Below are 130,362 nucleotides of genomic sequence, written 5' to 3' on the forward strand. Positions count from 1 at the left end.
TAATGCACGAAGGCAGCGATGCACATACATACGAGTGTTGGGTGGGAGGACCAGAAAAAGTAGAGGAACAAATCTGGAAGATCAAACCAATAAATACCACAACATGACTTGACAAGTGAGACATGAGGGCAGGAGGCTGTTTTGCCCAGGGATATCGGAAACACACATTCCAAAGTGTGTCAATTAGGTTTTGTCTTCTCATCAATTTACCTTTTTGTGTTTAAACTGAACACTTACAAGTTTACACTCATTATGTTCTGGTTCGTCAATAGATTTGCTTCTCTGTCACACCTATAAAACATTTTCAGAAATATGAAATCATTTTTTTTTGTTTTTTTTTTACAAATCAACATGTTGTTATGTCAGTAAGCGGCTGTGGTGTAGGTGTGGGACTTCATGCAGGTGGTGCATGTTTTGCATGGAATCAAAGCTCCTGATGAAGTATTTTTGCGTGAGTATGGGGACCCCTGTGGCGCCCTTAATGCCCCCTTCAGTCCTTTTTTGTAATCTAATCAAAGTTCCCAACTCACCGGGGTTCGGGGGGTAAGAGGAGGGGGTCCTCTTGTGTTAGACGGCTTACAGCAATTAAAATTTATTTAAGGCTTACAAGGAATCCTTTCACTCTCGAATAAATCAGACTGAATTCCTCTGACTCTGACGAGGTTTTGCCTCCCTATAATTATCCTCTGCTCAACAAGCGCTGAGAGAGCAGCTCTCCTTTAACCCCATGCAGTACCTCAAAGCTTTACACTTGTAATTAAATCATAAAATAACAACAACTGCAAATTCAGAGTTTTCAAAACGAGCACTGTAAGGCTGTGATTTGAGGAAACGGGTGCATGCCAGATGACTTCACTGATGTCATTTTTTTAAACCCCTGTCATATATTATGTTTTTATTGCCGAGGCGTTGGGCCCTCAACTCCAGGCCCTGACACTGGGGCATGGACCGGCACTGGCAGACTGGAGTGTCACTGTGTAATGTGACACACTTCAGGTGATTACAGGTTTCAACAGGTTGCCAGATACAGACCTATTCTCCCGGTGAAGCTACACAGAGCAGCCTGCGTCCCACTGACTTAGTTTTATATTTTTGAAGTTAAATGTTGAGTGCCACAGAAGAGTTGACAGTGTGATCCTCCTCTGGCCTGGTCTGTTGCTGGCTATTGTGGCCTGCTCTGTTATTCTACACTGTGGTTTTAATTGCACGACCAGCACAGAAACCTATAAATCTAAAATCCTGCCTCACTCTCAGAGGAATAATTTGAGCCTGAGATGCATGACAAATGCAACGCGCCTTCTCTCTCATAGCTGTGTTTGGAGTTGAGATCAGATTTGGTGGTTGGCATATTTATTTTCTGTCCTTTTCTACTGTTGCTCAATGTTACCTTTTTTTGTATCAAGCGTCTTTCATCATTCAGCGTTCTTCTGTAGTTTGTGTTCAGAATTTCTTCACTTAGCCAGAAGTCATTCCTGTGGGCTTATCTGACACTGTCTCCTTGTCCTTTTTAATATGTTTTTACGATTCCCCTCTGATTACTTTGCCCTTGTGACCAAGTGTTGAATTAAATGCCTAATTTAACATGGGCCTTTTGTTGGCCGCCTCTTTGTTGGGAAGCTCTTTCTAATCGTCCAGCGGGGGCCGTGGTGTTGTTGATGTCCGGGGATCACTCAGTCCGCTCTCATTATGCCTCAGTGACAGCGGATCCTTGGGCAAGGCAGCAGAGCTGTCAGGTCCCTCTGTCACACTTCTCTGCAGGCAGGACGTGGCCAGCCCTCGGCACAGCTAGGGGTCCTAAAGACCCAGGGCAACGCCGCTAATCTCCAAGGATGCCTACCTTGGTTGTTTAGCAACGGAATCTGCCTGACAGCGTTTGTTCGTTTGTGTTTGGCTGCTGTGTGATGGAGCGGTGGATGTGGGGGTTACAGCCAAACTAACCAAACTACATGATGGGCACTTTTGTTGCCTCACTGAAGAGGAGGAGCTATCAGATGAGCTCACTATGTGTCCTTTCATGCCTCCAAATCATGGGAAGCGCAAGCACGCACACACGAGCACAATGTACAAGTGTCACGAAACACACAAATCTCACTGTTTAAGTATAATCCGGCCCTGTCCAATTTTCCGGTTTGTTTATTACAATTAGTTTTTTCATTTTTGTTTACAGCTGTAACAATTTCTATTATTGATTATTTTCTTGATTAATGCTTAAAATGTCTATCACTGTTTCCCAGAGCTCAGACTAGCATTTCCAAACTGCTTGTTTTGTACAGCCAGTAAATCAGTATATTGTTGTTGGGGACAGGACAGAGAATGATTAGAAACACTTCCAAGTCGTTAATGCAAAACTGCATATAATAGACTGCAAAGTTATTATTCTGCTTTTTTGCGAAATCATATTATTTCCTCCAGACCCTGCAAGAAATGTCTAGAGGCCTGGTCGGTTGGGACCAGGGTTTGTGAACCTCTGAAATAACAGAGCAAACATTCACATTTGAGACGTCACAAACAGTGAATTTTTGGTGCTTTTGCTCAAAGCTTTTGCTCAATTATCAGAACAGCTGCAGATAAATTTTCTGATGTAACTTATTGAGACTGTCCTCCCAAGAAGAAGAGCGGCGTCCGATCAAGTGACAAAGCCCTCTAGTGTTTGTAGTGATTATGACAGGAGTGAAGGAGGAAGTCCGGTGACGTTTAACAGTGAAAGAGTCCACACAGGGAGGAGGTTGTTTGCTGTTTGTTCATATTTCCAAACCGCTGTTGTTTGGTCGCTTGGAGGAGGGTGGGCAACAATTGTATCAGGGTGGCCATGGCCCACCCTGGCCCCCTTTGGTGGTGCCCCTGTTGTAACCAGGACAACAAGTTCCCCTAGCCTTAGAGAAGCAGTATGCTTCCTAACCAACAAACCATGTATTTTGTGGCTTCATTTTGAGGGCTTGTTGGACCAATCAATTAAATGACTTCTAGTTTCAGCCCTGCTTGTTATTTGTTTGTTGTCATTTTTTAATCAGGACGAAGTCGAACGTAACCTAGCCAGGCAACGTGATACCAAACTGATAACACAGAGTTCTCTGCTTCTACTACTCTTAATGTACATAAACACACACACAAAAAAAAAAACAACAACATGCAAGCCTTTTTTTAAATTAAGAATTTGGATTCCATTAAGTTCAGGTTTCAAAACACTCGATTGGATACAGAAGCAAAAAGCCACAGGCTGCTGGCAGCGACTGACTGAACCGGCTTCCTCTCTCTTTCATCTCGCCTCTAATCTTCTGTTTGCACAGCTCTCCGTCTTGTCAGCGTAGTTTGTTTAGGTTTTATGCCCATCAATACAGCTGTATTCCTCCGTCTCATGGTATCATGCACATCTGAAAAGATTGTCGGTGATAGATTTGCAGGCAGAGCATTTCCTCAGCCACAATCCCAGGCTTTGTCTGGAAAACGATTAAGCCTAATGGAGTGTTCAACCTAAACGGCAGCAAAGAAAACACGACTGTGTGACTGAAAGTCAGCCACTTCACTTTCTTTCCAACACAAAACGATACAAGAGGTGCTCGACACCATCAAAGACGTGACTGCGGCAACGTTAGAAGCACTTTTCTCAAAATTCACATGCACCTTATGAAGCGGCGTGCAAGAATTCCTTAAAAGCGATAGTTCTACATTTTGGGAAATCTGCTTTTTTGCTGAGAGTTAGATGAATAGACCGACACCGTTCTCACATCTGTGCAGTAAAGCTGGAGCTAGCTGCTGGTTAGCTTAGCATAAAGACTGAAAGTTGAAATAGTTAGTCTGGCTCTGTCAGAGGTAGAGCTAGACTGATAAATCGGCCAGTCCAATATATCGGCTCCTAATAGATTATTGCAGATATATTGGTATCTGTATCAGAAAGACAGGATTGGTTGAGTTATAGCCAGATCATAACAAAATCCACCCACCAGCACCTCAAACACTCACAAAATAACATATCTGACTGAAATGTGAAGACTTTATCTGTTATGTGCCGCTGTTGAAATGACAAATTGGCGTTCTGCACAGATCACACAAAGGACATGAGTGTTAGTTGGTGAGCTTTAGAGATGTTTGGCAGATTTTGTTGCTGTTGGACAGAATCGGGCTTCCTGTTTCCTCTTGTTTATCACCTTTATGCTAAGCTAAGATAACCAGCTGCTGCCTCCCAAACACACAAAGTGAACAAAAAGTATTTTTTACGTATTTGTCTCGCTGTTCCTTTAATATGCTGTTCCTATTGATATCATTTGAAGAGCTCATGCCATAGGATAAAAAGAAAAGAACAAATCCAATTTAAAAAACATAGAGTCAAGTCAAATGGTCAGTACTCGAAACAGGCCGAAGGAAGAATGAAGGTGAAGGTGCTCTCTTCTCCACTGACCAGCCCTGCAGCTCAGCAGGGAGAAAGAGAGCGTTGTTTTCCCTCGACCTCTGCAGTCAGTGACTCACGCAGGAAGGTGTAGCCAACAGACAGACTCTGACAGCTTCATATTTATGCTGCCAATTCCAAAAACTAACCTTGGTAATTAAGGGAGGCGATTCCGGACAGATGTGGATGGCGGGACAAAAGCGCCTTTTGTTTGGCTCTTGTGAGTGCAGTCACCTCTCCCATGACAACATTAAAAAACAGGCCTGGAGTCATTGGCAGCTGATGGGTTCACTGCTCAGCGTTCTGGATGAAGTCGCATGTCTTCATGGCGTGATGTCATTCCTGGGTGGGACGTCACATCAAGCTGCATTAGAGCGAGACGTCCTGTTGACTGCGGAGCAATTAGCAGCATTTTATTCCTTTAAAGGCTGATTTAAGATTACTCAAACCAAAATATTTATTTAAGCGTAGCAACTCAATATTTTACCAACAGTGGAAATATAAATAGATGCAGGTGTGTGTTGTGCTACAGAGACGTGTGTGTAAGCGGAGCATCACAGGTGCGATCCTGTCAACAGCAACTGATTTTTAGCATATACTGTGTGTGTATGTCTGCCTCTGCGTGTTCACTGAACACTATGATACGTATTCAAACAAAGACACTTTCTCTGAACCTCTAACGTTACTACACCACCACTGTATGTTAAATGCCATTGTTACAGCAACAGGCGAGGTTTCATTCACTTCACTTCATGCTAAAATAGCAGTGTCTAGTCCATCTTATTTCAGAATATTGACGAGCTAACTGGAGTGCAAAATACTTCAACGCAAACTTTGCATGCATTAAACAATTGGTTTAATCACACGCAAGTTAACCGTGAATTAGAGTGTACCATTTTGTGATTAATTATCCACAGTTCTTCATTTAAAATTAAACTTTTTTTCTGGCAAACAAAATCTTTTCCCAGGAAAGCGGTAATATCTCTAATCCCTGGAAGCAATCATTTTAAAATTACTGGAAAATCTTCAACCCTATTATGTCACCTTTTCACTCAGCTTTAGGTCTTCCATAGAAATCCCATAAGTATAATCTGCACCAAACCTAAGCCAATGAGTGATTGAAATTAAAAAATTGGCTTAAAAAGTGCTCGAAATGAGCCATGAGAGCTTAGTTAACACTGCAAAAGTCAGCGTTCCTACAAGTATCACTGAGTCGCACGTCACTGCTAGCTAGGTCCACTGGAAAAAATGAAAAGTTATAAAACTAAATCTAGAATTTAAGTTTTAGATTACTCAGCTTTATATCAATGTGTGCATAAGTGTACTACATCCTAAATAATACACAGACACCTTCTGGTCGCTAGATAGCCTGCACTAACCACTTTACACTCAGCTGTGGTCACTGGTCAGCCGAACAGGCCGGCTCAGCCTCTCCTCTGTCAGAGCTCACATACCACAAACCGCCGCTTGTCCACAGTGACACATCAGGTACTTCACACACTCAGCATCAGTCATACTTATTCTGTGATGAGTCGAGAAACGACAAAGAAGAAGGCCGCAGTGAGGCTCCCTCGTGAATGTTGATTTATATGCTTTATATGCTTTATATGCTACTCCCTTAAACCGTTAAAAACACGCTAGTAGTGACCATCACACCCATCCTCCTCTCACTGAATTCAGTCAGAGCAGCAACCTGACTAAGGGAGAGAGGTTTTTACCAAAAAAAAGTGTGTTTTTCAAATGTTTATTATTATTATTATTATTATTATTATTATTATTATTATTAAGTTGAACCTTATCAGCATGTTGGGCCAAGAGCCAAAAGTTCAAGAGCAACTTTTAAATGTGAATATTACCATAGAAACGTTTCAAGGTTACATATTTCTATAATCAAGCAAAGAATCCTCTGATGCTTATTCACACACAAAAAACATCATTATTCATAAAATCCGCCCATATTGCAAATGACCCATGAAACTTGAAACCATGAAAAGAGAACTTTATGCTAATTACTCAAGCAAAGTGCATTTTTTTACAGCAGCTGCCACTTTGACAGATGAATCAACTTGTTTGCTGGCGTTAACATCATCCAAAGACCAGGTTTATCCTCCTGCAGCGTTACAAAACATCAGCATCATTTATTTTATTTTCCCCACGCCAGCCCACCCTGGGAAGAGAGCGAGAGTGGAGTACAGGTAGCTGCCATAAACACTCAGGCTTTATCGTCTGGGGCAAACACAGCCAGGAGTCATTTTGTTGCACACTCTAGTTTAATGAGAGATGACCTCAAGCCATTTATGGGCTGTAAAGGACACCTTGTAGCAGCTTAAGTGCATCAGAGCCAGAGGTTTTAGCCAGAGGTGTACGGTCAGTAAAGACAGAGGACGTGTCAGCGGGCAGGAGGGGGCGCTTTTCGGACCAAGTGTCGCTACTGTGAAGTGAATTCCAGTTGCGATTAGTTTGTCCTTCAGTCGATTCAGCTTCTCGCGTTTAATTCTGCTGTGTGGTTTGGCAGGCTTGAGCTTTTCTCACACCTAAATGAACTGAGGAAAAAGCCTTAATGAGTTGAAAAACCACGGGCCAAGGGTGGTGTGACGCTGGCTTTGTTTTCTTTTCTCATCAGTTCATGATTGTCTGATTCTCTGCGGGGGTTTTCTGAATATTAATGAAAAGACTGAAACCCTTTAAACTGCAAAACTCATACAAAGATGAACCACGTATCTGGGGCTGCAACGAACGATCATCCTCAATAGCGGTTAATCTGCCAGTTCTGTTCTTGATTAATCGATTGTGTTTTCGGTCTATGAAATGTCAAAAAAGTGGGAAAAGAAAGTCTCAGACATCAGTCCTGTGTTTGTTTGAGCCGTCCACCCAACCTGCCGCCTGACTTCCTCCTTTGTTTGTTATGTGGCAGCTGTTTTCAGTGAAAAAGCTCCAAAAACATAACCTCCAGCTACCCAGCACCGAAAAGCAGACAAAGATAGCAAACAGCTGGTGAACACAGCGGAGCATCTAGCAGCTGAAGAGCCACATTCAGGAGCTGGTGGAGACCAAAGACAGAGCTAAAAGAGAGTTAATGTTGGACTTGAATGAAGATAACGCGCCAGTGTCGTGTTCACAGCTTGTTTCCACTGCCCCCAAGTGGCCAAACATTCAGCGAATGCAGGTTTAAGCTTATGAACATAAAATAAATGCTTTCAAACCACTTCTTAAAAAACATTCATAATGAGATCAATTTTAATGCCAGCTGCGCTTAATGTAGAAACAGAAAACACAGAATTAAAAGGAAATCCTGGTCGATCTGTGACAGCATTGTGTTCAGATTGTAGATGAATAAACCAGCTGATATTCTAGTTGAATGGATTTGTGTTTATTATGATAGCATTGCACACTCATCATTTGAGAGCATCATCATCATTTCAGCAGAAGTTCAGACATGCTTGAAAACATGGCGAAAACAGGAGGTAGGGAGGGGGTCTACATTCAGTCTCCACATGCATGGTCGAACCTGATGGCACAGGGGCCCTTCACCCGAGGTAGAGTTTTGTTGTGCTAAACCCGGGGATCCAGGCCTTGTTGTTGAGCAATATGCTCTGCTTTGTGCAGCGAGGGTCCGCCCCCTCATGCTCTGCTTGTGTTTTATCTCCCCTTTTACAAAAGAAGAGGCCCTGCAAACAGCCACCTTCACACCTCTCTTAGCGGCTGTACTGAATGAGCTCAAGAACCTCTCCATTCATATGTGGAAATATACCACACACACAAAAAAAAAAAAAAAAATCAGGGCAGTGGTGAGCGTGCAGCCGTTTCTCCTCACCGTGAAGAGGAAAAACAAAAAAGGTATCCTACAACGTGCTGAGATCTTCATATGGGAGAGGAAAAAGCACAGGCTCCTGTTCAGTTATTGGCCTTGAAATGTTTATAGGTTTTTCCGAAAGGGCGATTGAGGAGTGAAGCGCTTGACAATAGGCCCGAAAAAACTCCAGCAGCTTGGAACCTTTATGAAAGTGCCAAATATGAATCACTGCACTGCGGATGCCAGACGGGCCTTTCCTGTGTTGCTAAGAGAGCCCCTTGGACTGGAACAGGCTGGGCGGCCAGAGGGGGGTTAAGTGTTTCAGATGGCTGTACAGTGCTGCACGGTAGATATGACTTGATGCTCCTATTCCTGCCCCGCAGCATGGGTGGTCTGCGCTTGATTTTATACTGCCACCTATTAGCACCATGAGCTAGTGATTTATGTAGCTGTCAACTTCAACTTCATCAGCTCCGTCAGCCACTGGTGAATTGTGGGTATGCTGGCAAAGCCTTTCCTCTCTGCACCTCCTACTTCGGGGCTAAAGTAAACCACCCCTGAGAGCAGAAAGAAGGGGGGGGGGAATGCTGTTAAAGAGAAAAATACAATTTAGATAAATAACAACCATGCATACCACTGAGGCCTCCTCTGTGGAGAACTTCCAGCCTAAACATCTGGCTGGCTGCATATAAGGAAGAGATTGTGTTTGAGTTACAGCAAGGTGAGAAAGGAGGAATTCATGGTTGGAACAGCCAACTAACAGTCGAACTGCGTGGGGATCGGTCCGAGGCAGCACAGAGTTATTATGGGCAAGTGTTACCAGGAAAAGTGCTGTAATCATGGCAGTAAATGTTCTAAAAATAAATAAGTATCTTGCTTTGGTATTGTGCTTGAGGACAGAGTGTGTAAAAGGGGAAAATCTGTTGAAAATTAGTCAATTGAGTGAGCGGCGAGTTATTTTGCATCAGGTCGTACATTACAGAGAAATGGAAACTGCGGGTAACAGCTCTTATTCGCTGGTTAATGAAGAAAAAGGTGTTATTCCCTGTGGGCAGAGCAGAGTAATGGGCTTTTGCATGGCTGTAATGAGGCTGCTAGATTCATGCTGGACCGGTGCTGTGGGCCAATTTCAACAAACACAGGCATGAAAGGACGTGGACCGTGCATATGGGTGATTTACAGTATGCAGTTCTTTACCATAAGGAGCATATTAGCATCAAAAAAGCACTTTGGCTGCTACCGTGATGCTGAGGGTGCTGCGCTCAAGATTAAAATGCTGATTTGTGGAAAAGACATTGGGGGTTTAAAGTGTCAGGGGCTAATTGCTTTTACTGCAGTTGCAACCCAAGTATGTTAAGCTTTATTAAACACCTGTTAAAATAATACTTGTCACAGTGAGTTTGTGGGAAACGTTCTGTTGGATACATCTGAGAGGAAAATCAGAAGATCGTATCACGGTCTGGATCAGTGATTGCCAAACTTTTAGTCACCCATAGCTAAGAGTAATGGATAAACCGTTGAAATAGCTAAAAGTAATAAATAAACAGTTGAAATAATTAGCTAAAAGTGATGAATAAATAGTTTAAATAACTAAACATTTGGGATACACAGTTGAAATAGCTAAAAGTGATGAATAAACAGCTGAAAGGCTCCATCAGACAAAATAGGGTGGGACCCATTGGTCTAAGATGATTTATTGTTCAGCATAATGTCGGTTCATACATCATCTAAAAGAGAAATCTGTCAACTGACACATCTTGTATATTCTCTGCAGGTCTAATTTTGATCATCTGCCCTACTGTACTGCTGCTGGGTTTGCCTTGACATGCAGCTGTCTTCTGCGCAGATGCTCCAGACCTACATCACAGATATTCACAGTGAGTTGTTGGTGTTGGCTACATGCAGGGTGTGACTGGTGGCGAAGGTCTCTCCCTGGTGTAAAGCGGTTTACTTTAATTTATGCTGGTTCAGAAGCAAAGGTCATACTTTAGAGATGAAAAAAAAAAAAGCCTGTTAAGGTCACACGCTAGCTTTCCAGATGCCAGAGAGTGTGATCAAACAGTTCTCAATTAGAACCATATAATTTGGTAACATTATGATATTAAAGATGGCAGCTTGGTTTTCCCAAGCAAAACTAACTTCACAAGCGGCTGACCATAATTTGGGGTTCTGTTGCATATGCAGAGGGGTAATGGTGCAGGAGGAGGTTGTGTGCATGTGTGTGTGTGTGTGTGTGTGTGTGTGTTTGGGGTGGTAGGAGTTGCTGCAGAGACAGAGAAATATTCTGGAGAAGAAAATGGTTGGTAAGCGTTCAAATATGCATTTCTTCGGTCCAGAAGCAACATGACTCGAGGATGAAAGGGTGGAGAGTAGGTAGGAACATGAGTGTGTCACAGGGGAGGCTTTTAGGCTTTTGGCTGTCACTGCCGGAAAAAAAAAAGCTGGGGAAAAAAACCTTTTACATTCATCATACAGACTGGATATACAACAGCAGTGACTGATGTCAGTTGTCATGGTTATGAGGGAAAATAAACAGAAAAACAAGGACAACAAAAAGGACCAAAAAAGGGCAACGAGGAGAGAAATCTCAGCATACATGATGTGCTTTAAAGGAATAGAGAAATACACTTAATTTACTTCTTTACCTTCTTGTTTTCCCCTGTTTCCAGTCTTTATGCTAAGCTAAGCTAACCAGCTGCTGCCCCCAGCATCATATTTACCAGGCAAACACGAGGGTGGCATTGTTCCTCTCATCTAAGTCTTAAGATAGACAGTTAAAAAAAATTGTCAGGCGTTAATCTCCACCATCACTCTTCATCTTGTAGCTTTTATTAATGAGCATGATTAATAATTAAGTTGAGAAATTGAGTGTTTGTTTGGAACAGGATAGTCAAGACAGAGAAAACACATGACACAAAGCTTAAAAAGAATGTTACGAGTAGAAAAACTCCAAAACTACGAACCTGAAGTCTCCCTCATTAAAACAGAGCTCACGCGCAAGGTTCATGTTAAGAGCTGCAGCAGTGGGACTTTTTGAACATGCGACTCGATACCTTAAAATGCATGTGTGGCGGGAGAGAGGGGAAAGTTTGCTCAGTGTGCTGAAGCGTTGTGACCCTTCGCGGCCAGGTTGTCAGTGAAGCGTACAGGAAGGATCCAACGGGGCAAGAGGGAGCAAGGATTCACGGGGAGGCCGGGAGTCAGCAGCCGAGCCGAATCCCCAGAGATTCCTGGCTGTCTCGCTCTGTCTGTTGACACTCTCCTACTCCATTGACTTTTTCATTAACCCCTTATCAAAATGTTTTTCTCTCCCACACTCCTCTGACATTAGCCCCACTCCTTTTTTCCCCCCACAAGATCCTGGTCCAGCTGTTCCACCTTGTGGTCAGATCTGATATGAGGGTGTCCTCACACCAACAAGTAAATATTGGACCTTTACGATTGTTGTGTAAGTAAGGAGTTTGAGGGTCTGGTCAGTGTTTGCGTTTTTTACTTTTTTTAAGGTGCAATTGCAATCAAAAGCTTTACCTTAAAGTGATTTCTGCAAAACCGAAAGTCTGACATCCAACAAAATGAGAACAAAGAGCTTTAAATAAGTCTGTTTAACGATGTCACAGACCCACGACCCAGTAAGCATAAAGTATAGACCGATACAAGAAACCAAATCTGTGGACGTAATTTATTTGGTGCTAAAAAGCTCAAATTGGCTAAAGAAACTGATGGCTTCTCACTTACTTTAATTACTTGTAACTTGTAGAGCAGCCAAAAGCAATATTTTCATTGGCCTGAATTCAGAGTTGGGCGCTTGCTGCTGCAACTGTGACACCTTTCACTCTGACCTCAGTGCTTACGTTCCCGCTTAAATGAACAGGAGAAGTCTGCATGATTTAAATCGTTCATTTCCAAATAAAACTGGAAGCAGTTACAAATATCTCCTGTAGCCAACATCAGGCCCAGAGTTTTTTCAAACGTCATGAATACTGAACCTTAGTTAAGCAAAGAATGAATAAAAACAGTTAAAGCCACAACAAAAGCATTTAGTTTCTTTGATCATGCTTGTGTGGGGTTTATTTCTCTACAAAATGAAGTCCCTTGGCATTGATCTGTGCAGGGCCGTTTTTCCCACTTGTTAAACTGCTGAAGCACGCAGCTCTCTCTATTACTGTTCCAGCTGTGCAGCTCGAGCACACAGATGCAGCACCCACTAGTGGTTTGAACAGTAATCTCAGACTGAAAGTGGAAGTTGGGTGGAAGCATCATCAAATACTGTGACTGCATTACAATATGAAGGGAAGCTCTTCTATGTTTGGTGCAGAAATGAGAGCAGATGTAGATGAACGCAATGGAAGTGCATAACAAGAACACAGCTAATAACATGCCTTTATTTCTGTGATCTCTTCTGCACGTTACATCCAGCTGGTTATGTGTAATTTTCCTCTAATGAAAAAAGGATTGAACAGACTCCTATCACCGTCTTCAATATACTAAATTATAAAGCAGACTCAGTATTAGAATGAAAAACGATGCTTAAGTGTAATGGTGCAGACAGCAAAAGTAGATGGTCTCTGAGTTCAGTAAGCATGAAATAATGAGAAGCATCAGGCGTTTACCCTTCAGCACATTCCTGATATCCATCCTAGGTGATGATGCACTTGTGGAGGAAGGTGATAAGGATCCATTTTTACTGTAGCGAAACACCTTTCTGACACTTATCTCTCCAATTCCCATCCAAACCTCCACCACTATCTTGCGGAAAATGAAATGTTTCCAGTCTCTAACTATCTACTAACTTCGGCTTTGGCCTGAATATGAACCTGTGAGTTGAGTCGTGACTTGAAAAACACAACTGATAAATAATGTAGACTGTTAGCGGGGCGTATGGCCATGTATTGAAGAAATCTCTTCTTTCCTGCTCTCTTAGCTCATAATATCGATTTCAGCCCATATTGACTTTGTCAGCTGAGCTGTTACTTTATTGCTGTAATTATTTTAGCTCATGTTAACTGTCTTTTTCTCCACATTCTGACAGAGTTGACTGACGGACAGACTCGTTTTGCAGCAGCACATCTGTAACACGATTCTGAGGGAGGAAAAAATGCTGCTGAAATCTCACCACAGAGAAAAGGTAAATCTTATAAAAGCATAAAACACAGGTTGGCTCAGGAATAGATTGTTTAATTATCAAAACTGTAACTTGTGTACAATTCCCTGAAGAAACAAACCACTGATATAAACTGGTAAGACAGTATTACAAACCATTTCCCCTTGGTTTTAATTTCATCATGTATATGGAAAAGGTTTTTCAGAGACTTTTTATGGTACTATTTATTCATTGTACGGCTGCGCAAAGACCTGATCGCATCAGAGCTGGCTGTATTTCTGTAAATGCATTGTGCATCATACCATTAGTACAACAACCATGAGCCTTGATAACCAAAAACAGAGTGATACAGTTAAGAGACAATGGAAGACACCACAAAAAGAAGATGTTCAGTGTGATTTCAAGGAGATAAAAAAGCAGAGAATAGGCACCAGTAGTTTTATCCCTCATCACAACCTGATTTCAACCACATGGCCGGTTACTTTGGAAAGAAGGACAAACTGAGCAGCGAGTTTGAGAAAGTTCAGAAATCCTCCTCAGCGTTTCGGTTCCTGGTGGTCTTAAGCTGTTTCAGACGCTCAATGCACTCCTCCACAGTGCGCTCGCCGTGGACTTTGTTATCCCGGGTGCGTACATTCACAGTGTTACTCGTCTTCTCCTTCTCTCCCACCACTTTTCAGAGAAGGGAAACAAGCAAAGAAGACAAAAGAAATCAATATCTAGATGGACGGCAAGACAGAGATACCAAAAGTAAAGAGAGGAAACGGAAGGCGAAGAGTGAGAGAGCGCGTTGACACTGACCCAGGATGAAGTTGTACTGCGCCAACTGTGCATTTCTGATCTTCTTGTTCAGAGTGCAGCCGGCGTCAAGATCCACATCGGTCATGAAGCCGCTGTTGTGAAATTCCTCCTTGACCTGCCGCATTAACCAGAGAAACACGCAACAGTCCATGACAGCATGTTTTAAAAGTTCCATAATATCAGGGATCTGGACAAGCACATTTTCAACAAGCTGTCCACTTGGCTGTAATGAATAATACAGATTATATTTCTGCCACCATTATTATCACAGAGTGTGAACCTGCTGTCTTTTCCTTATCAGGACCGCACAGCTGTTTACTTTACTAATGGGCTTCTGTGCAAGTAGCAATTTGTTCAACACAAAATATAATCAAATTCCTGTTCCACGCATTTTAATGGCAAACTCAAGTTTATTACAACTTGGGATTTGTTTTTGTAGCTCTGGCCAACGTTCCGTCAGTTGTAATAGCATTGTACTTGCTAACAGATGCTCAGAAAGATTGTGCTCAAGCCAACAGGCTAGTCAAATGTGTGTAGGAGAGAAAGGCAAATGATGAATGAAAATGAAAATGAAATTACGGCCAAAACTGTCTGTTCTAGTTCAAATTTGACCTATTCTGCTTCCTGTAGGTGTGTGGCTAAACTGAGAGCTTGATCACAATCTGTATGATTATCTGACAACTTGTGTCTTTTGCCAGGTTGGACCTATTTTTAGCAATGTTGCCACAGTCTGAGACCTCAGCAATTACTTTGGTGAGCGCAATGTAATCATAACTTCAAGAACCGATGGCCTGAGCTCTGAAAATACAAGCAAAGTTGTACTAAACTACAGTTTTCTTTTAAGTCCTTTTAAGGTTGCAAAAACAGGAACTTCAGAAGCAGTGGCAGTATTTTATGTGGATTCATGAGCCATATTGTTCCACACTTTATGACAACAAGTATAAAGCATCACAATACTGAAACAGTAGAGCAGACTGTGTGTGCATCAGAGATAAACCACAGGCAGCTTAGTGCTGCTGAGTGCCAGGTAGCTTCAGGGTACTGTCTGTGCTGTCTCTGCAGAGAGAGTGTGGACTAAAGCAGCCGTGGTCAGTGGTTACCTTCTGAGCGTACTCCTCACAGGTCGGCCCCACGGGTACAACCATGACTTGGCGAGGAGAGAGCCACAGTGGCCTGAAACAGGACGGGAAACATTTGCATTTAATCGGTTAGCAGAAAAACAGGCAAGTGCATTCTGCAAGGTACCTGCAAATGTTTACCCCCACAGAACTGTTTTTTTAATAATTCTGTTCAGTCATCTGAAAATTATCAGTCTCAGGAAGAAATGCATCAAAACAAAAACATCATAGATTCAGCTCCTATTTGACAAATCAACCTTTCAAAATAGATTGTTTACAAACCATTTGCCTCCGTAGTTTTCAGTCAGAATAGCGATCATCCTCTCTACTGATCCCAGGATAGCTCTGTGGATGATCACTGGTCTTTTCTTGTCATCACCGTCATGGCTACAAAATCATTTTAAAGGGGGGGGAAAAAATAGGAACTCACACAGAGAAATCCACAAGGAAAACAGTGATCATTGGGACGAATTAGTGTATTCTCATCATTCGGGCTGAATTTTTTTTTTTTTTTTTTTTTTTTTTTTTTTTTTTTTACAAGACAGAGAAAAACAGTTTCATGGCAAAATGAAACAAAATCTATAGCTGTAGCCTCTAAGGCAGCTACTTCTCCAATGTTTTATATGAAACTTCTATCTCTGGTTATGTTAACTGTGCTAGAGGTTTAATTCTGTAATACAGCAGCTACGGTTGCTACCTGACAAAGGTGAGATTAAAGCGGATGGGGAGCTGGAAATCAAGCTGAATTGTGGCACACTGGTGGTACCGGCCAATGGCATCCTTGATCTGAATGTCGATCTGCAAAGAAGACATTCAGACACAAATGATCGTAAGTGCCCCTCCTGCTGTTACACAGCAAAGTGTGTCATTACTGCAGCACATGACTCACCTTTGGTCCATAAAAAGCTCCATCGCCAGGGTTGAGAACCCATTTCTCCCCAAAGTCATTCAAGCTGTTCTCCAGTTGCTGTAAAAACAAACACTTACTGCTTTGTTACTGTTTCGATGGCTGACCAACATGCAAGCAAGCAGCGGCGTTCAGCAAAGCTGTACACTTAGACCTGACATTTTCTTCATCTGGAACTAATCACTGAACTGAGAAATGTTAACGTCTCAATAATATTTTATGGTTGCTTGTGGGAGTTAATGAGGTGAGGGAAACATGCAGCAAGCTCTGTTCTAGTCAACTATGCCACGTTTACGAGTCAGTTTTTTGTGTATATAATTTTTCCACCTTTGTGCATGTAAACATTAATCGTAAAAAGTCAGTGCTGAATTTAGGAAATGTTTTCCCAAGAGAAAAGTGTTGTGATAGGTCAACCAAATAGTTGTACAACAAGCCATTATAATTCTGTTCTCTTGTTCTCACAACTCCCACATATTATACTGGTCGTACTCACATTATCCTTACTATGAGGAGTGAGAGTTAAACCATTATTAACACATGTAGTCTGGAAGAAGCAGCACAATCTCTGTACTGTAGTCTTTAAGTCCTCTGGCCTGTTCTGTCCATCAGCGGACTACACAGTGTTAAATATTTAAATAGTTACTGAGGCCACTGGATTGACTGTTAATCAAATAACATGCTAAAAATAAGCTCCACTTTCATTAGTAATGCCCTGCTTCCGGCGGGCGAAAGACGTGCTTGAAAAAGTTGGAATGAAGCACTGAGGACAGAACAATGACACCACTCTGTAAATCAGGGAAGGAAATTAAAAGGAGACCTTTAAAGTTTATAAAATACAATTAAGTTAAAATAAAAAGTAGGACAAGTAGAACCAGTTATGAGTCTGCATTACATCCAGCTACATTTTACCATGTTTGGTATTAAAGTATGATTTTTGATCCACTGCATGTGATTTGTTGGAGCGTAATGACTCAGTAAACTTTTCCTGGTGGGTTGTGGGTCAGAAAAATTGAGCTTTTTTTGTTGACAAAACAGAGGATACATTTTGAAACTCAAGAATATTTTGACACCGAGCGGCCTGCAGTAGATGAAGAAACCCAAAATGAAATGAGATCATCTGTATGGTAAAAATATGACAATCGATGAAGGTAACACGTGGTTGGGGGCAGCGAGGCATAAAAAGTATCATCTTCTGCAAGACCGAGCAGTTTAAAAAACACAAAACACAGCAAAACAAAGCAATCAAATAACTTTGTGGCACAAATCGAGTGTTGTAGTGTGCACTGCTGGTGTAATATTTCACTGTTAAAATAAAGCAATACCTCTAACAATCAGATAAAGAAGAAAACAAATGGCACATGAAGACTAATCTCGCCCTGCTGTAAAATTCAATGCACGCTCTGTCTCTGGCAACAGCCACCTTTTCATCCATTCTGAGCCTGCCAGACTAATAAATATCTATGTGCTTTATATACTGTACTTGTGCTCCTGATAAAACAATACAGTTTACTTGTGGCACCTTTACCCAACAACTGTCATTTGGTTTTGATTTTACAGATTCATCTGTTAAAGCGGTCCCAACAGAGACCCTCGCTGTGTTTCATCTACTGCTGACAGCACCAAGCAATAAAGACTAATTATAACTCAGTTCAACTCACTCACTCTTGTCATCACTGAGTTTAAGTTAGATTTAAACATTACCTGCTCTCTCTCAGAGCAACTTGGAGCTGAACCCAAGATGTAAAATATAGAGCTGGTCTACAGAGAGTGAATTTGATTTGATAGCAAAGGCAGACAGCGATAGCACTGATGTAGAATCACTGAACAGCGTTTTCTGATTCAGAACTGATAGCACTTCTGCAGAATAAAACTCATTCATTTAAATATAAACGTTTCTCCGGGTCTAAAAATCAGACTCTTCAATTTGCTGTCTGTGAAGGGGGTCTAGAATTTCCATCTAGATAATATCACAGATCAGCATCTTAATTCTCCGGTGAAACTTTTGTGAGAGTGCCACTCACATTCTCAACCAAACGAGAGACACAAGAGGAAGTCTGATTACCTTTTCTGCTTTGTCCCAGACGTCTGGGTCTCCCAGGAACTTCTCCGGTCTTGTGGACAGGTTGAGTTTGAAAGTGAAGCCAAACACTTCATAAACAGTCCGCAGGAAGTCCAGGCAGCCCTTGATCTCCTCCTCAATCTGAGGTCAAAAACAAGATGTAACAGAATTTGTATCATGCATCTGGACATGGCTGCAAGTTTAGAATAATTTCTGGTGTAATGAGTGATTCATCTTGTTTGTTCCGGTATTACTAAGAAACAATATGTGGATAAACAGCTCAGCTTATTGGACTTCATATATTTAATAAGTGAATATTTACAGTAGCTAAAGCTCAGTATATGATATGGTTAAAATTTTGCTGCTGAGGTACCAGACACTGACAACTTAATTCAGGTACAAAATAAGAACACACCGTCTCCACTCTGTTTTTAAGTTTGTTTGAATTTGGTCACAAACATCAGCAACAGTACAAGCAGCACTTTCCAGCTGCTGCAGTCAAAGCGAGAAATTAAAAGTGAAATAATTTGTGCACAAAGTGCAATCAAATAATTAACCATCCAATCCACTGCCATTACTGATACAGAGAAAACAAAATCAGTGGGATCCTGGCTGCAAGTTGCCGTGTTACCACATTTGAATCAACTAATTAAGAAATCACTTTGGTCTTCCAAAATCCTGTTTGTGTGCATCGATATTGGCAACATGAAAGGACTTAGCATGCAAGTTGCTACACCAGGCTGCAGAAGCCTGCGTCCTCTCACTTTACTTTAAAATGTGAACGACTGTTCAACATTGCCTGAATTTATTCAATAAACTGTGCCAGCAAGATACTGATGTACTGAGAGCTTTTAAAACTGGGCTTCTTTCATGCAGGAATAATAGCAAGTGGAAACATTTATCAAAGGTATTGCCAGAAAAATGTGACAGCGCTATGAATTTAATCCTGTCTTAAAGAGTACTGCACTGCACAGATTTAGCACTGCACTCCTATAACATTGTCAGATTCATGACGGACAGTTTTTTTCTTTAGTATCACATTCCATGAAGGAGAACGGAAGATGTGTTTTTTTTATTCAATGCATTCTTCTTCATTGTCAGAACCTGGCACCCACATCACCCACGATGCAACTGCCAACGGTTCTGTTGGAGATTTGGGTGTTATGCCTCAAGCAGAGATGAGGAGCAGGCTAAAGATGCCTGCTAAAATCACTCTCACTCACCACCACCTCATTATTTTCAAACTTCTTGTCTTCAGCCCAACCGACGCTGCCTCGAGCAACTTGACTTAACGTTGTTTCCTCAAATGCCCCAAAAGGCATTATATAACTTTTTCACATTTACAGTAGTGCTCTGCAAGGCTTCAATGTGTAAAATTGGTGGATTTGCCCTTTACATCAAGTTAAATGGTCCAATCAAGCCTCTTTTTTTTTATCAGACTTTAATGACTCCAAAATAGGGGTACACATCAGTGCTGGCCTCACCTGGTCCATGGTGCAGAAGATATGAGCATCATCCTGCTGGAAGCGGCGGACGCGGGTGAGACCGGTCAGGGCTCCCGACAGCTCGTTCCTGTGCAGGACGCCAAAGTCTGCCATGCGAAGGGGCAACTCCCTCCAAGAGCGTGGCCGGTGATCGAACATCAGACTGGAGCCAAACAAATGAAAAATAGACAAATTACAGCAACCAACTTCAACCTCCAAGTTATCACAATAACTGAAAATTGCTCTACTGCTGCAACACTACTGTGAAAAGCAATCAATATTTGATTCAAGTGACATCCAACACTTTGACAAAATGTGTTTGGAAGCTGAATTTTCATCTCAGTGTGGTGTCCAGAGGGGCTGCCCATGTGGCTAGTACAAAGATTGGAACAGTAAAAAGGAGATAAAAGATTTGAATACAAAGAGCTGCAGTCTGGCTCTTTACACTGCAATGCAGCATTCAGCAGCAAATTGAACTGGGCCATTCAACGACTGAAAACATGGCAAGAGCATCAGTCCATTACAAGATGAGCAGAACTGGATGACAAACTGTTGTAGCAGTGAAATGTGAAGCTATTTCACAAAGACTGAGTCAACTACTGATAACAAAAACCCCTGTGCAAACTCTTATAAAGCTATTCAAGTGTGGTAAGACACTGCTTAATGGTTGTCACTGTTTGTCATGTTACTGTGGTCGAATCTTTTTTGTAGATATTATTATATTGTGCAGAACTGAAACATTTTGTATCGTGACAACAGAGACTGAGCTGACTAAACGCATTTAATGCTGGAGAAAACAAAACAATCACTGTTCTACAAACACAGTTTCTTTGATTACAGGCAGAAACCAGCTAAAAATATCTATTTCACACTACCTACTCGATCCACAGAGTGTAACAGAAGGGGGTGCGTTTTCCTTTACACTTAATGTTGCTCTTTTTGTAGTTCTTTGCTGATAATAAAACCATACTTTCAAAACAACTCTGAACATGAGGAAAAGGAGGCCTCACCAGTGTCCCGGGCAGTTCATGGGCTTGAGGGCAAAGGTCTCCTTCTCGACCTCAAAGGAGAACATGTTCTCGCTGTAGTGCTGCCAGTGTCCAGAGGTCTGCCACAGCTTACTGTTGTAGATGTTGGGCGTCACCACCTCCTGGAAACCCCTCTTCCTGTACTCACTCTGCCAAAGACAGAAGAGTCTTAATGTAATCTTCTTAATGAGAAAACCTTGTTCTGAGTTTCTAGCACCTCAAGCAACTCAGCTTCATAATGCTTTGTGCACATAACAACAACAAACAACTGCTTTAAACAGTATTTGTCAACACCTGGGGACTCACTGATAAACAATGCATATCCTCGAAAACATACATACATAACTCTGCAAGCGAAGGCTGAGACCTCAAGCTACCTTTGAGAATGTTTATGCTGCATACCTGCATATTCACATCCCAGCTTGTTTGCACATTACACAGGGGATAAAATATGGTAAACAGAAAGGAAAAGGTAGTCATTAAAGGGCAATTCACTTTTATAACAGGGCCCCATTTTACATATTTTAGGATCTAAATGACTAATAAGTACAAAAAGTTTTGGAGGTAGTCCAGTAGATCACCTCAGTCGGTAGCTGTGAAACAAGCTGCAATAGCTGTGATGTTTGTAAGCAAGTGCATCGACTATAAGAACTTGTTTTTGCCACTAACAGATTAAGTATCATTAATTAATAAACTGTCCATTAATGCACCTTGGGTATTGATTCTTAGATGTATCGGGATTCAATCTTCTAAGATTATGTCTCGATGTAAAAAAGACGACACTGGAAAAATTTAAATATTACAGATTAACACCAATATCAAAAAACACGGGTGACGCGGGTGCTTTTGGAGAGTGGAACTGGCCACCATAACATGTGAGATGCAACTGTTATACAGAGTTATATCAACTGTGTGTTATATCAGCTAACTAGCTAGCAGCTACCCCACTCATTCCAATTTGTGGTAGCTCGCTTGATCTGTTTTTTTCAACTATTGTGTCTGTACAGGTGGAAAAATGCTGCCTTAACGGCTTCTTCTTCCTCCTCCGCAATTGCTCAGTTGGATGCTCCCAGTCGAGGCATTTTCAGCTTTGCAAGGTGGGTTTTCCGTTAATAGCGGCTAACATTAACAGACTGTTTTTGCACACTGACAGTCAGATGACAGCGATGGGACCAAACACTGATGTTGTTTTCATCTATCAGCACTGCTCATTGGGATGGAAATTAAAATCTGCGTATGCATATAGTGTTTCATGTTATCAAGTGATTCAGAACTGGCTCAAGTCCATGTTAATTTACTACATGGATGCTGCTACAGGCACACTGTTCCTTTTCTTGTTGGTTCTTTGCAATGCTGAGAAACATGCTGGCAAATGTAACCTTCCAGCTGACACATCTCTGCCGTTTCTTTCTATTACTGTATTCAAAGACAATAGAAGTAAACGCATCTGTTTATTTTAATTATGGATTATTACAAATATGTTGCGTTTTAAACGTAGCAAGCAGTCACAGTAAGAAAAAAATAAATCATGCATAGAAATCAAACATTTTCGCACATCATGGTGCATCAATAATCATGCTGTCATCGCATTGTAGCTTAATCAGATTCTAATCGTGTGATGCCTACAGAATCCTACCGCTATCTTTTGTATGAGTCTATACATTTTTAGGAAAAATCCTACTCATTCTGCCTTTGAACAGACAGTCATATGCTCCACAAATATTTAGATGTTCTAGATATGTTGTTGTTGTTTTTACAAGCAGACCTGTTTTATGAACACATCTCATTACTCTAAACTCCTCAGTGTGAAATCAGTTTTACCACATTAAGGTGAAATTGCTTCTGATGCAACTGTATTAAAACTAAGAAAGTGAAATGTTTTAAATCAGACTGATTTTGGGTTTCTTTATGATGAACAGGTGCAGCAGAATGCTGTCAATCACGTCTGTTTTACACATTTCAATTTATTCCTAATAATTGGCCATGAATAATAAGATATTTTTCATAAATAGTTTCATAAATAGGTTTGTGTTCAAAGGTAGACTTCACCCCAAGCAGGGTTTTTCTATTACCTGGCCAAAAAATGAGAAATGTCATATTGCAAGCATTGATTAGATGCGTGATAATCTATTTACAGCATTAGTGTTGTGGAAAGCGTGTATGGATAAGAATTTGCATTTTATTGTATTCGTGTATGCGCATCATCATGTTTTAAAATGCTTTAGTTGTGAAACGATAATTTTATATCAGCAGACTTGATTCATTTGGCAACAGTTTATCAGTTTCAAGATCATGACATAAAGCTGTACCATCATCAACATACAATCAAAACTTTTCGTACGGTGCATAAAGGAACATGAAGCTTACGGTGATTTTAAAGTGTATCAAGATATCTCATGAACATATAAAGCCATTATTATTGCACCAGCCAACTAAAGGTCGAAATCTGTTCTTCCCTTGTCCTCAGGCCTCTGTGCAAAGTTAAACTTTCTGGCTCAAAGGCTCTGTCTTTTTTTTATGACTTCAAGTTTAGAGTGAGATCACAGCAATTACCCACTGTGGGTCTGACAGCTTTGACTTACTCTGATGAATTCAATCAGGGTGTTGTAGAGGAAGGCTCCCTTCGGCAGGAAGAAGCAGCTCCCTGGACTCAGGTCATGGAAGAAGAACAGGTCCTGCTCCTGAATGAATGAAAAAAATAAAATAAAAAAGTTGTCAGTGTGAAGGAAAATTAGAAAGACTACCACTCAGAATTAACTGGTTTCAGTTAGAAATAATGCAACAGCTCATCAAATAAGTCTGACAGTGTACTCGGTCTCCTACTCAGTTCACTTTTCCACGTCTGCTTTTATAATGAATGAAGCAACAGGCAAATCCTGAAATGTCAAATTTCCTCGCCACAACGAAGTCACAGATTATTTTATGCCAATAAAAATAGCATTAAAGATTTTGGAAAACAAGTTGGAATGCTGTGTAAATGTAAATAAAAACAGAAGGGCACAAACACTGTTTTACAAAGTGTTTCTGAGCCCATGTAGTAACATCCTTTGTACAGTCACGTGTTCACAAAGTGGTTCACCTGCTTGTAAACAACTGAGCCTTTCCAGGATGCTCCTTTCCAATCACGATACTATCACCTGTTAACAATCAACCTGTTTACCCGTGGAATGATCCAAACAGGTGTTTTTGGAGCATTCCACAACTTTCCCAGTCTTTTGTTGCTCTCATCCCAACTGAAAATGGGTCACGGATAGATTTTTTTAATCATGCCATTCTCCACATTTCTTTCTCTTTATATATAAATAAACAATACGTGTAAATGAACAACTTTCTTGCTATTCAACAAGTGTTACTTTCTGAAGTGATTGTCTCTGAACTTCAAGAGCTCTTCTTGTTGTAGAGTTATGGTTTCTTAGGAGAACATTTAACTGTACTGCTGCAAATGCACCAGGCATACTTTTCACACTCTTCAGAAATGGCTTTTGTCTGTTGGATAGGTGTGACTTGGTAAAAACCAGACACACATCAAACCCAACCCTGACTCTTACACTATTCTACCTGTATCTCATATTTCTTTTGGATGAAAATCATCACTACAACTCTGCAGTCAATCACAGCTTTGCAAACTAAATGGATAAATACCAATATCCTGTAAATAACCTTCATTTGTAAGAATAAAACCTGGAAGAGACAGTCCTAAAATGAATATAGACATCAACTGTTTTGCTAACCCACAGCCTCTTCACATTTCAGTTCATACCCGGCCTAGTTTGCGGTGATCTCTGTTCTTGGCCTCCTCCTGAAACTTCTCCCACTCTTTGAGCATTTTGGGGTCAGGGAAGGAGATTCCGTAGATTCTCTGGAGGGTTTCCATGTCCGCCTTTCCTTCCCAGTATGTAGACGAATTCTAGCACACAGCAAGAGGACTATGTTAGCTCTGATCATTCTTTTGGGTCCATCAAATCCCTTGAGAATAAAACATAAGGTAACTGTGCTCTAGAAATGGGGACAGATGAGTTTACTGCCACACATTCGGGGCACAGACTGCAGTACTTGAAATCCTACTGGTTTACCCACATTTACAGGAACAAGCAGTTTGCACAACATGAAACTGAAAACAAGACTCACCTTGTGGACCTTCAGTGCCTTGATTTTCCCAGTATGTCTCACATGGGGCCCCCGACACAAATCAATTAAGGGACCACACCTGAAATGCAGAGTACGTATGAGTAGGGCTGCAACAAGTCGATTATAAAAATAGCTGGCAACAATTTTCATCACACATGGCATGGGCTGTGACAATGCTGTGGTCTTCTAAGGTGGGGGTAAGCCACGCTTTGTGTAGCTTACTTGATGAATTTCTGGCCGTTACATTTGTGTTTATTTATTTCATCCCAAAAGAAACTTTAGCCACATCTGATCAAACATATATTTGTTACAGTTTCCCTTTATTGTCAGTGCATGGCTGCATCTCCAATGTCCATTTATTTTAATTCTTTTTTTTTTTTTTTTTAAATTGCAGTGGCCTTGTCTGTATACATGCCAAGTTGTTTGAAAGATCACTGTATGAAAAGGAATCCCGAAGGAATACGTTTTGTTTTCTGAATAAAATTCTGGAATAATGAAAAGTAGCTTTAAAAAAAAATCAGATGATAATAATAAATAATTAATTGAAGTTCTAACTGACAGATCAATTGATCATCAAAACAGCTTCAGTTGCAGCCCTATTTGTGAGGGTTGAGTATGTAAAAAACCAGTTGTGTTTAGGATGAGGCTAGAGGTACTTTTTTGTCATTGTTATGAAATTTATAAAAGACCAAAATTAAGTACGTGTTAATCCGTCTCTCAATACTCACAAACATTATGTAACATGTAATTTCATTTAAGAAAAAATAAAAAGGCCTACATAAATGTCTTACAGCTGCTGGGCATTACAGCGTTTAGCAAAAATTACCCAATCAGAAGTAAATAGTGTATTTGTATGGGTCTATTTTCAGTCAAATTTGGTGCACTATTGTGTGGTTAAGGCAGCATGATGGTGTAGATGATTGAATCAACGTAAAATACAGGGGCCATTTTCATCATAATGAAGGGCACCAATGGTCCAGAGGAATAGGCTTTATATCAGGCTCTGGCAACACAGACAAAACTTGTCAGAAGAATCAATTTATTCTTGTATTGTGTGTTCTTCTTTTATTGTGATTTATTGATGCCACAAAAAAGGTTGAATAGCACCAGAAATCTACCAGACCAGACTCACCTGTAAACTGTGGTAGTGGGAGTGGTGACCTTCTCATTCAGAATGCGACACTTAAACTTGTTGTACTGTCGGGGAGGAGAGGCGGTTTTAGAGTTATGTTACTTATGAAATATTCCCCATTTTTGGGATATGTTTGTGTTTTCACATACCTTGAACATTTCCAACAGAGTCTCCTTCTTTATCTCCAGCCTCTCAAATGGCTGCTTCTCCTTGATAATTTTCTTGCACAAGTTCTCCAGACATGGGAAGTCATTGCTTGATACACCCCTGTCCAAAACATCAAAAGATAAGCACAATGAGAACATGTCATCCAATGACAATGACTGTCTTAGGTAGCCCTACATTAATATTAAACTGCCTTCAATGCAAAATTTAGTCTGCCAGTGTTTCTCGAGGGCATCGCTAATGACCTTTTGTTCTCAATGTAATTCTGTGACTTCCAGAAACTGATAACCTCTGCCAAGCATAGGCAAATAGTTAAAAGTCCTTGGCTTTAGTGCTTGAGCAATGTCAAAATACCCATGCAAAAAAAATAAAATAAAAAACATTCTCCAAGAATGCCATTAGCATAAAATGACTTCATTAAGGAGGTTGTAGAATTAATTAGACAGCACTCCTCACGCTCTCCTGCTGCCTGAAGCAGGGCGAAATGCATCTGGAAAGGTCAAGTGAAAAAGTTGTTTATGAGGAAGAAGTGTTCAAATTTCTGAGGCTGTCTCAACACATTTTGAAACCTGCACAGAAATAATCTGTAGTTTTGCATTTTGAACAGATTTGCTTTAAGGCTTCCAATCCTGTAGGCAGATATAGAACGATGTCATTTTAAATCCACAACCTAGAAAAATCCAGCTTGACAGCCTCAGTGTCGCAAGTGTCATTAGTGTTACAATCCACCTATTCTGTGTTTGCCACCAGTCTCAGACAGTGAACTAGACTGACAGCTGCTAAGCCTTGAAGTACACACCAAAATAACACTGACAGCTGACTAACACAACTAATTACACAGACATATCTGAACCCAAAGCCTGTGTGACTCACTCATTGTTCTCCAGGAACATGTCGTAGTAGAAGCCGTTCTCAATGGGGGGACCGTAGCAGAGGCAGCCTCCATACACCCTCTCCATGGCCTCACCCAAGATATGGGCGCTGGAGTGCCAATAAACCTAAAGCAGAAATCGCAGTACAGTCAGTACTGTTTATCAAGAATGAGAAGAATGACTGTCCTGGAAAATCACAATTGTTGACCTTCACGTCTGTGCAGAAGTTACAATCATTCACTGTGCTGCAGATTATGTTGAAGCCTTTGAAAAATTAAATCCACTTAAACTATGAAAAATCACCTCTTCTGAAAGCTGACAATACAAAAGATGTTAAAAACTGCAGATAAAACCTACTGACAAATGGTACCATAAAAAGCAAATTGACTTAGACTTCATATAGTACTATATAATACTTAATAAATGTCAGCTGATAAATGGCTCTTCTTCAGGTAAAATATTCAGCATCTTGTATAGATAATGAAGCTGAAATCGGGCTTTTATTTTAAGAACAAGTCTCGTTATTCTCTGAGACACCACTTGCTGTCACTTTTATGACAGTACATGATTGCAGCAGCGTTTTACTTTCTCACGTCTCCTCTTAATGTTCCTGTGGCTCGGACGCTTGGTGAATCACAGAGCTTCAAGGTCTATTATTGATTGTAAACCTCTCATTCATCACTTTAACCTTGCATGCTCAGGTTAGCATGCCCTAACTATAGATCAATAAGGTTGCATGTTCTGAAAGATGTTGTGCACTGGACATTGCTAGCATGTTGGAAGGCTTTCTCAGAGTTAAGATAACACATTGGCAAATAAGTATATTAGAGTACAATGAGCATCCAGAAGAAGGTGTTAAAGATGCCTTTACTATACTACACAGTACTATACTCCACTCTCCTATCACATATAAATATATATAAGACGAAGAATGAGGTAGACTTACAGCTTGAGCCTCCTCGTCATCAAACTTGAGCAACTGAAGGCTGCAGTCATCCTCTAAAGGTCTGTCCAAGTCCCACACACCGTTGTTCACTTTTGCAATTACTGTGTTGTCCGCGAGGCCCTGACTGGAGGTAAAACATGAAAATATTCCACATTAAATGGATGTGCACATTTACAAAAAAAAAAAGACATCTTATGGGACATCCCCTCAAACTACAAAATTAAAAACATAACATTACATCAGGTCTGAGTGATATTCAGACATACATGCAAATAAATATTGCGATAACCATAAGGCCTTTGAATACTGATTATCTGTTATTTCAGTTGGTCCACGCCAACTATATGTGTGAAGGACTGCACGATAGTCAAAGCTTTCAATTTCAAATGTCATTCTTTTCAGGAATAATTGAGAGAAATCTGAGATAATACTTGCTCTGTATTTGAATTTAGATAAAATTGTATAAAATAAGCAAAAAGTTTAAGAACACAATAAAAAGTAAAAGAAATAAAAAGAATTAAGGGACGCCACTTACAGTACAGTGCCACCCCTTTTAAGTTCATCCAATGCTTCTGAATTACAAAATAAAACTGTCTAATTGCCTTGGTCATGAGGATTTCAGGACCAAACAGCAGGCTTAAGGGTTAAACACACAAGTTGTATACACCAATGTGCTCATTGCATCATAAAGAAATTGCAGAGGTGGGGCTGTGGTTGGTGCTTTTAAGTCATGTGGAGCAATGCTAGCTTCAAGCCTTACAATGATGGTGGTAGAGCTGCTGACATTTCTTCATGTGGCCTTTGGTTATCGACATTTAACCTGTGATAACATCTTCTGCATGTTAGACCATGCTGGTAGGGAGATCATTCTCAGACTATCCCAAGGCAATGTTTCCTCTACTTTTTTAAGGCTAATTAAGTTTTTTGTCAGAGTATATTCTTGTCTTCGGTGGATGGTCTTAGGTTGGAGGGTGTCATTTCCAATTACTGTTTTCATAACGTGGGTGTTGCAAAGCCTTTTGAAACTGCAACAATGATAACAGGCTGCACAAATAAATCTGACAGCTAGTCTTTGGAAACTACATTCCTGAAAAACCCTTGAGCTTTTTCTTCTTTTTGTGTGCAACAATATGAAAGCGAGGCGTCACATTAAATAAAAAAATATTAGAGTGGTCCCATCACCACACTGACCTGATTCCGCAGGCCACCTGGTACGGTGTGGTCTTCCAGGACTCAGCCTCCACCACCTTTCCATCGGGCAGGGTCACCTTGATGGCTCGGCTATTCTTCGCAGCCCTCTCTGCCATCAGGGCATCGTGCTCAGCTTTCAGTTTTGTGTACAAAGCAAGACGCTCATCGATGTACTGAGGTGGTTGCGATAGCTTAACAGCAACAAAAAAACAATTAAAAAAATATGTAAATTGGAAGGCTGGTTCATGATGCTGTTTCTGTGTATACTCACAATCACGTACTAATCTGTGCAGAAAGTTTACGTCTCTCTTAAAGAAAAAAAGTCCGTCGAGGCAAGGCGAACACATCAACATATTTGAATATGTTTAGTCAGAAGAAATTTTTCTTTCAAACCATACTTATTACTTCATGATGGCTATGCCAAATATTGTGGAATTTGTATTGTAGAGTATTACATATACAACAAAAGTAACAGATTTCAGTGCCCCTTTGGACATTTTCAAGATATCATCATGATTGCCGGGCCAAAAAAGCTCTCCTGTTCCAGGAGCCTGGGACTACTTGACACAGAGACATACAAATACACTAAATACAATAGACAACAGAACCCAGGACAATAATCTATAAAATATAATTTTCTTACGTTTCTCTAGCTATCCTGTCTTCACACAAATGCATGTTCTTCATCAGGCACTCACAAACTACATGAAAGCCATTTTACTGTGGTTCAGTAAAATGAACTTGACCAGCAGTCGCATATCGAAGATAGGAAAGCCTACCGAAGAGCACAAGAGCCAATGGCAGAGCACAGCCATCGGCAAATTGCTATATGCTAGTAGACTACACGAAGAGTGATAGATGGGAAAAAAGTTTAACAAGTTTGGCCCAGCAATCCAGATGTGTAAGAATGGTATTATAGGTGAATTGTGAGATGATGGAGCCCAAAAGACTTTAACTGCAGTAGGCTAAACCCAGACACTTTAACAGGACCTCTTTATCCAAGCACTTTCCAGAACTTTGGCAAACCTACTATAATCTGATCAAAAACCTCAACAGCCATTAAGCCAGTGGGTGGCTGCTGTCAGATATCTGAGCATACAATGACAGTGATAGAATGATCTGATTTAAGTTCTAGCAAAACAAAGCATCATTATGATGTACAATAATAAAAGCATCTACATACTCTGACACTTAATTTAACAACTCACCTCAGCCCTGCCTCCAGACTCTCCAGCAGCACTTTTAGCCTTCTTCTTTCCTCCATCTTTACCACTTTCAGTTCCTCCCTGTCCAGAAATCAGAACACGAGGTTAACAAACTTTTAGCAATAAGAAAGTGGATTTAAGACAAGATTAGTACAAAACTGGTTCAGACACAATTTTGAACACTAGTTGCACAAACAAACCTACGCAATCTTTGACACAACAGTCGTAACATAGATAACTTTAGCTAACATTATGCACATCAACACACTGACACTACAAAAAAGTCTGTTATTTTAAAGTGGCTTTTGTTATTGGTAGTTATATAGCCTATAGCTCATTGCAGTTGGAACATGACTAAGGACCATCTACAACAGGGGTCACCAGCTATATTTGTCGAGGGTCAGAATTTTTCTGGTCAGACAACTTGGGGGCCGGACACTCAAATAGAATGAAATAAAAATCACATTTTGGCCTAACATTATTATTTGATGTTTATTATTTATACCTATATACTTTTTATTTTATTACAAAACTAGAGGCATTTTTGGCCTTTATCATTCAGGCTGCTATCACCTATACCACAGTCAACCACCAGGAGTGATATTTTGCCTCAATTCAATTCAAGTAAACTTTATTTATAGAGCACTTTGAAAACAAACACAGCCTCAACTGTGGGGCTGTCATATCAATCACTGTCACTGGCTTCAATGCTAATACAGTGTCAGTTAGTGGAAAGAAAAGGCCTCTTAACACAGGTAAAACAGCACTCTCAAAGGCCATGAAACGAAAAGTTAATGCAGAAAACTGACTCTTTAATGATGAATGGACTGAAAAGTACGCTTTTATCTTGCCAACCTTCCGAAATCCATCACCTGTTTGCCTCATCTGCAACGAAACTGTTGCTGTTGCAAAACAATATAATCTGAGCCGTCACCACAACACCACCATGTTCGGTTCAACCTCCACCTGCGAGGCTGCTTCTCCAACATGAACTCGATAAAAACACACGAGAGGAAGCGACTGTCAGAGCAGTCTGACAGCTGCCAGGCCTGAGGTGAAGCTGGTGTCAGAGGGGAAATGTAATTTCGCCCATTAAGCAGTGTGAGCAGCCTATTTCAGCCTTTTTTTATTTGAAATTGCTTACAGCCTACTTAACATTTTATTTGATGCGCCGAAAATTATTTGTGACATGTGTTTTGTTCTGATACCAGTTCAGTATTTACCTTGCTATTTTCAGTTATGGCAGTTGGCTTTTCTCCTGTTATTGTACTGACAAGTCTACTAGTTTGAAGCTTGTTGTGAGGCTTTGAAATAAAACCCAAATGTTAAGTAAGGGCATAAAAAAAAATGCGAAACACTAAATGTTAACCAGTGCAGCGAGTTTGTCCTCATATTGGAATGTAAATGGAGTCATAAATGGTGATAGTTCAGTTGCTTTAACAGTGACCACACGATACTTTCTCTTTGATCCTCGAAATTTTGGAATAGAGTTGCGGGCCGGATTGGACGGTTCGGTTGGCAAGAATCGGCCCGCGGCCCGCCAGTTGATGATCACTGACCTATAAGAAATGTTGAGGTAAATTCCTCATATAAATGCAAAATTGACAATGCAGAAGTGGTTCACCGGGTTTGAACGCCTCCGAGCGTTATTGACATCTGTGGGAGTGACGTTACAAACAAGTTTCAAGAGTGAGCTTTACATTACAAAATCAGTTTGGTCCATTGGATGCATGCCGATTCAAAAAGACAACATAACTGATTCATGCAAGGCCCTAGTATTTGTCTAACATGCGTGTAAACCCACCTGTGAGCAGTGAAATCTTAAATTGTAAGAATTTTAAACTAAGTTTGGCATAAGGATCACCACACTGACCATACTGATCCGTCGGAGTAAAAGGCACGTTAGCTAAACCAAGCTAGCCGAATGGGCTTGCTTAATTGCAACGTGGCACAATTTACCACCTACATTAAAACAATCAAACTAATGTTGTTATCTTGAGCCAACACAGCGTCAATCATAAAATCTAGTTTGTCGCAACGTTAGCACCACATTGCATGGTGGCTAAATGACAGCACGAATCTCACCACAGGCTAGGCTAGCTGCTAGCTGGCTAATATGACTTAAATGTAGCCGGTCACAAGACTCAAGGATCACCTTTTTCCCGGCGTCCACTTGCAATTCGCTCATTTTCTCCACGACAGTCTGGTCAGCCATAACAAGTGAAAAGCTACCCCACTTTCAGAGATAACTTCTGTGAGTCTGGTGATGTGTTCTGCGGGCAGTCAGGGTGCCGCCGGGTGAAGGGTGATGACGTTTCCCGGATATTGCGATTCTGATGCAACATTGCTGTAGTCGGCAAGTAGGCGGTGCTTTGTATGACAGAGGAAAACATCAGCCGGTCTTTGCCTCAGATTACCTCCTAAGCTTTCTTTTAAAAAGTCAGTTTAATAAAGCAGCTTTCTTTAGTCTTTGAGCCCAGTGCGTGATTGCATGCTCATGTTGCAAAGCATTGAAAATACAGTATATTCAGCAGCATCCGTTTTTTTCCCCCATAGGTTTCAACATAGGCCTATAGTATGCAAAAATATAAGGCCACTATTAATTATTTTCCAATAATAGAAGGAAATGAGTTTTCTAATTTTCTTCTGTGTAGGCTACTCAGTGTTTAAATGCCCTGGAAACCATTTAATTTACATCATCATCAGGAAAGGGGCCAGAATTTAAGATACTGAACTGAGGTCATGAATTTGAGTCCCCTGATTCACCATCAACCCCTATATGCCTTCCAGTAATAAATAAAATTAGTAATAGTCTCTGAAATGTTTTGATAACTCAAATTTGAGTGTTTTATTTATCCAGTTAACCATTTATTTGTATTTCTGTACATTTCAGATCCTTAAATTAAGGTCTAAATTGTGTTTCAAGGTATGCTGCATTCTGTCATGTATATGTCAGTTTTTGTACAAGCAAACACACAACAAGAGGTGCTAGCTTTTGTGAAACCACCTGCAGTTATGCTTGGTGTGAGCAAAACCTGCATGCACACAGTGGTCAGTGGCGCATTTTAGGGGACCACAAAAGTCTGGATAATGTATGTATAGAAACTGCATTTTCTCTTTACATTTCTTGTGATAAAGGTCAGCTTACACTTCCGAGTAAAACTGCTGGAGTTCTGTATTTGAAATACTCTGATATCATTGTTGATGTGGTTGCACAGCAGGACTACGAGAGGGATGGTGTGCATGGATTGTTAGATCAGCCTTGATTAGGACTGAACTCCTCTCTTCCATTTAATGTGAAGTATGAGTTCCTTCTGTTCAGCATCAGAGATTTTTCCCATGCACCACCCAGTGAGTGAGGCCCACAGCTACAGTGTTGACAGCAAATGTAGGAGTTTGATTCTGACAGAGCTTCTTTTGAACATAAGATCATTTATGAAGTGTAAAGATAAGAACGCCTTAAATCCAGGAGCAAACGGAGGTCTTGATTCCCACTGTGCTGCCACTGGCACTTAGTTTCAGCTGAACGATCTGTTGCTAGTAGCAACCGCTATTAGCACAGGTCAGTTACAGTTGCTCCAGCCACCAGTTTGCCTGTGATGTGCAACCAAGGAAATACTGATAAGCATCTCTTACTTGGTTCCCAAGTTCCCTTGTTCGAACATGATATGTGGGCACTTTATAATTCTACAGTAGCAGTTTTGTGATCTCCTGGATTACTGACTACTTGACAGGCCGGCCACAGTTTGTCCGTCTGGGCAGCAGGCTGTCTGATGTGGTGGTCAGTGATACAGGAGCTCCACAGGGGACTGTGCTTTCTCCCTTCCTCTTCACCTTATACACCACTGACTTTAAGTAAAACTCTGAGTCATGTCACCTGCAGAAGTCCTCTGATGACTCAGCTGGTATATAAGAGAGGGAGAGGAGGGGGAGTACAGGACACTGATAGACAACTTTGTTGAGTGGTCCGAACAGAAACACCTGAGGCTGAACATCAGCAAGACCAGAGAGATGGTGATCGACTTCAGGAGGAAGAAGATGCCTTCACAGCCACTACGGATCAAAGGGGAGGTGGGGGAGGAGGTGGAGGACAACATATACCTTGGAGTGGTGATCGACAACAGACTGGACTGGAAATCCAACACAGAGACTGTGTACAAGAAGGGGATGAGCAGACTCTACTTCCTGAGGAAACTGAGATCCTTTTAACGTGTGCAGCAAAATGTTAGAGATCTTCTACCAGTCTGTGGTTGCCAGCACCATCTCTTTGCTGTTATATGTTGGGGCAGCAGCATCAGAGCCAGCGACACCAACAGACTTGATAAGATCATCAAGAAGGCTGGCTCTGTACTTGGACTCAGACTTGAGTCTTTTGAGACTGTGTTGGAGAGGAGGACGCTGAATAAACTGTTATCCATCATGGACAATGATCAGCACCCTCTCCATCACACAGTGGACAGAAAGCAGAGCACCTTCTCCCACAGGCTGCTACAGCTCCGCTGTCAAAGGGACAGATACAGGAAATCTTTCCTGCCACATGCCATTACACTGTACAATAAGAAAAAAAAAAAAAAAATCTCAGGTCATAACTTACACTCACGGTACACTTTATTTTCTACACACTGCCATTTGCTGTATATACTCTTTTGTACAATACTTTTTATTACTACTGTTTGCTATTTTTGATATTTTATTATTATGCATATAATTTTTACTGCTTGGTATTTTGATATTTTATTATGTATAGTTTGTTCTTTATAGTCCTATTCCACAATTTTTCACTTATTTCACTGTGTGTAATGCTATCTATCTATCTATCTATCTATCTATCTATCTATCAGTTTCCTGCTAACCAAGCAGTCCGTTACATTAGCTGTTTGAGGCTAATGTGTTGCTACACCATTCTAGTTCCATAACTAGAATAGCCTGCTATTATGGAGACTTAATGCTGATCTTCTACTGTTGCTAGGCTACTTATGCACTTGCTCATTTCTACACTTAGCTCACTGCATAGCTGCACCAATAACTGAGCATAAAGACCCACATTTCTTCACTCACTTGGCTGATGGCGTGCAGGGTGTCATATGAGATAGATAAGGACTCTGGGGCTGATATTGAAAACTGGTGCTGTGGTTGTTGGTTTAGTTGATTTTGGATTGGAAATGAAGGTGCAGTTTGGGACCTTTTGTTGACACTCAGCTCAGTTAAAAATTTCAGTGTTGTGTGTTTCAGGTGTTTTGTCCTTAGGTTGGACCAGTTTCTGCCCCAGGTTGTTATTTGGCTTGAAATGTACAGGAATGTGGTGTTTGTTGAAAATCCTGAATGAATGAACCCAGTTAGGGTAACCACATGTTTTGAGTGCTTGCATGATGTGTTCTTGTTCCACAGACCAGGACCAACCCATTGCTAGTCTATTGACCCATTAACACCCTGGCCCATGTGACCTTAACAACTCACATGATAGGCACACGTCCATGACTCTGCAATAGGATAAATACCTGAGACTTCCCACCAGTCAGTTAGAATTGAAGAAGCCTTTTGGATGAGAGGCAAAACATCTTCTACAACTACAAACAAGTCCAGTTGCCCTTTGGAAAAAAAACCTTAGAAGTACCATGACCTGGATGAATGAGAATCTCCACAGACGTCTGGTGAAGTGATTCCTTTACCTCCAGTTTTGTCTGTCTGAGGTTTGCATATTGTATTTTTTTTTAAAGTCTTCTAGACATTTATCTTTTATTTTAGTCTCACAGTCCTTCATGTGTATTGTGATTGCTTTTAATTAATTTTTTAAAATTGTAGAAACCCAATTATCAAAGCCATATTTGCTGTGTTGTTGCTTATATGTCCAACATATTCATTATAAAGTATCAGTTCGCTTTTTAATCTTTAATCAGATGAACCGACTAATCTTCACACATAATTTACCCTCACATTGCATGCATAATCAAAATAACAAAGAGCAGATTAGTCTTGTTGCTGATTAGAATCATATCACTGATTGCTCTGCTTACCGAGAGTATCTGAGGTTACGTTTGTCCTATATTTTGTTCCTGCTTTGCTTGAAGGCACCAGACTTCAGACAACATGTGCATTTCAATTATAGTCAAACAGTGGTTTTAAACTTCTGACACTCTCCAAGGGAATAAAGATGAATGCGCTGTAGTACGCAGTGCTACCCTGCTGTTCTTGGCTTGTTGTAAGGAGAGGGAATTCTTGAATAATTAACCTTTGCTTGGAAAGCCAGGCACCATGTTCTGCTTCTTGGCTCTGCATTGGGCCTAAAACCCAGTTCCTGTTCCAGCTCAGACTCATGGTATGGTTGATGTGTAAGGCTACATTAAAGCAGAATGTATACATTAAATGCAAGAGCAATACAGCAATATGCTCAATATGTACTTTGAATGTTTGATTATGGCATACTTTCTTTTTACAATAAGATGGATAGTGATCAATAATCATCACATTTATGAATGTTACTTTGGATTCTAAAAGCAGAAAGACTTGCTCAAATTTAAGGGTGTAAAAAGCAGCTTTTAATAGGTCACTGATTTCATAATTCATTATGTGCACTAGTAATTACTAAAATACCACCATGCTCTTTTTCCATAAATAAAGCAGTGCATGAAAGGAGAGAAGGTGTGAGGGAAAAAAAAGTGAGAAAAGGATCCTTATTATTTATAGTAAGAGAGTGAAAAACAAATGTGGCGGAGACAAAGACCCTGTAAAAGTGGATTTTTTTTTCAGGGAGCCCCTGCTGTTGTGCGGATGAGATTTATGTGTCACGTCTATATATGTCCATGCTCATTCTCTGATTATATGGAGATATTTTGAATATTTCATATCACTGCAGCCATTAGGTGTCAGTAGAGAAACCTTCCAAAGGACAAACCTAAACCACAATCCAATACCAGCCAGTCTCAAACACTCTGTTTTCTGCCTGCAGTTTGCACTCCTCCACAGTTCAGCAGCTGACACTGTCACCTCCCTCACTGAAGTTTTGATATAGCCAACATTTGTCTACAGGCATCTCGGGAGAGAGCAGCACAGAGCTCCTGCCTCTTTCACTCTGCTTCACATTCAAAGGAAATTGCAGAGGCGAATACATGATGGGATTTGTTCCAAATGCACCATAAATATTTTATCCCTCCATGGTAAATCCATTTTTTTTCAATACACAGTGTATGAGATCATCAGTCAGCGCTATAGTCTGTGCACCATGAAACATTTCTCTTCAACAATATTGCGGAATCTCTCTTGATTAGAGAATTTAGAAATGTTATGGCTTAGGGTGGCCCAATTAAAAACCTCCTCAGAACAAAGCCTTCAATCTGTGATGCAACAAAGATGTCAGATTTGGGGAATGAATGGAATTAGATGATAAGAGCAGGAAGATGGTTTTCAAGTTCAGTGCAATCATCTGATAGTGCCTCCAAAGAGAGGGTCATCAGCACCTCAAAACCAATCCCAGTTTAATAACACAGGCCTGCAGGTGAAAGCATTCTTACAGCCTGGTGTGAGCTGGTTTCCTGCTTCAAGGACAAGCTCCAGTATGAAGAATCACTGGCCTTCAGCTGCCCCACCTCCATACCGGAAAAGGATGACACCAGGTCATAGACAAGGGCGGGGAGAATCACCGCTTACCCCGACCGGGCAGAAAACCATCTGCTGCAAAATCCTTCATGAGATGGTCTGATCATCCCCAGGCTCTTCCTGAGAGCTGTCCTAACACTCACGCCCCCCCCCCCCCCACAGACACACACACACACACACACCTTCACACACAATCTCTGGACTCATAACTCAGTTCGGCTGAATGTGAAATCTGCTACTATTCTATTTATTGTCATTCTCTTTTTTCTCATAATGCAAATTCAGACCGTTTCTGATTATTACTTTTTTAGGTGCACATTATGTTAAAGATTTATATTTATCTTTCCTTTGTCTCATTATCTATCCTCTTTCAACTTTGTACTAACTGACTGTACCTGAAATGTCAACTACAGAAACACCAACAAGACAAACTCCTCTATTTGTGGAGAGAAGAGAACATGTTTTTAATATAGAAGTTAACAAAAAGCAAAATATGGTATTCAACAAGGTACAAACACTGACTTTTATACCATTTTTCAAAACACAATCAGTATTATTGCTGTGAATACTGCTGCACTATTCGTTATGTTAAACTATATCATTGCATTTGACCTTGTATTATACTTGAGAGCCCATACTTCACAACACTGTTATACTGCACGATATTACACTATATCATGTTATATTAATGTGTTTATGTAACATATACATTTAGTGTTAAACTGTTTATTGCATTATGTATGAAATTATAGTTTGACATTCAAACAGACTCTGCGTAGCCTGTAATTACATAATAATATTATGTGATACTATCAAATCCTACATATACTCTACCTTGATGACGTTGCTGCTACTTATCTAATCACCATTATGTCACTACCACACACTTGAGGCAGTATTGCACTATTAGCCCAGTAGCAACACTACTTGTGGGTATGTGTACTGCTATTGGCTGTAATTTTGCATTTAAATCTAATTGCGTTTGTGTTGTTTAATTTTATTTCCATTTTATACACATTTAATTATTTATTCTCCTTAATTTTCTCTATTCATCTGTACCTGTTCTGTTCTTGTGCTCTTATAACAAGTGAATTTCCTCTCGGGGGGGTTCAATAAAGGATTATCTTGTTTGGTCTTATCTTATCTTAACGTATCATTTGTATGCAGATGCCCATGTGGAAAACAAAGCTGTAGTGCAAAGAAAAATACGTTTGCCTTGAATTTCTTAAAAGCCCAAAGCAGTCTTGCATTATTATCCCAATAAAACACAATTTTACATTATTGCAAACATTTTCCAAAGCAAACAACAGTGTTGCAGAGTATATAATGTGCTGCTCCTGTGTTTTCAGGCACCCACTATGCCTTTGCTTTCAGTTTGTCCACCATTACCAAATAACCCATATAAAAAGCGTTTTGGTCAATTCATGGTGATACAGTTGAAAATCAGTTCTTGTGCTCTGTTGTCAGCTCAGACGTATGAGATATGCAGCATAGCGCTCTCAAGCTGTCTTGTCCTAAAATACTCAGAATTAACAAACAAGGACATCCTGAAAAGCATAATGTGAATTTGATGACTCCATGTATCAAAACGGATGGTGATCAGCAGCCAACTGTTAACATACTGTTGTTGTTATTTTGATTATTTTGATTCATTATTTATATTAATTCATTATTCATATTTCAGTTTCAGCATCAATTTCCAAACAATGGCGCACCGTTCAGATTGTGATGTCTCTTTCCTTATGAATAGCCTTTTATTCAAAGCTCCTCATACTGTATGAATACAAATAACATACTTGGAAATGGCTCTTCTGATCTACATCTGCCCATTGTTACCTGCTCCTCTCCACAACACATGCACATGCACACACGCAGACGCGCACGCAGGTCTGTTTCTGGGTCGTTTGCCTTCCTCTGCGGAGCTTCCTGCAGAGTTTCTGGTTCAGACAGAGGTGCTCCCTTTGAGCCAAAATTCAAATGCTGATGCACATGAAACAGCTCCGACAGCAGTCAAATGAAGTACAATAAACAGGAAAAAAAAAACTTTTTCAAAGGAGAAACAAAAAAAAAAAGATGTTCTCTAAAGTATTTTTGCACTGAGCTCGACTTGTTTTTACTCAAGGTGAATCACACACATAAAATGTTTCCCTCACAGTGAAATGGCATGAAGCTTATCCATTCCATTGCACAAATTTATGTGGAGATGCACCAAAAAATATGAGAGATCAGGTATGCCAGTCTGCATATGATAAAATAAATAGATGAATAGTACATGACACCATCAAAATTGTCGTCACATTTCTGCGTGCGATATTTCTTCAAAGCATGAGCGTAGGTCACATCCAAGGTGGATGGTAGGGGGTCCAGATTATGCATCTTAGACTGCCATCTCTGCATTGCCACATAATGTCGAATACACAGAGGGAAGGCTTCAGTAAGGCTGCCTCTTTCAAGCCCTCTGTGCTACCAGGGGAGGAGGTAAAACGCAGAAGAAGAATGGGAAAAAAAATTAAGGTACTCTGCTTTTTTTCGCCCTCCCGCTTGCATCTTAGAAAGAAATGAGAATCAGTCGATGTGGAAGACAATAAAATGTACATCACATCGCACCCAGAGGAACATTTATTGGCTTCTTCCTCCAGCCAGGGGTGATGGCAGATCAACTGGTAGTGGTTAGTTTGAGGGAGAGAGACAGAGAAGGAGGGAGAGAAGGATTAGGCTTGACTCTGGTCCCTTATCATTCACTTCAGTCTGCTGGCTCAGCAGCAGTAAGCAAATTGAAACTAACAGGATCTGCTGTAGCTACTACCTCCTCTCAGTAATATGTGAGCCAAGCCGGGCCTGACTGTCATTAGAGGATTACACTTTATGTCCTCTGCTACTGCCAAAAGAATCCTGATGTACTTAAAGGAACAACCCCACCCCATCCCAACAAAAATCAGATTAAACATTTGTTAATATGTGGATGTCTCCCCTGAACGAAGCCAAGAAACTCGGTTGTACTATTTTTTCAAGAGCTTCTACAAGGACGATGCTTCTGTTTTGAACCTTAACAATTAATTATAATAGTAGTTATGAAGCTGAAAACACATTAACCAGGAAATGCTCCCTGGGTACCATAGTAATTAATACTTTAAAACTGATTTTGACATTTATTGACTGATGGCATCACTGCAGTTCAGGCTCACTGACGTGTCCATTTATACAGCCATCATGTGTCATAGGCTGTTTTGTATGTAGCATGTAGAGTTAACAGAGCCAGGACACTTACTTCAACCTGATTCTACTCTATATTTTGTCACCTTTGCTGTATAATTCAGACCAAAATAGATCCCCTAACAAAATGTACATCACTACACAATAGGGAGTTAAACTCATTTTAAATTCCAAACATACATTACACAAGGTTTATTCACTTCAATAGCAGGATAAACCCCTTGAGATGAAACAGCTCATTAGAAGCTTTAAAAAAAAAGGAAAAAAACTTAATCGACCTAGACTTCAGCACGACTTTCTCTGAGTCATTCCCACATTTTTGGTGAGTGCTGTGTAAGAAAGCCTCAGTGATCCACACAGGTAAGATGGATTAATCTCACAAGTTCTCATTTCATTTTACAAATTGAAAAGCGTCCAACAAGATTCAGAAAGCTCAAATAATCTTACGGGGAGCGTGAAACTGAATATTTGATTTTTTACCTCAAGAGAACAGCAAAACAAAGCAAAATCCCATGCAACCTTTCCCTTTATGGATGGCATTTGACTTTTACTAGCCATGTCTGCATGGGCATCATATCATCTCTGTGTGATCATATGATGCAGAGTTCATGTCCCTCCTGTAAAGGTCAAATGTTTATTTACACTGTTTACAATATAATTGCTATTTAATATATTAACAATTAATCAAATGACAATACGACCACAACATGGCAATGTGAAAGGGGTCACTCGCATTGAATTAGCATCTGGATCTGCAGCTCTTCTCGGCTTTGTCGAGCTTTATGGGGAGTTGTTTGCTGTTGCTGTTTTCAGTGAGAAAGCTCTAAAAACCCACTGTACTCAATGTGCTCAGCACCAGACGGATGACAGACACAATCAGCGACTGGGTGGTGAACACAGTGGAGCATTTAGCAGCTAAAGAGCCAGCGGTTCCCTTCAGGAGTCCAAAAAAACAGCTAAGAATGAGTAAATATTAGAGTTTCACCCGGTGGTGAGAGACATGACTCTAAAAGAATTGCAATGTTGTTCCATAACTGCTGGATGTGTAAATAAGCAACTGTTTGCTAACACTGAACAATTTATCAGATGATGACGACAGTGATGATGTAAATACACAGTTTAAAACTTGCTTATGCTGCCCCCAGTGGACAAAAATGTATCAATCTTGATTCATCTTTAAGTGCTATTAAACTGTTTGCATTACACTATATCACGTTACCAGTGATCTTATATGTTAGCAAAGAGGCTTTTCAAAGCATGCTCCCAATGCTCACATCAGTGCCTTTATCTGATGGCACTACCATCAAGGTTAATCGCTCCACCTGACCTGCTTGTTTTAAGGGATGGGCCATTTTATCTCTCACGTCTCTTGCATTTTGTGTGGTGTCAATCACTTGCCACCCTGCCCTTACAAATTCCTAACGTGCCTCATATTTTGCCGAGCCTTGGCGTTTTCCATGACCTCAGTTCTTGTGAGGCATTGGTTTAAAACACCAAAGGTTCCATCTGGATTTTAAAGCAACACATTGTACTGTCTAAGATAGATGCAGTCAGTAATTTTATTTTTGCAGCACATTGGGGTCGAAAGTCCAATTTTAATCCTATTAGATCTTAATGCACCATTTGACAACATAGAATTTTAATGGGCTGCCTTAAATGTGTGGGTTGACATCAAAGGCAAAACACTGAACTGCCTCAGCTCATGGCAGCACTCAGCATAGGAAATGTCGTTTTCAGCACACATTAAACTGGAGTTCCTCAAAGTTCAATCTCAGGCCTGCCCTGTTTTTCATTTACTTGCTCATGCTCAGTCTTACAATATGAAATGCGATAAAGTGTACCTTCATAAGAATTGTAATTTTACTTTTCTTGTTGAGTCTGTGTCACAGAGATATGCAATATTTGAAAGCTTTCATATTAAAAACAGGGAATTCCACAAAGATACAAACCACTGGCTCTCAAATGATGGCCATATTATAATTTATCATTTTCATAAAAATCTAGGCTACACTACTGTAACTCTCTATTTTGGCATCAAGTCACACATCTCTCAAATTTCCACCTTGCTGTGAATGCAGCACCTCGGGTCCTAATTGGTAAAAGCAGACAAAATCACACCATTGCAATTCAGGCATCTCCTCATGGATTAACCGTTAAGAACTGATTTTAAATTTTACTGATTACTTCTGAAGCACAGTTAAATCTAGTCCTGGGGCACATGGCAAACATTTTAACTCTGCAAGCCTCTATTTAAAATCTCTATTTTTCCACCACTGTTGCCCCACATGCTGGTCTTGAATCAGACCTGATCTAAAGATGACTGTGTTTTTCCACTTGGACTTGGACTTAAGTTTTTCTTGAAGACTTTTGTGTATAATAATATTATACTTCTATTCCAGTGCAATTCCAATATTCATTTGATATCTTACTTTGCAGATTCAGATTATGATACATATAATTAACAAATAAGTTACAATGTTTTATTATAGGTTAAGATGAGCTCAGACTTCATTGATCCCTGGGGGGAAATTGACAAGCTACCCAGCAGTATATAATAACGTAATTGAATAACTGTAATTAAAATTAGCTCCACTTTTACCAGCTGCAGCAGTGAAGTGATGAACAAATGAATGTTATAATAATTATGATATATATTATTCTGAAATGCAACCTTCTGCAGGATGAACACTATAGGACACTGCAGGATGTAACTTTAATTATATTGTGATGCTGATTTTCTGTGGACATTTTGAATGCAGGACACGTATTTGTAACAGAGTATTTCTACACTATTGTATTGCTATTTTAAAGTAGGTAAATTTAATTTCAATTGAATTCAGTTTTATCTGTATAGCGCCAAATTCCACCAAAGTTGTCTCAGGACACTTCCCATATAGAGCAGGTACAGACTAAACTCTTTATCGACAGATACCCGACATTCCCTCACGGCCTTGCACTTGGCAGCAGTGGCGAGGAAAAACTTCCTTTTAGCAGGCGGAAACCTCAAGCAGAACCAGACTCTGGGTGGGTGGCCATCTGCCTCGACTGAAAAGCTCTGAGTACTTCTTCCGCCAGTGATTAGAGTGAATACAGAATAAATACAGAACGATGAAATGGGCTAAAGAAGACTGGGACAAACAAACAAAACATGCAATACCCAAACTAAAGCTCAGCTGTAATATTAATTATGTTAATTAATAAAGAAGATAGATTCTGCATTCATTAATAGCATTAGTAGCAACAGATGTGGTATTGTTCCATTGTTTGTTAAAGGGATTTTGTGAACCGTTAAAAAAAAAACGCTATACAGTCAATGAATCATTTTATTCTTATCATCTGAAGAGGTAGATTTTTTGAATAGATGGTTCGCCATAATCTTTCCAGGCACAATCATCCCCACACAAAAGAGCAGTGAGTTGACTGTGGAACATATAATGAGACATGCACAATTCACTAGCACCTGCTGTAGAATTCAAGTAATGGAGAGGGAACACGAAGCAAAAGCCAGTGAACCAGATAGCACATGAATAAAGCAGCAGGGAGACGGATGGAGCAGGGTCCCCCCTCCCCTCTCATTTCCTTCGGAGCGGGTCGGGAGGCATCCTTGGCTTTAATCAGGCTCACCTAAGCATACCTCAGTGCTGCCATGCCACAATGATGGATGGCCTGGAGAAATACCTGTAATGGCAAACCCTCTGCTATGCTTTGTGTTTGGCAAAGCAGGTGCTTGCTCTCAAAAAGTGTGGTAGTGAACCTAAAAACTGGTAGAAGCAGAAGTGAGGCATGTACTTTTCAACATTTTCTTTCTATTAATTATTGCTTTCAGCCCACTGTGCCTTATTTTCAACTTTATTGCTCAAACCTGATGCCTTGAAGTATGGACACAGGTGAGAAGTGCAGGCTCTCGGGGCATTTCTGACATTTTCCGTGATGTACTGCACAGCTGTAACGTGCATGTCATTCCTTTTTGCCTCTGGACTGACATCATGTAGGGCTGATAGAAAGATGTCTTTTCACTCGGTCCTGAACGATACATTTTGTTCTTTGAGAAGTGCCAAAGGCTCAGTTTAATCTATTCACACACTCTTTTTCATGCTATTGCCTTCGAGGGCTGAGGCTACTGCTGCACACAGAGCAGCTCTTGTAATTGTAATAAATAATGTATGATTAATATGGCTGATTAAACAGTCTGGGGATCCTCTCCCTGCGGGCAACACTACTTCTTGCAGAATAACAAAGATTACCTCAGAGCTTTCCGCTCTTGTCACACCATTGTCTGATAAGGAGTTAGACAGCCGCTCTAGATCAAAGAACACCTTTATGCAACGTAGCTTTGCAACTTCAGTTTTAGTCAGTTTGAAAGTCTTGGTAGTATTACAAGGTGTGCAGTTTGGTGATTCTTGGTGTGTTGTAAAATGCAAATTATTGTACCGTACATTACATTAATTTGTCCAAAGTGACTTAATTCCTCCCCCCACATATCAGCCCTGTCTCATTTATAGGGCCCCCCACAGCACCACGAACCACAACATCGACGGTTTGTGTAAGAAAAAAGCAAAAAAGAAATTACTGTTATATACTTGCAACACGCTTTGGAAAATATAACATGAAATAAATAATAAATATGTTTTGTAATTAGAAAAAAAGGCCTTTTTTATTGACAGACATGTATTGATCATATTCATGTTTATACTTAGGTACTCAAAGCAATTAGCAAAGGTTAGGTTGAATATAGAAAAAATCAAAAGTTACTTAATTTTGCACGAGACAGGATGTGTTCATAAAAGCAGCTATAACTGATTTAAAAAAAAAATCATTATCAGATGAAGTGTGTGTGTCTTCAGTCTGCAACTTGTTTAGGGTCCAGCAGCTATGTATGTATGTCAGAAAATAAGGCAGCTAGCATTAGTAAGCTAACCTTGGTACATAGAGCATGCTAGCTGTATGGCGCTACAGTAGTGACCTAAATTCACAATTGTATTGTGTCCATCCAAGATATTATGTAGATAGATAGAAATGTTACATACTGTAACAAATATAAACAATATTTTGTGAGTAACTAGACTGCATGTTTCATTTTACTTACTGATAATTCATTTAATTTTATTTTGGTTAAAGTAATGTTCTGTACTGAATTATTTTTGGCCATTTTTGATATGACGACATTAATGTTTATGGACAAGCATAGAAGCAAGTTTTCCCAAACATTGACCAGTCGTGACAGAAGCCAACAATGAAGCCTGCATTCATCTAAAACTGCTCTTTTTGCTGTATTTGCTGTATCTATCAAAATCATGTGACGCATGAATGGAAGTAGTCCTCATTCAGTGTGTGAAACATAGACACCGGGTTTTGACGTGGAAGAGGAGAGCATGGAATAAAAAAAGATGATCAATTGTTATAACATACTTCTTTCTCAAACTGTCCATCGTCCACACATTGCTCACCTGTAACAATATTACACGTGAGCAATACTGGATCAGTGGAGTACTCTTTTAATTTGTTCACTGCATTTTATATGATTGGAAAAACAGGGGTTGGATTTAGGATAGATCTTCTTGTAACATTATTTTGTTAAAAAAAATGTAGGGTGCTCAAAATCGGCCGCCTTTTATCCACTTTGCCAGTACTCACCAGCATTTGCGGTTCAGAAACAGTACTAGAAATCCTTTTTATTCTCTCAATGTTAAAATCGCCTGTTGAAAAATTGCATTTAGCCGCTGCACTCTACAGCCCCATGCCTCCAATCCACTCTTGAGTCTCACCTTCTCTTCTGCCCTGTACTTCAGGCTTCTGCTGGAGCTGCACACACATCATCATTACTTGCCTAGATAGAGGATTTTGGCCTCTATTTCTCATTTAAGGCTTTTCTTTTTTTTCTTTATAGGACTTGTGGAGTGTACTGCTCTAAGGACCACGACATTCTCCCCTCAATATCAGACACAAAGTATGACAAATTACATTTCCTGCCTGTTCTACCTGATGAACACAACACTAAAACTTTCTAGCTATAAATTCTATTTATCTGTCAAGTTTCCAAGGACTTGAGACAAGGTCAGAATCTTTGTCCAGGGATAAGCCCCTGATGTATGAAGAGAAAATGCTATTTAAACTCAACATGCTTCTGAGGAACAAGCTTTGTCCCTGCACTTTGGCTAATATACCTGATGGGACCACTACCACAAGCGGTCAAGCTAGAGTAAGACTGGCGTATTTCTAATTTAACTCCCAGTGTCTCTGACAGACACTGACCTTTGTTGGATAGAGGTCCTTAAACACTATTACAGGGTTTTGGTGGAAGCGGAAGTCATTTAGCCTAATGCCTGGCTCAGGCACTCACAGAATTCAATAAAGTGGAGGGTTACAGGCTGTCCATTGAAGTTTACAACAGAGCACTTGCTAAGTGCTGTTATCTTGTCGGGACTCCTGAAAATTCAAACTGATCTGACAGCCTAAAATGCAGAAACTTGATCTACTGCAGGGGCCAGCGGCCGACTGGTGGGCCTCACGGCTCGATTCCTTTGGACACGACTGCAGCACGTTTTTGTTCCGTCCTCCAAACACCTTCAAACCCCATGGAGAGTGTTCCAGAAGCAGAGTGTTCTGTGTGCCCAATTTTTGTTCAGATTTTCTTGATTTGCTCATTTTTCCTTGATTTTTCGGGGACTGTCCTGAAATGTTTTGTGGCGCTTCTGGTGGAATCACAAGCATCATCTACAATGGCCACCATCAGCTTCGGCAGCCAGAATTTGATTAAAAATGGGGGTAATTTACAAAGCTAGTTATTTTAATATCTAAATATAGCAAAGAATTCACAGACATAATCTGCCACTGTTAGCCAGCTAGCGTTCCCTCGGATGAACTGGAACAGTCAGCAGACAGCGGCCTGAAGCTTCAGCTCACACAAGCTGACCTCACCATGCTGGAAGGGGCAATCGAATTTCTGTTGTCTTTCACCAACACCTCTTTATGTGAGTCATAGCTTTTCGTTTTGACTGTCAGAAAGTAAAAGGCAAAAAAGGAAAAAGGAAACAAACTGAAAACAACTTTGAATGCTACTCTGCATGTCAGCGTCTCACCCATCCCACCACGACTTGATCTCATTATTTCCCAGAAGCAAGCGCAAAAGTTTCACTGAGGGTAAGCAGAATATTTATTTTGGTCATTACTGCTGACAGTGGCATAACGCATATTTATAGCCCAGTTTATTTTGTCTCCTTTTTTGGCCATGCTGTGGCTTTTTCCTCATTTGTGTGGGAAGGTGAATTTTAAATAACTGAATTTTTGTAACAATTGTAGCTGTAGCTTAGCAAAAGTGCTAAGCAAAGCATGCACATATAAATATTTATCTTGGAAAGTTTATGTCACTAACCCAGCCAAAACATAAAGCTAAGTTTTTTGAGAAACCCTGCACATCTGAAACAGCTGGTAAGCTTTAAGGAAAATTCCATTATTTTTCACCCTGGGTCTTATTCTCATTGTGAACATTTTTAAAGGTTTTCATTTTAACCTTGCACTTAAAAAATATTGAGCTTCCAGAATAAACTGAAATATTACATGAATCATTGCAAATGCTTGTCTCTGACTCTACAGTAATGTACAGAGAGAAAGTAACCCCTAAATTAGCTATTTTTGCAACTGCACAGGGATGTACTTATAGGGTAACCCGTCCGATAACAGACCTGTCTGATCAGCCAATTAGCAAACTTTCCATCTGCAGTAATATCAAGCATTCATTACCACTCATTTCATATATAGCATCACTCCACTTAAACAGAGATAGACAGACATTGCAAATATGTACTGAAATGCTTTGACTGCTTTGTCAGGGTTCTTCTGACTTTTCTCTTCTTTTTGAGAAGGTGAATAGCACAGCAATGTTGGCCAGAGCAGCAAATTAATATTTGTAGCCACTCAGCTGGGATCACACTCATCCACGGACAAGTTGAGGTTTGCAGCAAAATGTTCCTCCCCAGTCAACTATGGAGAGCAGCAGCCATTGTCCTCTGCTGCCTTCATTCTCTGTCCTTCCTCATCCATATGTTTAAGCTCCCTGTCTGTGTAGCCTACTATAGTTTACACAAATAAGGTCGGCCATCAAAGTTAAAGAACTTGCAATTGTCCTCATGATACCTAACTAGGTAGCCAGTCATTGCACCTCCTGAATCTCCCCAGGAGGCCACAGTGTTAGTCTTCTCTTGTTTGCTTCTACTTATCAAGCATGAATGCATGCTAAAAATAAGCTAATCAGCTTGTGCACGTGAACAGGTAGCTGTTTGGTTAGGTGGGAGGTTGCCCCATTAGTAGATCCCTCTGGCCTATTCTGAACACTGCCATTTCTGTTCACTTTTGTTTGGACGCACATTTTAAATGATTTATGTAATGCTTATTAGCATATGCATATCATCTTGGTGTCTGTTGCATACCGTCGGGATGTTCAGTTGAATACACTTAGACAACAAACTGATGTTGTGATGGAACTGCATTTGTTTGCCACAGACTGGTTGACCAGGAGTTGTCTCATCTCCAAACAAAACACACTGAAGTGAAAAATGTGCATGCTGTCTACCAATAAAAGAGGGTGTAGGAGGCGTTATGGGATTCATCACAATTTCAAGACTGAGGCAGTGAGTGAATAAATAAATGGAAGATGCTTGCAGACATTTTGGCATTTCATAACAATACAAAATGACAAGTGAATCAGACAGTGAAAATGAAGAATGGCTGTGATGGTATTTAGTTAATACCAGTGACAATGACTGTGGTAAAAATTCCATACAGTAAATTATTCACTGTCTTGTTTGTTCCCAGGGACCTGAAGTACTTCCCAACATGCACTGGGTATTAACTGGTTCCAGTTAATAACATGGCTGACACATATTGTCAGCCACATTCTCATTTATGGACAAAATAATGTTTCCAATCCAAACAACCTGCATGCGTTTGGACACCATCCAAACGATATCCACACAAACGTGGTAAAAATATGCAAATGCGCTAACAATTGAGCCACCGTGTCACCTATTTCCATATGCAGCCACTCTAAATTTTGAGATGTGCCTGTGATTTTTTTTTTTTTTTTCAACAACAAATCCAGCAGTCAAAATGATGTTAAAATCCAAAAAAGCAAGCTGTCTCCAAAGAAGGACAGCAACAAGGTTAATGGCCTGGCTTGCTTTATGACTTTGGAGGATGATTACTTTTCGTGGTAATTTGCTGTTTATATGAATAGAAAAGCCTATAAATAGTACAGCCTTGCAGAGTGACAATGTGATTATGGCTTTGGCAACTCAAGATAAGCAAATCGCGTTGCTCTAAGTAAAAGCTTTCCTGGGATTCACTTTCCTTGACCTAGAAAGTCCTGTCACTCCCACTCATCCACACACTTATTTCCCCTCAAGATGGTTTAAAGTCAGTTAGCGGGTCCTCTACAGTCCACAAGTAACCTCTTGAGAGTTTTTTTTTTTTTTTCCACCTACAGTACTTTATCCCCTCACAGTACAAGACTTCCGTAGGGGTAAGAAATATCCGAAATGGTGTATATTAGTGGGACTGCTCAGTTCAGGCTCTGAGGTGATAAGTGAGTTTTAGTCTTTGCCAACCAGCAGTTCTGACCAGCTCTCTGACTGGGATGTCTCTTGTGATTGTTAGGGCGCATTAACAGTCCAGTTTTTGATGGACAGACGGTCCTTCAGGCAGTGAAACCAGATACGTGCTTGATATTGTTTGTTCCTGCATAACTATATGGTTTTTAGCCATGCTAGCAGCATGGCTGTAGGGATGGCAAATTTGTGCTTACATTCGCATTTTCCAGTTCCCAGTTATGAGTGACAGGTTTCGACAACTATTGGGCGTATTGACATAAAAATTGGTATATTTATGTCCCTCTCAGGATAAACTGCAATAATAATAATAATGGTTTGTGACCAAATACCGACATAACTAATGACATTCCCATCAGCTTCAGATGTAGCTTCATAGACTGCACAAAACATGGATGTAGTCTTCATGACTCCACTCGCAGGTTTCTGCAGAGCCATTGACAATGGCTTCACTCGTCAGCATCTTGGCAGTGACTGACTCCACCAAACTCCCAGCTAATCCAGAAAGGACCAAAGAGGGGGAGTGTGGGTGAAACTGAGGGCGACCAACTGAAGCCTGGTTGCTAAAACCTAGCTTCTGTCAGCAGCCGTGCCCATAATTATGCATAACTTTAAAGTCTTGACATGATTTAAACAAGTGAGTTTTATAAAGATTCACCTCCCTACAGTTGTCATGAAAGAGGAAATTAGCTATAGAGATCAAAACCGTTTTTTGCACCATACAAATATTAGCATGCTAACGTGCTAAACTAAAATGTGTTAGCAGCCTCACAGAGCTGCTAGCATGACTGTAGTCTCTTAGTGTTGATAAATAATAATCTCACTAACAGGTACTTGTTGCAGAGAATATTTGATTTCAGACACTACTCAACCTGTCAAATGTTGCATAAAAAGCAGGTTTATTTCTATGCCTCAGATGGACATTGGACTCTTTTGGATAATCTGCCATATTGGACTGAAATGTATGTAATTATGCTATCATTATGAAAACTGTGCTTTTTCAGTCTGCCTTTTCACTTGTCAAGCCTGAAGTTGTTACGTATGTATATGAAACACACTGGTTCAGTCGGTGAGGTTTGGAGCAGCAGTTTAAGAGACTTCCCATGAAGAACATGATTGGTTTTTACAGATTTGTTTATGACAGGCTGTGGAGCTACAATAGCTTGATTTGGCTCAATCACCCTTATGTAATGCAGTCCCCAGTGAAGCATGCAATGTTTCTCTTTTCATAACAGCAATATATGCCTGCTTCAGAAATGAAAATCCTGTGTGAGTCAGACAGAAATTTGGGTTTGATGTGGTTATCTAACAAAATAGGAGATAGAAATGCTGCATAAATTACGTGTCTGCCACTGCCACTTGGTGAGTGGTCATATCAGCGTAATGCTTCTTGGCACAAGCGCAGGCTTCGACATTATTGATCATGTTTCCTAATTGTAGATATCTAATGCTGTGAACTGGTTCTCATTTTAAGATTTGTCCATTATCTGTAGCTGCTTATTCTGTGCAGGGCTGCAGGGGCAGCCGAGTCTATCTGAGCTCATTACAAGAACTGACAGCATGGAGTAGTACATGAAAGAGGCTGGCCATGGCTCAGGGTCTACAATCACCCCAACCTTAGGAGAGAAACACATTCAAAACCTACTAAAACAGTGACGCGGGTCTATTCATTCAGCAAAAATAATCTCTAATGAGCTGAATGATACTAAGCCCACCCACACACATATATACATAAATATACTGTATATACACAACAATAATTTAATGTGATTTAATTATGAACACATTTACATAGCTCACAGTAGATTATGGACAATGTATCAATTGATTTTTTTGTTCACTTGTTGTATTTATACATCATATGTTTCAAAATTTAAGTGAAAAATGTTGAACACAAGCTCCAAGAGCCCAAGATGACGTCTTCAAATGTTTTGTTTTTTTCCAACCAATACTCTTTAATCGAATATCAATCAAATTATGTATAATCAAAGATATTAAATTTCAAAGAACAGAGAAAAGCAGCAAATGTTCACATTTCATAAGGTTGACGGGAAATGTTTGCCTTTTTTTGTCCTTTTTTTGTCATTTCTAAAGAAGTGACAGGAAAGTGGGAAAATAAACAGGACACATAAGAGGAAGATCATGATAGGAAGAAAACCGGATAAAAATTGCTCAGTGTTGCAAGTGAAATAAATACTTGAACTGTCAACAGAGTTCAACAGCTTATTGTATTTAAGTGAAGTGGTGCAACAAACTCACAACCTTGACAGAGTGACAGAAAAGAAAAGCTTTTAACTGTTAACTGCTGGTACAAAATACTTTGCATTTCTGTCTGAGTAGCACTTCCAGTGTTAGCATCTACCTGATGAGAGCGGAGTGATCAGTCTGTCGCCCTGTTGGCTTTGCATCTGTGACTACCTCCCCATCACAGCACCTAAATGACACCCACAGATGGCAACTGCGATCCAGAGCTGTTTAATGTGCTGTTTTAACGACCTTGTCTGTAAGCCTCCCCCTCTCATCAGTACTCTCTTCTTACTGCACTGGAAATCTACAGCTACACAAGCCCTTTCTTTGAACTGTTCTGAACCTGTCTGCCAATGGCTGGACAGTGGAGACACTTGAGGTCCTTGGATATTTGAACTCCTAATAATGTGCAAAAACACTTCCTTTACACCAGTGTGCTTTTAGCTGTTTGCCTATAAGTCGGGAATAATTTCCTTCATCTTGGTGGCTTTTAAATCAACTATATTTTCACCTCACCACTCTGCGAGTCACTCAAACTCCACTCTGTGAAAAGGGACTCATCATTATTCTGAATTCCCTCTATCAGTTTTTCCGCCTGCAAATTTAATGATGTGGTCCCTATCATATTTTGCAATGCAGTCATGAGTGAAATGTGAATATAGAAGTGAACTAAGGATACACCTCTGGGGTGCACCTGCGTTCATTAACACTGCAGATGAAGTGAAATCATCTGGTCTCACTGCTTTTTCTCTCCCAGTCAAAAAGACTGAAATCCAGGCAAACAAACTGTCTGCGTGTACTGGTATATTTTAGTAGACACTCTGGTTGATGATAACGGTTAATTAGATGGCTCTGTGCTGTTTATGTATGATCTGAAGAAGGCATTTTTACCATTTAGCAAAGTAAAACAGTGCAATATTCTCTGCCTGACTCTGTGTTTCTACTCATCTGCACAGTATACTTTTGGTGACACGGATCTTGTTGCAGCACATATTCTCAACACTCAAATAAAAAAAAAAACATTTACCAGCATTACATCTTATTTCATTCCTGTGACGATGGCTGAACATGCTGCAGAACTGTGCTGGATTAGACATGACTTCTGTCAGCTTGACAACAAGCCGAGAAAGATAAGATTAGTCTAATGCTGAGAGAATTACTCATGCTTTTATATCATTTCCACCCTTTGACTCTGTCTGTGTTACGCGGCTGGCACACTGCAGAGCTTGGCTGCCTCATCATCAAAAACTTCTAATGTTTCCCTAATGTCCATATTAATTCAAACTGTCTCTTTAGCAGGTGTTCAAGTCCTCACTCACTGTAGGAAATATGCATGCTGTTTTGTTCTTAAAACCGAGGTAAAATATTCAGTTATTGGCGATAATAATGATGAATCTTTGATAATCTGTTTAGATTTCAAAGCAGTCTGATGTAAACATTATGGAGCTTTTGGGAATAGATATCTTTCCAAGCGGCAGTAACAGTGTTGGTGCATTTCTGACCAGGATGGAAAGCTGATAACAAGATGTAAGCTTAAATCCATTGTTCCCGACCTGGGAGCCAGAACACCTCCCCAACTCCCACAACCACCAAGGGGTCTTTCAATAATTCTGAAAGCAAGGATATTATAGGCATAAGACTGAAGGAAAAATGTTTCTGTTACACAAAATCATATTTATGTTTGTCAGATTTTTCTCTATTTTTCCTGTTTCTAATGAATTCCTGCAACTTTGCCGCAAGACTGCCTCTCATTTATGTTTCCTGTACCAACAGTCTGCATTGTTTTTATTTTAGCCATGATCATGATCATTCCTGAACCCTAACTGAGTAGTTATTATTGTACCCACGATAACAAAGGTACCCTAACTTTAATGGAGTTTTAATCTCTCTAAAATGTGGGCAAATGAGTCACTGTAAGAATGGAGGATCAGTCTTGAACTGCTCATAACTCACAGGCATATCCACATCCCTGTGAAGAAGAGGTCTCTGTCAGACACTGCTTTGTTTTAAGGGTTCAGAAGCCAAAGCGGTTGGAAACCGCTGGCTTACAGTGAAGTGTGCTCCAATAGAGAGGAGTTCAGAGCATTCACACAAGCATAATGATGGGTTTGTAACAAAGAAAGAAGCCTGTGCAGACTGGCTCACCAAACCTGTAAAAAGTTCACACAACTTCTGTCACCTGCAGCTTACAGCGTCATGTGACAGGTAGCATCATCTCGATAATGAGCATGTTTTGTCTTCATTTTTGTCTGTGCCACCCACTTTCTTTTTTTTTTAATTTTTTTTTTTTTGCTTCTGGCTGCCTTCCAATATCATTTCCAGCAGCTCACTCTAACCAGATGTCACACCCTCAGCAAATGTCTCTTCCACAAAACACCCTCAACATCACTGCAAGCCAATTCCAGGTGAACAAGGAGATCAAGACCTGCATTGGTTGATAATGTGGAATGGACCCAATTTTTAGATATATTGCTACTTTAAATGCCAAAAAGCTCCGTATTGCAGCTTAAGCGAATGCTGCTACTGGCTCAGCATTGGCACATATCCCACTTTTCTCAGCTTGCAACTGTCTGAGCATCAGTTCCATGATTCCCAGGACAGTACATTCCTAACTGTCAAAAACTAAGAAGAAATTTGCTTTACAAAACACTGTACATTTCCAGCGTGACAACAACGCACCATCTTCTCCTTCCTAGAACCTGCAGAAAACAGCAGCAAGCTGTGCAGAGCTGACCAGACTCAACCCAGTGATTTGACCCAACTTGCTGGGCTCGCTGTCCCTCACCTCCCAAAGCAATATTCTGAACCCCTAATTGGGAAGACTGTGGGCTTATGGCACAGAATGAGCCAATCAGGATGTCTTCCTCTCCACAGGAGTGGAACTGCATGCTGGCTGTGGAGCTTGTTAAGGCCTAGTTACTTGTAGCATCATGGGAGCAGCAGCACACAAACACACACTGACACACACCATACAGTGCAGTTACTCAAATCCCCACCTGTCTCCACGCCGTAAGAAAGCACCAAGGAGAAATTTTATGTGGTACATTTGAAGAAAGTACATAACATTATAGTCAAATGCTATGTAGTTAATCCTATCACCTTCCGAACCTCCCAAATGAATGGCAAACCAACATATCAGGTGTGCAGTGTCAGCATGTTAGCATTTGCTAATTAGCACTAAACACAAAGTACAGCTGAGGTTGATGGAAACGTCATTAGTTTTGCAGGCATTTGATCATAAACCAAATTATTAAGATACATCTAGAGATCATGAATGACTGCACAAAATGAAAGGAAATAAGACACATCCTGTGGGGAATATGAATCTGTGTCCAAAAGTCCATGGCAATACATCCAATAGTTGTTGAGATATTTCTCTGTGGACCAAAGTGGTGGACTTTAAAAAAGGGGCTTTAAAAAAAACAAAACATCAAAAATCACAAAAGAAACTCACCCAAATCCACCCAAAGAAAAACTGTAATAAGAAATTAGGATGTTCAGCATTTTGGAGTACAGCCTCAGTGGCCGTGAGCTTGAGATATGAACCTGACATGAGTGACACACACCCTGTGAAAAGATCACAGCACAGGTCACATCAGACCTCGCCGTCCAAAAGAAGGCAGTGAATGATGAGCGCCAGAAGAGAACCAGTCCGTCATATCAACTCTAATCTTCAGGGGTGCTTGTTTTTATGGCTCCTGTAACAGACGCTGCATCCGCTGGGCAAAATAATAAAAAACAATGTTGTCTATATATATATACAGTCATTTCACATGATTTGAATATAGCGTCTGTTATAGGAGAAATGACAGGAAGATGGAAAAACTCAATGCTTTCAAGGATGAATAAAATGATATATGATCAATATTTTCCGACAAAGACAACAGACTTTGACTTGAAGTTGGGTAATCTGCAAACTTCACAAACTGATACATGTGATACTGATCTGTAATGAACGACAACCTCAGCAGGTGCAAAGTTTGTTAGCAAAGTTTGTTAAAGTAATTCATTTTTTTTAATCATATAATTCTTTAAAGTGATTTTCATAATTTCATAACACTCAGCAGCTGGCACAAGCCTACATGTGGTGTGTTGATAGGTTTGACTATTTAGCATAATGCATAAGCCCCAGGAGGCGACAGGGAGGCCAGATGTGTCTCATGATATGAAATAACTACCACAGAAAAGGGGAAAATGCTTTCAGCTCTCCTGCAATTATAGAGAGGGGCAACTTTTGGGAAAGCTGCAGTCGAACAGCAACATGCTTTTAAAAAGGGAAATGAAAGCAGTGGGGTGAATAATAATACTTAGAGCTTTCAACCACATGTCGTGGTCTTTGTCAACAAATCAAAAACTTAAACTGCAATCTCAGCTGAAATTTCAGTGACCATACAGACATATTTTTGATTTGACATCCTCTCTAAAACGGAGAGGAAATTTTTAAAAAGCTAATAAAAAGCAAAATCATAAGTCAACGAGTTCCAGGATTTCGGTCAATGTGTTCTGACTCTTTTGCTCTCCGCACAGACTGTTTACCTGCATGCAACCAAAGCCTGCTAAAAAAAATGACTGGCCAGTACTATGGCACTACAAACCACAAATGGAAACCAGAACGCCTCTGAAACCAAATTCTTGCCCTTTGAGTTCAGATTCTGGAGTCAGTCTCTCTTCTTCATTTCAGCAAAAGCTAAGTTACAAGTTACATTTTGGATTTAAATTCTATCCAAAACAGTGTTTAAACTATGATGCAATGTTGTAAATTGGACAGTCCAGCACTGTATTAATTATTTTTATATAATTAGCTCCCCCTTGACCAGCTGTTTGCATAGCAATGCATCAGTAATTATGATCCACAAATACAACTTTTACTTAAACCTGCAATAACTGCTTTGGGGCAGTGGAAACAAGATGTGAACACAACATGTACTTGTCATCAGTTTTTAAGTTGATATGGTGAACTTGTTAGCAAACAGTTGATTATGATGAAGTATCATTCCCTTGGAGTCATTGAAGTCCAATATTCACTCTCGTTTAGCTCTGTTTTTGGTCTCTACGATCTCCTGAGAGAAATATGTATCTCTTTAATTGCTAAATACTCCACTATGTTCACAAGATAGTCGGAGCTGTTCTTTTTAGCTGCCCTCTGCAGCTGTAAACAACTTTATGAGGACATGAGAGTGAACCAAAGCAGTAAAACTGTGGGCCCTTCAGCTAAACATTAAGTTGAAACTTGTTATAAATCTCCATAAAGCCGAAGGAGCACATTGTCATTTGACATGTTATATTAAGATATCAGTTATAGCTGCTTTAAATAAAAGACCTTTTCCACTACTGCAAATCATCCAAGTTTGTGTCAGTTTTAAGAGACATGAGGTTTTATGCAAACACAATTTCTAAAGAATGATTAATACTGATTTTTTGAAGGTCCTCACTGCATTTTTAGTTGTTAACTTGCATGAAACTGTGGCAAACTTGACAACACGCTGAAAGATTTGGCATCTCAGTGCTCACAACAGAGTGTTGACATTGAGGAGTGATAATTAAAGCCCCCGTCCCTCTGATCAGCAGCAGTCAAGTCTGAAACTAAGCTAAAAGGACAAGGGCCCTTAATTTTGAAGTTGCAACATCAGTACATCTTAAACTGCGAGCATCATTAGCACTCCACAAACCCCAAGGCTGTTCACTGTATCAAAAGCTACTCATCATCTCACCCTGTATGACAGATGTCTGTGTGGGGCTACACACTGTATATACCCACGACAGACCTTATTAAATCTCCGAGCTCCAACACTCAGCCGATCCCTCTCTACACAGCATCTGAAATCTAGCATGACCTTTCAGGTCCCATCAGACTGCCAGGCTGTCTGCTTGATGTGTTTGGGTCCAGTATGTGCTGACAGGAATCCGGAGGAGGAGCAGAGAGCAGCCAAGTCTGAGATGTGAAGCTACTTATTCAGATCGGCCCTGTTTTGACAGTTTCCCCCCTCTATACCTCTCTATTTCGGACTCACTTTAAAACCCTCCTTAGCTTAAATTTCGTGTGACACTGAATGATCAGTATGTGAAAGATTCAGACAAGTCAGAACCACACTGTTCTATAAAGAACTCATGATACCTCCTCATACATGATGATCTATGAGTTGACAGCAAAGATCTTGGAATAAAACTTTCACTTTTATCTCGGGGTAACAGGAACAAAGTGCTCGTGGGACGCGCAGGTTGGATAATCAGCGTTCAGCATGCACACGTGTCAAAAAAGACTCCATAATTAGACCATGGTTCCTGTTATGTGTGAATGTAATGGATGAGCGCACAAACTCTGACGAGCGCTCCATTGATCTCATTTGGCTTTTCAGTACTTGAGGCTCACAGGCTAGTTCTAAATCCAGCGTACCAACCTTATCTGGGATTATGTAGGGAAAAAATCCAAAGAGATAGGTCTTAAAAAGCACTTGTCTTCTGTAGTTTTATGGAACATAGTATGTTTTCCTGTGTAATGTAATGTAGCAATATGTGAAGTAATTGCAGCCTGGTCTTATATGTGCAGTCGCTCTACTTCCAGATCTAATAAACAAAAACCACAGGCCATTTGAATTATTAATATCAGCACCAAATATGTAACGTGGTTAACAATTCCAGCTGAATAAGAATGGCAGCATTTAGTGGTTTGCAGATGGGCCTTTATCTTTATTTCATTTTTTTTTGTGTGTGTATTTCTCATTAAATAGTTATGTTTTTGATATTTTTTGATCTGCACATTCACAGACTAAGAGTCTACAGCCATGCTAACAGCTCTGAGAAGCTGCACTTAGGCACAGCAGCGCCAGTTAGTTCTCTGAACGTTGTATAACATCCCCATAACATAATGAGAACAAAATGACGTGTAGTAGAAGCTCAGAGGACCTTGGGACGTTTTTTGAAGGACTTTTCCCAGATGTCCCTCTATCATCGTTGGGACTTTCTTTGAACCTTCCGAAACAACATCCCTGTCACATAATGGGAACCCTACCAAGTGACGTCTGACCTTTAGGGCTGGAGACGTGTTTTTCGTTTGCAGGGTTGCCTTCGCCTGAACCTGCTATCATGGCTAAAAAATAAAAAAAAAGCGAGTAACTTACAAGTAAAAAACTCACTACAGCAAGTAAATAGCAAACAAAATGTAATACAGTAGCAACAAGGAGTCCTGAGAGACAGCAGGAACAACAGGATCTGGCCTGGGGCTTTCTATACGGGATATTGATCAGCTGCACATTGTGAGCCGGTGTGTGATCAGTTGTACAGAGTTAACTAGCTGCCATAGGGATAACTAGACAGGTGAACTAGGAAACTATTGAAACAATCTCCTGTTGAAATGCATATGCATTTTCTGTTCTGGACGTCAACACCCAGCCCACTGACAACATTCAGACAACCTCAGTTGACTTCTTCCTCTTCCCTTTGACTGCTTTGAATGTTCGCTACAGGGTTTGTTCCCCAGTACAGTATTTAACCTGCAGCCCTGACTTCAGTAGCTGAGATAAAACTCAAGAGTCTCCACTTTTCCTGCAGTCTCTGCGCTGTTTTAAAGAACGGCTTCTCTGCCTCCTCTAACTGATAGAGCCACAGCAGCTGTAATAACTTCATTGCTGGTTTTGCTCTCTTCCCTAACTTCTAATATCCCTCATGAACATTCACTAATCTCTCATTTATATTTAAGTCACAGCTTTATGCAGAATGTCTGGCTCGCGAGGCAAATGAGGCTTGTAACTGTTTCAGGCTCGATTTAAGTGAGTGATAGCATGATGAAGATGCAGGGAAAAGCCAAATGTTTTGCCCCCTGATGTTTGTGTTGCAACGCAGTCGGAGAAGCTTTGACCTCGCCGTGAAAAATGGAATGAAAAATGCGAAATAAGAGAGAAAAATGGGAAATAAACAACTATATTTATTTCCTGTAATTAAAGTGGCCCGTCCAAAATACAATTGATTGTTATTTGGCTGAACCTGAACTAACCGAGAATCATTATGGACCAGTGGTTTCACCCTAGAGTGCATCTGGTCCTATTAAATGGCCTCATATTTCCTGGTTGCTATCATGCAGAACAAACGTTGGACCTGTGACTCTCACCAGATGAATGCCCAAACCATTACAGAGTGACCAACATGTTTAATGGTGGGCAACAGACATTGTAGGTTAAATGCATCCTTTGGCTTTCTTCAAATTCAAACCACTCTGGATGAAGAGAGGCTGAACGATGACTCACTCGTTCCCCATCAGCCCTTCAGCGTCTCTGCTCTTTAGACCACATTATGCATCTATGTGTGTTGACCTTGGACACAGGTGGTGCACAGACTTTTCTGCTATAGGCCACAGCTTTGGGACGCTTATGATGTGCAGTTTTGTTGACACTGAGATGGAAATTTAATTCTAAATGGAGGAAGGAGGCAGTTTTGGACACGTTTGGAATAAGCTGGCATCATTTTAAGTGTGTTCCCTCTGCAGCATTCAGTAGTTTCATTTTGTCTGATACACCTACAATTTAAGGTGCCTCTGTTGTTCCTCTTTGTAGCTCCGTTTTCCATCTTTTGTTGATTTTTTTGACTTCTGTAATAATAAACTTATAAACTTAAAAACTTAAAAAACGTAAAAATAAACTTACCGCAAATTGGTATTCAAACGAATATGACTTGTGTGACTGCTTTGTAATTGTGCTTCAGTTCTTTAGAATTCAAAGTCCTGTTTTCATGTGGTATCATGTTGTCTGCTCACTGCAGTTTAATAACAGGCATCTCTTGTCGTGAAGCTCATGTCTTTTTCTGATGCTAATTGCTATGACTTGTTTTTTATAATGAACGTTTGACATCACACAGTATGTCTGTGCATTACACACACACCTGTTTCCCACCTTTCTGCAGAAAACAGCTTGTACGAACTTGTAACGCTGAAAGCTGACATACCCTTAAGGTGAGCCTTCACGTGCATGTGATGTGAAGCACGTGAATGTGATGTGTACTGTAGCTGTTTTACAGGTGTTTGACATGTTATGAATGTGTTACTTCGAGCAAAGTGTTCTCCATTAAGGGATATTGTTAATTTGAGTGCCTGATTTTGGATTGCTGCACATTATCATCTATATTGAGATGCAAACAGGTGTCCTTAAAGATTCAAAAAAATATACAACATGGACCACAGTTGAGAACAATTCTCTCTGTTTAGGGTACAGTATTTGAAACGTTTCTGTCCCAAGACGAGGCTCTATGGATGGTAACGTCGGTGTATCACTCTGTCGGTCTGTCAATCTACCGCTTTGGAACAAATATTGAAGTTACTACCGTGAAAATTTGTACAGATATTCATGTTTCCCAGAGGATGAATCCTCCTGACTTTAAGAATTCCCTGCCTCTTCCTCCAGCATCAACAGCAGGGTGAAATCAAAATTATTGGATGGACTACCATGTGCCCCTCAGGATGATCTCCTGAGGCGGTCTCTGTGGCGATCCCCTCACTTTCCCTTTAGCACCATCATCAAATCAATATTTTAGATTGTCCTGTTGGTTTAGGATCACATACCTGCTAAACTAATGACATTCTTGTCAGCCTCAGCCGTACTGTGCACAAGAACAGCCTCACCAAGCTGCTGGAAGGGCTTTAGGCACTTTAAGCAAAAAGAGTTGTTTAAACAAACATTAAGGACCAACAATATATTGACATGAGAATTTAAGGTTGCAAGAGTCAAATAAAATAAAAACCAGCAAAAGTCATATTTGGACGTCCTGTGGCTCATCGTATTTCAGCCCAGTAGCTCTGCACTCATACTGCAGGATTTACCCAAGGAAAAACAGCCATGCAAATAAGCCAAGCTGAAATTGCTCCAGTGCTGTAGGTTATGGTGTGTCAGAGTAATAATCCTGTTAGATATGTTAGCCAAGAATCCATGAATACAAAGAAGGTACTTGCTTTGATTTCATGTGTGGTGGAAGTACAGGGATATCCAGTGTTTGAAATTTCAATATCTAAGACCTTGTCATTTTGGTCTAATTTGTCTCATTTAGTACAGTCACAGGCCTTTTATTCCCGCCAAGGGGTGCACTCTGCACTTGGAATATTGAGTCTCTTATTACATGAATTTCCATTACTTGGCTTTTCATTGAAGTGGCTTAGAAGTGACTGAGAAATGCCCTGAAATATATACAGTTTTACAAAGTTTTGTGTTGATTCAACCAGTGTTTTCATTTTGCATTTTGATTTATTTCTCCTTTCACTATCAACTGAATGCTTTTAGAAAAGTGCTCCTTAAAATAGCTTGCATTTCATAAGCTTGCACAAAAAACGTTTTCTTTTTAATGAGATGGAGAGAGCAACAAGGATTTTTTTTTTAACATATAGGTTGTGTGAGTTGTGGTTTGTGCAGTTTAATATATATGCTTTAATATACAGTAAAAATAAAAAAATGATGAGGCTATAAAGGATATAAATATCACTATGATTCAACAAATTTTAGATAAAAGCATGAAGCAATTCTAGTGTATTACTCATATTGCCACTTGATAGACATCTTTTTTGTACGTGTGTGTACTATTGCTTTTTTCCCTTTTAGACAAAGACAGAGAATAGAGAAGAAAAGTGATTGTAAGGTCTTTAAATGTCCTCCAGTGACCTGATTCTATCACATTTTCAAAGCTCAACAGAAACACCGCAAGTAAAGAATTGATGCATAATTAGCTGCAGCAGTTGCAGCTCTGGTAAAACTGAGGAATTGTTTTTTGTCTCCTCTATCTTGCTGTGTATATAAATGCTTTGAAAAGAAAAAAGAAAAAAAAAAGATTATAGGTCATTGGGTTTATTTTGCATCACTAGAAACTTCTTAATCACTTAGTAAATCTACACTAAAAAAACATCTTTTTTTTTTAGTTCCGTATGTTTATTTAAATATCCTTAAAGGAATAATTTCACATTTTGGAAAAAACACTCATACACTTTCTTGCTGAGAGTGAGAGAAGAAGATACCACTTTCATATCTGTCTGCTACAGAAAGGTCCCCAGATGATGACGCTTACAGCTTTTCCTCTGGTGTCACAAGCAGTCATAGTTTTCACTCCTGTAAATATCTCAACATCTGCTCAGTTGATAAGGACAAAATTTGGTACAAATATCCACGTTTCCTGCTTTCCCGACTCTCGATCCTTTGACTTTTCCAGCCTCACCAGCCATGGTTTGGTTATTTTTTGTTTTTTATTAAAACATCTGGACAGCTGTCCGCCTCAGAGGATGAATTGTGATCACTTTGATCCCCTGACCTTTCATCTGTCACCAAAATGTCAGCAAAACTAATGACTATCCCGTAAACCCCAACTGTGCTTTGTGTTTAGTGCTAGTAACATGCCAACACCTCAGACTAAGATGATGAAGACCAAAGATGCTCTATAACAAACGATCATGCATTGCAAGCTGCACCAATGCTAAGAAATGGTACAGAATCACTATTGCTGGGCCATGTCAAAGCAACAGAACACTAAATACAGTACGAATTCAATGTCTGTGCCTTATTTTGATGCTTGTTTTTTTTTTAATCTGCTATCTTAATGTGCTCGCTCCAGATCTCCAGATCTCATGAGCGTGTTGCTGAGACAGAACAAAGTTAATTTTCTCCTGATTTGTTTGACTGAAAAAAGCCGTTTTAGTGTCAGAATGCTCTGAAGATGTGTGTCTTGTGAAAAATGGGTCCAGTATCTGCTCATATCAGAATCTGTGCTCATCTGTGAGTGCATAGACTCAGGACCTGCCGCTAACGTCCTGAAGCTTTGGCGCTCTGTCCAAACCCGTGTCAACATGCTAGCATCATCAACGTGCACTGTCAATGTTAGCATTTAGTTGAAGTAAAGCCTCAGAGAGCTGCTGGCATTGCCGTTGACTCTTTATCTAGTTTATTAGTGTGTTTACAACTTGGGTACAATATGTTCACTTGCAAGAAATGAATGAATTCTTTCATCTTTCTTTTCTGAAATAATTTGATGCGACTGGGCGAGCTCACAGCGCAAGATGATAAATACTGAGGAGCTGCTGATGGATCACGCCTAATAAGGCATAAAGCAAAGAGTCATAAAACTCCCACTTTCCTTATATAAGAGAGAGGCTGCATATCGACAGTGCGCTCTGAAGCTGCCATACTGCTGCTCTGTAGGAGAATTATTTATCTCTTGCTCTATTCCTGGGAGGAAGCTGTTGACAGCGTCTCATCTCACTGTCTGAGTACCAGCGGCTTCCATTAGGGCAGGAATTGCAATATGATGTCTTGTCGTGGGAGGTTCACCAGTTGCGCTACACTTAAAAGCTTCGCAAGCAGAAGTAATACTGAGGCAAAGAAAGAAAACATTTATTGTTTATGAATGTGGTGTCACACAGGTCCTGTCAGAAAAGAACAGGGAGGTGAGGTCTTGGTTTGAGGTCTCTGAAATAATCCTGCCTCCCCTCTTCTCTTTCAACAGGCAGCTGGACTTTGGAATTGTTCCCATCAAGAACAATCAGCACATTCGTGTAAAAGCGATACATTGCAATTGCAAAAGACAGTCTAACATTCCACATGACAACTAGGTTTTACATTTGTGATGCCCACTGTAGTTTATATTGTTATAAAAATGTACAGAATAACATTTTTGTGTCTCAGTGCAAAAGATATATTCCAAAAGAATTTCAGAAAAGCCGTGCCCTTGATAAACGTCCCCCCACGTCGTCCCCCGGTCTGTGCCCCAACAGTAAAATAACGGGCCTGTTTACAAGACCACCAATAAATAACCAACAGAAGCAGTTTTACAGTCATCGTCAGATAGCAGCAGTGTTTCAGCTTTGACTTTAAATACATATTCACAAATAACTGTGTGTCACTGTACACCCACAATTCATCAGAACAACTTTAACTATAGATAATAATAATTACAGTTGTATTGATAGTAATTACCATGACAATAACAACCAAAAAGAAATCCAATGTGTCACATCTGCATTAAAGTATTTACATTGCTTTTTCAAGTTCTGTGGCTTAATTTCCCGTGTGTGAATTTCCCAAGTAAAAGAAGGCAATGGAGTGTCTCTAAGGTAAAAGGAGTGGGGAGTTTATCAGCTGGTACAGATGCTGTTGATGGAGATGATGGCCGGGTCCACCAGACCCAGCTCCTCGTGCTCGTTAACGCACAGCTGATAGCCGCAGCCCCGCCTACGCTTCAGCGGGGTCACCTTGGCGTCGGGCTTGGCGCGAGGCGGCAGGAGGAAGCCCACGCTCCCTGCGATCAGCATGTGCCAGATGCTGTGGATGTAGAAGTAGTTCTCCTCGGTCTCCACGAAGGCGTAGAGGGCCACGGCAGACGTGGCGATCATGGTGCCAGGGAAGAGGAAGAACACCCAGCGCTTCCAGGTGGGCGGGTAGCAACGCCGCCGACGGATGGTGCGCACCGTCTGACAGGCCAACAGACACATAACACAACGTTTTCAACCATTTGGACCTATTTTCTATGAAGTACAAACCAGCAAAGTGCAAACTGTAGATTAAAGGTTCAGTGTGTAGGATTCAAGGGGATCTACTGGCAGATATGTAATCCAATAAATTTGTTACATCTACAGTGAGAGCGGATCCTCTACCATAGAGGCTGCCATGTTTCACCACTGTGTTTCTACCGTAGCCCAGAATGGACAAATCAAACACTGGCTCTAGAGCACCTTGCATTTTTACATGGCCTCAGTAGAGAAGGGTGAGGCGAGGGGTGTTCAGCTGGTCTCTGGGTTTTTTCAAGGCATTCTTTGAGTGGTGTGGATATCTAACTTGTTTCTCAGGAGGCTTCTTGGATGTGTCATTTAGTTACAGGTAAGATAACATGTTCAATGGGCCCACTTAATGAATACCAACTAAATTATCTGAGCTAGGAAATGACGATTACATAAAAAAAATAGAGAGTTTATAATAAGAAGAAGAAATCCCAGGAAATGACTGCATTAAGATGCTTGTAAGCAAACATACACAGGTGTTGTTCAGACAGGCTCAGGTGTTTCTTTTATACAAGTACTTGTAAGAATTGGGGGTATAAAGTATGTGCGCACTAGGAAGCAAACTATAGCGTAAAGAAAACACAGAAGAAATCAGGAAACGGGATAAATGCCACTCTGGTAATCTGTGAAACACACATGAAAGAATCTGGATTAATTCATATAAATGGACCAGCCTGATGTCTGGCTGTGGTATAGGTCATAAACCCCGCCCCCTCCATGTTAGCAGATGGGACATGAGCCAAACTAAAAAATCTACGTACACATCAATTCATTCTTCAAAAGATCGTGCTGATGTGTGTTCAAGTGCTCATTTTTCTGATAAGTTTGGTTTTAGTCTAAGGGTGTAACAACATGATTGACAGCAAACCCTAACCCATGACTGAGTCAAGCAGGCATAAAGGCAGGTATAGCGATGCCAGTGGCTCCAGCCACTGGGGCTGTGATGTCACCAGCGCTTTGCTAAAACGAGCAAAGAAGTGGGTGTTCGCCATATGTGCTGAGATGTATGTATCTCTGTAAGAGCACACTCCCAGCTTAAAACGCTGTCTTGGCTATGCAAAAAACTGCAAATAAAATGTGTCAATTAATGTCATTTCAATTTCAGTTCTTGTAATTAGTTCCAAATTAAACAGTCCTCTCCAAAAAACATTAAGAAATAACAGTTAGCATATCAATTTCTTTCTCCAAAATTATTAGGAATCTGAGGGACCCATAAAATAAACCATTTTACAGTTTATTTCTTTTGCAATTGATCTCAAAGGCCCTGTGTTTAATGTTCTCATTTCCCTAATTTAATGAACACATGTCATGTAGAAACAGGATATTGAAGTGGGAGATCACACGGGAAGCAGTCATTCAAACATGGAGACCAATCAGGTTTCAGCGAGGGGGCAGCAGGCCGTTTAGTTTGATTGGAGGAACAGAGGGGTGGGATTCTTCATAAGTCTCCATTGGTTTTATTGTCTACAAATTGCATTCACGTCAACCACTGCAGCATAAAGTCCATCACGACGACCATAATCAGCTGATAGATGTTTTAAATTGGGCATCGGTGATTGGCCAGTCACCGCTTTGGCTGTTTTGTCATTTATACTCATGTTCCCTCTGGCAGTAACTGGATATGATGTCTCTATTTGTTTAACATAGAGAATGTGCTCATTCTGGCCCACAATTGCTGTAAGTGTTGCACAGAGAGACTTGGACATTTCATTTCATTTCCACCTAAACAGCGTTTAGAGAGTGCTTCATTATTGTATTCCGTCTCTATTGTCATTGGTTCATAAACACTGACTGCTTGCGTTACATTACCGCAAAACATTACCATAAAGAATCCCTACATTGTCGAGGGAAATGCACATAAGTCGTTCATGAATGACAAGAATAATTATGTGCTCTTGCAGTGAAACGGTGCTGATTGAGTTATTATGCTGTGTACATTTTAGGCCAAAGACTAATATTCTGTGTGAAGCCAAGTGAAGAAAAACATGAAATGTGTTTTTTACTGTTCCAATTCCCTTTTTCTGGTCAAAACAATTTCACATCAGGATGGTCTTTTTGTGCATACATACGTCAGGGGCCTCATTTAGTATGGAGAAGTGGGGATATTTGGCATTGACAGATTTGAACTTCTCCCCTTCTTCTTACTGCTCATGACACCCCTGCAAAGCAGCAGGCACTCTGTGCCCTCCGCTTGGCTGATCTAATTCGGTTGTGTCTGGGAACATTCAGAATGCCAGGCTTTGCAGAAACATGACAGGTTGAAATGAAAGGGCTCTTGTAGAAAATGTGCGGTGCTCAAACTCAGAGGTGCGGTGCCGAGGAGAGAATGCTGAAATGTAGACATACGCTATTGAGCAGCTGATAAATTATGAAGTGTCAAACAATCAAAGCATGAGCCCAACTTTATCTTTAAAAACGGCAACATTAGCATTAGATCCAAGCGATTTAATATGGAAAATTTGCTGCGCTGAGTTTGCTATTATGGCCAGTTGGTGTGTGGTTCATCGCCACAGGGAGCTCATGGATTATGCCTCTGTGTTTCCATCATTTTGACATTGAACAAAATCGGTGTATACTTCCGTTCTGTGGTCACAGTATAGCAGACCATGATGTTTGCATTCTATAACATATGTCAACAAGCCATCTATAATTGAATGACAAATGTGCCAACGCCAAAAGAAAGCCAGCCAAATAGTGGAAGCCAGTGGCTTTATGTCAGTCTCAGAATAGACTCGAATCTGAATGACACAGTAGTGCCGCGCATGAATTATGAAGCGCTATTGTTGATCTCGGAAGAAAAGGATCTTGTCTACGGTAAAATATACCGTCTCCTACCCTTGGTGCTAAAACTGGAGGGTTTACATAGTGGAATTAAACAATGCTTCATCTTCCACAGTTTCTGTAGGAACCTACAGCTCACAGAAAGATAACTCTCAGAGCTACAACTCCCACACTTTATTCAAAGCAAAGCTTTCTCCGAGGAAGCCACAAACCTTGTTTTCAAACTCATGTCAGAGGTTTGGTGTTAAAGGCTTTTTTCAAGAACCTTGCCTGAAAGACTATTATTTTTTATCTTCTCAGTTCAGGGAGCACATTATGACTCGGAGAGGAGTCAGTGAAAGTACAAGCTGACTTATAATGGAACTACAACCCATGACTAATACCCACAGGCTGCAAAACTTTTAAAGCCCCTTCCATGCTAATGTAAAATAGCTTCATTGGTCAGAAACCCACAGTTTTTAGCCATGCACATGTTTCAGCCCCACAATCCAGCTCTAAGCTTAAATGATGGATTAAGTCCATTTACACTTACTGGCGTGAGGAACAATAGGCGGACAGTGCCGACACATTTCATCTGCATGTTTGAACAAGCTTGGCTTTGAATGTCAAACACACATTATGCATTAAAATTAATTATATTTTATCCTGTGCAAAAATCCTTTGTAGACCAGTTGCCCACACACTGAAAGAAGAAATATTTCTTGGGGAAAAATTAACCTCTGAAATACAGGATTTGGAAGCTGCAATTGTTCCAGATTTTACAAGAACACACTGCACATTGCATACAGGCTGACTTTTTTAAATTCCTTCATTTTTGCTATATCACCATAAAAAATCAATATGCAAATTACATTTTCAATTTTCTATATACAGAGGCTACTGTTTTCAAGTATGAACTCATGATGGAATAAATCCCTTTTTCACCGAGCACCTCTCTACTATGCAGTAAATATATGACTTACCCATGCCACGGCCATGATGCCCAGAGCAAACAGGCTGGGTCCCAGCAGGTTCCACAGACCGTGACGATCTAGCTGCAAAGCCATGGACAGAGACATCGCCCCCAGCAGATACAGCACCTTGACAAAAGACACATGGATCAATAACGGCCCTCCACAAACACTGTGGCCACTGTTACTTCTGCAGTAAATAAGAGAAACAGCACATCGCTGCTTTTGGGGAGACAAATACTGTCAAAATTGTAATTGCAATCTCCCCACACGTATGAAAAACAGGAACAAATGCTTTGCAGTTGCATCACAGATCTTTTAGTAATGATAGACAGTTACTGAAACACCAGGAGACGATTTTCAGTTGCTGTCTATGCAACCATGGTTTAATCATTTCTCCACCTGTGTCCTGTTTTTTTGTCCTGTTTTTTTCTAACGCAGCTGGTGCATTCATGGAGGTCTGGTGGAGATAAAGAAAGCTAAGCCTTACTGGAAAAAAGTGTTGTAGTGTTGTGGGTGCACCTCAGTTCAGTAAGGTTAAGAAAAACAAATAGTGATGTGAAGGAGAACTGAAATATGCTGTTGGCTTTGTTATGTTAACTAGCCAGCCAGCTAATTTGGAAACCATACCTACGAATGATCAGGGCTGGAGATATGCTGTTTGGTTCTCATTGTCAGCCAGTCCAATGAAAAGATGAACACCAACTATGTATTGTCTGCGTAGGCAAAGTGGAGCGTATTCCTCTGTGCTGTAGACCTATTAAAAACCCACTGTTGCACTGGGTGACATTTTCCTTCATTACCATGAACACACACACTGTAGTTTATTTTGACTCAATCCCACACACGGCAGCCTGGTGCAGTAAATGTGTGCAAGAGCACCAAATGTATTTTAATCTGTGGCTGAAAATAGTCCTCAACAAATGCACCATTTATTGTTTTAGATATAAAACTACAGTGACCAGTTGTTTTAGGCGATTTGCCTTTTTAAAACAATATATTTGTGTGCCACTGCTAAAGATGTTCATCCGCCACAGAGCACCACAGACAGGGCAGTGGAGTCACACAGTACTGAGAAATGGTTTAATGCATTCTTGTTTTTTCTTTTCATGGGATTTGTTCACGTTAAGAAAAATATAAAATAATGCGAGACTTAACCTGTAATGTTAACAGCCACTGCAAGAGCAGGCTTTCACACATAGCCTGCAAATCTGTGTTAAAACAAGGTAAGACTCTGCCCTAAGGTAAACATCAGTGGGAGGACGGTCAGTACGGAGAATAACTGAGTTGTGCTGAAGTCAAAATTAGCATTTCAAAGTGCTTGCAGAGTAATACAGCATCTGAATGTACTGAGAGCCACAATATAACAATGAAAAACAAAACACTCACAATAAAGGCCCACGCTATAAATAATACCAGTTTAACTTTTTTTTTTGTCAAGCTCACAATTTGACATAAAGCCACAGGATATAAAAGAGATAAAGTGGGAGGGAGGAAAATCAATACGCTGTGCTACACATGCTTTGGGAGAACTTAAGCCTGTCCAGGATGCCTGAGGTCTGCACTCCACCGCCTGGCAGGGAGCGTCAGGAGAAATTGGGGATTTTCGAGCAGGGAAGGAATGGCCCATCTGCAGGAGAACTGGACTAATTGGCACAGAGCAAGGAGGAGAGGAGCAGCGTGGTGCAGCCGGAGGACCCTGTGCAGCAACAGTCATCCGTCATACTGCACCGCTGGATCATCCAGTAGCACCAAAACATGAATGTACCGTATGTACGTGTATTATATGCAGGCATGGACGCGTGCATGGAGGCAGGGGTTACTCGGTAATGAATCTTTATCTGCCACTGTGATGGACGAGCTTGTAAGAATTCTGGTTGGACGTCTATTTTTATCTCTTCCACGTTCATCTTCATGCTTATCAATACACAATAATACAGATCTAAACTGTATTTGTGCATGTGTAGATTACAGCATGCACAATGCTGGTGCCACAACAGCAGTCTTACAAGGGCTATGCTGGAATAACACGATAAAAGTCACTGAATATTTGAAATGATTTCATCGTGGATGATCACTCGTGACCTTTGGGAAGACTATGTGGTGAAGAGCGTCTCAGCACAGAGGTCTGCTGACCAGCTTTCAGAGCTTTCAAACAAATCTCACTGGCTAAAAATAAGATCCCAGCACTACATCTCTCCACCATATTGAAATTAATAATTCATTAATGTTGAAACATCATGTTTCTGCATTATTACACGCGCTTTCACAGCTCTTTGCTCCGTCTCCACACTCTGCTGATCTGCTTCTAGGATTTCCTGCCTCCAACAAACTGTAATTGTTTGCTCAGTTTCACGTAACATCCAGGTGGCTGCTCAGATTTTCAACCTGCACCGTTGATCGTTTGTCCATCTGGTGATTTGCTGAACCCTTTGTCTGACTATTACACATAATTGTGTGACATTATGCAATGTTGCAGCATTCAAACTCTCAGGATGAATTTTGAAAATGTTCATCACCACTTTAGAAAAGTTTGACATTAGTAAATTAATGCAATCGGTTTATGCAAAACATACAATTGATATTAATAATATATCATGGACTAATGATATTAATATGCTATAATATGAGGTTTTTATTGACACTTAGGTCTGATTTTCATAGTTGTGGCAATCATTCCTGCCTGTACTGACCAAGTTATTTGGTAAAGTCTGGGAAAGACGAAGTATTCTGATGGGCCAAGAAGCACAAGACGATCAGCTTTTAAGAGCTTACTTGAAAGAGAAAAGAAAGGCGAACGTTCACGTTCAACAAGACGCCCATTTTCTGCATTCATCACAGTTTACAGATCAACTTTAAACCACCTCATCTGTCCAAAATGCTCTGATCGCCTGAACGCTCATGCTTCATGTCCCATTGTACCCAGATCTCGCAGTTACTTATGTGAGAACAATGCCATTATAACCGCTCAGTAAAAGAGGGCCAGAAGATGAGATCCAAGATGCAATAAAATGTAATTATCCTTTAAATTGATTTATGTGATTCTGATGCAGTAACCTTCAGCAAGTTGAGATTAACAGATCTCCTGAAGCTCTTTCTTTATGTGCACCAGCAAAAACGTGCTTGCCGACATATTTGTGAGGACTTTAAGACATTTCAAGGTCCAAAAGTCACACAGGCACGCACACACACACACACACACACACACACACACACACACACACACACACACACACACTATCAGGTGCTCCGAGGTCCTTCACCCTCTACTGCTGCCGTCATGGACAGAAACAGGCAAACAAACACACACACACAAATAAACAAACACACACACACACACACACACACACACACACACACACACACACACACACACACACACAATCTCTCTGTCGTACACAAACACACACACACAGTTCCACTTGCCAGTCCTGACATGTGCTATTTGATTAGTGACTGCGTACTGCAGCGCTCAGCAAAAATGAAAACTCTAGAGGACAGCAGATGTTCGTATACTCTCCCTCCCTCCCACTACTCCGCCCCCTCCTCCGCTCTCTGTCTCATTTATGGGCATGGACACACACACACACACCCACAGTTTCCCTGAGACTGCTCCATCTTGGTGTGCAGCCAGGGAGTGACCCAGGGAGAAGGTGCACCTGTTAGTGTTTACTGTTATCCACCGCAATATGTCAGCAACCAGAGGATTTAGCACCACACATCCCTGAATCTAACATTGATCTTTTAATTTATAACTAAAAATGGAGGCATATGCGGCACTCATTTATAGCTCTCCTTCATAGCTCTACGGCTCTACTCCTCAGTCCTCAAATCCCTCGTTGCTTCAGGGTAAATCTCGGGTTGTGCTCCCCTAACATGGAGCTCTCAGCTTAGGTGTTGCCAGACTGGGCACATGGCACTGGACATGCGTTATGATCTGCTTCCAGATGTCTGAATCACTGCCCACATCAAACAGTTTGTCAGGCAAATCAAAGAGGTCTGGAGTTGCTCTCGCGAATGGCTGCTTCTCTGTTCAGAGACACAGCCGAGCCAATCAGAGCCTTTGTGGTGGCACTGGCCGCGCGCCACGTGGCCGTGCCGCTTGTGACACAACAGCAGAAGCGGGGAAAACTGCTCATATGAAGGTGGCAGGTATGACTATAAACTTTAATCTTTTCACAGCTTTTGAATGTTTGCAGCACAGCTCAGTACCTTTTGGATTTAGCCACAACTAGTCTGCAAAATGTGCTTCTGCCTTGTTAATGATGCTGTTCGTACACGTGGACACATTGATTCAGGTCAACACAAGTGGCATGTGCTGTTCTGTACAGAGAATTCAAAGAGAGCACAAACCAGCACGGTGTCAGATTCTGAGTGCACTCATTATTAAACTGTGTCCAATGGTGCGTTCAAGTCGGGTCATGTATACCAATGTACTACAAAAAACTGTTTATGTTAACAACCTGCTGACACGTTAACAGCTTTACAAGTGGAAATTATCTGATAGCTCATGGCTCCTACACTTTGTCATGACTTAATCCACTTCAGTGCTGAGCATATAATGTAGTGTTCTCGACTACCCACAGAGAAAATACACGCTCACAAGTTTGGTTAAAATGGAAACAAAATGGCAGTTTGAATATCAGGACAAACGTTGCCTACACTCACTGCTCTGACAGACTACAGTGCTTGACCCTCCTTTGAGTGTAAATAGGTAGTGAGTATAATAGGTACCTACCTGTTTGATGATGGACTTTAGTCGGGCCATAGCAATGACAGTGACCCACACTGACATGAGCGACCCGAGGAAGTCACAGAACTGCAGGACGTCATACTCCATGATGCAAAAAACCACAATACCAGGCTGATCACATGCATGGTAGAACTGTCAGGAGAAGGGGAAAAGGCAGTGGTAAGAACTTTCTTCATAAAAAAATACATGCTCTTTGCTAACGGATGGGTTTATTTCAACCAAAACTACACACATCTTAGAAGTCGAGTTTGTGTCATTATAGAGTAACAGATTTTTGTGTTTAAAGGCAGGATTTTAAAACTATTTCATCTTTTGTACCACAGATCAGTTTATAGTTCAAAGTAATCTACCAGGAATGTGCACTTGCACGTATTTGATCGGCCAACAGAGCGCTTTACTGGCTGATGTCATGTTGCAGCTAAAGTTAAGCATGCGTTGTTTTGCCGGAGCCCTCTGCGTATCAGCAGACTGGCCCTATTCCAATGAAAGAGGGGGCTGTGAAAATCAAGTTGGTTAAAGCATCCTAACAAACATGTTGAAGGTATATCTTTCCACATTTAACATCTGAATTTTCATATCTTAAATTGTTCAAGGTTTGCATTTAGCTCTCAGTCTTCTTCTTCCTTGCTTTTGTTAGTGTATTAGTAACTAACACAGTAACTAAGTATTTTTAGTTTAGTTAAGCTGCAGATGACGCACAATGCAGTAGCACAGTCCTTTGTGCCTGTGTCAGACCCAAAAATATTTTATAGGTCAACTCTGTTTTTTTTACAGAGGATAGAAGAAGCACTACTTTGTTTGCATGGCAGTCACTCACAGTGGAGAAGAACATGGTGAAGATGTAGACTGAAGCCTCCAGCAGGTAGTGGCTTCTGATGGCGATTGCCACAGGAGGGACAAACATCAGGTTACTGAGACAGAGCAGCAGGGTGGAGAGCAGCTGGAAACTGTAGGAGTAGGCCTCTGAGTTGTCCGTGCATCCCCAGCCTTCCCAGCCTAGCACACACAAATGCACACACACACACACACACAGTCAGCGTGTCACTGTATGTCGATCTATGAAAGCAGAGATGTAAGAGTGGAGAGCTTCCGTGTTTGCAGGTTTTATAGCCAGGGGTGCACATAACTGGTCCACAGGTACGCATGTGTGACAAAAATCAGGCATGTGTAACGCCCAGAAAAGTCGGCAGCAACTGTCATTGGCCATCAATACACGTTTTGCATCTACAGTGACCTACTGTAAGAGATGTCCAAAAAACAACAAAAGCAAAAGACTTTTCCCTGACAAGTGACTCCAAGACGTGCTGTGGCCGGAAGCTAACGATGAGGCACCGAAATGTGGTGAAAGATATGTTTGCATCCACATCCAGCAGACAAGACAGGTGCATTTTACAGAGGCTCAAAGGATTCCAATCAATAAGTGGATTGCTATCAAACCAGCTAGTCAAGCTGAAAAGCCCAGTCGCCCACTTGCTAAATGGCGTACCAAGTTGAACAAAGAACGACAGCAAGCTCTGCGTGATGTATTTCTACACGCATTTCATCAGACTAAACATGCATGTCTTTCTATACTGAGGAGTTTGCTTTATTCAAGCGGCTAGGAGGGACGTCGGAGGATCATTGATGTGAAGGGAGAACGCAGATAATTACTATCTAACAATCAGCTCTCACATCTCAGCCTAATGAAAACCAAGTGCAGATCTCGTCTCTCAGCCCTGATGCACGTTCAAACATGACCACAGAGACATTTGACTCAATGGCAGCTGTTGACCTGTGGATGGGGACAGCTAATCTGGGAGGTGCATCTTCAACATCTATTGTGCAGGAAGCTGAAGGTGAGGACAGTGAGGGAGACACCGAGGACGACAGTGAGGAAGACTGCGTTTGTTAGGACCACGGTATGTATGGAGAGAGTGCCAGACACCATCTCCCGGTACTCACCTGAGGACCCAGCTAAAAAATGTATGTGCACCCCTGTTTATAGGTCAGAAAAAAACGAAATAAAAGCAGTACCCTCTTCCTTAAACTCTAAATAAACTTTAGGAAAGTATTCTTGAACCTTTCGTCTGAATGGGTGAGGAAAAACTTCAGAGGATGGATCAGTTTGTTTCTGAAGCTCATCCCTTCAGAATTTACAGCATCTCTTAAAATGGATAAAATATTTATCTCCCGACAAGATCAATGCTTCACTATCCCTGTCTTACAAACACATTTCCCTTTGAAAAATAATCAAAAACAGATACGTGTGAAGTTGTTTATCCTGCACAGCCTCCAGGTGTGAGCTCCATCCTATGTTAAAACAGGCCCGCTTTGCCACAGGAATGGGATCCTTATCAAGCGGCGGATTGGATAAGACAGTGTGAATTAAATATTCGTGAGCACTGTTGAACGGAGGGTTTGCAGCGTGAGACAGGCCAAGGGCAAGCGCTGAATGCAAAGCGCCTGCCAGGAAGCAGTCACACATATGAAGTATGACAATGAATTTAACTGAAGAGAAACCAGCACTGATAAAAGAAGATCAAAGGCAGGATTTAAAAAAGCCTCAGAGGACATGCTTTGTTTAGTTTCATAAGCTCATCTTTTATTGAAAAGCTGTTCGTAATTAAGAGCCTGTTTTATTGTCTTATCAAAACGGCTTATATGAGAAGATTAATACCCGGCCGCTGTATGACTCATTGGACAGCGGCACATACAATTTAATCACTGTACTGCCACTTCATTTCTGGAAGACGACCTGTGCCGGCCCACCTTGCTCTCTTCCATCTTCTTGTCACTCTGCATGATGTATTTTCCAACAAATCAGTAATTCTTTGCAGCAGTGATGACCCGATTTCCTCACGGAAGGCTTTATCTTATCTTGAATGGGAAAAAAGGCTTTTGACTGCTGAAAATCACTTCCATTATTATTAATTCATTGTTACTCTTTTGGCTAATTATTAATTACTGATTGATAATTAAAGGCATTGTTGAGCATACACCATGTTTATACAATAATGTCTCCACGTCTATCAAACAACGGGCTTTGTTTTGCTAGTAACTGGCTTCCCAAAATGGGTTATAGTTAACGTGAATGCAATTTGAAAATAAAGTCATACATTAAATTACCTAATCTGAATTCAGTCACAATCACATTGTGTACAAATTAAAATCAACAAAGAAGCGGAGAGAAAGCTCTCCATGTGTGCGCCTGATAAATACACTGACAATGCAATTTGTTATCAAGTAAAAGGTTACCTGCTTTGCATTCGCATGCAGCATAAAGGTAGTTGTTGGTGCGCAGAAGCTTGCACTGTCCATATGTCCCACAGTCATTGATGCACGGAGTCAGGTATGAGCGCATGTACACCTCAGCGGTGATATTGGTGCACGCCTCAAATCTGGAAAAGTCACAGACAGGTACTTTACTCTGCTAGGCTTATCCAATCTCCAAATTCACAGAGCAATTACAAAAGTAATTTTCCACAAATTACATCTGTGCTTTATAGACCAACAAAGAAGCTAGAGTTCTACAGTGATAGTTTAACCTTCATTAGGTATCTCAATCAGGTATCCCACCTGGACTTTTTCATAACACTCAAACTTTTTTTTTTAGAAAGCACTGAATTTCTAACTTCTCATGTTTGCATCTCCTTTTTTTTTTACTTCTAGAGAACCATTTCAACCAAAAGGTCCATTTTTTTTATTCACGGCCTGACAGAGTTTGTTGTTACATAGTGTACAAACTGATACCTGCAAATGAGCCGATACATCTGTTTATCTCTGACACTGCATGGGAATAGACTAAACCTTGTATATTTGTGCTTGCGCTGTATCTTTTCTAATTGCTCGCTCATACAATTAGTCACAACAAATGAAACTCCAGGAGGCAACAAATGTGTTTCTTCGCCTTTTCCCAGAACCCATTTTTAATTGATACAGCTGCTTTATTTTTAAATTCTATCAATCAACTTAATTGTAGCCTTGAAGAGCACCGATCATTCACACTACATCTCTCCTTCCCTAACAAGACCTGATTGATTTAGCATGTGTAAATGTGTGAAAATCTGAGACACGGTTATGTGACTGTTTTCCACATTTTCATACCTCAGCAGTGCTCTCATGTGAGAATGAGACCATGTCCCACACCATCTGCTATTATTTGTTATTCAAATTCAATTGGAACTCCCAAGTGGCCTGCAAAAAAATCAGCTTAATTTCATTCTGTTCACATTTTCGTGCCATTAAGGGTTCAGGAAAACAGCTCAATCTGCTGAATAGCTAATACTTACGGTAAGAACTCATGAAGCACATTGCCTTGGACAACTTAATGGAAACATTTTCCCCACTTTCTCTTTCCAACATTTCTCACAATGACTTAAAACAACCCTCTGAGAAAGAGTGCGTACTTATTGCATTCATCTGTGGATTAAACTGTACACGAAGGTGCAGCAAACAAAAGAGATCACAAGATATTTTCTAGTCAAGAAAAGATAAGAGCTGCACCATTTATTTAAAAACCCCAACATTTATTGTAGGCGCAATGCATTATGGTCTGTTTAGTATTCTAAAGGTAGAAAAACTACACTCGGTACTTCTTTTACAACAAATCTGTACCTGTATGAATAATGAATTTAAATGAAGAAAGAAGCTCTTGCTCATTGAGTCTGAAAAACTCGCTCAAAATTGAATTTCTCTATTCATATTTAAGAAAGATTTAGAAATGCCCTTCAGTCAGATTCATTGTGGCTGCCGTGGAAACATCTCAGAGTAATGGCAAGTTGTTACAGTATGTTGAACCAGACAAAGACTGCACACCAAAGAAAGCAGATGCAGGGATTTAAGGTAGCCTGCTAAAAGAAAAGTGCGATTTGCAGGTCTGTGTCCTGTTTCAGAAAAAACACGCTGGAATTATTTTGTTTAGATTTCCTAATATGCAAATGTGGAAAAACAAAAAATCTGCTGCTTAAACCTCCTTCTTCCAAATCATATGCTAGGTATGCACCAGAAGCACATTCATGAAGCCAATCCCAAATTAATCTGCTGTGTGACAGATGGGGGAGGATGTGGCTGAATGATAGAGGCTGCACTGGTTAAACACTGAACATGGTGTCTTCATTACAGCGCTGAATTATTAATTTTGGTAAATAAACTGGTGATTGTTATACAAAGATGAGTTTTTAGGAAATACTGAATGTCCTATTTTGCGATTGCCTTCCTGTAATTGACAGCAAATATTGTCTCAGAGAGGTTGCTTTGGGGCAGCGGCACCAGGCCGAAGAATTGATTATAACTGTCAAAAATTTATGAGCAGCAATCATTCAACCGGTATCAGTGAGTTTCTGCTTGTAAATGATGTTTTCGACACTTTCTGGGTTGACTAATCCAGAGAACACAATTTACACCATTGTTTCCACTGTAACTGAATTGTGTTTTGGGAAATACGCTTAGTCGCATTCTTGCTAAAAATTAGATGAGAAGATTGATACCACTCTCATGTCTGTACCCTAAATATGAAGCTACCACTGGCAGCTGACTAACGTAGCTTAGCATAAAGACTGGAAATAGGGGAAAACAGCAAGCTTGGCTCTGTCCAAAGGTAATAAAATCATGTTAGTCAGTGAGCTGTAGCGGTGCTGTTAGGCAGATTCTTACCTATGGATATAGCTAGGTTGTCCAAAGGCTGTTTCCAGTCTTTATGCTAAGCTAAATTAGCCGGTTGCTGGCAGTAGCTTCATATTTAGCATATTTATCAGTTCTCTAAATCGTATTAAGAGAGTGAATGAGGGTATTTCCCAAAGAGACAAACTTTAAAGACATAAAAACTGATTTTTCTTGCCAGAAGTTTCACAGTAATTATAATAATAAACGCAGTTCAGTGAAGTTCTCCAGTGAAGCAGAGCATATAGGATAAACAAATGTCTGCAGAAAATGTCTTACCCATGCTCAGTGGCACACAGAGAGCGCAGGCTGAGGTACCAGGTGCCCGTTTGTGGGTAAGGAATCCTCAGTTTGGTAATATTAGCCGAGGCGTTCACAGAAAGGAAAAACCCGGCCACCGATTCTGCGACAGAGACAAACGAAGACACAGGAGTGAAAAGGACGGTAGAGAGATGGTTAACACATTTGGAAAATATTGAAATAGAGTTGAAATTGCAGGTAGAATCGAAATACTTAAAGCAGTTGAAGTATTATTTGAGACCAAAAGTGCTGAAACGAGGTGAGCTGAAGTTCAGTCACTGAAAGCAGTTGAAATGTGTGTGTGGAGGTGACGCATTGAGCTTGAAGTATCAGTTCAAGTGGAAATCCCCGAAGAAATTAGCTCCAGTTCAAGTGATTAAAAACAAAGACGATGTCATTTGAGTAAGTTGTGCATAAATAGTCAAAGTTTTGGGAATTGGATGAGCTTGAGGAGTATTCTTGCTGTTCAAGGATGAAGACCTGAAACCTCTTTACACTCATTCAGAAAAAAAATATTAATTACTTGTATTATTCTTATGGAACAATAAACATTAGACGTTTGAGGAGTTTGTCAAAGTTAGATCCGACATACCTGATTCACATTTCAGCGATGAGTTTTCCCGTAGGAAAAGAGGCATCCCGTGGTTCAGGCAGCCGAACACTGTGACATTAGCTCCTTTCAGCGTGGACTGCAGGAGGGAACACAAGCAAAATGTCATTCATCCATCAGGCCATCTGCTGCCATCACGCTGGTGAGCTAACGCCGTTCATGATCACTTCAGGTCTCATTTTCCCTTCAGTCGCGAGACAGTAAACTTTAAAACTAACAAATCAAGTGGAACTGCTCTCCCTCTGCCTGCCTGAGGCACCTAAATGAAGATGTTGGCAGTTTATCTCCTTAAAGCATCAATTATACATTAACACGCTCAAGCATTAAAAAAAAAAAAAATCCTGTAGAATTATTCAAGCGAGGGGGGAACTGCATATGCTTATACAAATTGGCTCATTCTGCAGAGAGGTGAAAGGAGACCACTGCAGTCCAATTTGAAGTATCAGTAACAGAACAACAGGGGTACAAATAACTTACTGCATGTGTTCACACAGCATCATTGTGCACCCAGGCATCAAATTTGACACTTCATGAGGTTCAAAATGTCGTCTAATTTATTCATAGTGTCTGTTTTTGGGGGAATGAAGAGGAGGTGCAGCAGAGTGTTGAAATGTTTTACAACTATTGTGAAAACTGTCAGAGTAAGTTACTAAACCTGCCAGTCAAAAACAGTAAAAGTCATTCTCTGCCAGACTAAAACTTTACAGAACAAGATGCAGCACTTTACATGCATTTGCTTTGTGTCCGCAGGGAAATGCGCTTGGTGGTAGGGATAACTTTAGGCAATTATTTTGGAATAAATAAGATTGCTATCACCCCCCCACCCCAGGCATAAAATGAGCATAATGTATATGCAGGGAGTTGGCAAAGTTGTTGATTAATGCAATGACTCAACAAACACTTTGCCAGGTGTTGAGATTTCAGGCTTCCTAAATTCACCATCTGGCCTGTCCTCTCTTGGTACTAAGACTCAATCACGCCCACTGGCATTTGAAGATACACCCTCCTCTCCTCCTCCTCCACCCTTCCGTCCCGACTCTGCCCTACAGTTTGAAGACGAAGGAGGCGAGAAATACTCAAGTTGGATTACCAGACAGGCCCATTGGACACAGGTCCAGGGGCTGCAAGGGGGTCAGGAGGCCCCCTGACTTTTTATATGTAGACATGCTTTTAGTCAGGCTAGCAGCACGGCAGTGTCAGTCTGTCGGTCCACCGACTGAAATATCTTGACATCTACTGGATGGATTGCCATGAAATTTACATATTCAGGCTTCCTGGAGGTCAAATTTTGATGACTTTGATGATCCTTTGCCTCTAACACCACCAGCTATTTGCACAGACATTCATGATCCCCAGAGGATGAATCCGACTGACTTTGGTGACCCCCTGACTTTGCCTTTGGCGCCACCATGAGGTTGATACTTGTGGTTCAGAGCAAAACACTGACACCTATTAAATGGATTGCTATGGATTTTACAACAGATATTCAAAGTCCAGAGATGGTTACTTCTACTGATTGCGGTGATCCTCTGAGTTTCCTCTAACACCACCAGCAGGTCAATATTTGCACTTATTTGATGGATTGGCTCTAAATTTTGAGTCGTGGTTGCCAGATGATGTATCCTAATAACTTTTGTGATCCTGTGACTTTTCCTTTAGCATCACCATGAGGGTGATTTTAACTCTTTACTGGAATATCTCACTAACTACTGGACGCCTTGCTGTGAAATGTGGTGAACACATTCATGACCTCCAGAAGATGAATTTTTGATTAACTGTGATCACCTGACATTTCATCAAACGCCATCACCTGGTCAACATTTTCATCTGCGCAGTACTTCAAATGTAACGGCATTCCCGTCAGCCTCAGCTGTACTTGCATGCTAACATGCTAAACCAGCACGGTAAGCATGGTAAACATTAATGCTAGCAAACACCAACATGCTAGCATTATCTAGCATGGCTGCAGACTCTTATTCTTGTTTTGTGCTTGATCCAAATGAGATCCCTTTATATATATCTACCCATAATAAGTTTGCTATTTATCTTTCTAATTTCAATTTTAATTTGGGGTATTGTCTCCTTGCCTTGAAGTTCAGGTGCAGCTTTCAACCAATGGCAGTAGAGTCAGGGCTGATAATGTTGCTCAAGAGAATCAAACACTTCTGCTATGTAGAAGGAGGGGCCTTGCACATGTCTGTGCCCAGGGGCCCATTGTTCCATAATCTGTCCATGCAAACAATCAAGCCCAGAAAGTCACAGTAACAGTACTGATGGATGTCTGTGTGACTGACAACGTACAGCATGTGATGAGACATGAGCAAAAAAGTCCAAAGTTACTGCTCCTCCTCCTGGCCCAGATAAAGCTCCACAGAGGTCTTGTATGACTCAACACCCCTTTAAGGACTTCAGTGGGTTTCTTTGCTGTAATTGGCCGACCCAAAAACTAATTGAAAACTGAGCCAAAAAAAAAAAGAAAAAAAGGACAACAACAACAAAAAGTAATTTTATTTCTAATTTTGTGGTTCAAAATCTCATGGCTTGTTTTTTCTGGCACACAGAAAAACTTATGATGACGTCAATGTGCATGAGGAGACACACAGAGAAAACCCAGCCAAAAATACCACTACAGGCTTTTGGACAGCTCCTCTGCCTCCAGTGATTAAAAAGAAGAAAAAAATAAAACTGAATATTCTCACTCTTACTGATATATAAATAAAATGCCAGTGTATTTTTTTAAATGTTAAAAATATGATGCTCTATCATTCCTCTCATAAAATCATCATGAACAATATATCCTGAACCATTACTTCTTCAATCCACAATGAGATTAACAAGCATCCCTATTGTGCACACGAGGCAGCAAAGCACATAGTACCTAAAATAAAATTTTAATGGCCTTGAAACCTTTTGATTACAGTCATCATCCCAGTCTCCCTATTTGGAAACTCTTTGGAATTTACTCTCAAACACTAAGTGATACTGACCCAAATTCATGCACTCACAAGCAAGGTACTACATAACGTCTTTCTCTTACCTATTCCCCCATTTTAAACTGGCTTAAGTTTATTGCTGTTCTGTCTCGTATGCAGTCCTGTCACACACTGACAAGCAATTGTTGCTGCAGTGAAATTAGATGCTACTGCTACATTTCTGTTGTACCTGCTTATGATTTGATTTCACATCTCACATGTTTTTCTAATGACACAGTTCAGGTTATTTACATTCTATTGACACATATCCTTTAAAGTCAGCCTCCAGAATTAGATTCCCTAATATCTATTGGTCTGAAATGATCCCGCCACATTACGTGCCCGCCTCTACCTTGTTTCAGCAGGAAACGTATCAAATTAAGGAAGCGAGAAGCTCTCAAGATGCAGTTGATTATTTTGTGATATGTTTGATCCTTCTCAGATCTATCACCCCAACCATTCATGTGCTGCAGAAACCAGGATATTCCTTCGTCCTGTGTCTGTGGAGCCGAAATTAAGATTTTACTGATAACCTTGGAGGCTCACTCTGACTTCCAGCTCCATCTTCACCTCATTGTATAATTTCCCCTCAAGCTGCCTCTTCCTCAGCACGCTGCATCTTCGCTGTCCAGTAACCACTGATTCAAAAAAGATTTCAATCACTTCTTAAAATACCTCTCTGCTGTCGGGCCATTGTTGCTAATTTATGTTCAATTCTACTTGTGCTTCTTTTTATGTCCCATTTTAAATTCATGCCTGTAATTCTAATGTTAATTTTGTTTGGGGTTTTATTTATTGCCGTTACTTGTAAAGCACTTTGTAACACTGTTTTGAACATTGCGACATTAATCATGTTTAATATTGTGATTTATATGCCTGATCCATTATGCAGCTGTTAGTTATGATTAGGGAACGTGAGTGGCAGAGGCATTATTCAATCAGGGGCACAATCTTCCAACAATGTAATGTTCAAGGTTACAGACTGAAGCAAACAACTGCAGAAGAACTTCAAATAATCATTACAACAGGACACATATTTCAAGTCTGATCATAAAAATGCTGCAGTTAGATAAAACTTTTGATGAACGCCAGTTTATCTCTGCTGTGTACTCATGTGGCTTTTCCTTTGCTAAATTTCCCAGGAGTTATGCTGACGACATGTGCCAGGACACAATGCCAACTGATGCAAGATGATGGATGAAGCTGGCATGTGTACTGTATTCTGCACATCCCAGTGCCCAAACTAATTAAAATAAACTCCATGATGAGTTTTAATTTTGCTCAGCAAAATATTAAACTGTCTCATGTTTTGACTCATCTTGGACATTCTAATTAAAAATAAAGATTTCGCAAACATCTCACTCTCCCTGAAAATACCAATGCTGCTCCGAAATAGTAAACACAAACATTTTTTTTTAGCTTTTTCTTTTGGCTCCAGTCCAGCATTCTCTAATCAAGTCAAACATGCTTTTACTAACAAGTTCTCACAAATGGGGGCCCAAAGGTGACACACAACATAGATAAATACAATAAATAAATCAACAATGCATGAATAAATAAATCTGAATTTTGCCCCAAAAAATGAACAGATACATACAGTAGATTAATGGGAAATAGACAAATAAGTGATAGAATATTTTTATGGAGTTATTTATTTTCATGTTTCTCTTTTCGGATATTTATTTCCACATTGTCCTGGGTGATAATGACAGATGCTGTCATGATGAATGTGGATGTATTGTAAATGAATACGGAAATAAATAAACATATACGTATATGTGTATGTATGATATAAACATACATACAGAACAGTTTATTTCTTTATTTATTAAAATTGGCAGAATTGGCAAAATTTCCATTAATTAATGCATCAAGCTCATTTATTTATTGATTTGTTTCCTTAGTCACTTTTGGGCCCCCATAGTCAGAGGAGGCCCAGGGTATCACTGTGACAAAACAACTGTAACATATAAAGCTAACAAGGTATACACTGACACTGTCTCAAGGACGAACGCTCATCGCAGTGCCTTCAATTTCTGTCCGACCTAAAGAGAACTTTGATAAATGGATCTAAAGCGATTAAGCCGTTCCACTGCCAATTGAGGTATCTGTGGAAAAAAAAGCCATATGCATTCTTTTCACACTCTTTCACAGAGAGTGATGCAAGGCAGACAAGCAGCTCCAGCTATTGTCTCCTAAAGCCCTGCAAATCTGCCAGAGTCCCCCACTGGCGGCGGCTGACTGGATTCTGCACCCGTGACAAGCAAGTGACAGATCACCGCCGAGGGGGGAGAAATCTGTCCATAGAATAATATAGTATGACAGTCCCTCTGTGGAATACATCTCACGGCTCATACAGCAATTACAGCAACCAGGTTTCTTCACAACACACTGTTTCTGCGACATCTGCAGAGTTAAAATCAACCGACTACACACACTCAGGTCTATGCTGGGGTGGTGGGTAGAGAGCAGAGGTTTTTTTCTGACTGGACTGTATGATGAAGCGGACATACACAAGAGGAAACATGAAAACTCAGGACCTGGCATGCCATTTAAACCTAGCATGATCTTTCTGTGAGGTGACAGCGTCCAGTACCTAGCCCAGCATGTTGCCACATCAACCAAGCAACCAATCAGTAAAGCACCAAATTAATTAGAAATATTTTCATTTTCTTAAGAGTCAAGTATATGCCCCTTTCTCTGACATTTGGGGAAACACGCCTGTTTGCTTTTTTGTCGGGGGTTAGATCAGAGGATCGATTATCAGTTCCGTCTCTGCGTGTCGGGTGTAGATGAAAGCTGTGTTAAGCCTAGCTTATCACAAATACTGGATGCAGGGAGACGCAGCATATGGGCTGCATGACAACAACTTCAAACCAGTCGGTTTTACATGTCGGGCTGCAGCACGTAGCAACCATTAGTTTCATTCTGACTGTATTTTCCCGATCAATCAATTGATCATTTTGTCTATAAAATCTTTAAAAAATAGTAAAAATGAAAAAAAGAAGTTTAATATAATAGAAAATGAAGACAAAATTAAAATATTTTAAAATTTGACAAGGTGAAACCAGTTGGTATTTCACCTAAAAACAACAGATGATTTAAAAAAACGTTGCAGATTCATTTTTATGTTTAATCAATTACTCATCCTTTCAGCTTTCAGATACCTGTTGAGAGCAATTCAATTACGCATGGAAGTTTTTTTAGTGAGTCCATAGGCTCAGCGCAGTGGACGTGCTGCATGCTGCCATGTGAAGATGTTCTTTTACACTGCGAACAAGATACAGCATGGAAATAGATTGATTTTAAAATTGAGAAACAGTACTTGACAAAACAATTTTTGGAGTTCTCTGTTGTATCGTAATCGTAGGTCAATCTCAACTTTGAAGCAGGAAACTGAGCGTGTACTTAAAGCTCAAAATATAGAGAACACATGAAATGGACTTTTGTGGTGAGATTGTTTTGTTAATTTCAGAGCAGTTGGAAGGGCGTATTTTTCCTCCCTTTTTAAAGGCCAGTTGTTTCCTCCCGCCTCTGCCTCTTGTGCTGAGCAAAAGCTACGATGAGCTAAAAATATCCGCGACCAATATCTTTTCTGAATGCTGAGAGATGAAACAGATATCAGTCTAACTCCCAGGAAGACAGCGAAAAAAAAAAAAAGCATATTCCCCAAAATGTCAGGAAATTCCTTTGAACTGAACAATCAAAGATATTTGTTTTATGCTTCATCCTCCAGTTATTTCAACACTGGCTGACTTGCTTTCTATTAGGAGTGAATGTTTAAAAGTCCATCTGCCAGCCTGTAGCTCTCCAGTTTCTGGCTCCCTGCAGACCTCCAGAGACGCTGCAGGTGCATTCCTAATGCCATTACTATCTGAAGGACAGCATAACAAAGACATATCAAACCCTGCTTGGCTGATTTTCACATTTTGTTCCCTCTCAAGGAGAGGCATATGCCACAAGCCCAACACTGACTGTTTCATTGTGAACTTTTTCAGCTCCCACAGCAAAGTCTACGACCATACGAGCATCCATATTTAGCAGGCTAGCTCCGCCAGACACTTTGTGAGCGCAATTATTCACCCTCACTGGCTTTTCCCAGCGCTAACTGTTGCATGTTTGTTTTACTGATTACTATCTGGTCCTTTGCTAAAGTGTGGCATACAGCAGGTGAAAGGTGAGGGTGGCTACACAGTCTAACATCTTGAATAAAAATGTCTCCTTTCAGTATTTTCAGCATCAGAAAACATTCATTAACTACATACTACTAACTACATACCTTTATGAAAACACCTGTCAGCCGATTTAGAGTAAGATTATGTCCTTTAAATTCGTCTCTACAGTTGGACCAAGTACCTTTAAACAAGCATGAATTGTGTCATCAGAGCAACTCACCATGTTGAGCTTGAGCTCCATGTTGAGGACACCTCCGCTGTCTAAAACAGGCATCAGATTGATGGCGAACACGGCGGCCCTGTCCGGTGGAATCGATATATTTGGACCAAAGAAGACGTAGAAGTGCACGGAGAAGGTGTCCAGCTCATTGCGCAGAGTCGGACGGATGGGCCAGCACTTGCTAGTGTCGGCGGTGGGGGCGAGGTAAATGATGCTGTCCTCAGAGGTGTGCAGGTGACTGGCGTTCGGCAACAGGCTGGGCAGGGCCGCCACTGACAGCGTCTCAGACAGGGAGAAACCCATTGCCGTTCCAAAGGACTGAGGCATGTTCATGGCGGAGCTGGGCTGCGCTTGGTCCTTGGACAAATTGGACTTGGAGCAATCTAGAGAAAGGAGCAAGATATCAAATTCACAGAGGAAATCAATCAAACTGATTCCTGCATGAGATGAACATTCTGGTGGATTTTCTCTGGCTTGTTGCAGAGGGTTTTAAAAGAATGCGCCTTGCAACATCTTGTATAATGTACTAATCCCTATCATGAAATCAATCAATGGCTATGAATGAAAAATGAAGAACCAATCCCTGGCAAGTCTCAAACAAACAGGCAATAACCAAGTCACTTATTTTACTTGGGTTATTATGCATGCTAAGCAACCAAGTCTTTTGCAAATGTTTGGAATGATCCCCTTCGGCTGGCTTCCATAATGTAAACAGCAAGGTTCAGCGCTGTACACTGCTTTTTAATGAGACAAAGATTCACAGTAATTGCAAACAGTACGGTTCCACTCAACACAAAGCAACTCGCTGCAAAATGGTCATTGATGGTAACTGGCAAAGTACCATCAAATACCGCCAATCCCCACAGGGAAAGGATTTCAAAGGCTTTTCGAGCTCAGCCTCGTTTGCATAGTGTTGTCTCGCAAAGGGTTTGAAGTATTTTGATGTCCGTTCAGGCAGCTGAAGCTCTCCTAAAATTATCGAAATACCAAATACTGCTAGCTCAAGGCCAATGTAATTTTGGTAGAAACAAGAAAAATCTTTGTAAAATCGGTAAAAAACAAAATACACAGTATAGCACAGCTCTACATATGTATAGGCGGGAGTAGAAGGGTTGTGATGTTCAATAACATTCATAATACAAAGAACTGGCTTCATTTTGCTTTCATATACAGCGCAACGCATCTCTTCAATGCCCATCCATCCAGGGAAAGACACCTGCAGTGAAAATACTGTATAAACAACAATAATAAATAATAAAGTGTAACCTAGTTTCAATGCTTCCTGTGTAACCAGCGACTGTGATGCCTGTAAATTGGACTGAATTCAAATAAGGGCACATATTTCAGAGACAGCTCATAACAACAATAAGTAATAACAGCCAGAAAGCGCGAGGAGGTGAGGACTCCAGATGGTCCCTGAACCTGAGGTGTTCTTCAATTTAAATCCACAAAAGGTCAAGTAAGATCTGCCTGGCAGCCAGGGGGAGAAACAGAGTGTGAATAATTAGTGTCTGTGTTGCCATGGCGACAAAGTGCACCGTATAGTGTCCAACAGAGGGAGGGGATCGCTACGCAGGAGAAGACTTCCCACAGATTTGTGAGCCATCCCTGTGGAGCGAGCAGAAAGAATATCTGAGCCCTGCACAACTCCAAAACAGCATGTAGCACTTAAGCGTGGTATCAGTGGCCTCTTAGGAATCCCCTACGAATCGCCTCAGTTTGGGCTCTGGCCTTTTCTCGTGCAAGCCTCTTAATGGTCCGACTGTGTCTGGCCTCCCTTCTCCCATCAAAACACATGTCCAAAATTACATTTCTGCCCCACATATCTGCGAGGAGAACGAACATCTTAGACGCTTTAGAAGCTTAACTTAGAAGCTTTAAAAGACACTCGCAGACTTCTGCTTTGATACGAGGATAAAATTACACCAGAGTCATTTTAAAGCAGCATCTGTGCAAACTGAAAGCCACAATCCTTTCGACTTTGACTGCATCATTTTGGATACTGGACATGATATGCTGCAGAGATCTACATTGAGCTTTTGTTTGGCCTAATTTAAGAGCTCTCAGGTTTACAGAAACCACTCCAGTGGCGTCTTAAACTACACATCAAAAGCAGCAGGAAGAGAAATTATGAGCAGCGCTGGAAGCAAACAGCTCACAGATTGTGGTGATAAACATTATCAGGATTTAGCTGAAAAGGATGAGAGAAAAGAGAACATATTACCTCTAACCATCAAATAATCTTTGAAGAATTTTGTTTAATTTGCAAAATTGGTAAAATACTCTCACTTACGAAACTGTCTGCATGTTGCAATCTGAAGAACAATGAGGGGACTTGCAAATAAAACACTGCACATTATAGTCACATAAAGACAAGAAGTAAGAATATAATCTTATACAAACTATAATATAATAATCTAAGTAAAGAATGCATATCACTGCTTGATTTCAGGAAGACAACATGAGCACTGAAGCAACTGAAATTCACAACAAGCAACAAGATTCAAAAGGAAAAACAACAACTAAAGACTCATCAATCACATTTTGCCCACTAAAACAAACTCACCTGTGACCTGCACCCCGATTCGGAAGTAAACGTTGCAGTTAGTGAGATATCTCTCCACCAGGATGTAGTACCACTGTTCCCAGGCAGGTACGAGGGTGTCTAATTCACAAGGGTTCCACTCCCTGCAGTCGAGGGCACTTGAGTTATGCACCGGCGGCGCTCGCGCTCTTATCTTCAGCACCACGGGACAGCTCTCGCTACTCTTGTTCTTGGTGCTGCAGTTTACCAGCTGAACCTTCACCTTTGATATATAATTGGGGATGAACACTCTGCACACACGTACAAAAACACACACACAGACACATGTTTTAGGCAATAATAATAATGCCAAAAAAAAAAAAAACACATCCAACAACTTCCATTGGCAGTGACTATACTGTATATATAATATTTCAACATTTTAATACCCTTCACAGCATTTTGCTTTTGCAGAACTCACATAATCTTGAATTTCCTTCCTTAAAGCATCTTCAAAGGACCGTGAAAAAGAATGCACCATAAACCTTGAGATGAAAAGCATATTGCTCTGCTCACAGAAGTGAGGTGACTTTTAGAGAAGGGGAAGTTAATAAAGGTGCTCAGACTATAAGCACACACTTGGAAATTGCATCTTTTTGAAATGAAAATGCAAGATAAGCTTATAGAGAAGAGTCGAGGAATAATCAGAACCTAAGAAGCTGATGAGGAGGTGGACCAGGGAGGTCGATGTGCAAGAGAAAAGCGCATTTCTCTCTCAGGTAATCCGTAATTAAGTGTGTAATTTCAAAGCCAACCCATCCTGACTTTTGGTTTTTGGAAGCTCAACTTCAAGACTTACTTATAAAGTGCGGATCTGTTATGGACGGGGATCATCTGGTCGATGAAGTATCCAGGATAAAGCACCGAAATCCCAATTAGCCTCTGGACAATGAGCTGAGGTTGGAACAGATACTGGCATTCTTCAGACAGACCCTACAGAGATAACACAGCAGTGGTTTAGGTGGTATTTAGTGGATAACTCACCAATGTTTCTTAAAAGCCGGTTAGGAGGAGATTAGATATCATTCAGGCTGGCTGAAAAATCCTAATGGACTGTGCGCATAAAGCCTGTCACCCTCTTGGATTAATATCACTCTGTCCTCCCTCTGCCTGCCACATAGCGTAACACGCACCCACTATTTCACTCATGTTGTTCTGAGCCATTAATGCTCGATGTGCATTACTCTGCGAGATGAGCCGAGCAGACAGAATGACTTAGAGCCAGGAGACCGTGCATTGTTTCTACACATGATCTGCTGTGAAATTTGTTTTAAAAAGGGCCGGGGGCCTTTTGCACCTGATTCAAAAGGACAGGTGTGAATGCCAAATGAGGTCCTTCATTTCTGTCAACCAGTCACAAACCCCACCCGCTCCAGCCACAATTACTGTGGCATGTGGTATTAGTCCGGGAGCTGCCGAGGTGACCCTTTGATTTATTACGGCCTGTCAGTTGGACCTGCACATGTGTCTTGTAGAGCAAGTGGTGTTTTAATTAAGGCTCAGCCAACATGGGTTTTTGAAGCCCAATGTTTCAAAGTGAAGACGGTTTTTGACGGTGTTCAATATCTTTAAATTTGACCATTTTCATGCCAAAGACCATTCAGACATTAATCTATTTTCCCTAGAATTTCAGTCTTGGCAGGATATTGAAGCCTCTGAAAATCAATTGAGGCCATAGAGCACTAAAACTCCCCATTGAAACCCTGACTAATTGCATTATTTTAGCTCCTTCACTTTGAATGACCCACTGAGAAAATTTAATTTTAGGGGAAACTCTGGGGTATACACTGAGTTTCCAGTTTATTAGGTACACCTGAACAGTCTAATGCAATCCATCGCAATAGTACTGAAATTAATGTGTCCTTTTAGAGCTTATTTTCAGCTTTATTGAACCTTATGCTCACTTTTGAGTCTGCAGATGCAGTGGTGGTGTTGTCTTGAATGGCAGTACATTGAGCAGGTTTCTTATATTTCAAATGCTTCCATTACACACATTAATGAAACACAAAGATCTCACACAGGAAGGATTTTGCAGGAATAACATGTTAGCATTAGACTGTAAAGGTCTACCTAACTTGATGTTGTGGATGAATATTTAAGCTGATTTACAAAACAAACAGTGTGTGGAAAAAAAGAGATTTAACTGCAGCTTTTACAGGTTTTTATGGATTTTTTTGAATTGATAGCTCTATTGTACTGACAGTAGACAACGCTGACTGGCCAATATCCAGCATTTAGTAAAAGGCTAATATATACTGGCAAACCTCTATGTCAAACCCTCATTATAACGATCATCATAAAACAGTGAGATCTTTTTAAATAATGGGTAATCGAGGGAAAAGAAGCTACTCCAGGAGTGTAATTGATTATATTATTCTCACATGCAGCACCAAAACTAAATAAGGTCAGCGTTACACAGATGCCCTATACTTTGATGAAGTCGCCTACATACAGAGAATCATGAATCTCCAATCATGCTGTGTAGAGAGAGGCATTTAGTGTATCCTAATTGCAATAGGAAGATACAGTTTATCCCTACTTCTTTGTTTTTTGTTGCTAAATCCTCAAACGCTGACTGAGATTGTTATAATGCAGTGTGCATCCCCTCTGTTCTGCTTGCATTGCTTCCACCCGTGTTTCCTCTCTGAACTGAAAACGTCACATCTTGGATGTTAGAAAATTGCTTCAGAAAGCAGAATCTGGAAAAAGGTCTGTTATTTCCATCTATACAGTGTGTCACGGCAGGCGAGCCACATTTTAGCCATCGCGGCCTCTATTCCCAGTGGCCCCGAAGCAAACCAGGTCTTTTGTTGCAATGTTGATAGCAACTTTTGATGATATTTTTGATTGTTGTGCATTCCAGGTACACCTTTAGCCAGTGGAAACCACAAAGGAAGCACAACTGATCACCATGCCAGTGACAAATAAATTGCCTGAAATGGAAATCAGCAGGTGTTTATGTGGCCAAACGGGAGAACACGGTGAGATGAAGAAAAACTCTCTGACGCTGTTCTGCCTCTTTAAGCTCTGCAGCACACGATGGAATACTAATCCTAACGAAAGCTTACATCATTTTCATTTGATTTATTTTCTACCATGAAGGGGAATTAAGGAACCATGAAGAAAATATTTTAGATGTAGATCTCATTTAAGTTCTATTACATAACACTACCGTTTTGCCAGTCTCCATTAGTGAGCGATGCATAACAAAACAGCGATTCAGCTGATGGTGGATGAGAGTTTTTCCTCATGCCAGCACGGCTTCAGGGATGGCCAGGTCGGTCTGTCGTTCAGTCTGTCCGCCGACTTAGTCCAGACTGACATGTGGCAGCAACTACTGGATGGACTACCATGAAAGACATTCATGGTACCCAGAGGATGAATCCTACTGACTTTGCTGATCCCCTGATTTTGAGGGTTCCTGCACAATGTATCCTAATGATGGTGATCTGTACTGACTTTTCCACTAGAGTGGACCATGAGGTTGACATTTCTGGTTTTGAAGCATGTTGATGACTATTAGATGGACGGTCACGAAAGACATTCATGCAATAGCTCTTCCAACTTTTCAGTGATTTTTATGCATAAATACCTGCAAAGCTGACAGCATTCCCTTTAGCCTCACCTGTACTTTATATTTTGGTTTTAATTTGCAATGCTGATGCTAACATGGTAACACTCTAAGCTGCGATGGTAAACATTATACCTGTCTATAATAAGGTGGTTAATTTAAGCAGTAAAAGCGACTAGGGCTAAACAGACAAACCAAAGGGCGCCATCTACAGAAGTGCAGTAAAACAGTGATCAATGTTAGCACCTGCTATGTTGCCAACATTACAACTCACAGATGAAACTATGTTTATTGTGATAAATGTTCGGGCTCACCTTGACTGAGATCTTGCCTTCATCCTTGGGTAGATGTGCAGCGAGGAACCAGTCTCCAGGGAGCGGGCTGGTCACGTTGAATGCTCCCGTTGTACGATTTGGAAGAGTCCAGGTAAGAGTCACAGCAAAGGATCCTGGGACGACCGTGTCCCGAGGGAAGCGGGTGAACAGGGGGTTGATTACTGGCGGAGCCCCAGACCTGAAGTACCTATTAATCACAAAGCCGAAATTCAATCCTTGTTAGGCCTAATAATTTCACAAACAGGAGAGGCATCTGCCAAATATGAAATTCATCCATAGGAACAGCTGACAGCATGAGCACAGATGGCACCTTCTATTTAAAATACGAAAAAATTCAAATCCAAAACATTAGTAATCATATCCAGCAGCACATATCTGAATATGAAAACCACGTCCACGCTCATCACAACTTCACAGGGACACAGGAGTCACCTGAGATACCAGCTCTCATGACAAGCGCTGCGCACCAATATGATAAAAATAGACAGGGAAAATTAAAAGCTAAATGCAGCTAATGTCTGAACAGCAGTTCCTCCATATGTCGACGGTGCCAGTAAGAGCTGACACTGCTCAGATTTAACCAGCTGCTATAACCTTTTCCCAAAGGGAACGTGTATAAGATGCTGTTTACTACACTGTAAATGCAAAATCTAAGATGAAATATCTTTAATATATATGTGCTTTTTGTTTGTCTGGCAAGATCTTCTCATCAGGCAGTTTTTATGTGAGAGCATTTCACTTATTTCAAGCTTTTTTTCTCGTTAATTATTTTAATACTATAATAAACCTTACTGACATTTTATTACTGGTTCTGAGTAGCTAGTTTCTAGTTGAAACTAGAATTATAAAGCTGTTTAATCAACACTGACAGGTACAAAACTGCTTTTCTCGAAGATGGAATTTCATTGTATCCAGACAAATATACTCCTCAACTTCAACTTCAGCAAAAACTTTAAGTTAATACAAGCAGCTTCAGAGAAGCAGAAAGATCTTGTGACAAACTCATTATCTTACACAGTCACATTGCGATTTGGGCAGCTGTCTCCGAACGTGCCCCCTTGCTCCTTGAAGGTGATGAGGTTCCATACGGCCATCATGGTGTCGTCAGGCACATTGAAGTGGAACAGTTCCACACTCGCAAAGGAGTTGAAAGCATTCAGCTTACGAGGCGTGCGGGTGAAGTATTCAGTCACAAAAAGGCAATCTGTGAAGAAGAGAACCAGAGGAGAGCGGCCCTGAATATTTCTGAGGATCGATAGAAGGATAACAAGGAAAATTCAAGTGTTACATCAAGACTGAGCGTCTACAGCCATGCTAGCGGCTGTCAGGCTGCTAGCATGTGACAATGGTACCATGCTGTGTGACAATGGTACCATGCTGTTGTTTGTCAGGTAAAGTATGATGCTTTGATGTTTACCATTTTAGTTTAGCGTGTTAGCATGCTAACATGTTAACATTGACAGTGCCAACAGGCTATTGTTGGGCAGGTATAATGTTCGCCTTGTTTACCATCTTAGTTTGGTGTGATTGCGTGCTGCCCTCCACACAAAGTGCAGCTGTGGTTTTGCGGGCATTCGGTCATAAACCAAAGCACTCGACAAAAAAGTTTTTGACCTGATCAGAACTCATGTAAAAGTTATCCATGTAATCAGGATTCATCCTCTGGGAACCATGACATGTCTGCACCAATCCATCTGGTAGATATTTCACAAGATAAGCAGACCGACATTGCCATCCCTAGCTATGTTGCAGGCGTGGCTAACACTCAGTTGATGACTGACTCAAGTACAAACATCTTCCAATTTGTCAGCACTATTGTTCCTGTAAACAGAACAGAGGCATAAGTAGCTTCTCCGACTTAAGTCCATAATGACAAGCTTCTCCTTGAACCTGGCAAACGGTTTTAAGAGAGCCAGATCATCTAAATATGCCATCACAGACTCCTTTTAAAGCAGCTGAGGGAGATGTATGTATGCACACTCACTCACGTCCTGCATAATGTCAAATCCTTGGATTACATCCACCGACGGCTCTGCATATAAAAGCTGCAGAACAAGCGACAGGTGTAATCTCCCATATTACCTACATGAGCCTGGCTGGCATCGGACACACCCAGCGGGTGGGCATAATCTGGGGGAGAATGCGTGCAAGACATTTATTTGCTATACTAGAACATATTGCATCTATTAAGATAAATGTTATTGTGAATATAAACACACAAGGCAGCGATATTCCATGGAAACAACGTGGAGGCACCTTGATGTTTCGCCGGAGGAGAGCGTTTTCCATTTATACAACCCTTTGTGTTTGTGCATATCAACCATCTGCACTTTGGAATACCTGTGGTGACGTCTTTCACTGTTTGCTTTCTTTTGGGGGGTAATTTATCGAACCCACAATTTGTACAAAAATGGCAAAATCTCACAGCACCGTTTTGGGGCATTCAATGAAAAGCCTGCGCTGCTAAAACAGCACGAGCCTGGTTCATTTAAGAGAAAGACAGTAAGTCACCTCATTGTACCCACGCTGTCATTTGCAGCTGCATGTTTTGCTAATGCTTCTGCTTTCTGCCTTGATGATGACACGGAGTGAAGAAAAGCGAGTGACCCTCTACAGTTACAAGGTGCCGAGCCGTGCGTGCACAAAGGGAAAGGTTTGGTGAATGTGCAGCGTGTTCTAATGTGTGTTCGGAAAAAGAGAAAAATGGCTCTGCTCGGCTCCTCTCCCCCACACTATTACCAGTCCTGAAAGCTCACATTGGCTCTCACCTATGGAAGCAACCTTGAATACTAAAGGCGCAGAATAAGGAGGCAGAAACTCAGAAGAATGAAGCAACCTCGCTGTCAAGGGCTGAAGCATAATCCCATACAAAGCTCCGAGCCTTAATTTCACTCTCATCCCAGCCTTCCTCTGGTCTGCTATCTGCATTATATGTGAGCCTTCTTTACATTAAGGCTCGTCTGTGTGCTTTCATTACATGGACACCTACAACTGGTCACAGACTGAAGTGCTGTAACTCAATAGGTGGAGTGTGGCACTAACACTGCTGGAGTCTGCAGTGAGCCATCTACACGTTCTGCTTGTCTGTCAGACCGGTTAAAGTGAATGACATACTGTAACCAGTTGATTACTTGTTGGTCGGACAGATGTTTTGAAAGTCACCAATTTTAGTGGTTGCACTATTCAAAGGAAATCTTTACATCAGGCTGATCAGCTCATCGCCACATTCTGCATAACCTCAATTACAAGAAAGACCTTTATGACATCAAAAATAAGCTTCTCTAAATCAAAGGAGCTGTGTGATGATTAGTGGGGTTACAGACTTTATTTTTTGGGTAGTTTCAGCATTAGAAGATTATTCAGATATTTCAGCAAGGGAAAATCAGCTGTAGCCATAATTTATTCTCCTGCATACCTGTCTATGTGCAGGTGTTCAGAAAATACGTTTCTTTTACTTGTTACTCGTGTGAATGGATCGCAAATTATGCGTATTCTGAAACAGGTGTTTTATTGGGTACTGTCACGACCTTGCGTTTGCCAGATTTCACATGATATAGGTGGATGCAGTTACCCTAAATGAAGAAGACAGGCTATGTTGTAAACATCTCAGCATCTGAGGTTGTTGTGACGAATTGAATGCATGGCTGAAGCCCACATGCCAAGCTATTATTAGAAAATCTGAATAATGAACTTGCATATTTTCAAAGCCCCTCTATGTGAAAAAAAACAAACAAAAATAAAAAAAACAGATTCTGCACAGGAAATAAAAAACGGTGCAGGTCTCAGTGAGGAACCAGCAGCCACACACTGTGACTGCACTTAATGCGAAGGTGTAAACATGCCAAAATATCTAAATACGCTTGTTTGTTTGCCAGCTAAATGAAGACATTTCATTTGAAGATAAAGGCTGCCGGATGCTTACAGGCTGTCTTACAGCACAGCTCTGCATTCAGTAATCTTTTCAATGAGCGCCTCCCTACCACTGTTTTACTCTGTTAGAGGCTTAATACAGACATAATCCTGCTTTTTGCCATCTCAACTAGAGATTTATCCTTGAATGCTGAGCTGGATAGTCTTTAAACTTCTTTATTTTTTGGAACAGCGTAGGTAAAGGCGGCTTTTCAAAATGCCTCCTCGACTAACGTGATCTTGTAGGATTCTAAAATCGCATAAAGAAAAAAAAAGCAGATGCAAAACAAGAACCGTCTGTAATGATGACTAAAAGGCAGAATTTGACACTGTATTCTGCTTCATGTTGCTCTCATCCACCAACAGGAGCAAACACAAAGGGATGGAAATTACAGGACCTTCCTCTTCCAACCTCAAAGACGTCAACATCAGAGCTGTCACATGTGAAATACTCACAAGATCAATACAAAACTGAACAACACATCTACCCACAGTGGACACGCTGATCATCCAGACAGTAACCCTTCAGAGGACAGCATTTGTTTTGTTTTCAAAGAAAGACACTGAATTCTGCATTCTCCTATGAATAAGACCCAATTCTCAAACATCACTTTGATCCTCCTCACTGTGGTGTACACACAATACATAATAAAAAATAAATAACCCAGTCAGCCTGGGAAAAGAAGGGAGAGGGGGAAATTGATCTGACTGTCTTCAGCGAAATCCAAGCATTTATCTGAACTGATGGAGCAAAACAGCAACAAGTCCATCGGGGGACTGCAACATCCTCAGACAGACCTCTGAGGTCTCCTGTGACCACAGCCGGTACAGCGTGTGCTGCAGGTGCGGATTCATTGTTGTCCCGCAAATGAGCTCTGAGCTTTTTGTTTTCACGCCTCTGTCTTGAAGCAGCAAGGACAGACTTAGTGGGTGGACACCAAAACCAAGGAGAAAAACACACTTCGTGTCGGGAGATTTTTTTTTCTTTTAGTATTATTATTTTTTGTTAAAAATGAAATAAATACACAGAAAGAAAACCATGATCTACTTCTTGGTCGTATTTTATGGTAGGAGGGGGGCAAATTTAAAGAGATTTAAAAGGTTTAACTTCCTCATAGCCGCGTCAGCCAACACATAAATCTGTTCAAGCGCAATTAGGCTGAATTAAAAACAGGAACGGTTGAACTCAAACATCTCTGTCCGAACAAATTTGGTCATTTTTTTTTTTTTTTTTTTGTCTTTGCCTCCTTTAACAGAGAACGAGAAACAGACGCACAAACAAACAGAAGGCAACACCACCGTCCATCCTGATGCGTTTTCCCGTGGCCACAGTCACCCCTCGCATCGTAGCGCACAGCCCACAGGAGCATCTGTCAGTCCGCTGCGTGCCGTTATTAGCGGCGACCGTCCACCCCCCCTCCCCATGCGTCACCCCATCGAAGCCGGGATGCGCTCGCCAAAACCGGGTTTTGACGGCGACTGAAAGCAGCGGCTGTGGATGTTCAGGAGGCTGAATTGAAGCCAGAGAGGGGATCCGCTGCTGCCGCTCTCAGGGAGGGTTTCAGCACCCCCGACAAAAGGAACAGCTCCTCGCGAGTCAAAGCAACACACACACACACACTGAGCGGAAAGCACTCACCTCCAAGAGCGCAGAGAGAGGTGTAAACAAGCAAGAGGAGCCTCGGAGGGCTCCGTCCTGAGCCCGGGCGCTCCAGCTGCCACATCGTTCAAAGCGGAATACCTAGCGGAGGGCTACAGCCCGGCTGCAGTTCTCAGTCGCTGTGCTGGTCTACATTTTTTCAGATTTTTTGCCAACGACCAGCTGTTTGTGCATGACGTAATTCAGACGGCGGCGGGACGGCGCCTCCCCTTTGGCTTTGATTTGACAACCTCAATATGCCGCCTTGTTTTCATTGGACCTGCGGCCCTGTCAGTCCCGGGGACGGTGCACACGTAGATTGCACCACAAGGCTCGTCACTTCGGCGTCCAGGCCACCGCACGCCACGCAGGGCCGGGGCGAGGAGCGCAGGGGCTGCAGCTGCCCCCCCGCCCCCGGAGGCTCCTCACCCCAGGAGCCGGGACAGAAAGTTCAGGGGTGCTGGAGGATACGGCGTCTGACCTGAAGTGCTCCTGTGCCCCCCTCTGAACTCAGATGCGTCCTGAGAAACGGGAGCATTTATCCTTTCCTGCAGCTTTCTTCTGCATTGCAGTGTGTCTTTGCAACGAAACGCTTCCATCGATTAACAAATCATTCAGATTTGTCATTATCAGCTCATTTCTATGAGAAATAAAATATTTTGGACTGATGGTGTGTTTCAGAAGTGATGCAGAGACCCCAGCTGTAAAACATGGTTCACACAGCACCACTGCTCACAAATCCTAAACAGGTTTATCTGGATTTCTGTTATTGTTTTCTAACAGTTGGAGGTCTAATTGACCCGTCAGATGGGAAGAAAGAGTACTGGTTGATCTTGCTCGTATATGTAATATCTTTACAGTCTGTGGCCAGTAATGACATTCATTGAAGTTTTACTGAACTGAAAGTAAGAGGAAAATATTGCATTGTTGTTAAAAACAAACAAGAAATCTCTTTTCATCCCAAATTATCTGCAGGACATTGAAATATAAATGTCCTCTCATGTTCAGCAGGTGATTGCAGACTCAGTGGGGGACATAAAATGCATTTTTCACCAATCTCCGCATCAGGCAATAATCCATTTCCCTCTAGGAAGTGGACATTAAGACTGACCCAAATTCTCCGTCACGATTATTTTTAGGCTGCGGGGTGACTTCAACATGAGTCATATTTGTCCAAGCAGATCTGTCAGAGAGTGAATGAGCTCCTGAATCAGTCGGGATATAATTTATTTGACATGAATGAATCATTAATCTGAACTGTTCGCACTGAAGAAAGTAAAATTGGCTGGGGGGTTAAGGATGATAAGCAGGCTGACCTAAAAGCAACCCAACACATAGCAGCCTTGTGCTTTGTGGGTTAATTAGCTCAGTCACCCAATCTGCCTAGAGTTTGTTTCATTTATGCTGCAACAGAATAGTTTCTTATGAATTAACCTCACCTCTCAATGAATTTATGTAAACAGTCGCAATGATCCTGACAAAAGCCACATAACAAGGGTTTGCTTTGTTCTGTGCAGAGTGACGGGAACATGTTGATACTCCAGTGTGATAAAAAGGATCAGATCTTCTTGCACTTAACCTCCTCCACAGGAAGGTCAGAGTCAGTCACAGAACAGAGGGGGCGAGCAGCAACTCAAAAACAAAACAATCCTAATCAAGACCGAGAGTTTTTATTTTGCCGCTTGAAGAAAAGTTTTCTTCAAAGTTGTCAGATCCCCTGGATACCACGACCCACGCATAGCAACCCATCGTGTTTGCCGGCCTCGCCATTAGGCGCTGCAACAATCAGGCCGGCTAGAATGCAGCTTCACTGCAACTGAATCAAACAGCTCGGAGTGTCCGTCTTTGGCTGTAGACACAATTTATCTGTGTAATGGCACTTTAAAGGTGTACAGCACTGATAAGACATGGACACAACATGGATTTCTCGCAGGGAAAGTTTGGCACTTGACCTTTTCCAATGTGCAATTTGTGGTTTTGTGAGCTTCTTCCAGGGGCTCCTGCATCCTCCAGTGACCCAGAGACATTCAAGTTTGGAAACACTGACTGCACACAGCCATTAATGAGAGTATCTGTGTCTGGCAACCTGTCCTGATCGCCTTTTAATCCTGTGCATGCTGGGGAGGGTTGTCATCCTCTAGGTAGTGAAGTGTTGTGCAACCTCAAAGCCAAAATACTCAACATCAGATGGAAAGCTTGGCCAGACAAAAGGACAACCTCGCCTTTCTGTCAAAGGAGACCTGGAAGCCACCCAGTCAGCGATTATGACTGCAATTAAGAGCAAGAAAGGTTTGACAACAGAGAGACATCATAAACACTCCGGAATGACATTCTCCTGGTGCCTTTCCTCCTGAAAACATGAACGAGACAACGATTTTTCGTGACATCTCAATATCTCTGGCAAGTTTTGCTTTCTCAAAAGAAACTTTTAAAACTGGTTCATGCTGTTTGGTTATGCCTCCCACTGTGACATTTGGTGGAAGAAGATGAAGGCATGACCAGCAAACCAGTTTTTTAAAAAAAATTGATGGTAGGAGGTGGTGGAGGATGTGTGAGTGTGGGTGGTGTGTACACGCACACACACACATACATCACGGCCTGAGTTATTTCTGTCCCTCCCTAAGGTGAGGCTTTCCACAGCTTCAGTGCAGCAGCCACACAGTCACACACAGAGGAGCATGAAGGGCTTCCAGTAAAGCATTTTAACCAGCTGGCCTCATAGGAAGACACTCAAACATTCAAATCCACGGCTGCACCTAATCCTTGGCCTCCAAAAGTCCTGTGGAGGGACTCCGAGCTAACTTGTTGCCACAGTGAACTCGCATGATCTATACCAATATGTGAGCATACCAACTGTGTGCAAGATGTTCACTCAAAGACATAAACTGACAAAATGGAAACGAGAGAGGGAGGGAAAGAAAGAGTGGCCAGCTGGTGAAGTTAAGCACTCTTCCTCTGTGGCTCGGCTTCGGTACACAGCACACTCTGCCTGCAGCATGCGAGCTGTAAGACCACATCCTACTGCTGCATGCTCTCACACAATGTTTGCACAATTATAAACATGAAAAACAAACAGAAAGCTTGCTCAGAAGGCATAATAAACCCGCTAGTGACTCTGGACAAGACATTTTTTTCTGTAACTCTGCGTTTAAAGATAATTGCCCTGAGATTGGACATCTTCAAAAGACTTTATTTTGTTATGAATTTCCTCAAAATTGCTCCTCTGTCAATGCCAGAACACTATTATGTGTCATCTAGAAGGCATTTAGCTTGAAAAATGTTGAGTGTGCTTCTAGCATCCCTCTAGACTTTGGCCAATCAGACATTGATAGCTCAACAGCGCCCCCTTATGAAGATTAAATTTCCTCTGGTATTCCTCAGGTACTGTTTATCACTAAGCAGCAGTCAATGGTCCTGAATAAAAAGGCAGCACTTGCATGTTTTCAAATTTTTATAATTCACCATTTACAGTATTTGACTAAAAAAATCCAATCCAAGTACACAGTTTGCATTTACACTGGAGGAGTAACAGTTAAGGCACAACGTATTAGTGGGAATGTCCCACAACAACAGCACACTATCCAATCACATGGATCCAAAGCTGTGTGATTCTATTTTAGTGATTTCTTTTCCTTTTTTTTACATCTTTTTTCCTGTGTTTGTTGCTCTTAATATGGTGACACCTCACAAGTGACTCTACAAAGACTAGTTGAAGTACAGTACATCTCCAGTTCCTGACAGGTCAGTCTCAAGTCTTCACACCTGTAAAAGCTAAATGAAGCATTACATCCTGAACACTCCAAAACGCGTCTTCTTCGTTGGTGCATTCAGTGCCGCACTGAGGCTCAGTCCCAACACTACACGAGTATCAGCAGGATCAATAATGCCGTCGTCCCACAGTCTGTGGAAGAAAGAAATAAAATTTCATCGAGTTAATAAATAGTACATTACACCTCACTCATCTGATGCTTCTTGTAGTGCTTGACTTGTGCAGATCTGTTATCTCAATAACTCCCTCGCTCATCTTCTGAGCTCATGTTTTCCATCATCATCAAAGGTTAAAAATATCTTTTCTATTTCTCTCTCCTCTGAAAAACAAATCACAAATCCTTTGATCTTGCTTTTACTTGTTCTTACAGTTTACCCACATCCAAGTGCACGGATGGCCAGCGAGACGTTTTAATCATTAGTCAGTGTCTTTAACGGGGCATCGATTGGTGGTCATTAGAGACAAATTCTGTTCAGTTTTGATCCTTCTCCTTTGCAAAACACATCAGCAGCTCCATTTCTCGCTTGTACAACCTCAATTCCAAAAAAAGTTGTGTAAAACAAAATAAACCAGAGTGTGATCATTTGCTAACCCTTTCTGACATGCACTCAACTGAAAACACGACAAAGACAATATACCTAATTAAATAATATAATATAAAAAAAATGTCATCAACTTTATTGATTGTCAGTATCTGCTTATTCGGAATCTGATGCCACATTTCAAAGAAGTTGCGACAGGAGCAACAAAAGACTGGAAAAGTTGTGAAACGCTCCAAAAACACCTGTTTGGATCATTCTTCAGGTAAACCAGTTCATTGGTTACAGGTGATAGTATATAGTATATAGTATAGTATAGTATGAAAGGAGCATCCTCAGGAACACTTTGTCCAACTGCTGTCGGTGAACAGTTTATTTGTAAATGACTGCATTCTGTTTTCATTTTTTTTTACAAAGAGCCCCAACTTAGTTGGAATCAGAGTTATAGCACCTCTACAATAAATGTGTTGATAGCTTTTATTCACAGAGTAATTAGGAGGATCAAAGCTGGAACGAGCAGGATTTTTCTTGTTAGACATCTGGTGTATTTCAGCATTTTACCCATTTAAATTCATTTTTGATCATACAAGCTTTGTGTATCCTGATTATTCTCTTTATATTTGATCTAACTCATTGTAAGTGTGTGTTCTATGTTTTATGCTCCTTGTTAGCCAGGATACTTCTGTAAAATACATTTTCAGCTTCAGTGAAGGCCTTTCGTAAAATAAATCAGCCAAATTTTAATTTTTGACTCGTCTCCCAGCACTGCAACATATACACACAATTTTCCACCATATGATGCGTATTTTGTTTGACAGAACTCCATCATCTGGTATGTGCTCTGCTCACATAAACAATATAAAACAGCCCACAGGGCTTAATGAAAAGTAAAGATGGCTGATACTAGCAGAACAACAGGACACCTAATGGAGAAGAAATCCACTTGAAACATATCACAGCATCACTTCTCATGCATGAGGGGTCTTTGTTGTGGTTCACTGTTTTTATTCCACATAGAAGATTTTCTCATTAATAGTATTAAACCTCATACACTGAATCCGTGCATCACTTTATCCCACACCTGTCTGAGACATACAGTATGGTGTGTCAAACCTCACCTAGCACTGGAGTAGTATGGGCTGCCTTCCTCTTCAAACCGCCGCACTATTGGTTCCTTCATGGCAGCCTCTTGCTCTGCTGTGAACTGCGAATAAATTGCTGAATTAAAGAAGTGCTGTGGGTTTGCCAAAGATGACTGCTGGAATGAAAAAGTTTACCGTCTTGTGCACTTGAACACAGTCTTAGGCAATAAGGGCCTGCACCAAAGGCATTTTAATGAGCGTTGTCTGAATCCTACAAAGCATAGTGAAAAGCAGGGCTGTACCGAATGTCTGAACATTTAAAGCATCTAATGAGGTTTTCAAATGAAGCTTCCAATGTCTGTCATCAAATTTTATGATGTCATCATCCTAAAATAAAACGAAATAAAAAAATCCTCAATTTTAATAAAGTTACTAAACAGATTAAATAAGTTAGTAATTTTTATTTCTCTAATCAATATATCATGTCAGTTTCGTCAGCATAAATACATGTAGGCAGCGGGCTAATACAATACAGGCATAAAATAATGATGAAATAATAATGGTGCCCTCAGGCTTCTTGACGCTAGACCACACCGCTAATACAGCTGCGTGCCTTACTTTGTGTTCAGCAAGAGAGCAGACAGCTTTTTGAAAGTGAAAATGTTGGTTTTGAACGACTGAACGCCAACAAACATGGACAGAACATTTTGCTAGATAAAAACATGTTGTGAACTTTGGAAATTATTTCCTTTTTCAATCATTTTTTGACTCTTGGACTTTAAAGCCATCTGGATTTGTTGTAAATTTGATCACGCGAGTCAGAAATAATCCTACACAGCCACAGAAATCTAATTCTGCAAATAGTATAACACTAGTAATATTAGAGTACGCTAATCTTTGTCTGCAACCGAGCAGAAATATCAGGTTTAAACAGAATGAATAGACATGCAGGAGAAAAAAAGCTGCAGCATTTGAATGTTGATTTAGAAATCGAAGAGTCAACGTTATGTATGAAGATCGGAACTATTTGGTAAAGCCCTGGTGAAAAGCAAAGCTGAGAGCACACAGCCATTTCATTTGTCAAGGAGTTAGTTTCCCTGGCTAGACAACACTCTGGCAATCCCTGTGAGGAGAATGAAAATAATGAAAACATCGAGTCAATGCTGTAAAGCTTTTCAGTGCTTTTAGTCTTCATTCACATAAATGGAGTGAACTACTGTAAATATTAGAAACACCTCTCAATATAAAACATGACCCTTCAACGGCACAAACTACAGCGTCCAAAATAACCATTAAGTTGAATAAACACCTCTCTGAAACAGTTTCAACAAAAACTGAGCATTATAACTTTCATGACATTTTGATTCATTGCAGGTCTGTTGTATCAGACAGCATCAAACGAATTAGTTTCAGCTTGGAGGACTGAATAAGCTGTACACTGTACGTGGGTTAAAGACACAGTGAAATAGAAAATACACTTTTGAAGTTCTAATTCTGTGTCATTGCATCAGTTATTCTGTTATCTCTCGTTATTCGGCAAACATCAGTCTCTGGGTATTTTCAAACCAAAAACCTGCTAATTCCTGATGATCATCTTGAACTTGAGGTGTATCACGCATTTATCCAATCAAACGTAATCTGGGGCAACAAGCTAACCCCGCCCATCATATAAAGCCACACTTTCTGAGTAGCTTGTGGGTCACAGCAGCTCGAAGGTTGACATCATGGGTCAGAGGTGTGTGTTTGGATGGAGGTTGGCAAAAACTAGCAAGACTGAGGTCTAATATATTAATTTCTCCCACATCCATCGTCTCCTGATCTTATAACATGGGTGTGGGGGGTGTGGGTGGAGGCCTGGAGGCCGTCAGTCCTCGACAGCACTGTATTTTGCCGCTGTACTCGCTAAGCCAAGCTTACATTTGAGTCTACTGTCACATTACAGAAGATAAAGAGACTCTAATTGCTGTTTTACTGCGACTTTAAGCTTGATAATATAATGGCGGATGAAATCAGGGAAAGACTTATCTATAAGATGATGAAGATTTGTAAATTTTGTTTCATTTTTCTGCATAGTGCTGCTGGCTATATCTCACTTCAACTGTGAATATAAGCAGAACAAATAAAATAAAATTATTGAAAGATTAACTAAGACAGTTAAACAGAGTATGGCATTAAAAAGAGCGGAGAGGTAGCAAAAAGTAATCATTAAATACTGAGTGAAACGCCAGCCACCAGGGCATTGATTTGAGGTGTCATTCTGAAACTATTAATGCACTCTTAATACACCCATAACAGCATACCTGACACAGTTTAATTACAGCCATTTGATGACTGCACTGATGAAAGCACAAGACATCACCGTAACACTTAACACTGATATAATTCTATCCTTGTATAACTGCCATATCAAACCGCCGCTGAAAGAAAAGCGTCTTTCATAATGTTTATGATTTTGGCAGCAAATCCGCAAAAGCTAATTTAGGTCTTTCCAGTGAAGTGCAGACGGGATGATTAATGTGAATCATTACCTCCTTTCCCTCGCGTGCCCTCTGATCCTTGGTGATGGTGGCCAGGACAGTTGCTGCCTGCTCACCGCCCATTACAGAGATCCGGGAATTTGGCCACATGTACAGGAATCGAGGGCTGTGGGAGGAAAAAAAGGAAGTGTCAATTTGCATGTGTTTGCTTCGGCAGAATAGTCAGGTAAAACCAGAAAACTGCATTAATGAACATCTAACTCTCTAGTACTAGTCTAATAATCTGATGACAACTACAAAACATGATTTATGAAAGCTCAGGTTGGGAAAAAGTCCCACTTGGGTAATACTAAATAATTCAAAAAGTCCAATCGAAGGTGAGAAGCAGCATGCATTTTGCAAAATGCGAAATCATCTGCACAAGAGAATGTTTGCCACCAGTTTTTCTAAATGTATTTAAATTAAGGGAGAGAAAAAAAAGCAGAGAGAGCTGAATGAGACATGGATGAGAAAGGTTTAATTTAATTCAGCCATTCAATTTGACGATGGCTCGTGTCTGGACTATTCCCACAATTTATGCTAATTTTACTAGTTTATAATAGAAGGTATGAGAGTGCACGCAACACAGATGGAGATATTTAAGGGGGAGTTGACAGATTGTACACATCAACGTCTGTTCACAGGTCCAGAGGAGCTCTACTGCATATGTGAGAAAGAGAGTTGTGCACAGTCTCCACGTCATTTGAGGCAGTGTTGGTTAGGGCTAAAGACTACAGGTTTAAACATATCTATCTACATAGATCTAGTTAAATCTTTTTTAAAAAACTGTCCATCTTGAGTCCAACAATGTTCCAAAGGAGTCCAAAGCTAAATCGTTCTGTAATTCTCTGTGTCTTATTCCTCCAGAAGCACACTGTCGGGGGACATTATCTTAAGAAAATAATGAACTCACGCAGAGTGGCTGCCCATGTCAGGAAATTCTAATTAAAATGGAAGTTTTTATTATAAAATGTGTTGTTTGCATTGAAAAGGTCCAATTCTGAAAGCCCCTTTTTCTGTCGTGACTTCCACCTGAATTATTCCACACACTGCAGCGTATATTCTGCACACTTACGTCAATTAAGCACTAACAACTCAGACGCAGCTAACGATCAGGTTTATCTAACAGGTCTTGGTCAGGCTTCCACTTGTTATGCTACTGGTGCAGTGTTTTCATTCAACACAGACCACTCAGTAACTTCATCATACCTATAGGCTCTGCCGCACATGCCATAGTTTCCTGCACCATAGGAGCCGCCAATGATAACAGTAATCTTGGGTACATTGGCACAGGCTACTGCAGTCACCATCTTGGCTCCATCCTTGGCAATCCCTCCTGCTTCGTACTCTCTGCCCACCATGAAGCCTAAGATGGAGACATAGAGGAGAGACGGCAAATAAAAACTGCGTCGACTGTGTGTTGTCACCTCAAGGGACACCTTCTACTGTAGTGTTAAAAATAATTGATCAGTGTGATATTATCACTCTGCAGTAAGCAGGGACAAGATTAATTTAAATACAGGGTTTAATGGGTGTCTAAGCTCCCATTAAAAGCTACAACACTGACATGATATGTTCAGTTATATAAGTACTATAATAACAATAATAAATACCCTTCATTATTGTGCTCACTCTGAATTGAGGTGATGGAGTAATAAAAAGAGAAAATGAAACCACCAGAGCAGAACTGAATCTCAGATGTCAATAATCCCCACTGACCTGTTATGTTTTGGAGAAAAATTAGTGGAATGTTTCGTTGGCAGCATAACTCAATGAAATGCGTCCCCTGAAAAGAAATTCAAATATTCAGTTAATCTGGTGTATTCTCACTGCGACAGAAAGAAACACAGACATACAATCTTAAAATAAAACGATGCTAATGATTTATTTTTTCAGGCACCTTGAGATATTAAACACCCCTGATCTCCCCTCCCCGTCCCCTCGTCCTGTGCACGAGCACGAACGGCAGCCGCTGCTGACTGGCTGTAACAGAGTTTCGTGACTCGGTCCGAGCACTTTGTTTGTTTCCCATTCACACAGCAGAGCAATCTTTCTCCAGGCTGACTCACTGCACCTTTTACAAAAATAAAACCTGCAAATGTAACACCGACAAGGGCTGCATGAATCTGTAATACAGAACATAACCAAAGCACACAAGTGTACATCAGGGTGGGAAATTAGCACCAACAAGTGCATTTCCCACCCTGGTGTGTGTGCTGAACTGCCTGGATCACATCTGGAGTTTGGAAAGCGGGAAACTGGAGAAGCTGGACACTGAACAAAGACCGACCGCTTCATGTTCATCAAGCCATTTGTTCAGCGTGTGTGCGAGCAGTCGGCCTCACCTTTGTCTTCATCTGAGTCGAGGCCAGAATTTAGGAACTTAGGAATAGGGTCATCAGCCTTTACGCTGGCTTTGTGTTTACTTTGAATATGAAGGAGCTGAATGGCCTTCAGCCTCGCCGGAAAAATGCACTGCACAACACTGCCAGGCACTCTTGCAGAGGAAAAAACAAGCAGAAAAGACTGCGAACGGCGTGGAAAAACCTCATTTCCATACACTTTGTATTGCTGAATTACTCAGGTGTTTTCTTTATTTTGGCAGTTACCTCCGCTGGCTTTCTTTCAGCGAAGCATCCTGCCTTGCATTGCGAAGCGTAAACAGAAGTTGGAGACAGTGTGAAAGACGGCTGCCTATTAGAAACTGTCACCTGGTGAAAAATGATCTCTCAGTTTGCTCCCAAATGTGCGCTCGACAACAGAAATCTAATCTTTTTCTGTTCCCTTTCACAGACACCTGGGGAAAAGCTTTTAACAATATAACTGTTAGAATAATAGAAGTCCGGGCATCTCTTAAGTGATGACAGCATGTCTCAAAAACCTATCTCTAAATGCAGGTGCTGTATTGATTTTTCTTGGATATGCTTTCTGAGCATGTCTGTTCCACATCTGTGTCCGTCTAAAGCACTGTGTCAGTCCCTCTCGACAGTAATTACACTGATGAGATACCCAATGCTCTGTCTGTCATATTGAGACCTCACAGAAACAAATGAATCAAAGAAACCCTCTTCTTTCAGGTCAAGCTTGTAATCGAATTCAAAATGTGTTTGAAAAACGTATTAGTCTATAATCACAAATTCAGCTCCTCATCTTTCTTAAGCCTGTGTAAAGTTCAGCTCTGTTCACAGCAGATTGGCTTGCAAATTAAGTGAATTATATTGAATGAAAATTATGATTGTCTCTTGACCATGGTTTCTAAATGCTATGCTATTACAATGCAATTCATCAGAGTACTCATGAGATGGCCCAGACAAGTACAATTTCAGAGCTTATTGTGTGAGAGAAACTCGCCGCCTTGACTGTGAAAGGTCAGTACAAACCATCTACGAAGACTAAAGCTCCCTCCAGAGAGATATATTGGTAGTCAGTGTTGTAAGCAGCAAATCTCTGTGGGAGCACTGTGCTTCAATATTGTGTCAAAGTCCTTGACATTTGAGAGACTTGAGAGACACACTGCCAGTACAATGCTCACTGCTTTGAAAATTCAACGTGATTGTGGGGCTTAGCTTTTTACACTTTACATAGGTGTCGTCTGTCTGTTCAATATCACTGCATCACAGCTGTACCGTGAGTCTGAACGTTTTGTGAAGGCAGGGGAATTTTTTAGGTTTTCTATTAATCCTGTGGAGATACTGTGAACAGACTTTAGAGAACACTCACTCCCACCGTTTCAGTCTTCGCTGGGTACAAACAATATTTACCTTTTTCGCAGACTCTGAAAACAGGACTCCGTTGTTGCCAATGATTCCGACAGGGTAACCAAATATTCTTGAAAATCCTGAACAGGTACATATTGAAAGTAAGGTTGGTAGACTGCATGAGGTAAAACACAGAAATCTCTGGGTTTCAGGAACAGAAAAAATGTTATCTCACACACCTGTGACAAGAGTGTCTCCGTAGAAAGCCTTGAACTCATCAAATTTGCTGCCATCTACAATTCTGGCGATGACCTTCAATCAAATCAACAGGGGATAGTTGTAAAAGACAGTAATGCAGAAAATGGACAAGACTTGTATAACAAGTTCACAATATGATTTGACGTGCTACAGAGCAAGGCCGGTGATATTCTAGATTTTTGTAAATAACAAAACCAAAGCCCCGGGTCCATTCACTCCTACTGAAGGTGTAACTTTCTTAGTCTCTTCTTTAAAAAGGAATTTCTTAAAACAGTTAGGCACTGTAGTTTTTAGCAAAACACTTCCAAAGAAGTGTAAACAGTGTATTTTGTTGGGTTTGTCAGCAATGGAATTAGTGGTAGCGATTAGTGAGTATTTATAGCAGCAGGACTGTGTATGCTTAATCAATTCAAAATAAACTGCAAAGCCGGCGTTCGTGCTAATGAAGGAACACACCACCAACAGAGCAGCTCATTGACTCGTTTTTGGACAACAATGGATCTCCATGGGACAGAGGAATAAAGCATGCAAGGTATCAGGACTTGGCTACAAAACAGGATCAATGCATTGTTGGGTTTGGTCTTTTCATTGGAAGAAAAATATATAATATCACCAGACTGACACTTAAAACATTGCATCAATCACTCAAGTGATTTAACAGTGACATGTGTTGAAAAGCCTATTACAGCTGAACACCTCCTGTAAAGAGGGAGCAGCCCGTTGATCTTGAGTCCTAAACGGACTGCCAATACTGTTCAACACTACAAACAGTCTGACATCTCTTGAGTTCGCAGTAATTCTTGCTCCTGGGTTTCCATCAAGAATCAAAGGCACAGACTTTACACTAAATCAGAACATCTGGCAAGCTGTGCCAGAGAGAGCAAAACAAAGTGATTGATGCCGGCCGTCCATTATCGACGGAGCTCCCGAAAGAGACCTGACAGCTGTTTATTCTGATCTCAGGTATAAATCAGAAGTGCGCCTACGTTCTATAAATCTTGTTTTCTGGCAGTAACACCACAACAAATTGATTTAATTAATGACAATTATATCTGAGTGGCTGTGTGAGTGGAGCTAAGGAAAGATCTTTAATTGACCATTATGTGGCTCCATGTAGAAGCTCATCAAGTGTTTTATAATTTCATATAAATACCTCTCTGACATCAAAGTTGCGTTTCAAGTTATCTCCAACTATGCCATAGAGTTCATCTGCAGGGTAGAGAGGGGCTTCAGTTGGTTCTGTGGTGACCTGAAACATATTACCTTTATGAAATTCTTATCATACACTCCACGTCATCATAAAGCACAGACAGTTTCACTTAGTAGACAGTTAAAGGTGATTGTTAATGATGGCCTTCAGGGGACTGACCTCAATATTCTTCCTGTAGTTCAGGCTTCTCACCGCCTTTCTGGCTAAATGGAGCGCGTGGTTATCGTCTAAAGCGTAGTGATCTGTCACGCCAGATTTTCTGTAAAATAAGAAAGAAATCGCTGTGAAATTATTACAGCGCTTAAATCATAACATAACATTAAAACAATAATACTGATGGGATCGTGTGTTTCATCAATGTCAATGAAATACAATTATATTTCCATATTTTTCTTAATCATGAATTCATTTTCTCCAAAAACTACATTATTTAAATATTTGGTTTTGTTTTGTTGTGTCATAAAAATACGCAAATATGTAAAGTGAAAAACAAATGACTAAAACTGTAATGACTCCAAACCACAAATGTATTTAAAAGGACAATGTTTCGACCCTGGAACGGGCTTTCGCACATCACGAACATTTTAAGATGATGAAAATGCAACTTAAAATGTTTTTCCATCAGCGCTGATTTCCAACAGCCTTGCACTCACAGGTGAGGTGTGTATAATTATTCTCCTTCTCAAGCATGTTCCCTTATGTCTGGAAAATATGATTTGTAGGCCGGGGCATCGGAGCTTCATTTATTACGCTACGTTGTGACGCATTTCACCTTTAGCAAAAAACTGCAGCTCCTGTGATTTGAATATTGCACTGGGCCATACTGTGATTTCAATAATATGTTGATTAATTGTTCTGCCCTTAACAAATTCCATCTACAGTATTGTCTATGACATTACGCAGCTTGAAGAGGAGATCAATCTACTTCCTGTGTAAACCCAGCTTGTAAATGGACAACACAGGAAAATAACTCTATTACATTTTATATCACAGGTTATATACCATACCTCAAAGAGTCATGTTTTTCCAAGAATGTTGATCTAACTCTGAGGGACCTCTTCATATAACAACATTCATATGGACAACATCCCTATGTTTGTTTTAGTCCTCTAAAAGCAGAAACATGAGATGAAAATCCCACACATGCAGTTTAATGAGAAATACTGTTATTTCATACTTGCAGTGAAGATCAGCACCACCGAGGTCCTCTGCAGACACCTCTTCTCCAGTGGCAGCTTTGACCTGTGAACACAAAGCCACAGAGACTTTCAAACAAACAGACACAACAAACACAATATCAACAGTCTGCTACATACAATTAGTTAAATATTAATGTATGATGTCAGCCTGGTATATGAACCACCAACCCACTTGATGCTCCAACTTTCATCCTATTCTTATACAATTTAACAGACAAAATCTGACCAACCAATGGAGGTCCTCCCAGGAAGATGGTTCCTTGCTTCCGCACGATGATGCTCTCATCTGCCATGGCGGGTACATACGCTCCTCCTGCAGTGCAGGAGCCCATCACAACGGCAATCTGAAAGGGTCAAGAAACAGACCTAAGTTTAATATTAACAATGAGCATCAAAATGCTCTGATATCTGTAATACTATCGCAGGAAAAATTATGAAACCCATTTACTCTAAACTTGGCATCAAGAAAGGTTGTAGCTTCGCACCCAGGAGGAACACAGATTCAGCATTGACTTTACGCTATATCATGGCCCTGTCCCAAGGGGCCCTTTTCAATGAAGATTTGATCTGTTAATGCAATGGGCACTGGAACCTTAGACAGTAAATTTGTAATACAGCGATCTGGTGGTAAAACTGTAGGTAATACCAAATGGCTAGAGGGGAAAAACTTAAGAAAAAAGACCACAGAAGGAAAAAGCCATGAATAATATATAATTTCAATCATTAGGAGAGACAATATTAGAGTGAATTAAGGGGTATTCAGTTTGGTGAAGGTGTATGAATATATTCAGCTGTGTTTATCACCCCTGGGTCCTCTGCAGAGATATGAGTGCAAGCCCTGACTTCTCTACAGCACCCTTCACATTTATCAGCTCTCACACAATCTGACTTGTCTTTGTTTTGCCTCTAAACACAAGGATGTCTCTTCTTCAACAGACAATAGCAAGATGGATTTTAGTTGCCAGCAGACAATGAAAAGATGAATAACCTGTAGCAGTGCAGTTCATTTAAAATTACCATCTCTGCTCTCTCTGGTATAATTTTTCAGACAACCCTTTCTGCCTCTAAGAACTGATCCATGAACCAGCGCAAAGTTAAGTCAAATAAAACAACAGTAAAAGAAAATTTTGAAGCCATGTCTCAGCTGCTCTAGGTGGGTTCAACATGTGAATTACAATGTTATCAACCAAACATACGCATCACCTGTGCTACTCCCTCTGAAGACAATCTGGCCTGGTTGTAGAAAATGCGTCCAAAGTGATCTCTGTCTGGGAAGACATCGGCTTGTCTGGGTAGATTGGCCCCCCCAGAATCCACTAAAGGAGTCAAGAACAGGAGAATATTTATAGAACTCAGTGATTATTGTTAACGTCTTGCCTCTGGCTATATTATAGACACCCAGTCTCCACTTTTATGATGAACTGCAGCCTGAAAGCCTCACTCAGGGCCTTCTGGGATATCTCAAGTCTACACTAACAAAAAAAACAACCATTAGGATTTTTCCCATAGGGCACTTTGACTTTGGAACAACTGCAGAGGAGACCTGGCTGACCAAGCTACTGAATTTAATAAATCACTGTGAAATAACAGCTTCTAGCATGCTGACTTTATAGACTTACTGATTCACAATATTTATCTTCTTTTCCAGCATGACTCTCAGTTATATGTTTAATTCTGGTGGTGAGACTATAAATCAGGGCTTCTCAAAGTCCAGACCTTGGTCTACATCTGGACCAAACGGCAGGTCAGTCTGGACTAAAATCAATTTTCCATTGATGAATAAACTGTCAGTGACGTTGAATATCCAGTGTAGCTGCAGATCATTCACAGCGATCCTGTCCCCCGATAAATGTGGTCTTAATGTGGCTTATTCCCCTATCACTGATATTGTTGTCATGGTGATGTGAACACGGGAGACAGTGTTGTGTGTTGTTGCTGCTGAGTTCACACATTAACATTACAGTGGAAAATTTGCCATCAGCTCCTAAATTGCAGACACAGAATTTGTCTCGTTCTCTCTGGTGTGAATGTGGCTGGCAGAATATGTCAAAAATAAATATGGACAAACTGTCTGAGCCTCGTCTGCGTCAGTTCCATGCTGACCCAGTCACACATTAATTTCATTTTGTTCCACACCTCTGACCTTGAATTATCAGATGCAGACCATTTAATAAGTTTGAGAACCCCTGCTTTAAATTATTTTCCCCTTTTGAAGGTAGAAGTGTTTTGCTTTGCCAAACCCTTACAAATACAGAAAGACTCACCCAAGTAAATGCACGGCAAGTGGTTCTGCTGCGCTATTTCTTGTGCACGAAGGTGTTTCTTCACTGTAACAGGGTAGTACGTCCCCCCTTTGACAGTAGCATCATTTGCAACAATAACACATTCCACCCTACCAGAAATTAAAAAAAACTTTAGAATTAGTCAACCTGGAATATTACAGTGAAATTCATTGGAAATTTAACAAAAAGCTAATTATAAACCAAAAAGATGTCATTAACATGCCATGTAATTTATATTTGTAGTTTGGTTTAGGTAAAAATATCTGCTCTAATCAAAATATATGGTCTCAAGTATCTAAGACCTCACACTGTGACAGACTAACAGGTGACCACGAAACAGTTCTTACCCGGAAACCCGGCCAATCCCAGTAAGTATGCCACCTGCTGGGACTTCCTCTTTTCCATACAACTCATATGCTGCAAACTGAGAGAATTCCAAGAAAGGAGTCCTGCAAGAAAAACAAATTTTAAAAAAGGATCATCCAATAGTTAATACTAAAATGTAGAGGAGAAATGACTTTTACACACGAGATGTTCAAAGTTCGGAGCATGAAAGCCTGACTTGTGTCCTGATGGTGGATTATTTTTGGATTATTTCTTTCTACAGCTAACAATAAGACAACAGCAATGTTATTCTCCTGTCCCTGCTCTCAGTCTGCAGGGGAGTGTGGACAGCATCTGACATTAGAACTACCTGCACAATGGTTTGTGTAATGAAGTCAAACCAGAGCCCAACAAATCTTATGCATGCGGTCTGCTGGTTATGAGTCAGCCATGATCAAGTCAAAATCAAAGATGGAAGTAGATGATTCTACCCTGGATCCAGCAGTCTGTCTATACGCTCTCTAGGCAGGAGTTTCCCACGAGAAGTATGAAGTCTTCGGGCTTTTTCTCCTCCACCTGGATTAATTCATAAAAACAGACAGCACGTCACAAACAATCTGGCAACACTTTGGATAGTCCAGTGCTGATTTTTAAATGATTAGTATGTGTCAAAGTGTAGCTCCAAACCCACGCCTATGCTCTACACATTAAAACTACGATAAAAATCCAGTATGTGTGCTCTACTTTATCTTTTTTTTCTTTCAAGTAGCACATTTACATGTGAGAGCAGACCCTTAAAACCTTAATATTCACAGGTGGACCTGGAGCAGTTTCCCTAGACCAGATAGGGGTAAATAAGGGTGTTTTGTCAGCATTCTCATCACTCAGACTGCCTGAACTTGGACACAAATTTGCAATGTTGCAATCTGAAACACAAAGTGATAAATTTAACTTCAGCGTGGTGTTTAATCCGTCATGTGCTCACACCTACCCAGTTTAATCTTCTCTGTCCGCTTTTTCAGTTCATCAACAAGAACTTGCATTCGCTCATAATTCTCCTGAAAAACAACAACAACAACAACAAGACATTTGTTTTTGTTTGTCTGTATGTGATTTCTGCTGATGTGGTAAAAATAGCACCACATTAAGAAACTGATGACAGAGTTACTTAATCCAAACAAAATGTCAAAGTCATATATACACATATATATATAAAACAAAGGAGCCTCGTAGGCTTTGATCAACAAAATAGTGAAGTGAGTATAATTTATATTGTTAATGGTAGAGCTGCATGATTAATTAAGGATTTAATCAGAGCAGCACTCAGCCCTGACAATAAACATGCCGCACAATCAGTTCTTTCAAATACAAAGTAAGGTGACCACCGACTTACCAACCAGACTTATAAAGAAATTGCATGTAAAACCAGTGTCTTTAATTGTAACTTTAACAATAACTGAAACTCTTAGCTCACTGTAACACCCAGTCATCGTCTGAGTAAGCGAGCGTCAAGTCTTTTTCCACCATTACAAAATAGGACAAGTTATGATTATGGAGCTAATTAAATTGTGAAAGTCAGCTCTTAAACCATTTACAATAAAGACGTTTACTGCCCCCTCAACAGCCTTTCATCAAACTGCATTTGTCGAGAGGAAATGAAATAGGTCAAGAGCACAGGTGCAATAACACTGATTTAATGTTGGACACAATCACTTAATAGACATGTTTATGTTGGTGTATTTTAATGTTAAGTGTTCCTCCCAGGTGGAAACATTGTACAACAATAATGTGTCAGTGGTGCCATCAAGTGACATTTTTTGGTGTTGCATCAGTTGGTTACAAAATGTGGACTGTATGTACCAGGAGTTACACCGATGCACCTTATGATTCAGATAAATAGCTTCTTCAATCTAATTGTAAAGCATTAAAACCTCAAACATGAATAAAAACAGTAACCCTCATTTCTTTAACCTTGGCTTCTATGTAATGATGATTAAATGATGTTTGATGATTACTTGAGAGGCACAAGTTGGGGCGAGGATGCACACAATGAAACCTGCTGGCAGGAAGAAAGGCGAATAATAGAAATATGTTCTGTCAGGCTGGTGTGATGATGCTAAGACCTTGGCTGAGCGCAATGAAAACTCAAGGTTTTGACCTCTTGTAGCTGTAGCAAACTGGCTAGAATTAGCCTTTTCGTGGTTTAGTGACTAAATAAACCACAGTCTTAATGCAACATTCGCTGACTTTAGCGTGATTTTATGCTGGCCTGTCAGGTGAGCCACCTTCCCTGACTTGCTATTTGAAAGGTTGACATTGGCAGCAAGTGGGACTGTAACGTTTAAGATTGGCTAGCTAGGAATAGCAGCAGGCTAGCCTACCTGATATTCGGACGACTGTACATCCGGCTGAGAGCCGAGTCGAGCTACTTTATCGGCGTAGTATGACCTTGTGCAAGCCAAAGGTAGACTCCTGCAACGGACCAACCACGGTCTGGCCGTCCGTAGAAGCATTTTGATGCTCACGTCTAACTACACGTTCAACTTGCTAGCTTGCAAGCTAACCTAGCAGTGATTTTCTTCTGTGGCTAATGTTAGTAGGAGTGACGCTCCATCGCCACCTGCTGTTTAAGATAAGATAAGATATTATGGATCTCCACGGGAGAGTTTGAGTTGTTGCAGCAACACAAGGACAAAAGTAAGTACAGATAATCTAGGTATATAAAACAAAAATAGAAATAAAAATAGAAGGTCCAACGGTCAAAAGGATATTTCTGATTTTTCTCTTTTTGAGACATAAGAGATCTGTTCAAACATTACATTGCACATTACACTGAAGAAACATATATATATATATATATATTTGTATCAATATAATAAAAATCTTTAACAAAATAATATTAACTCAAGGCCTATTTACAAGCATTCAATGGAGCTTTCACCTGCATCCAATAAACAAAGACCATAATGTGCTGTTTAGTTAAGTTCAGAGAAAAACTAGTAAGCGGACCTTGCGTTAAGATTATTTTGTCAATAAACTACTCCCAAGATCAAGAATGACCCCACTTTATTGTCATGTACAAAAATATGTAAAAATCAATATTGCTCCACAGCAAAAATGTCATAATGAGGTTTCTCACATTTAAAAAATCTTAACTTCATTGATCAATTAAAGGTGTTCTTAAAGCATTTCATTTGTAAATCCCAAGATGCCAAGCAAGAGAAGAGAGATCAGTTGTCAGATCCAGGCTGCCATCATGAGGACTTTACAAGTATTACGCTCCCGAAATCACTGCATAATGTGTGTGCATGTGAGGAACTATCCATTTTGAAGACACTGCTTTTTGTTGATCTGCACAAAGGAAATCTAGAATATGGAAAAAAAAGACAATTGACTGCATATTTTATTTATTTGAAGGCAGAACGACTCCTCTTCCATTCTATCTGTCTGTCTGTCTGAAAGGTGTAGCAGAAAATATCTCACTGTCACATGCTGCGGTAACTCTGAAACACATGCAGAGAAAAGGCTTTGTCTCGTTCAGAAATGGGAGCTAAAGTTGGTTTTAAGTGGAAATCAGAGTTAGCCTAAAAGCTTCAAAAAACATCCCTTCTGACCTGAGTGCTTTATTCGAGCTAGAGTACATTTGGCAGAGTACAGACTGAAGAGCATTCAAACCAAGAGCTTTTAGTTCATTTAGTTTTGAGAGGCCGTTCTCCTCCAACGCTTCCACCCTATTCTATCAGCATGCATAGAAATGTCCATGACCTCCACTCAAATGGCTGCTCCTGTTTTCTTAGGAAATGTACAATCCTCCACTCTCCCTGTGAACTCAAACCCTCTCACTCATGCAGCTCTCTCTACTTTGCCGTGACCCTTGAACCCTTCTCACTGCCGCAGCGCTGAAGTGACAGAATGGATGTAGAGGTATGAAAAGCCTCTTAAAAGTAAAAAAAAATAATAATAATAAATAAATAAAATATTTTGATGACTGGGAGTAGAGTGCAGGAAAGTGGTTGAAAAGCACACCAGGGTTGGGTGCAAAAGAAAGGAAGATCATTTGGCCATGAAATTTGTGGAAACTTGTGGGGTCAGAGCAGGAATTTAGTGAAGTCTCCCACTTCAGAGCATTATGCCAGACTGTATTTTCTGTTTATATTGTAGTATGGTCCAGTCTTATATATATATATTGTTTACTAATTTTCAGATCGTTCCAGTTGCAACCAAAATTTGGATAGTTTCAGAGTATTTTATTTAGGCGCATGTTTTACTGTGTTATGTTTGTACTTCTTAGTAAAGTATCAGCAAAATAATGTTTATAATGTTTCAGTATCTGTTCCAAAACCCAGCTACAGTATTGTATTGGCACTAATTTGCGGGGAAAAAAAAGTAAACAATACCCAGGCTTGAGATGAACTCCAGTTAAAGGGGCACTCCACCAATTTTACACATGCAGGTGAGTTTACTCATCATGGGCATCGTGGGCTTTTTGCGGCTTCTAAAGTCTGAGAAAATAAACTTGAAGATGCCGTCAGTGATCAAGGCTTGGCTTTGCAATGTATTTTTTTTTTTTTTTTTAGCAGCTCAAGCTTTTGTTACAATACTGGTGGGAAGGGTCTAATGAAATGTGCCCACTTACATCATGGAAAATGTAGGATGTAGGATGCAAAAGTGAGGAAATCTCTGTTTCATCGATCACCCAACTTTACTGAGGTGCAATATAAAATCTTTTAGTTGTACTGTGGGTGCTTCTGAACTTTACTCAGTGCTACCTGCTTTAGCTGAACTGTGCATAGAAAGGCAGCTTCTTCCATCCTTTCCCTCATGCAAGGCAACGCTCAGATATCACCTAGCTCCTCAATCTCACACACACACATTAATTCACTCACTCTCTTTCACACACACACACTTACACAAACAGAGTGACTGATTCTCTCCCTGTCATTATACAAGCTAAGCTGAAATCTCTCACCCTTCCCTTTTTGAAAAGAGATAATGATGCTCGATCCTGAGCTCAAAGACGTCATTAATGTGTGACACAGCCTTGAATGTAGGGTATCAAAGCACCACAGAGTGCGCCCCCATCCCGCCCACTGACGGGCCCAGTCTTGTTAATATGGCGGAGACATGAATTAATCATCGGTCCACCCTAGGGCAAGAAATTGTTAGCGGCATCAGTTGTTGTGAGAAATGTCCCTTTGAATCGCTCAAAACTATAAAGCTCCTTACAAATCTTTCATCTCATCAGATTTACTCCCCCAGATACAGCGATGGACCTGCTCCCTCGTGCACCCTCACACAATCTCTTTCACAGATGTGATAGCACCGGCGAGGTGAAAAATGGTAGAAATTAGTAAGTCAGAAATGACAAGGACAGATTTTGTGTGAGTTCAAATGCAACACAAGGCCACAAAAGAGAACATTATGAGCCTTAGACTTTTCGCTGTGATAGAATCCCATTAAAGACGCACTGAAGCACATCCTGAATACACAGCATAGCCTGTCCCTCCAGATACCAAAGGCACAAATCTCTATTCACGTGACAAGACACGTTTTTGCAGCAGTGGGAACATCGTTTTTATTTCTTTTATATTTTTGGTGGGGGCAGGGACTGACAGAAATGTCTCATTCTAGCATCCCAGTAGGTGGGCAGAAATGCTCCTCTTCTAATGCCGTGCTGCAAAATGCCATGCTGAGTTATTGCCTTGCTCGTTAGTTGATTGCTTATTTGCTGCTCGTCTCTGCGGAAAAATCCTGTTAGTGCATACTAGCCTTAGGTTTCTATTACATTATTACTATCTGAGAGTCTCTGATTCTGGATTATAAGGAGGTTTTTGAGTTATTAAGCTGCCTGCAATGTGTTGTTCATAGCGAATGCTAATGAGTACTAAAGCGGTACAAAAGACAGTCACTATTGGTGGTAAGGTGTTAGAAAATTCATCTATGTTCATTATTTAAGTGAAAAAACAAAAATCCTGGCATTTCCAATTGTCCCTTTTTGTGCAGAATGTATCTTTGAAGAGAATGAAAGGTGCGCAGCAGCACGTCCGCCGCCGCCTCCCGCGCTTTGACCGATGATTTTAAGTTCAGCTGAGGTTTTGTGATCAATGCGCAATAGGGGCTGGAAAGGAATGATGTTGTTCACCAACCTTCCCATTCCTGTTTTCAGGTATTGAGGTTTTGTTAAAAAAAGAAAAAAGAAAAAAGAAAGAAATCTCCTAGCAACCATGGCTGGTGCTGTGCCATAAGAAAAAGCACTTTTATAGAGGTGTTTCATCTGTCCATAGAGGGCAAAGATGCTCTGCTGGTGTAGCCTTGGACCAAAACTCATTTGGGTGTTAAAACTGAGCATTCATTTGGGATGGAGCAGTAGTAATATGGTTTTCTGTTGAAAGCTGTTATGATTTCTGATTTCTTTTACTGATCTCACTAACGTCAGCTGATATCGTATTTGGTGTTTGGATGCTGATTTGCAGACTCTTTGACATTATTCTGTGGTGTTTGGCAGATTTATAAGTGAAGTTTTGTTGTGATGCTGGCTGGTTTGAGGGATGCCAGAGTCTGTAACAACAACCGATGGATTGCAATGAAATTTCCCATAGACATTCATGATTCCCAGAGGAAACCTGCTGACTTTGGTTGACTTTTGTGGTTTTAATGAAACTTGCAACAGCTATGGCATGGATTGGTATGAAATTTGGTTCAAACATTAATGTTTTCGTCAACACAGATTTTGATGAATTCGGTGATCCTATAACTTTTCAACTTAACTTTATTGACATGGCAATTTACACACAACATAGTTGAAGTGCTTTACATCACACACAGAGGAAAACAAAAACAAGACAAGAAACATCAGTATTAAATAATAATGATAACAATTATGCTGCTGATGATGATTATAAAGGCACATGGTCACACAGAGAGAATAATGAAAACACAGCCCTTCAGAGACTTCAGGGGAAATTCCTGAGGTGGTTCAGTTAAGCACAGTTAAAGGCTAACAAGTAAAAATGCGTTTTAAGATGACTCTGTTCCCATCAGCCTCAGCGGAAATTTGTGTTATGCTAATTCTCAAATGCCAGCATGCTAACACGCTAACCTGCGGTGGTGAATCTGCTGAGTATCAGCGTGCTAGCACTGTCGTTGCCGACACGTTAACATGCTGAAATCAGCATTCATCTCAAAGCGCCGCTGCGCCTGAGTGCAGCCTCGCAGAGCTGTTAGCACGGCTGTACACTCTTGTTCACCGCTTTTGTAGTGAGCTTCACACACTTTGTTTTGATCGGCAGTAAATGTTCACTCTGTTGCATCTATAATCCCCTTCAGGAGACTCCAAAGTGCGCTGTCAGTGCTCTAAAAGTGAATTAATCAAGAGCGATTCTGACGGTGCTCTGAAGTTAGTAGAGTATTGTAATGGTTCTGTAAAGTGGCACTTTGCAAACATCATACCAGCAGACTGGGAGTCCTTTTGCAAGGACAACAAATGTGACAGCGGTAGCCATGAACATACGTTTAACATCCAAGTGTCAAGACTCATTAGGAAGTAGATTAATGCTAATTATTGCAGCTTTATGAGCCAAAGCTACCAGCAGCGTGATGCAACCCATGCAAGCCAAAGCCATCTTGCTATTGTGTGGCCTGTTTGTTTAATCCAGCTTCTGTGTCTGTCAGGAAAGTGGACAATTTGCAAGCTGCAAGTGCTCTTAATATAAAATGTTGAAGTAGGGTGGCTCATTCCCACATTGCATCCCCACCTTTCCTCCTTCTCTCCCACTTTTGGCTGTTTGAAGTGGCGGTTGGAGAGCTGTAACAGGAGTATCATTCACTGTAATGGTGGAGCATCCTCCTCCACAGCCCTCACTTAGATCACTTAATCCACTTCACCAGTCCAGCGCTGTGCTCTGCGTGAACACAGCACGTTCACAATGGGAGGTTAGTCAGAGACTGGCGCTGACCTGTCGGCTTGTGCTAAAACGCCTGACTAAAACACCCTTGTTCTCCAGCTCACTTAATGTGGATGTTGGACTATGCCTGCCACACACTATGAGTCAAAATCTGAAGCTTTTTTGGCTAAAAAGTTTGTCACGTTATACTTAAAAGAGGACACAGACGATAATAACTGTGACATTACCGTTGTCCATATCATCCACTGCTGGTACTCCTTGCTGGATTCGAGGTGAATGCAGACAATGCGATTAAAAAAATGACAAATGGTCTGCCAGTCAAGTCACTGGAATTATGTGGATACCTTTTTTGGCCAGTTTTTTCAGCACAGTATGCACTTTCCGCTTTGGCGGAGAGAGGATTCAGAGGCAGGTTTAGGAGTTCAAATGTAGGTTAGGGCAGCTATACAGAGGGGTGTTTCAGCAGATTTAGCGCCAAGTCCAGAGCTGAAAAGCAAACAAATCAAAAGACAAACTAGAGGCCTGTTTTGCCACAAGACAGTGTCTAAGTTTCTGTGAAGGGCAGAGAGCCAGAGCTCAATGGAATAACCTTATAATGCAAAATGAATGTCTGCTGTGGCTTTCAGCAGGCTGCAGCCACTGTAGTCAAGATGCTATTAGAATATTAACACCCTTGTCAGCCACAGAAACGTGTGGACAAGTCAAGTGCTCTGCCATGAACGTTGACTACCTTTTGTAGGAGGGAAGGAATCTGCTGTCACTGACTATAAGACCATCAGAAATCCCACTTTTTTTTCATTTCTACTATAAACAATCAACGGATACTCTTCAAAGACACAGAAAATTCCTCTTGATGCACCTTGTAACACACGTGGAGGTAAAACGAGGTGATTTTCTTCAGCTGGGCGAGTAGAGAGGAATCAAAAGTTGTAGTAGTAGTTGGTGCACAAGCCGTCTGTCCCACAGTGCTGCAGATATACTTGCATGTTGCTTCAACATCTTGACGCAAAATCATCGTTGCAGAACTTGCTGTTGTGACATGCAGCAGCAAATCTGTCCAAGAGCTGTCACTTTGTCGGATACAGTCTGGTTTACGTGAGTATTTTCATTTTAACTAGTTGCATTATCTGCTTAGAACAAATATACTAAATAATGAAAAGCCAGCAGAGCCTTGCAGACCATTAGCTGGGACAGTGAATGACTCTCAGACAAAATAGTCCACACAATAATTTAATAAAATCAACCACAGACTAGAAAAAAGAGAGCAAAGGCATTTTGTATTGAAGAGGGGGAAAGAAGCTCAACTAGCAACAGTAAGTTGTCCACTGTAAGCTTGAATTATTACATGTTTACAGTAAATTCATAATACCTTCACAAGTTCAGTTCTACACATCATTATTGGACGCAACATCATCTCTGAGTCAGGTCATGTTAGCCAGCTAACTTGTAGCAATCAGATGAGAACAGCAACATTGAGGCTTCACTCTTGACATTAGAGCAAGTATGACCAGAGAGTACTTTATATCGTTCTTTTGTTAATGGGGATGAAGTTTGCACAGTAGCTATCTAGTATACAGGGTACAGATTTTATGACTCATTCGGGAGCAGAAAACACAGCTGAGTAGTCGATGGCAGCAAGGTGAATGAATCGTCATTTCCATTTGAAAGCGTAGCTGACTGCAGCAAACACAGAAATGTTTCAGATTTGGAAAGAAAGCACAGAATAAGGCAAACACTGTGAAAAAATAAACCAATATCATGAGCGCTCCGTCAGAATGTACAGAGTCAGTGTGTGTGGCTGTCAAATAAATTACAAAAATATCAGTCATGACAGCGTAATATCTTTCACGGGCTCTCTGCTGTATCAAACCAATTCGACTTTTTCTCCAAAGAGGTGGCTTCCACGCAAAATGCCCCTTTGCTTTTCACACCAGAGCAGTTATTGTCAGTAGTTTCTTCAACTCAAATAGAGATCTGTCTGTCACAGCTGAACAAAATGGAAACACTTTATATTAAGATACACATATTCACAATTAACTAGCAACTTATTAGCATGCAAATTAGTAGAATATTAGCTCTTTATCTTTATAAAGCACTTAGTAATGCCCCGACCAAATTCTACAAGCACTAGACCATTAACTAATTTTTCCTCAATAACCTTCTAATTATTGCTTATTAATAGTAAGTCAGGAAGTTGTTGTACATTAATATTAATTAGTAATAGCCCTAACCCTTAATAACAATAACCCCCAGAATTAGGCATTAATAAGTGCTTTCTGATGATTGACAAAGAGCAAATATGCAACTAATATGGATGCTCATAAGCAAAGTCAATGGTGAATATGTGTACCATGATATAAAGTGTGACCAACTATTCATATTGTGGAGACATTTTTAAAAGAACTGACTGAATTTTTCCAATATGCTTCTCCATGGCAATTAGCTTTAAAAAAAGTTTTACTTCCAATCCAACACAGTATCAAGCCTGTTTCCTGCAAGGAGACATTTTTAGAAACCTAAAGTGGAGGTAATACTTGCATGGCTGTCTGACACAAACTGAGCTTTTTCAGATTTTAATATCTATATTTAAGTTTTAGGAGCTCACAGTGAAATAAGACAGGTACCTGGGTAGGTCTCAGGCAGATTAGCATGAGGACTGCTCTCTTTTTAGCAGTAAAGAGGAAAGATCAACCATGAAATGTTTGTCCATTTTATCTTTTATAAGGCAGTCTTTACCCTTTCTGTCATGCAAAATTATAGAGGCCACAAGGGTTGTGGGCAGCAGCCAAATCAGATTTGGTTTAGGCACACAATTTAAAATATTTAGGTTTTAAAGGGGCAGTTCACCCCAAAATCTTACCTGCCGTGCTATATCTCCAGAACTAAGCAAGTCACATAAAAACAACCTAGATGGATAAGCATTGTAGGTAAGAGGGAAAAAAATAGGGTGAACTGCCCCTTTAAGAATGAACCTCTAGATAATTAAGTTTTAAAAGCTTTGTAGGTTAGGGCAGCTTTAAAATGGTTGTTTTGCGATTTTTTTTTTTGAGATTTGTTATTTTCTGCCAAATAACTACTGGTGTGCTGCGTTTTTGGGTGTATATGTCTTCCTATAGGTGAGATGGGGTTGCAGCAGAAATGTAACAGCAATAAGAACAAAGCTTGACAGCAGAAAGGAAAGAACAGTGAAGAATACTGTAGCATCAAAAACATCTGGTTAATGGCACCATGCTTCAAACAATTAGACTGAATCAGCAGCAGCCATGAACAGTGTATTTCACGTGCATGTGTTCAGCAAAGCCGGAGAAATAAAGAGCAGTTTGGTCCTGATTACTTCAGAGTGGACGACAGACAACTGATACAAACTGGGCTGGATAATCAGGGTTACTGTATGTGTTAACTTCGCTAATCTTTTTACTAAAATTCATCCTTGAACGTTGCAAGATGTACACTCAAAAACAGTAATTTTTAAAAAAAACACTCAGACAGCGGAGTCCATCACGTTTCATCTCTGTGTAGTCAAACACTCAGCAGGACGAAATGGAGTCAGAAGCGTAGCAGCATAAAGGCACTGTGTTATTTCTACAAGCCAACAGAAGGAAATCCAAGAGAAATCACGAGCGTGTCGCTGACCATTTGTTTTTCAGAGAAGTGCCCAGAGGTCCAAACAAAAAGATCCAGGCAGAAAATGGGGGGGCTGGTGGACCCCCAAACACCAATCAAAGAGCGTCTGGAGCGTCTGAACTGAGGGGGCAGAACCAAGTGCAAAGGTCAGACAGAAGTGAGGGCACTGAGGGCAATCTGCTTAGTTTGTTTGTTCAACGCCCACAGTGTCAACACACACACACACACACACGCACACACACACACACACACACACACACACACAAGACTCACCCAGAATTCTGAGAGTTGTGAGAAATAAATACAAATATTTAACGCGTACAGTAGGTAGAAAAGCTGCACTTAAGAGAACAGTTGGACATTTTGGGAAATATGATTATCAGAGAGTAAGATGAGAAGATCGATACAACTCTCATGTCCAAAAGCTGCTTAGCTTGGCTTAGCATTTGGTCTGAAAACAAGGTGAGACAGCCAGCCTGGCTCGTCCAGAGGTAAAAAAAATCTGCTTACCACCTCTAAAATTCATTACTTAACACGTTATACATTGTTTGTGTAATACATACTAAAACTGAAGCGTAAAGACAACAAACTGTGGTTTTAAGGGGGATTTTGTGCCAGACTATGTCCTGGCTGGGTGGCTGGTGGGCATATTTCGTTTTTGAACAGAGCAAGGCTGCAAGGATCTGTTTACAGTCTTTATGCTAAGCTAAGCTAACTCTCCTAGCCGTTGCTTCATATATTTTATCAGTCTTCTTATCTGACTATTTTATCAGTCTTCTTATCTGACTCTACCTGAAAGCAAATAAGCGTGTTTCCACAGTGTCGAACTATTAATTTGTGGGCAGTGCAGCTGTCTTCATGATGTGGCCTCTGTTTGTTAGTCCTGGTCGGACAATCCACTGTCTTCTCAAGGTGATGTAAAACTAAACAGCACCGAGATACTAAAATAAACTAATGAAAATGTGATGTTCTTCACATGAGGAAAACTGATTTTACTGATTTGGATGAACATAGCAACAAAAACGTTTAAAAAAAGGCA

General features: G+C 40.7%; 3 protein-coding genes across 3 annotated transcripts; all 3 read right to left on the bottom strand.

Annotated features, from left to right (window-relative positions):
• Positions 1-13,336: 13,336 nt before the first annotated feature.
• Positions 13,337-32,620, bottom strand: tars1 (threonyl-tRNA synthetase 1). Its single transcript, XM_041936658.1, has 19 exons — positions 32,470-32,620; positions 30,318-30,395; positions 29,110-29,300; positions 27,919-28,042; positions 26,974-27,098; positions 26,085-26,202; positions 25,936-26,000; positions 24,804-24,882; positions 24,436-24,582; positions 23,258-23,356; positions 20,658-20,824; positions 19,648-19,810; positions 18,167-18,304; positions 16,087-16,164; positions 15,895-15,995; positions 15,480-15,584; positions 15,180-15,252; positions 14,080-14,194; positions 13,337-13,950 (listed from the first exon to the last, which is right to left on the bottom strand). Exons 1-19 carry the CDS (start codon positions 32,527-32,529, stop codon positions 13,802-13,804), a joined length of 2,175 nt encoding a protein of 724 aa, XP_041792592.1. The 5' UTR covers positions 32,530-32,620; the 3' UTR covers positions 13,337-13,801.
• Positions 32,621-66,059: 33,439 nt separating this feature from the next.
• tmem8b (transmembrane protein 8B) lies at positions 66,060-101,003 on the bottom strand. Its single transcript, XM_041936408.1, has 13 exons — positions 100,919-101,003; positions 96,385-96,574; positions 95,350-95,557; positions 92,264-92,397; positions 91,447-91,715; positions 88,881-89,263; positions 81,496-81,592; positions 80,883-81,006; positions 78,201-78,343; positions 75,784-75,962; positions 74,952-75,098; positions 70,226-70,342; positions 66,060-66,395 (listed from the first exon to the last, which is right to left on the bottom strand). The coding sequence occupies exons 1-13, from the start codon at positions 101,001-101,003 to the stop codon at positions 66,060-66,062; spliced, it is 2,412 nt and encodes an 803-aa protein (XP_041792342.1).
• A 3,322-nt stretch (positions 101,004-104,325) lies between these two features.
• mccc2 (methylcrotonyl-CoA carboxylase subunit 2) lies at positions 104,326-120,374 on the bottom strand. Its single transcript, XM_041937161.1, has 17 exons — positions 120,177-120,374; positions 118,787-118,853; positions 118,287-118,371; positions 117,819-117,920; positions 117,454-117,581; positions 116,393-116,505; positions 115,420-115,533; positions 115,168-115,232; positions 114,150-114,249; positions 113,934-114,029; positions 112,762-112,834; positions 112,586-112,662; positions 110,544-110,610; positions 110,034-110,190; positions 108,837-108,951; positions 106,345-106,430; positions 104,326-104,819 (listed from the first exon to the last, which is right to left on the bottom strand). The coding sequence occupies exons 1-17, from the start codon at positions 120,306-120,308 to the stop codon at positions 104,702-104,704; spliced, it is 1,695 nt and encodes a 564-aa protein (XP_041793095.1). The 5' UTR covers positions 120,309-120,374; the 3' UTR covers positions 104,326-104,701.
• Between the last annotated feature and the right edge of the window lie 9,988 nt (positions 120,375-130,362).

This window comes from Chelmon rostratus, chromosome 5, assembly GCF_017976325.1.
Source record: "Chelmon rostratus isolate fCheRos1 chromosome 5, fCheRos1.pri, whole genome shotgun sequence".
Classification (NCBI taxonomy): Eukaryota; Metazoa; Chordata; class Actinopteri; order Chaetodontiformes; family Chaetodontidae; genus Chelmon; species Chelmon rostratus.

What these genes read in the sequence shown, in the direction of transcription:
- tars1 (XM_041936658.1), bottom strand. Translation starts at nt 32,529, where the DNA reads ATGGCTGACCAGACTGTCGTGGAGAAAATGAGCGAATTGCAAGTGGAC. An exon ending in TTTAATCTCACCTTTGTCAG is followed by an intron (nt 15,585 to 15,894) that starts GTAGCAACCGTA and finishes ATGATTTTGTAG; the next exon opens with CCATGACGGTGATGACAAGA. An exon ending in GCAGTACAACTTCATCCTGG is followed by an intron (nt 13,951 to 14,079) that starts GTCAGTGTCAAC and finishes TTCTCTGAAAAG; the next exon opens with TGGTGGGAGAGAAGGAGAAG.
- tmem8b (XM_041936408.1), bottom strand. Translation starts at nt 101,003, where the DNA reads ATGTGGCAGCTGGAGCGCCCGGGCTCAGGACGGAGCCCTCCGAGGCTC. An exon ending in CCAAATCGCAATGTGACTGT is followed by an intron (nt 95,558 to 96,384) that starts GTAAGATAATGA and finishes TGTGATTAATAG; the next exon opens with GTACTTCAGGTCTGGGGCTC. An exon ending in AACAGATCCGCACTTTATAA is followed by an intron (nt 91,716 to 92,263) that starts GTAAGTCTTGAA and finishes ACGTGTGTGCAG; the next exon opens with AGTGTTCATCCCCAATTATA.
- mccc2 (XM_041937161.1), bottom strand. Translation starts at nt 120,308, where the DNA reads ATGCTTCTACGGACGGCCAGACCGTGGTTGGTCCGTTGCAGGAGTCTA. An exon ending in GACAGAGAAGATTAAACTGG is followed by an intron (nt 118,372 to 118,786) that starts GTAGGTGTGAGC and finishes GAATTAATCCAG; the next exon opens with GTGGAGGAGAAAAAGCCCGA. An exon ending in TTTTCTCCAAAACATAACAG is followed by an intron (nt 110,191 to 110,543) that starts GTCAGTGGGGAT and finishes TCTCCATCTTAG; the next exon opens with GCTTCATGGTGGGCAGAGAG.